At 41.8% G+C, this 144179-nt stretch overlaps 4 protein-coding genes and 3 long non-coding RNA genes across 9 annotated transcripts; 5 read left to right on the top strand and 2 right to left on the bottom strand.

Annotated features, from left to right (window-relative positions):
- Positions 1–19580: 19580 nt before the first annotated feature.
- thoc3 (THO complex 3) lies at positions 19581–23858 on the bottom strand. Its single transcript, XM_030102014.1, has 6 exons — positions 23673–23858; positions 22353–22509; positions 22054–22258; positions 20319–20480; positions 20138–20238; positions 19581–19904 (listed from the first exon to the last, which is right to left on the bottom strand). The coding sequence occupies exons 1-6, from the start codon at positions 23850–23852 to the stop codon at positions 19741–19743; spliced, it is 969 nt and encodes a 322-aa protein (XP_029957874.1). The 5' UTR covers positions 23853–23858; the 3' UTR covers positions 19581–19740.
- Positions 23859–27631: 3773 nt separating this feature from the next.
- On the bottom strand, positions 27632–50477 carry shtn3 (shootin 3). The gene is made up of 17 exons (XM_030101911.1): positions 50335–50477; positions 44694–44754; positions 36752–36846; positions 36304–36475; positions 36129–36226; positions 35953–36034; positions 35562–35656; positions 34661–34807; positions 32445–32598; positions 31797–31980; positions 31473–31543; positions 31250–31353; positions 30641–30655; positions 30304–30366; positions 29472–29604; positions 28343–28628; positions 27632–28030 (listed from the first exon to the last, which is right to left on the bottom strand). Exons 1-17 carry the CDS (start codon positions 50428–50430, stop codon positions 27913–27915), a joined length of 1974 nt encoding a protein of 657 aa, XP_029957771.1. The 5' UTR covers positions 50431–50477; the 3' UTR covers positions 27632–27912.
- Positions 50478–53629: 3152 nt separating this feature from the next.
- gm2a (ganglioside GM2 activator) lies at positions 53630–58445 on the top strand. 2 transcript variants are annotated; one of them, XM_030102059.1, is made up of 4 exons: positions 53630–53824; positions 55036–55193; positions 56686–56868; positions 56944–58445. In XM_030102059.1, the coding sequence occupies exons 1-4, from the start codon at positions 53728–53730 to the stop codon at positions 57097–57099; spliced, it is 594 nt and encodes a 197-aa protein (XP_029957919.1). In that variant the 5' UTR covers positions 53630–53727; the 3' UTR covers positions 57100–58445. The 2 variants fall into 2 exon arrangements, with proteins under 2 accessions (XP_029957919.1, XP_029957910.1); XM_030102050.1 differs by having other exon boundaries at positions 53630–53829; positions 55041–55193.
- Positions 58446–65791: 7346 nt separating this feature from the next.
- pcdh12 (protocadherin 12) lies at positions 65792–84188 on the top strand. Of its 2 annotated transcripts, none has more exons than XM_030101903.1 (5): positions 65792–69234; positions 72521–72609; positions 77314–77465; positions 82202–82375; positions 82632–84188. In XM_030101903.1, exons 1-5 carry the CDS (start codon positions 66379–66381, stop codon positions 82901–82903), a joined length of 3543 nt encoding a protein of 1180 aa, XP_029957763.1. In that variant the 5' UTR covers positions 65792–66378; the 3' UTR covers positions 82904–84188. The 2 variants fall into 2 exon arrangements, with proteins under 2 accessions (XP_029957763.1, XP_029957756.1); XM_030101896.1 differs by having other exon boundaries at positions 65794–69234; positions 72518–72609.
- Positions 84189–112284: 28096 nt separating this feature from the next.
- On the top strand, positions 112285–136361 carry LOC115403948 (uncharacterized). The gene is made up of 3 exons (XR_003933276.1): positions 112285–112354; positions 124761–124768; positions 136351–136361. It is a non-coding gene; the product is annotated as an uncharacterized LOC115403948 (long non-coding RNA).
- On the top strand, positions 131486–131898 carry LOC115403955 (uncharacterized). The gene is made up of 3 exons (XR_003933281.1): positions 131486–131560; positions 131681–131759; positions 131853–131898. It is a non-coding gene; the product is annotated as an uncharacterized LOC115403955 (long non-coding RNA).
- LOC115403952 (uncharacterized) lies at positions 133871–135046 on the top strand. Its single transcript, XR_003933280.1, has 3 exons — positions 133871–134013; positions 134542–134670; positions 135016–135046. It is a non-coding gene; the product is annotated as an uncharacterized LOC115403952 (long non-coding RNA).
- Positions 136362–144179: the final 7818 nt, after the last annotated feature.

Raw genomic sequence — 144179 nt, 5'->3', positions numbered from 1 at the left:
TGATTGTGTGAATGATAAACTGTTACTGAATAGCTAATAGACAGTTTAACTCATGAACTGTAATATTTATTGAGGTAATTGTGGTTGCATGACTGATAAACTTTTACTTTAAAGGTGCATTAAGGAGTATGCACGTTTCATGCGAAACAACGGCCCCTGCAGGCCTTGGGCGTAACTGCAGCTTTGTGAAACGCTCGTGTCTGTGGCTTGCGTCCATGTACGTGCACGGAAGAGGGGAACTCCTTCCTCTCTCTTTCAGTAGCGCTCGAGTAAAATTTACGTTTCTTTTGCCTGGTGGGATCTGTGCTGGAGTTGTAGCAGTGCAAGAAGCCGGTTTTTTCTTACTTTCTGGAAGATCCATCCTCAGTACTGCTCAGTTGTTGCTGCTAAGCATCTAGCGGAGTAATGGTGGACAAAACGAAACCTAAGCAAATGGAGCGTGCATTACCTCACATCCTCTCAAATTCTCCCCAAAAAAACTCTGGTGCCGGACCGGCACTGCAACTTTCAAGTGACAATTTAGCGCTGTTAGCGGTGCTTACAATGAATATGTCAGGGCACATTGTGCACATGATTGAATATTTGTAATATATTTATGGTGGAAAGTATTTTTAAAGTTGAAAAACTCCTTAATGCACCTTTAACTAAGCAGTCATGAGGCATTGAAATGATTTCTTTTTTCAGCATTTTTCTTGTCTCTCTTATTGTTATTGTATAATTTGAAAAAAAAAATGGATTTCAAAATAAAGGAGCTGTTGTACCTGAGCTGTAAATGCGATTTAATGTACATTATGACGTTTCAGATTCAAAATTCTCTCCGTCATGAGGATTAAAACAGACTCTCCAATGTTGTCCACACATTATAATGTAAACTACATTAGTCATCCTTTTCTGTGATCAGGTTAAAGTTCAATAATAAACTAAAATTCAGACAATATGAGGACAAACCCTTTAGTTTTCAGCTTTGGGTTCATTTTGGAATAAACCCTTATCCAGGGTGATTCATCCTGACCCAAAGCACATTTTCTTTGTTTCCTGGTTCTTCAGTCTGCTCAACCACAACATGCAAAAGTCACCAAAAGACAGAAAATAAATGTTGCAGACTCCGGTGAATGAATTAATGATGAGGTGTGATTGCCATGCTAGCTCTGCAGCTCCAAATCATTATTTATTCATTTGACTGTGTGTGACAAATTATTCCCTCAGTACAGACTGCAAGGCAAAGGAGGCCGACAGGACTGCCGCTCATTCCTCTGCTTTTGGACTCCCTCCGTGTGGAGCGGGCTAATTTTACCCTGCAAATTTTATTTCCTAATAATGTTTAATAGGTTTTATTAAAGCACCAGCTTCCTGTAGGTCAGATATGATGGATTAAATGTGACACCACTGGTTCTGGTACGATTTCCGCTCAGGATCTGATTGAATATTTAATGCTGCGCTTCTTTTATCTGTCTGGAAAATGACTGAAGATGATCATCTCAGTCATATGTGGTAACTCATTAACTGTCTTTTTTCTTCTTTTCATTTATTTCAAACTCTGACAACCTAGTTTTTTTTTTAAACTTTCCGAACTAAAACTTCTCTTCCTAAAAAAAAAAAAAAAAAAAAAAAAAGATCCTGCTAGTGGTGACAGCTTTAAAAGGAAAAAAAATACTACAACTAGAAGTAGATGGATGAGTTATTTTTTTAACCACGAATTTAGTTATTTTTTAAATTCAATGAGTCATTACAAACTATTGTCTATCAATGTTTCTTGTGGTTTTGACCGTAAGTTCTTTCATCAATAAACCTGCTAAACTAAATATTGAGAAAATGTGGAATTGCTAAAAGTATAACCTACAACTCTTTGAGGGAAGAAAATTGCTAATGCCAAAAATAATAAACATGTCTCTTTAAAATCGTTGTTAAAATTAGTTTCTCTGATTCCATTATTAACTGGTTCAAATCTTATCTGACCTCCCAAGGAGAGGGAGGAAGTACATTATGTGACGGAATATCACTTATTGCACCTTTAAACTACTCTGTCATTTGAGACCACATTTATAACCTGGTTGGATTCTTCAATCAAGTTTTGTTCTGGTCTGATTCTCATTTGGCTGGCAGAAATTTGGATGAATATTTATTTATCTGGGAGAAATGAGTTGATTTACGGTGTGCCACAGGGCTCTATGATTGATCCCTTCCTTTTTAACCTGTATGTGCTGCCAATGGACGACGTCATCAGGAGTCATGATGTCCAGTTCTACAGCTATGTAGATGACTCACCACTATACGTTGCTATGTCTCCTGATGACACAGACCAAAAAACAGTCTGCTTAACTCCATTTTGTTCTGTACATTTGCTTAGAAATAAACAAATATGATGACGATGAAATACTTGTCAAATTGAGACAGAGATTTGTTGCACTTCCCTCTCTGCGGAGAGCTGAAGGCCCATCGCTACGGTAACGAGCATCGACCACGATAACCTGCCATGGTGGGAGTGAATGTAATAAGATTAACAGGACAGCTGCTTTGTCTCTTTAAACAAGAGCGACATGTTTCACCTCAAAAGGTCACAAGCTGAACTGACGGTTTAATAATCAACAAGCTGACGGCGGCGGAGCTCTCATGGAACATTTAATACTCCCCACCAGCTCAAAGTGGGGCCTGCAAACACTCCAGCCGCGAGTTTCAAATGATTCTGCCTGTTTCTGCGTTGTTTTTATGGCTGATTTGACTGTTTAGCACTTTGCGTTGTTTTTCATGAATATCAAAAGCACTTTTTAAAGAAAGATTGATTGATTAATTAATCATAGAAATATTTACTTCAACTCTTTTAGCGTGTTTACCTTCACCTAAAGGAGGTCAACAAAAAAATTGTGTTTTTCACTGCACTATTGAAACAGCATTAAACAAACCATTGTGGTGCATCAAGTTAAACCTTGATCGAGACTTGGTTTGACACGTTTTGTGGCAGGAAGGCTGTCGCAGAAAGTCTGGCCAAGAAAACGATGCAAGTTGGCAGTGAAGAGGAGAATTGTTAAATAGTGCTCGATTAAGGTTGCAAGTTACCTCATTAAAGAGTAGTGAATTTAGTTTACTAGATACTTCAAATAAATAAGATCAGTGTTCAGGCATACCTCAAAGATCAGTGCTTGGTCCTTCGTTCTTTATCCTCTACCTAACTCCTCCCAGCTACAGGGCCACAGCATGCCAGTTTCTAACTTTTTTGACCAAAGCACACTTCTTAAATTCAAGTTTTGGAACAAACCCTGGAAAGAAAAATGAAAAAGAAAAAAGCTGTCTAAACATAAATAGTGACAGAAATTGTGCGTTTTACTTGACTCGACTTCACCCTCGTGTGTAATCATGCGTCTCTCACCCTGAGCTTTGTTTACCACAGCAGGCAGGTCAGCGATAAATCACAGAGTCGTGTCTGGTGCGTCTCTGTAAACTTTGCATCCGCAGCAGCGAGAAGACGTGCAGACGATAAATGTGTTTGACAGCTTTTGCAGGGTAATGTGCAGATGGCATGCCCTTTCATTGATTAGCGCAGAAGTAACGATAATCAAACTGATATCAGGCAGGAGATCACAACACACATGAATCAGATTGAAGGAATTCTACGTAACGTTAAGTAAAACCTAATAACGTATCATCATCATGGATGTAAACTTGCAGCCTAGGACCACGACCATGAACGAGCCTCGCTAACAGTGAACAAACACAGATAATCACAACAGGGAGGTCGACTCAGCACAAAGTCACATGTTGACATTTTCATATTGAAGTCGTTCAGCCTGAAGACAAAATAATGGAAAGAAACAAAAGATCCTCTCCACATGAAACTTGGCCTTCACTGACATTTAATCAGATTTCACCATTAACATTCACCCTGAATGTCACTCATTTATCCCTCCAATATCTGATTGTCCAGCGATCACTGCAGACTGCTCTTCAAGATGTAGAATCAGTGTTACTGTACATTAGCTGAGGTGTTAGCACTGCGTGGGTCAGACTAATCAGCTCCTCTTCCAGTGAACAAGAGTTATACCAAATAGTAATTGTAGTGCCGCCAACTCAAGCTAATGTTAAAGCTAACGGCTTCAGCACAGAGAGACAGCAGCTCTGCAACTGCTTTCACCTACAACAAAAACAACGGGCTCTTCAGTGGTGAACTCCTTCAACTGTAGAAAGGGGTTGGTATTTTTAAGAACACGGCCGTGTCTTCGTCTCTGTTTCCGTGATCCGATCGCTCTCTGAGATGATTGTGTCTGTACATCATGTACACACAAACACACACGTCACGTGCACAGTTCAGTGACTCCAGCTACTTTCCCCGAGATGTACAGGACAATGCATGGAAGCTGCACGCCTCCCTTTCTCCCCTCCCTCACCCACCGCCCCAGCCCCCCCTCCCGCAGGCGATGGATGACGGAGGAAGAGGACGAAGGCTACACATCACCAGCGAGGCGTCGGCTCATTTGTCTCTCAGTAGTGGGACGAGTCGGGGGGGTAAAGAGGGAAGACGACATGGAAACCAGGGCGGGGGGAGGGAGAGGGGGTGGGGCGAGGAGGAAGATGAATGGGTAAAGAAAATAAATTATTTATATTTTCCATGTTTTTAATTAAACATATGTCTTTTATTGTTTTTAACCAGGCTTTATTGGCTGTTTCTCAAAATGTTATGTTTTAACAATCATGTTTGGGGGGCCTCGGTGTCAGTTAGTTCTTATTTATTCCGCTTTTTTAATATTAATTTTTTCCATCATTTGCAAATGTTTTGCAATTGTCAACTTTGCTTTCATTCTTAACTATTAACTTTTTTAAATTGATCTTTTGGATTTTTTGATGATTTTTTATTTTAATGTATTATTTTATATTGTCATGATGTCAAAGAAATACCACTAATATCGAAATTTTTGTTTTATGTTTTCTTGTCATTTATTCATGAATACTAAATAAATGTATTTACTTTCATTTCATCCTTTACATCAGTTATTTTTTAGAGAGAACTATTTTGAACACTTTGATAGAAAATATTCATATTTTATGTTATGATACTGCAAGTCACGTTCAATATGTGACACTCTTACTGTTCAACGGGACTGATTGTTTATGCTTGTTATTCTTCATTATTTTTATTACTTTTAACCAGACCTTCACAATACTTCACCTTGTTCTTATCTTTATTCATGATTATTTCAAATACAAGAGGAAAATTTGTTATTTCATAAAAATAAAATCATTGTAAATTTGTGAATGTGTTGCTGTGTACACAGCAATCTTCAGGATCTTTGTAGAAATAAACAAATATCAAGCTGCAAAAAATGCCACAGAACTCATAAAACTGACCAAAAGATGCTATTCTTTCTTGTTACATAATTTTTTGTTGTCGAATTTTTCATATTTTCTGATGATGGCACAAAAAAACAAAAGAAAATCTGCTCTTCAGGCAGAAAACAAACTTACAGTGAAGCTGAAACAGCAGAAAATCTGCTGCGAAAAGAGCTCAACACCAGAAACTTTTGTTTGCTTTTAACTGGAGGCTGTGAAAAGAACAGTGTGTGTGTGTGTGTGTGTGTGTGTGTGTGTGTGTGTGTGCCAGCTGGTGTAGCAGCACCATACACTAAATTAGTAAAAGCAAGCTGTGCGGCTCCGAGTGTGTTTGTGCTGGAAGAGACTCGCGCTACATTATGCATGTACAGCCGAGTGTTTGTCTTCACTCTACGCCTCCACGCCCTCATGAAGAATTATGGGAGGGAAAAAAATGCCTACCTGACAGCATGTAGGTACTTTCTATGCTGTTTTGTTAAAAGTTTTATGAGTTCCTAAATCTGAATCTTGTAAGCAGAGCACTAACTAGCTAAAAAAAAAAAGACTTTACTACTTTTTAAAGAAGTAACAGGAAAATAAATTTTAGCTGCTGATGCTAACTTCAGGCTAATGCTAATGCTATACTGCCAGTAAGAGTTTGATGAAATAGTAATGCAGCTACTCTTCACTATAGGGCTAAAAACTTTGGCTGGAGCTAATTCTTAAGCTAACGGTGAGCACACTAAGAAAGCAGAAGGGAAAAAGGGAAATGTCTTCGCTTATCTTTATCTCTTACACTAAGTATTGACAGTTAGAGGAATTCTCTCGCCGTCACGGCTGTTATAAAAACCATCTCCGGATTGTCTCTGTGCATATTCACCACTCTGGGATGTGCAGAGACAAGGTAACCCGGCAAAACAAACGCAGCCGTGAGACGAAGATATGCAGATGTGCTTCCATGCGTGGAGAAGCGACCTTCGTCTGAAAGCAGGAGTCCGGCTTCCCCAGCAGCTATGTGGGAGATAATGAGCGGCGTCCAGCGATATGAAAATGTGACAGATTACCGCCGAACAGAGAGGCTGTTTGTTTCTTCCTTCAGCTATTTTTCCTGTCGATAAGTGCTCACGCCGTCCCCCCCTCCCCCTCCCTCCCTCTCACTCCATCAGGGTTAAGAGGGCTGTGGTAAGTGGCCGGCGGCGTGCTGGGAGGGTGGGCGGCGGCGGTGGCGGCGCTGTGTGGGTGGGAGGTTTGTTACGCCTGCCAACTGCTGAAGTACAGTGATGGATGTTCCTGCGGGATGGAAAACCGCAAGACTAACATAAAAACACTGAAGGACGGCGTTTATCTTGGTCTACACTTGATCATCCGCAGGGGGGAACGTGATCACTGGTTTCATCAAAATGAAATCTTATCATAGATTCTTTCTTTCCTTCAAAACTTTCCTAATCCAGAGTGACACGTTGAAATGTAATTTTCTGTAACCAGATGTTAAAGCAACACTAAGGAACTTTCAGTTTTCGTTAATTTTGGTGGCGCCAGTGGACAAAAGCGGTAGTGTTTTGCCTGAACGAATACTACAGTTCCCATGAGGACTAGCGTGTGGCATCAAATTGCTGCTCCTGGTGGGCATGCTGTCGGACTGAACTCGCCTTCATTTGTTTCCAGTGGCTGTGTGAAGGACGGATAGCGACGAGGTAATGAATCTAAATGAATCTAATGGTAGCTAAACAATGTTATATCATGATGTGAGCATGCCGTAAAGCAGTCCGCACATTTGTAGTTTTTTAGTGTGCAGGGTTCCTACCACCCTCCTCACAGCTGCTTAGTCCAAGTGAAAGCAATACTGACGCCCTCAGCCCGTGACAGAGGGGTCATTCAACTAGTTGTAAGTCGAAGTATCATCACAAAAGATATTAAAATGTTTTATTAAGGTTGAAAAGTTCCTTAGTGTAGGTTTAAAACCCTAAAAGTCTGAGCTGAGTTCCCAAAAATGTGTTGTCAAAACAAAACGCTGCCATATGAAATCCTGACAGAAAGATGCAAATACAGAGTTTAGGCAACATACCAGCAACAAGAGTAAAGATCTGGACAGAATGGGGGTCTTCATCCCCTCAGGTACAAAGGACAGCCAAAACATGTCATTATGGAGACCACCGCATGGACTCCGCAACACCATTAAAGGATAAGTTCGGTTTTAACAGTTTTCACGTTGTTTATAGAAAGATGGAGAAAAATATACTCACTCACAAGGGTTTTCGATCCGAAAAGTGGTCCGGGAGAAATTTAGATCCATAGTAGAGCTGCAGACATCCATATAGGTACTGTTAGCCAATAGGGCATGCGTGGCGCCGGCTCCCAAAACGGCTTTAATCGTCCAAAAACTCATTAGTTTCACCAATATTTCCTCATGGAAGAAGAAGAAGCACATCTCTGAACTGCAAACATCTGCTTCTTCTTCTTTGGAGCTGGTGGCGACCAACAACTTTGGTGCACAGCGCCACCTACTGTGTCTCTTGGTGAATGTACTTCAGTTTACTTCCTGATCACCGTATTCATTTCAGAGATGTGTAAAACCGCAACAGCATGTATTTTGTGACACCGGGCTGTGGTGGAGGAGTGTCGTGAGCGGACCATGAGGAAATATTTGTAACAACTAATGAGTTTTTGTATGATTAAAGCCGTTTTGGGAGCCGGCACCACGCATGCCCAATTGGCTAACAGTATATGGAGGTCTGCAGCTCAACTATGGATCTAAATTTCTCCCGGACCACTTTTCGGATCAGAAAACCCTTGTGAGTGAGTATATTGTTCTACATCTTTCTATAAACAACGTGAAAACTGTTTAAACCGACCTTATCCTTTAAATGCCAACCACAAAGAAAACCAACAGTAAGAATATACCAACACTGCCTGTTGTCTGTGGACAGGAAAGCTTCAGGAAAGCATTGTCTGCAAACATTTTAGGAAATCACAGTTTTTGAACACTTCAGAAAACCACTGTCTTTAAACTTGCTGTAAAACCATTGCCTATGAACACTTTAGGAAACAGTCAAGAGTTATGTTTTAAACATCTAAAAAAAACATTGTCAACACTCAGAAAAAAACCACTGCCCATGAAGTCTCAAAGAAACCATTGTCACCAAACACTTCAAGAAACCATCATCTTTAAAACGTTTAAAATTTTAAAATGCCATAATTTATGATCATGTTCTGAAACCACTGTCTAATACTTTAGAAAACTATCAACTATGATCATGTCAGAAAACCACTGTCTGTGAACACTAAACATTCCATTAAACATTCCACTAAACCATCGTATGTCAACAATATGATGAAAACCATATTTTGGAACATTTCAGTCAACCGTCGTCCATGAAGACTTTGGAAAACCATTGTCTGAGAACACTTGAACATGTGTGGGTTTACATGTTCTTTTTTCTGAAGAGTTACAGCAAAGTCTTCAAGTGTTTTGCGTAAAAAAAGGATCCAATAGTCTTTTAGCTCTTGTTGCTAAAAAGTAGCTTCCTCAGCTTTGACTAGCATATTTCACTCTTTCAGCTCAGATTGTTCCTGACAAACAGCACAAAATTGTCGATCGGAGTCCAAACCGAGAACTTTTCCAGCGCTATAAACCTTGTGAACATCAGCATATTGTAGCTTGGGTCACGTAAACGTGACAAGTTTGCTGGAAATCTTCCGGCTGACACTGAAATGAGTCTTTTTGCAGCTCTCCGTCGGCGGTTGTTCCAGCGTGTGACGGATGTTTCGCTCGGAGCGTAATTCATGACCTGGCCGTGTTCGGGGGCTCGTTGGGTGAAATGAGACGCCGCTGACACGCTGCCAGCGCCGAGCCCGGCGCCGCTGCCGGGTCACTTCCTGCCACCGCCTGACAGCTCGGTGATGAATGCAGCGACAGCCGGGCGCGAACCCGTTAACGAGCTGGGAAACCGTTCTGTTTCATCTGTGAGAATATTCGCTCCTTCAAATGGCCTCGTAACTCTCGTCCAAATGAACAACAGCATTTTTACTGATTTAACAATTGTGATGGATTGAGAAAAGTGAAGTTTGGTTTGGGTTTTAAGACAAATTCTGCTTTTAACTGTTGTGTTTTCACTTTTTTGTTTTTATGAAGTTTTGCTTTAAATTGAGAAAAATATTTCAGATTATTACAAAATATTTTAGTTTGTGAAATTGGTCAATTTGTTTTGAAAATAAGTTACCAGATTGTTGCTCTTTAGGAGTCGGCAGATTCTGAAATTATGTGTGTTTTGGTGTGTTTTTCACTTTGGAACTGTTGTTTTTGTGCATATAAATAACCTAAAATAGAATCTTTAGGACCTTAAAAAAATTACCATTGTGAAAAAACCCTTAATTATCATCTCATAAACCTGAAATTCTCATTCTAAAACATATTTCAGTCAGCTCCTTGAGCAGGGTTAAAAAAAAATCCTGCTGTTGTTTAAAGAGTGCAGCTGTGAAGAATTCAAGAGTTTATTTTTAAAGGTTCCAGGTCTTTGGTTTGAACAGTCTGAGTTTGTTTGACGTTTCTGTAGCTCTCAAGTAACCAAGATCTGCACCATGTAAAATCATCATTTGAATACTGCTGTTTGCATGCGATGCCCCTCACTGTGTCATTTGCTAGTCTATATGCATTAATGTACAAATGATCATATTTCTTTCACAGGATCTTAGTCAATGAGATTAACTAAAATGTAAGACCTGGTGTGAGACAGCGTTACCTCCTGTGGATTAATGAGTGTTGGTGTTATTGGCTTATGATACGAAAAAAATTGAATTGTGTTGTTTTGCTGAGGCGGTGTAAAAACATGTAAATTCCCCCACAGCAGCGGTGATGGAGAGACGACCTGTTCCACCACAGTGCTCCAGAAACTCCATTAGCAGCCCGGGAGCTCGTTAAAAAGCCATAACTGTCTAAATATTTGGCCGTGACTCATCTGACGGGGAGAAACGGCGGCAGTGATCTCAGGTGAGAGGGCGGCGGCGCTGACTCACAGCCAAGAAGTTTTCTTTATGGAGTCGTCGATCGGAGGCCGATCGACCCGACGGTTCATCACCTGAGTGAGATCACTGAAACCGCAGGGCAGAGACGAGGCTCATTAACACAAATCAGCCGCAGTCGGCAGTTCAGAGGTCCGCAAGAGCCGAAGAGACGATTCTATCCAGTTCTCAGCAAGTAAATCTGCCTCAAAACCTCTCAGCGGAATAAAGAGAACTCATCAACTGACGAAAGTGGAAAGTTTTGGGGAGTTTACCAAAACGGTTGTAATTCTGAATGAATGAAACTTTGAAAAAATACATCTCAATAATGATGAAAGTAACAAATCCAGCGTCTTGAGATGAGACTTCCTGTTTGATAGGAAGTGAACGAAAGAAGACGGCGTACTACTGCCATATGCTCACTGTCAGCGCTGTTATAGACCGGAGGATTCATGATGAAGACTTCAAATTGAGAGTCAACATAAAACGAGCGGTGCATCATTCAGTGTTTGCTCAGCTGCAGGTCAGACCAGACATTGGACCCGTTTACAGGGGTGGTTTTCCTTTTTCAATCCAACTGAAAACTGCATACATGGATGCCATACATGGATCCACATTCAGTCCTGGTGTCCACGGGCCCTGGGCGAAGTGGATCAGACAGTATCTCTGACATGTGCACAAGGCTTCTCTCACACTTCGCAGGTTCTGATCTTTAGCTTTGTATTCAAGCAGTCTTAAGCGCCCATCAGTGTGTTTTCATCTGCTGGACATCTGCTCAAGTAGCAGCCAAACATCTCCATGATACGGCGCTCCGTAGTAAGCGGTCCACCTCGGACGTCCTCAACCATAGAGAGCAGGCTGTGCCGCCCCGTTTTACGCTGTGCTGCCCCATCGTGGACGGCCTGCTGGCAGTCTGTCATGGAACTGTTTCAGCAACTTGCTGTTGAGCGATTTGCGTCCATCATCGTCTCTCAACAAGTGTTTGGTCTCTCTGGGTCTTTATCAAAAAGTCTTCCTCCACCACCGTCCAGGTCTTCCAATTGTTTTGACTTTCCTGCTTCCTGTGCACGTCATTACGTGACTCTATGTACGAGGGAGCGCATCCGCAGGGTGAATAACCAGGCGCCAACCTCCGCTCATAAAACATGAAGATAATGCGGAAGTGCAAAAAAGCTGTAATTCTGGGGAAATTCCAGCAGGGGGTGATGATGCTGGTTTCAAAAAGAGCCCCGGTTTCCATTGGAACCCATTCAAAAATGCCGATGTTCAGAGTGCAAATAAACATATAAAGTGCCCGGTTTCAGAACATATTTTGGTCTCTATCACTAGTTTCTATAGCCGTGCTGGCTTCACCAGACTCTGATTTTCATTAAAATAATCTGTTTTTTTTATATTACGAGTTAATGTTTTGCATAAATCGCCCTATCACACCGCCTCCTCTGTCCACGTGATGCGGTCACGTGACGGGCGGGACCAATCACATTTACATCTGGTTTCAAATATTCAATGTGGAGACGTCCTGCTGGACTCGCTGAAGTCTTCAGAACGGCGGTTGGGAACGCAATGGGTGACGTCACGAAAGGTCTATCCATTTATTTACAATCTACGTGAATAACCCAATCGGAGATCACGATCCTCTGTCCTCAGGCATCAAGCAGATTATTGATTGTGGTACCTCTTACAACAGGATCTGAAATTTATTCCGATCTGAGTGAATCGGATCCACTAAGGTGTTTAAATGACATATGAGTATTAACAAACTGATCTCACAATCCGATTATAGGGCGGATTTATGGACCCATGTCAACTGGGCCATTGTCTGCATCAGTACTGAAACCAGAAGATCTAAATCTTCACCACCTCCTGTATCTCTGCATTCAAAGCTTAGAGGAGAAAAGAAAAAGATTCTGAGTGGAACAGAAGGTAGACAACCCAAATGCACCTTTACTGAATCCACATAGGACTCCGTCAAAACCAGCACAGCTGAACTCAGAAATCTGAAACTTGCAGTCTGCAACTCAAAGCTCCTGGTTTAAATTAAAGCAGAAGTAATCAAGAAGTCCCACAATGGTCACTCGCTCGAGCTGTTTCTGGTCGGACTGTATCAAATCTTTAGCAACTCAACAGTGAAGACAAACACTGGAGGACACGCCCACTCTCCTGCAGGGACAGGAAGTTACCATATATGGTCAACAGGTTATTATTATGGGTTATTTATTTTGCATAATGCATTAATTAAAAATGGAACTAGCTGGACAATAAGAAGAATGTCTTTCTATAAAGAAGGTCCACTGTAAAAATGACAGTGAATAAATATGAACCAATGATGGGAGGACTGGCATCTCCTTACTTCTCCCTGTGAGGATTACTCTCCACTGTGCGTGTAACGAAGCCGTCAAAGTAGTGGAGGAATAGAGGCGCGTGATTGGCAATCACTCGCAAACGCGCCACATATTGAGAATGTGCGTGTGCGCACAGGGACACGCGCACTAATTTCCCCGGCGGTGTTTCCTCCACAGCTCCTCGCTGCACCTCGTGCGCTGCGGAGGAGCAGAGCCGAGCAGAACCGAGCCGAGCCGAGCCGAACCCTCGCTATGGCGGAGGAGGAGATCCCCGTGCGTTCACCTGGAAGGAGGAATGAGCAGGAGGAGCAGGAGCAGCAGCAGGAGGAGGGGGAGGAGGAGGAGGAGGAGGAGGAAGAGGGGAGCGCCGGGCTTCCGGTTGGAGACTGGAAGACTCCGCAGGTGCGGGTACCTGCAGTCTGCGCGAGGGGATTCTCCACACAAACGCGCGAGCTTCAATACAAAAAAGAAAAAAAAGGAAAAAAACAAGCTCACACCTCCTCACAATGTGTGAAATCCCGCGAGCTGCACCAGCAAACGCCGAGCACATCCCACCATCCCTCCATCCAGCCCTGCAGGAACCAGGCAACCAGCAGCACACAGCCAGCCTGCTCGTGCACCTCCTCTTCCTCCTCCTCCTCCTCCTCCTCCCTGCACCTCCTTCTCCACCTCCTCACTGTGACATTTTGGTGCGTCTGGTTTTACTGACCTGATGCGTCCGGAGCGGTGAAAGGGATCCCGACCAGTCTGCAGCCAGACCTCCGACTGATGGCTGCACTATATGACTGCCTCTCTCTCTCTCTCTCTCTCTCTCTCTCTCTCTCTCCTCTCTCTCTCCTCTCTCTCTCTCTCTCTCTCTCTCTCCTCTCTCTCTCTCTCTCTCTCTCTCTCTCTCTCTCCCCCTCCTGCGCACTATTACCTCACAGCCTCCTCTCAAGTCCTCCAAAGAAAGGAAGCAGAAAACATATGGCGACACATTTGGATCTTTTATTTTGATATTTCTGTGCATAAAAACGTACAAACTGATGCCATATTTACACATGATTATTTTAACCCCCCCCACCCCAAAAAAAATCTTTATTGACAAAAACCTGCATAAAAACCATGTTAATAGCTGCTATGAGCAGACAGACCTATAGGAGGCAGTGTAAGGAGAATCATAAAGCCACACTAAAGCATAAAGCAACACAACCCAGCTCACGCACGTGACGCTCGCACACTAAAGCTAGCACCAATGCACTAGCTCTAATATGCTACTGATAAACGTATGTTTACATGTTATGTTTGGTCGATTATTAATGGGACCATTCTGTTTCACAGATTAAAGGTGAACTTGACGTTGTTTTGGAGTTTGTCTAGCTGTGTGGATAGCTAGCTTCAGCAGTAAAGACGACGCTAATGAGACTTCTGTCCCACGCTGTAACATGAAACACTGCCCCCCACATTCGACGTGCAAAAGTGAAGTTTATCTAAATTTCCACTTTGGTGAGGGCTTCAGATATAATTGGTTTCGGTGACTTAATTTACGTCTTAACAAAATGTAATATTCCAGTTTCACCTGTGAGAGAGCCCAATTCCAAAACCAGCATCACATCCCACAACTAGGATCAACATGCAAACATTTCACATTTAAAGGTAGCAGTACATCTCAAACAAGTTGGGATGTGTTACCAAAAAAAAAAAAAAAAAACAATGGAAAAATAATCAATTAAAAAAAATAACAACTAAAAAAGTCAGTCTTTAGGTTTAGAAGTGAGCTCATTTTTGACAAGAAAATTTTTATCATTTAAAGGAATATAATGCCAGGATGTGGGATCACCTGTGGCAGTCTGACTGGAGGATTTAAGATTTGATATTTTATTTCCTTTTCAGAGGGAATAGAAATATGTTTTGAATCAGTTATTGGTACATGATTGGGTTGTCTTTAATTTCATGTACATAAAAAAAAAAACAAAAAACCTGTAATACAATGCTTGAAATTCATTACTGATCCCAACAGGATTTTAAAAGTAGGGAAGTAGACACACAACACGGCATCTGCCGTCATTGTTAACGGCTCATTCACCACAGGACACACACACACACACACACACACACACACACACACACACACACACACACTGTGTAAACAGAGGAACAGGTGGTGTCTGCTGCTTGAAACCACAACAACACAAACTCAGAGTCACAATGTTCACAGCACCTTGGAGGGTTTCACTGGCAAATAGAGCCATAAAAGTGGATTTTTTTCCCCAGTCTGCAGTATATTTGTGAATTTTTTTTGCCATTGAGTGTGTCGTTTTTGCCTTTTTCAACTAAAGGAAATTCATCTGCAGTCTCAAAAGATGTTTCACTTTCAAAATGAATACAATGCAATACAGCTTGACTTTATTCACCAAAACTGGTTTATGTTGAATTCAAGAAATGACAACTGGGACTGAAGACGATAAAAAAAAAAGTTTAAACATTTTAGAAATGGTAGCTTTTTGACCCATTTCAGCAATTTTACCTGTTTTTAGCAATTCACAGTTTATACCAAGATGGCTGTTTGAGACATTTTAATATTTTAGCTTTTGAAGTTGTTTTACCATTTTAACAATGTTCGCACTATTTGTTTTTAGAGAAATCCAGCTTAGCTAGCTTTAGCAATTTTGTCATTTTTGTTGTTACATTTGTGAGACAGGCTAAATGTACAAAGGTTTTGACAAAGTTTAGCAGTGTTGCTTTTTAGACAGTTTTCAATGTTGAGCTAGTTTAAGCAGTTATTTAATTTTGTCTGTTTTTAAACCTTCAGGCTTTGAAAGACGCTAAATTAAATGAAACAGTTAACCATGCTTAGCTGTGTCAGTACTTTAACCTTTTCAGATAGTGGGCTGTTTAACCAGTATGACGTATTTTAGCCAATTTAACCATATTTAGCCGTGTTCATACCTTAGCTGTTCAATTTTCACGGTTGAAGCCATTTTAGGAGTTTAACCAGTTTCACTTTTGTTTTCTTTGTACTGCTCCTTTACGTTTGTATCGTTACCTTCCAGGAAAAAGAATGAGATGACAAAAGGGTTTTTCAATACATTTATGTAAAGTCAAGAATGGCTTCAGTAACATCAGCAACATACATGTTATTTGGTATGGGAGCAGGGCCGGCGATTAGGCTGGGCATCCGGGGCACTTGCCTAGGGCGCCGAGCCATAGGGGGGGCGCTTGATGAGGCGCTTTATTTATTTATTTTTTTGCCTTGTGAGGACAGGAGTGCTGTTTGTGGTAGGATGGTGGGCGAACTCCATCCTGTTGGGTCGTGTCGCATGTCCACCCCCTCAGAGGCGAAATCTGCCCTCTGAGGAGCCACACAGCAGGGTTAAAAGGCTCAGACTGAGAGATGTGCTGATGGAGTCTCTTCACCATCAACATCCTCATTATGTCACATCTCTGCACATTAAGAAGTTCATATTTCGTACTGCTGTGGTACTGAAAGCCATCATTTCGCTGATTTAGGACGAATTGCACTTACCAAAATATCTCTGTGGCTATCAACTGAATTACAAAGACATTTGTGAGAGGAAGAATCCTGCTGTACTTTCCCTTATTCAGGAAAGTTTTGGAATTATCTTTTTATACATCAGCTCTTCTTGGGGGATCCGAGGTGGTCCCAGACCAAATCAGTGATATAATCTCTCCAGCGGGTATCATGTAGACCGACTAGAAAACAAACCGGGTCCCTCTTCACCACAGCAGGTCAGTTCAGTGACTGCATTACTGCAGCCACCTGTCCTGTTCTGAGGCCGATCTCACGGTTCCTCCTCCCATCACTCGTAAGGAAGACACCGACAAGCTGAAACTCTGTCCCCTCGGAGAGGTGTAGACTGGATTGGCAAAGTCCGTTGATGATCTGTGAGAGGGTGAAGTCCTGGTCGAGCCATGTCCTCCAGATTAAAGACACCTTCAAAGGGTTTCTTCCACCTCTGGAAGACATCCTCAGTCGAGGTCAAAGGATGTTCTCACTTTCTGAACGCAGCCTGACGAAGACTCTTCTGACTTCTCCCGAGCAACCAGATGGTGTTCCAGGAAGTCTTTCAGGCCAACTGAAAGACCTGCTCCATCGGGGACTCGAGTCGCCCCCAGGTCACCAAGGGGGCGACTCGAGTCCCCACCGGTTGCAGTGTCACTGGACGTCTCACGGAGAGTCACATGAATTCCAACATGTTTGATTTTCTTGGAGATCTTTTCAAGTCTCCAGCAGGTCTCCTCGACATCTCTGTCAGTTGCGGTGACACCGTGGAGATGAAATTTTCCCTCAGCCGGGGAGACTAGGAAGACGTCTCCGTGACCTGCTGGAGGACAAGGAGACTGAGCAGACATTATGGAAATCTCTCTGCGATGCTAGTTAACCTCAATGAGACCTCAGTGAGAGCACACAACATTTTTTGGTCTCCCGAGTGTCCGCAGTTGATTAGTCCTGGTGACCTTTCTGCCAGTGACACAAGCCCCCTAGTGACCACTACAGCTTCCACCCTTTTAAGCCCACCGATGTCGGTTTTCTGAGCTCCCTGAGCCAACCAGGCTCTAAAGGCCTCCTCCTCCAGCTGGACAGCTTCATGGGCTGCTGGTGTCCACCGGCGTTTCTTTGGGTTGCCGCCACGGCAGACACCAATGAGCTTCTGGCCACAGCGCATAGCTGCTTCCACAATGGAGGTTCTGAAGAGTGTCCACTCACACTCCATGACTCCAACATCCTCTGGTTCATAGGACACATTTTCCCTGACATGGGCACTGAAATCATTTCATACGGAGTCCTCTGCTGAGGTTTTCCATCTTTGCCCTTACGAATGCTTTTAGGTCTGCCAGAAATCAAGCTTTATCTCAATTTTCTTTTTTTTTCAGCATTGTTTACTCAACAAAACTACATAAATAACATCAGAACAGCCTATTTCTCTATTTCGTCGATTCGTTCCGCAAACTATACCAATCAAGTGTCTTTTTAATCATTCTGCATTTAATTATGTTGGATCTATTCGGTCACATGCCGTCAAAATGTCCATGTCCTCGGTCATCTCATCGTACAGAGTGTGTTGGTTCAGTCATGTGTAAAACAAAACAAGGACGTCTCAGAAATAAAGACTTTCTATGAATATGTTCCAGCATCAGAAAGCTGCCATGCAGAAACACTCATTTTAATAATGATAAGAAGCAGTCAGTGAGCGGTGAAGTGAAAGTCGTGTTGGATGTTAGAAATTGGACACGCATGAAGCAGCCGGAAGCTGTTTCATGACAAAACAACACACACACACACATACACAGAGGGTGTAATTGTATTAGGCTGCGGTGTCTTTAAATAGCGTCTGAGAAAAAAAGGACTCAAATCTAATTAGTGTGTTTTTTGGTGTGTGTGTCCAGTAAGCCTGCGGGCTCAACACAGCAGCAGGAAACATACACATCAGCTGTTGCTGCAGTCTGGAGGGGGCTTCAGTGCTCCTCAAAAGCTGAGACACCCCCCCCCCCCCCCCCCCCCCCCCCCCCCCCCCCCTTCTTATCAACCAATTACTGCAAAATACAGCTGGACACATTTCAGGACTACCAGTGATCGGCCATGAACGAATGAATTCATTTATTTCATGCAGGAAAAAAAAATGACAATATTCAAAACAACAACAAAATAATCAGAAATTGCATAACAAATACAAAATAGTTTTGTGCTCATTTACATAATAATTTTGCATAAAGTCTGTTTTTTAATGTTTGCTTACTTCATGTTCATGCTTGAAAACATCATGTATATTTTCACTGGGTGTATTTTACATAATGTTTGTTTATATAACATATTTGTTTGCATCATGTCTTCTTGATGATGTTTGCTGAAATCATGTTTTGTTTCATCGGGTTTATTGACTTGACATTGTTTTTATGTTTATTTCAGTGTCTGTTTTTTTATACATATATTAGTTAACATCATCTGTGTTTAACTTGTTTTTATATATTTACCTCATCTTTAGTTGATATTAGTTTGCATTATGCTTATGTTTTGTCAAATCATGTTTATATGTTTGTTTACATCCCTCAGCTCATCCGGAGGAAAAAGACACTTTCTGCCTTCTGCTTTCAAAGCCATGTTTGAAGACATCATGTCGTCACAACTTTCATTAATTTTCCACTATTTCTATTTGGACTTTATAAAAATGAGCCACGAAAAATGTAAATGTAAAAATCTATATAAAACAGCTTCACTTATGATTCAAATGAGACTAATTGAATGCACACAGGGGATTCAGCGGAGGACCTCGGCTCCTCGGGAGCTGCGGCTTCCTTTCGGACTGCGCTTTCCTCAAACTGAGCCGAGTTAAGCGAACACGAATGATCGTGCAGGGCCGGCGGGGAGCTCGCCCACACCACGCCACGAGAAGCCAAAACACCCTGCGGCCTGCTGGCCCCGGCCCCGAGGAGAGGGCGGGACCAGCTGCCACCGGCCGGGCTCACGCTGTCAGGACGTATGTCAGGACCAGGGAGGCGACAGATGACGTCTGTTTTAAGACTCCGTTCAACAAATGAAGCGTCATCAGTAAAGTTAGCAATGAGTCTCCAATGTGTTGCAGTTACTGAGGGGAAGGAAGGGAGAAACTAGGCTGAAAATAGCCTGACACAAACAAAACTACGCTGAAAATGCCACAAAACTTACCTGATGTTACAACGCAATCAAGAAAACTAGCCTGAAAACAGCACGAAACTGGAACTAGCCTGTCGCTCAAGTCCTGAAAACAAATGCCTAAAAATGAGCAGAAAAACAGCATCAGATCAGCGTGGACATAACTTCCAGTTTCCAGAGTAGAAACTGAACTAAAGCTGCAGAAACTTTAACATAACATCATTCAGCCTCTGATTGGAAAGCACGGTGGAGGTACCATCATGCGTGGGGTTGCTTGTTACTGATTGATTGATTCTCTTCAGAAACTCAAGTGGAAGATTCACAGAGAGACATTTTATTATCAAAAAACAAAACAAAACAACATTATTTTACATTTAAAAAAACAAAAACACTATGTTACAGCCTGAAGGTGTGTGTGTATAAAACAGGGAATGAACTGCAGCTCCCTCTGCTGGTGGTCTCAGGGGGGGTTTATGAGTCGTTGGGGAGGCCGAACAGTTTGACGGTTCCCGCTTCTCGGTTGTTGTCGTATTTGCCCTCCTTGTCGTCGCAGGCGTAGGCCAGCAGCGGCCTCTTGGGGTGCCACGCCACGGTGAAGGTGGGAGAGTCGCACTGGACCTCCCACAGCTTTTCCCCTGCAGGACGGAGAGGGGGGGCAACAGGTCAGGGGGTCTGAAAACACCTGATATCGACGCTCTAAGCCCTCAACTTTCTCAGACTCAGATATGATAAAATAGTTAGCACACTTCCACCCGAGCAACACCAACAATTGATAAATAAAATGTATTATTGTTGCTATTATTACTGTAATCTCCTCCTCACACCTCTAGAAAAGCTGTGAACACTTCTCGTTGAGTTTGGGACTGACCTGTCTCCACCTCTGCGATGTCGATGAAGTGGTCCTCGGAGGCAGAGGCCAGCATCTTCCCGTCGTGGCTGAAGCTCAGCGTCCTGACGGGCCAGTCCAGCCTGCACAGACACACATTGTGAGGACCGCTCCCTCCCTTGGCGGGCGTTTGCCCGGCAGCCGATCGAGGAGGCGGACCCACCTGGAGAAGCAGCGCACACACACCAGCTCCTCCACGTCCCACAGGCTGACCAGGGCGTCGGCGCTGCCCGTGGCGAAGTACCGGCCCGCCGGGTCGAACTTGATGCAGATGCAGTTGGAGGGGTGGGCGTTGATGGACTGGATCGGCTTGAGCTCCGGGTAACTGAGGACGGAGCACAGACAGTCACAGCCTGAGGTCCAGGACCCTCTTCAGGGACACCGGAAATCAGTGAGAGGTCCAGGGAGGACTCCTCTATGGTTCAATCAGAACCAGAGAATCTAGAAAATTTTGAAGGCTCCCGTTGTAAATGAGTGAATGTGGGTGTGGTCAACAGTCTTTGACTTGCGTCCCCACGACCTGAAGACGTCGATGCTCCTCATCTACCCCAGGACATTGAACGCACATGAACCCCCACCCCCCCACCAAACATCTGACGTCAGGAAGACGTGCAGATCAGGTCATTACTGGGTCGGTCAGTCAAAGACCATATCTAGATGTCAGCAGAACGTACAAAATGGATCTGAAATTCAGACGTCATTATTGGACCTTTTTTTGACGTCATAATAACGTTCAGAATTTGGACGTCATCCAAAGACCATATCTAGATGTCAGCAGAACGTACAAAATAGCTCCAAGATTCAGACGTCATTATTGGACCTCATTTAGACGTGAGAGTTAGTTTCACATTCGTACCTGATCTGGACATCTGTGAAGGACCAAATCTAGACGTCAGCAGAACGTACAAAATAGGTCCAAGATTCAGACCAAGATTTATTGGACCTTTTTTTGACGTCATAATGACCCAGCTGGCATTCAACCGACCTTAAACGTTGAAATTTAGTTGAAATAATGTCAGTTGATGAAAAACGTTAAGTCAACGTCAAAACAACGTTGATAGTAAATGGTTGAAGTTGTGTCGTAAACTCACTGTGGATTCAACATTGAAATATCAACATTTTTTAGATGTATATGTAATCATTAGTATTTTTAAAATCATGACTTCTAAAAATTTAGCTGAAATATGTCAGTTGAAAAACAACATTATTTCAACATCCAGACACGTTGATAAATTTACCATTGAAAAAGTGTTTATGTGAATGTTAGCCCCCGCCTTGTATTTCTTTTTCTTTGAGTCTGTTTGTTTTCATTGTCTCGTAAAGACAGAATTATGTCCAATAAGAGATCCAACCCAAGCGGTTACATTTAGTACGTAATTCCATCAAACTGTGAACTTTGGTGAAACGCAAAACAAACATCTTTAAAACCACCACTTTGTTTCCTGTGTATTGCACTATAATTCAAATAGTTTTCTGCAAACTAGTGGTCACCCTCCCATTTGTAGATTACATACACAGTAAACTAAAAGCTCAACAGGTAAGGCTGAGGATTGCTGAACAGTAAGTTGTGAGTTCAAACCCGTGTTTCACCGGTTTGTAATGAAATGCTAAAATGACTGAAAGAAACTGCCTGAACCTCAAATGCAAGCCCAGTGGTTAGAGGGTGGTCAAATTTTAATTTGTAATTTTAAGCACTTTTGCTGCTATACTGCTCAGTTTAACTAAAACCAACTCTGCATTGGAGATCAGCACGACATCATTTTCGGACCTCCATATGACGTCCAAAAAAGACGTAATAAAAACTTTCATTCTGCACCTACAGCGGACCTGATTTGGAGGTCAAAAAAGTACGTTGATTAGACGTTATTTCAACGTCACATTGCGCAGTGGGCCCGTACCTGAGGATGTTGATGCAGCCGTTGCCGTTGGTGAGGAAGAACATGTCATTGTCGTTGTTCCAGGAGATCTCGTTCACCTCGAACTTGAACTGCTCCTCCGCCCGGGAGCGGTGCGTCTTGGCGTCGATGAACGTCACCACATCATCCTTGTTGCCCACGGCGATGGTCTGACCGTCGGGGCTCCAGCAGATGTTGATGTTCTCGCCTGGAGTGGAGAATCAAGACACTCAGATTCAACTCCGCACCGGTTCTACTATCAGTTACCTACAACAACTGAACTTGTGTCCCGGCATCGGTACCTTTGGTGTTGACGGTGGCGATACATTTGGTGGTGCGGACGTCCCAGATGCGGATGGTTTTGTCTCCGGAGGCGGTGACAAACAGGTCGGGGTTGGTGGGGTGCCAGCAGAGCTGATCCACGCTGTCACCGTGGCCTCGGTAGTTATTCTCCTTCACCTGCACAGAGCAGCAACAGATCATCCATCGACTGTGTCTCTTTAAGAGGCACCAGAATACCTCAAACATGTACTTTTTCATTAGTCCTGATCAGTAAATTTAGGTTGGTAACTCTTAAAAGTTTGATCGTTGTGATGAAACCACCTTATCTAAAAGCAGCAACCTGAATAAAGTGCATGAAGGTGGATTAAATCTGAGTTTTCATCATAAAAACTATGGTTTTATGTTAATTTTGCAATGGTAACTCATTCTGCAGTGCCTGAAAGGCGTTTGAGGACAGATCTGAGTTGGTTCAATCAGTTCAGAAAACTCACTGAGAAAAGCTTCCTATGCAAAAAATAAAACTGAACACTGAAGACAGAGATATATGGTAAAATGGGAGGGATTTTTGTAGCATGACACTAAAATTGAGAAACTCTACATTTGTTTCATGCGTTTCTATATTTCACATTTGTAATTGCATTTTGTTGGATTTTAAATACTGTTATAGTTTATTTTCATATGCTCAATTGAAATGTTTATGGAATTAGATTAATAATGACGTTCAAAAAGTCAAAGAAAAAAATAAAGTCCTCAAATAAATATAATAATGTATATCATATAGAAATCTATAATGACTAACCAGATAACTAATTCAATACTTAAAAAAAAGGAGGCTGGGGAGAAAAAAACCCCTAAAAATAGAATCTCAATCTATAGACGTATTTTCAACGGTCTTTCTTAAAATATGAGTAAAATTACAATGCATTGGTTTAGAAACGTGTAAGATAGCTGAAAAAAAAAGTTGTCAGCTTCTTTTTAATAAAAGTTTTGTATTTGATCGGGTGACATCACCAAAAAAAAGCCAGTTAAAGCAAGCTGTACTCCGGCTGATACACATATAATCTTATTCTTCCAACAAAAGGGCATAATGCATAAGGGCATAAGGTTTTTTTTAATTGTAAAAGATGGACATCTAAAGCTTTAAACCGTCCCATCACAGAGCTGTTATGATGATTTAGACTTACTGTGATGAATCGACGCACGCACTGAATAAATAATGTGATCTCCAAATACACAAAATCTACAAAATCAGTAACCGTATTCCTTAAAACTCGTTCCAGTTTGGTTGAATGAATCGAGGCTAACATTAGCATGTTAGCATTCACCGCACCGGGACTCACCAGTCGGTCCTTTTCCAGCACGAAGACGCTGGCTGTCTTATCAAAAGAACCCGAGGCCAGCCTCCGGCCGTCGCAGCTCCACGCCACGGAGTGCACTTTGGCTGTATGAGCCGGGAATTCCCGGCTTTTACTGTTACTTCTGAAGCTCTCCTGCATCTCCTGGTAGTACTGCGACGACATCTTGGAAGAGGATGTCATTCTTCTTCGCTGCGGGGGAACGAGGGAGGCATGCGCCCCCTGCTGGACAGGAGAGCGATCCGAACTCCGTTCATAAACGTTCAAATAACCTTAAAACGATGTATTTTCCCTGTAATTTACTTTTGAATTCCGTAATATGAATTTATATTGGAAATTAAACCCATAGGTATTATATCAGCACAAACTACATGTTGTTTATTTCAAGATGATGTGTTTAATTGTCAATTTCAAACAATGGTTTGAGCAGGGGTTTGACCAGCAGGGGGCGGAGCGAGCACGTTAAAGCCTCCTGCGGGTCAGGACAGCGCACCAAATCCCGTTCATAAATCATTGAAAATAAATTCAAAACGCGGTGTTATGACTTTTACCTCTTTCCACAAGAATGTATTTAAAATACAAATGATTCCCAAGCAATCAATTTTCAATCGTATTAATTCATATGTTATTTATTTAAATTTCTTTATTAATTTTCAGTTTTGAAAGCAGTCCGGTTGTTTTTCACATTAGGATGATTAATCGTTTGGGAGAATATCTGGATCAGATTTATTAAACCGAATTTCTACTAATGCAAATATTTTTTTTACCGTGTGTTATGAAATACATTCGATATATTCTTTCTTTAGATCTTATTATTCTACGTGATGGAACTTATTTGCACCATACTTAATTGAGATTCCAAACAGCAAAAAATAAATGGCTGGAACTGATAATATAAAATTTGCCTTTTTTAAAAAAAAAATATTATTTGACAGTTCCTCCAATTAAAAAATTGGACAGTTTTCTGCAACAAAAACTTTAAAGATATTGATAATTCAAACCGTGTACTGTTATCAGCAATAGTCACGTTAAACATTTTTGGTGAGGGCAAATATTCATCACTTTGCTGCCCAACTGGCGACTTTTCAGGGAAAAAGAAAATACAAGTATGGAACAAGTCTCTCAGCCATTCATGGAAATTACTGTAACATTGCCCTCAAGTGGCCATAAATCTGAAATGCAACCTGATAAATCACAATTTCTTGATTCCTTTCTTTATAAAGACAAACTCAAGTCGATTTTATTTTGCATTGCAGTTTATTTCAAGTGATGCCAAACAGACAATCCATGTTTCCTCTTAAAAAAACAACTCGTAACACTCCATTTAATCCCAAACACACACTATATATCTAGTCACCCGACCTCAAAATGTCACAAACAGGACTTTCCTTTTTTTCTGTGACTCCATCAACAGCTTTTTTTTTCCAGAAATAAGGAGCTGAACTCCTCTCTACTGCCCTCTGGTGGCCAGTGCAAAAAGACCTGGATATGCATAAATAACCCGCTTTAAAGGTTCAGTGTGCAGCTGTTAACATCTGGTCCTTCTGCATTCAGATAAATACACACAATGAGAGAATACAAAGCTTTTTTTTTTTCTTTTTAAATGTTAGTGTTGTAAGAAAACGCAACGAGGTGAGAGAGCGTGGTATAAATTGCATACTCATTAGAATTCAGTTTGCATCACATTTTAGGAAAGCTATTTATTATTAGAGAACAAGCCTGAAGAAAAAAAAAAAAAAACCTGTGAGTGAGACGGGAGGCGGCTCAGAGGAGGAAGACCGGAGGAGACGGGAGTCGTCTGAGACGAGGTGTTTTTGTTTTTTTCTTTTCTGAAGGTCAGTTCTGGAGATGTTTTTATTTTCATGGACCCTGAGAACATTTCTCTCTGACGTATCAAGCTCCTCTAAAAGCTGAAAGACAGATCTTCAACTGTCCCACCCCCAGAGTCCGGCTGGATGGTTTCACTCAGCTTCTCTTCAGGAATCAGACTTTACACAGAAGGTTCATGAACAAGAATAAAAACATGGACACTCCAATCAGGGCTGCACAGAAACAGTGAAACTTGTATAAAAGATGGAGGTTAAAAAAAAAACTCCAGAATCACAAGAAAACTGTAACCGTTGTGTTATTCGATGGTTTTCATATTTGTATGTACATGCACCTGTAATGTTCTATAATTTAAGCCTTCATGTCCCTTATTGGATTGTATGAACAGGTTTGATGGAAGTTAAATGCCGTTCGGTGGAGAAGCCGTGCAGCCCCGATGGAGACTGGGAGTGAAGTGAAAGGTGGAGTCTGACAGAGTGCAGTGCTCATTCCCCCCGACGACACAAACACACACTGGTCACATCCTTCGTGCAAGAAAAACGAGAGAACCAAAGCTTCGCAGTCAAATCCTGCAGAAGGCTGAGGCTCTGTGCAAAAAGGTGCAGCTTCCTCCTGACAGAGTGACGAGAGTGTCAGTAGCAGCGCCGGTTCTCTCAGAAAGACACAAGTGACAGTCAGAGCATCGCTTCAGTTAGAGCGCTGATCAGAACTGATTGTATCTGACTGCCGGGCAGTCAGAGCAACAGTGAGAGTAACAGTCTGTTGGTCAGACTGTAGATCCAGTCACAGCAATGGTCAAAGCGTTGGTCATAACTTTGACCAAAACAACAGTCGAGGCCTGAACAGCGCATCGCTGAGAGTTAGAGGGTGCATCGGAGCGTCGGTCTGAGTGTCGACTGCTAAGAACATCGATCAGAGCCAAGGGCGACTCACAGGGTCAGTCAGAACAACAGTCAGAGCAAGCGTGTCAATGACAAGCGTCAGAGTCAGAGCAACCATCAGAATGACTGGCAGATCCGCTCAACCAAAGAGCTGATCAGGACAGTCAGAGATGATCCAGAACAGTCAGAATGTCAGACTGTAGGTTCAGTCAGACTGTAGGTTCAGTCAGACGTTATGTTCAGTCAGACTGTATGTTCAGTCAGACGTTACGTTCAGTCAGACTGTAGGTTCAGACTGTATGTTCAGTCAGACGTTACGTTCAGTCAGACTGCAGGTTCAGACTGCAGGTTCAGTCAGACGTTACGTTCAGTCAGACTGCAGGTTCAGACTGCAGGTTTTGTCAGACAGTGGGTTCAGACTGTAGGTTCAGTCAGACTCTGGGTTTAGACGGACTGTAATTTCAGATGTTAGGTTCAGTCAGGCTGTGGATTTGGTCAGACTGTAGCTTCAGACTGTAGGTTCAGCCAGACATAAGGTTCAGTCAGATTGTAAGTTCAGACTGTAGGTTCAGTCTGAGTGTAGGTTTAGACTGTAGGTTCGGTAGACTGTAAATTCAGACTGCAGGTTCAGTCACATTCTGGGTTTGGACGAACTGTAATTTCAGATCTTAGGTTCAGTCAGGCTGTGGATTTGGTCAGACTGTAGCTTCAGACTGTAGGTTCAGTCTGAGTGTAGGTTTAGACTGTAGGTTCGGTCAGATTGTAGACTGGCTCAGAATAACAGTCGGAGTTTAGACTCTAGTTCAGAAAGGTGATTGTATTTGACGCTGTAGTTACTGCCAACCAGCCGCTGTAGAAAAACCTTGCTCAGTCTTGATGGCTGTATTTTCTCAGGAGGTTATCTGTAGCTGCAGAAGCAACTCGTCTGTTGTTATCCAATTTTTACTGAAACCCCCCAAAATGTTGCTTTCATGCATCAAAATCCTAGAAATGCTTCACCGTTATCAATCACAAACTCACCTCAGTCAAGTCTTTCAATTAGAGAAGACAATTTAGGGCTGGGAACTAATCCAAACTGTAAGTTTTTGGACTGTGGTGTGAAACCGAAGTCCTGAAGCTCAAATGCAGCTGGTGCAGCTGCTTCAGGTTTCTACAGCGGCGGCATGTGTCAGGTTGTGTTCGTCTTATCTGAGCCACAACGTGACGACATCTAAACCCGCTACTAACTCATTTTTAGCGTTGTGTGTTCAGGAAGTTTTACTGGGAATAAATCCGGTGTTAATAAATCATCTGTCGTGGTATTTGTAGGATTCCTCTGCAGGTGCTCCAGTGGTTGTTCGGAAACTGTTAGTGTAAGTCTAAGAAACACAAATACAAAAGTACAACAAAGTCGACTCTGACCCAGTGAATAAAAGGCAAAGATATCAGAGTTGACCAAATCCGTGGGATCCGTCTTATCACTCCCAATGTACACGTCGGCCTCCTGGAGATCGATCCCAGGATCCTCGGGGCTCGTCCTAACACTCGGCGTCGGCGCTGCCGTTCACCGGCTCGCCGTGTGCGTCCTCTGCGGATTCTGCGTGGTCAACTCCGTTGGACGTGCTCTCCTCAAGAGGCCGACCCTCGTCTCCGACGCTGCAGAGACAGAGGCGAGAGGTTTAAGCGTCCGCAGCTTTTCTCCAGGTATGAGGTGGAGATCAGAGCAAAACTCTCTGAAGAAACAACATTTTAAATAAAAGATCTTCAACTACCTGTGCTAATCTTCTAATGCTAACTTAAGCACAACAGAAGGAGCTTCTTCACTTATAAAAACAAAGCTGATGATCCAAACATGCTCCTAGACAGAGTAGTTGGCTGTTTGACTTCATACTGTAGCTGTTACGGCTCTTGTGTTTTCTGGGAGTGTTTCAGACTGAGTCGTGCCGCGGCGCTGCAGACTCGTCCCACCTGTTCATGCAGCCGTTGCTGAGCGGGCTCTGGACGGCGTCCCTCTCTGACAGCGAGCTGCAGGACCGCCTCTGCTTGGCCGAGGCGTCGGCGCTCTTCCTCCGAGCCACGATGGGCCCCGGGCCCGACCCCCTCCGGTCCGGGCTGATCCTGCCGGGCCCCGCCGGGTCGCAGGGGACGCCGAGGGCCCCGGAGCCGTCGGGCTCTTTCCCCGAGTCGCTGCTGGTGCGTCTCCCGCTCAGGCTGTCTGAGGACGACACGTGGCTCATGTGGCCCTCACGCTCATCTGGAGGTCACAGGGAGAAGATTCTCATCAATCTGACCTTTGTTTTGTCTCGGCAAAACCGTTCCAACAGAGACTGTTAAAATACGTAAAACACACTTATACAGTACTTCAAAAAAAGCATAAAGAAAAAAAGCACAAAGATCTTTGGGATCATGTCTGTAATTCTAAAAACAAATGAATGTTTTTTAATGAATAATAAAAATAAAATCCCGATTCCAGAAAAACTGTAAAAATGTGGAAAATGTTTCATAATGTAACTGTAATTTACCTATCTATTGTTTATTTTCAAATATTTTATTTTCCTTCATTTTTGCTGTTATGATAATAACAATAATAATAATAATAATAATAATAATAATATTTTTTAGGTAGATTCAAATTTTTATTTCAATAGAATTTATAAATACATTTGTTTAATTTCTATTTTCTATATTTATTTTACATTTTGTTGACACACCCTCTCCTGTATGTACGTCTGTCTGTCTGTATGTATTGACTGATTGAGTCGTTCAATCAGGGTCTTATTTTTACCACATTTTTCACTCTTCTCTTGATTTTTTTTTTTTTTTGCACTGTTAAGTATATTTGTCATAAAGACAAAAACTCTCCATTTTTAAGTTCAAAGCTTCATAAATGTCTCAGACATGAAAATAAAATGATTTTTTTTTTAACCTACATCTTTATCTACATTTTTATCTACAAAAAACAGGCAAACCATTTTCTACGATAAAACACTGTAAGCTGTATTTTTCCTAGAATTCTGGTTTAATTTGGATTTTCACAGATTTTTGATGCAGTTTGTGTGAAAGGTTTGTCAGAAAAAGAGCATCTTCCGGAGTTTACCTCCCGATCCCGGCTCTCCAGCCTTGTTGCGCCTCCGCCTCAGGATGACCTCCAGCTCGCTGTCCTTCTTCGGTCCCGGAGGCGACGGGCCGGACTCCTGCGAGCCTCGACTCGGGCTGCGCTTCACCGTCTCCTGGAGGGAGAGGTCGCGCCATCAACAACCCGAAACAGTTCCAGTTTACAATAAAAACTCCTCTTCAGTCCGTGAAATTTCAAAACAGACACAAGTAGCATGAGCAAGACGGGAAAGTGAGGGGAAAGGCAAAAAATACACTCAAAGTGACAGAAAAAAGGAAAAAAGAAGTGAAATGGATTTGAAAAAATTAAGAAAATTACTAAAATATGATAAAAAAAAAAACCCGGAATGTAAAAATCACAAAAAAAATGGCCATGAAGAAAGAGAAAAAGAAAAAAAAGAAGAAAAACATTCATAAAAATACAAAAAAGTGAAGGAAAGATATAAAAATGACAAAAAAACAACAAAAAACATGCTTAGACAAACAAATAACCTCATAAAGGCAGAAAATACAAACAGGTAAATAGCAACAAAAACAAACACACTCAGACAAATAAATACACAAATATAATAACAAAAGTAGACACAAAACAATAAAGGTTAGAGGCGAAAATAAAGAATGAAGGAACAGATGAGTAAATAAACAGTAATCTGCCATCGACTTCCAGTGGAGAACGATTCATAAAAGAGTTTAAAACTGATTTAAATTCTTAAAAATGCTTCCACCCTGGTGCAGATGGTTAAACAAGCAGTCAAATCAGTGATGGAGCTCTGCAGGGAGAGCAACCAGCAGGGGGCGCCGCTCGGGGGTCTTACCAGGATGCCTTTGAGCTCGTCCATGGCGCTCTCCTGCTGCTTCTCCTCACAGCTGACCGGAGGCTGAACGACGGGAAAAGACGATTCATTCATGAAAACACAGTCAGAGCTCAGCTGGACGTTTCCTTCGTTTCTTTCACTTTGGCTTCATCCCTCCTTTTCTTTAGGACTCACTTTAATTAACTAGAAAGCTTCAGAGCTGGAAAAAACCCACTGCAGTCAAATGAACAGGTTGTTAAAGTAAGTGTGTGTGTGTGTGTGTGTGTGTGTGTGTGTGTGTGTGTGTGTGTGTGTGTGTGTGTGTGTGTGTGTGTCTTGACAGGAGATTTATACTCACTTTTACAGCAGGTCTCTGAAGGCAGCATGAAGCAGAGAGAATCAGTTTATTCAGCAGGAAATGAAAGAAGCAGCAAAGACACATTCAGGCTGACCTCTGAACTTTGACCTCTGACCTCTGACTGCTGTTACTTAAGGTTAAAGATGATGAAAGAAGGCGGCACTTTGTTTTCTGCCTCACATGAGGTTTTACGTTGATGAAACTTTCGATACTGATCTTACATATTGGCTGTTGAAAGTGTGTGTGTGTCTGTGTGTGCGCGCGCGTGTGTGTGTGTTCTCGTATTTCTATCCTTGTCGGGGCCAAATGTCCCCACAAGGATAGCAAAACGTGGAACGACGTGCCTTGTGGGGACCTTTTTCCGGTCCTAAGTAGGAGAAACAGTGTTTTCTTGACCATGTTGTTGTTACTGAAAAAAGTAAAAGTGCAAAAACATTTCTTTAGGGTTAGGCTTTGTTGTGGTGTGGGTTAGGGTTAGGGTAAGGGTCAGGGTTAGGGGCTAGACATGAATGGGAGTCAATGGACGGTCCCCACAAGGATAGAAATACGAGACTGAGCGTGTGTGTGTGTGTGTGTGTGTGTGTGTGTGTATGTGTGTGTTTGTCTCACTTTGCTCTCCTGGCTCTTGACCGGCCTCAGGACGACTCCGTGTTTGATTCGCTCCATCATCTCGTTCACAGCTTTCACTTTCACGTCGTCCACGCCTTCGGCAGCTGTGGGACATCAACCAGACTGAAGGACGTGTCCACACACACACACACACACACACACACACACACACACACACACTACTGTCCACACACATCAGGTAGAAAGGGGAAGTGAGGCCCACCTGGAGGCTGCTCCACCTTCACTGAAGCTTTGGAGCCTTTGGACGACTTCCTCATGATGGCAATCAGCGAGCTGAGACACACACACACACACACACACACACACACACACACACACACACACACACACACACACACACACACACAGGAACAGGAAACACCACATTCTCATCAGCTAATCAACACCCAGGAAAACCCTCCTATCAGTTCTCAGTTCGCTGCACAGTAACCACAGCAACCTCAGACATCCCCAGCTGTGTGTGTGTGTGTGTGTGTGTGTGTGTGTGTGTGTGTGTGTGTGTGTGTGTGTGTGTGTGGGTCCTCACCTGAGGGGGTTGCATCTGGAGGGGGGAGGCGGTGGGGGAGGGGGAGGGGGAGGAGGAGGGGGCGGGGGAGGCTGAGGAGGAGGCGCAGGAGGCGGGGCGACCCCGGGCTCAGGGGGAGGGGGAGGGGGAGGGCTCGTGTCGGTCGTCATGGCGACGTTGTCCTGGGTCTCCTGAAGCTCGTGGACTGTGGAGACGAAGGAAAAGATCTATTACTGTGACAGAAACAGAGCGGATTCAAAGAGACAGGAAGTGGATTAATGAGACAGGAAGTGGATTAATGAGACAGGAAGTGGATTCATTGACAGTTTTTTTCCTTTTTTTAAAGATTTTGGCAAAAAATTTATCAAGACAGAAACTAATTTTGTCAAGAAAGGAAGCGGATGCAACGATCCTTTTTTCTTTTGCTTTTTAAGAATGTTGGGCAAAAATTAAAAAAAGGAAAATTGAACTTCTTTTTCCGGTCTTGGAGACTTTTTTTTTCTTTTAAAGATACATGAAATAAAATCAAGAAAACAGGAAGTTGATTCAAAGATACACCAAGGAATGTAGTGGCTACAAAGAGACTTGAAGACATGAGACAGAAACTAACGTTAAAGAGACACAAAGTGCCTTCTTAGGAAACATTTAGTGTTTTTTCTGTGTGTCCACCTCTGCTCTCCAGCTCCTGGTTCCTCTTCTCGGCCTGCTCCAGTCGTCCCTCCACCTCCTTCTTGTCCTCCTCCAGCAGCTCCAGCTGTCTCTGCAGAACCTGCAGCTGCTCCTGAACGCCGCTCTGCTGCAGACGGACCTCCAGCCGCTCCACCTGCACGCACGACACGGATCAAGATCACCTCAACAACAGTCAGAACTACCATGAAACCAAAACAAACTAGTTCATAACTGACCCAAAACTAGCTTGAAGTCTGACTGAAACAAACCACAATCAAACTAGTCCAAAAGTAAACAGAAGGTACTGAAATATAAAACAGACTCGACAGCAGTCCAAAGTCTAGCAAGAGCTCAAAGTTCTTGGCTGTCTGGATCACCTCCACACAAGAAATTTTCTAATGATAATGAAAAATGAACAAAGTGTTTAAGTTAACTACTTGGTTGAAGAAGAAAGTATGCAAATCAATGAAGGTATTAAGTGAGAAGCTATCAGGCTCCTGTTCTGTGGAACCAGCTCCCAGTGTCTGTGAGGGAGGCTGACACAGTCTCTGCTTTTAAGACGAGGCTTAAAGGCGCCTTAAGGAGTTTGCACGTTTTATGCGAAACAGCGCCCCCTGCAGGCCTTGGGCGTAACGCAGCTTAGTGAAAAACTCATCCCTGTGGCTCGCGAGCACGGAAGAGGGGGACTCCGTCTTCGCTCGTTTAGAAGCGCTCAAGTAAGATTTAAGTTTCTTTTACCTGGTGGAGTCTGTGCTGGAGCTGTGGCAGTGCTAGAAGCCAGTCTTTTCTTACTTTCTGGAAGATCCTGCTCAGTTGTTGCTCACTAAGCATCTGGCGGAGTAATGGTGGACAAATCGAAACCTAACAGCCGGAGCGAGCATTACGTCATTCCTTTCAAATTCTCCCCAAAAAAACTCTGGTGCCAGACCGGCACTGCAACTTTCAAGTGACAATTTAGCGCTGTTAGAGGTACTTGTAATGAATATGTCAGGGCACATTGTACACATCATTAAAAATGTGTAACATATTTATGGTGGAAAATAAGTATTTTTAAGGTTGTAAAACTCCTTAATGCACCTTTAAGACCTTTCTATTCAATAAAGCTTACAGTTAGGGGTCACGCCTGCTCGCTCTGTCTCTCTCTCTTTCTCCCAACTATTATGTAACTGTTCTGTAAGGTGATGTTGGGAAAATGAGTCGTGGATTTATTGTATAAATCTGTGAACTTGTGTGTACTTCAATGGAAATAAAATGATCTCTCCCCCTCTCTCTCTCTCTCTTTCCACTATGGGAGACTAAAAAGTCAGAACACCAAAACCCTGGACGAAGAGGCTGTCTCTTAGGTGGACTCGAGCCGTGATTGAGGGATCACAGACAGAACATCAATCACAGCTGATCCATTGAGACAGCCTGGATTCAATGGGTGCAATTCTAATTGGGCATCAATCAAAACAGCTGCTCCACTGATTAATGGAGGAACCCAGACCCAGTGGGTGTAAGTGTTTACTTAACCCTGGGCTCCTGCCATGTGGAACCGGCTCCCAGTTCTGCTCCTTTCTCTCCTTCCAATGTAATTTCATTGTAACACTGTAATTTCATTGTATTGCTACATGCCATTGTAGCCTATGTACCCTGTGTTTATATATGAACTGTACGTAGGTACAAGAAACTGTCTGTCCTATCTCCTTCTCTTTCTGTCCCCTCACCCCAACCGGAACAGCAGAAAGCCACCACCTCTGAGCCTGGTTCTGCAAAGGTTTCTTCCTTTTAAAAGGGAGTTTTTCCTTTCCATGGTCGCTTATGCTTGCTCATGTGGATCTGTTGGGTTTCTCTGTAAAAGTGTCTAGAAACAACCATGTTGTAATTGGCACTTCATAAATAAAGCTGAATTGAATTGAATTGAAGGTGTGGTAGGTGCAGGTTTGATATAAACACTTGAATTATTTCGTCTTTGGCGTGACCCTGACTGCGACTTTTGGACTCTTGAACTTCGGGTCTTAGTTACTCTTGGAGCTTTGGACTGATGGACGTTTGGACTCTTGGACTGGACTTTGGGTCTTCTGGCTTTGCAGCGACACTGACTGGGACTTTAAGATTGCTGGAATTTTGAACTCTTGGTTTTAAGGACTGAGGGACTCTTGGAGGTTTGGACTTATGGACTTTGGAACTTCTGGCTTTGCAGCAGCAGTGACAGGGATTACGGGACGGAGTCATACCTCCTGCTGGTGCTGCAGCCGTTCCTCCTCCAGAGTCTTGGTGATGGCGGCCACGTCCTCCAGAGCTTTGAGCAGCTGTACGCTGGGCTCGGTGCTCTGCAGCAGGAGCATGCTCTGTCTGTTCGCCTCCTTCTGCTTCACCAGCATCTGCAGCGGGACGAAAATCACAAGTAAAAGTGGTGTGGAAGCATCCAGACTCAAAATCCATCCTGCAGGCTTTTTACTTCCAGGTCAGTACACACAGATTCAGTTTCAGTATCACACACATCAAAAATCCGCCAAAACTTTACACTGAAGACAAAGATTGAAGCACATGTCAGTCCAACAACAGTACATCTACCTGGCTGTTTCTTCGAGGCCAAGCTTCGTCTGATTCGGTGACTCGTTTTGAACTGTCTTCTTGTTTTGTGTTGCTAAACTGAGCTCAGATGATAATAATAGTGTGATAATAAAAGTGACTCAACTGAAGAAACTTTGACAGTGATAGACTGATTTTGACTATTACTTTCACTCAGAAAGCAAAAAACACAAATATTTACCAGCTTTTCAGGAGATATATGGAGCTCTTGCTATGGAAATTTTCTTCTTTACTCAATTGTTAACCTTTTTGTCACTTTGTAAACTCTAATTTTACTTGATAAAGTCTGGCTCAGTGGTATTCAGATCTTTTGAGTTTGTGGAGCAGAAAAAGCTTAAAAATCTCACTTTTAAGTTTGATTTTTGAACATCAGTGTGGAAAACTCCAACTTTACATAATCATAAGCTTTTTTTTTCGCCCAGAAATCTGCTTCAATTTTGCTCGAGAACATTTTTTATATTTAAACTGTTTTTGACAGAGAAACTTCAAAACTGTGAGATTTTAAATCAGTATCTATATATTTAAATGTATGTGTTTCGTTACCTCGTGTGCGTACGTCTCTGCTTTGACTCGGAGGCTCTGCTCCAGGTCGAGCTGGTCCTTCATCCCCTCGAACTCCTGAGCCGCTATCGTGGAGACTGCACACACACACACATACACACACGCAATGTTCTCTTCTCAAGAATTATTTTGTTATTTAACATTTTCAAGAAGAAATAGTGACAAGGGAATTATTACTGTCTCTGGACTACACGTTGTCATTTTTCAACTGTTTGGCTGGTCATAGGAAACAACAGATATCAAAATATACCACCTGTGACCACTAGATGTCTGCATGGCAACAGAATGCTGAATCCAACAGACCCTGCAGGAAAACCATGACTTCTATCTTCTTCATGGTGGATCTGCCGGTGTGACGCAGACGCTGACTCACCTCTGTTGAATCTCTTGATGGTTTTACTCTGCTGCTCCACCGTTTCCTGAAGCTGCTTCATCTCCGCCTGGTTCTTCTCCGACTGGAAGAGAAATAAATCAGCTCCAGCAGGAGAACCGAGGGGACGTGGGGATGCTCTACCTGCAGAGGTTCCTCCTCCTCCTCCTCTTCCTCACCTCAGAGCTCAGTTCTTCTATCCGACGCTGCTGCTCGTGAAGCTGACTCAGCAAACTTTTCTTCTCCTCCAACAAACTGCTCACAGTGTCCCTTAAGTCTGAAAACACACACTCCGTGTCACTGAGTAAGTGAGTGTGTGTGTTTGTGGGTGTGTGTATGTATATATCTATATACCTTTGACCTGCTGCTGGTACTGGATGAAGGTGTCCGGGCTGTTGTCCGGGGCGTCGGCTCCGTCTCCATCTGTTTCCATGGCGATACAGTCGGTGATGCTGGGCAGCAGCTCGTCCAAACACGGTCTGGACGACAGACTGAGGTACTTCAACTTCCTGTTCTCACAGTTCAGCTGCAGGTGCACACACACACACACACACACACACACACACACACACAAACACACACTTCAATTATCTCCACTACTTTGCTGTAACTCAGTACATTTACTCAAGTATCATGATGATAATTATCTCTGCAGACTCATCCTCACTCAACTGTTCACCAACATCCCTGATGCTGCTGGATCCTGACCGCGTTAATTCTACAGGATTGATTAGTGTGTGTGTGTGTGTGTGTGTGTGTGTGTGTGTGTGTGTGTGTGTGTGTGTGCGTGTGTGTGTCTGACCTTTGTTGCCAAGGCTTCTGCATTCTCTCGACACGACTTTTCGATCTCGAGCTGAGTCTGCAGGACGCTCACCTCCTCGATCACCATCTGAGACACTGAGAGACAACAAACACACGCACGCACGCACACACACACACACACACACACACACACACACACACACACACACACACACAAAAGCGGTAAGTCCATTCATGGAGTTCCTGTAAAAACACTTTGAAATCGAATGGGTGTGTTCTGGATTTGATTGACATCTTCATTATGGAGGCACACTGAGTGTGTTAAAGGAACTGAATCAACTGACGTAATTCTCAAATATGATTTTGTAAATAACCATAACTAATATCTGGCACAGTAAAAGGCACAACTTTACAACCAAGACCTCAAATTCTGCAGGAAGTTGGACCCACGGGAGACTGAGCAGGCCTGCTGCTCCTCGACTTTGAGAGAATCGGGTTCTGTTGTGGTCCTGGTTGCATTTAGAGCGAACAACCTGATTCACAGTGAGAGAAAGCAGGGCGTGACGGTGGCACACATCCTCTCAGGTTCCAGACTTCCTTGAGAGCCTCACTGTTGTGCTGTCAGCACAGATATCAGTGCGTCTCAGTACAAAACGGCTGAAATAAAAGAAGAAAGTCGGCCTGAAGCGGTGAGACGCTGGCAGCTGTCAGCGGAGCTCAGCGACTCCTGGGTTATTTTAAAACGACCCAGATATGAAGACTTCGGGAGCGGCGAGAGCGCTGGAGAAGAGGAAACTCCATGAAAACATGTGTGTTCACTCATTATGTTGAGCTGAAGTTGCAGCAGAGTCCAATCCAGCACAACATGCAACAAAACAGAACCACAGATAGAAAATAAAATCCAGGATCAGACATAATAGAGTAGAATCAATCATCAGTGGCAGGAACCATTTTCACTCAACAGCACAATGAATGTAGGTAAAATACAGCAACAGTGAAGAAGTTTCAAGTCCTGAGTGTTTTAGGAGGAATCAATACAGGATATGGATCGGTACTGGGCTGCAAAGAAAGAATAACAAGTTTCATTTTAAAAGTGTACATTTAAATTTTAGTCCACATTGAGTTTTATTTTGAAAAGTGCTTAACTAAGCTTTTTTTTTTTTTTTGGTGCTACAAAGTCAAGCCCTTGTTAAGGTGTTTTAATTCACCGCCCTGCTGGTCTGCAGAAAAATGATGCTGCTCAAAATCCATCCATATTGTGAAAAAAGACTGTTGAGCGCTGCTTGACTTTTTCATATATTTCTTATTTTATACTCTTGATTAAACCTGCCTCGAGCACATTCGATCAACTAAACACAGCTGATCACCGTGATCGACCAGAAATTTATAGTGATCGTGAAGCACGATCACATGATCACCCAGCCCGGTGACTGATTAAAAAGAACAGAATCCTGAATCACTTTCAGTAGAACAGAATCAAGCACCAGAGCAGATCAGAATCCAGAGCCAGTGTCGAAAGCAGATCAAACAGAATTTCGTGGAAGAGACAAAACTGGAATCTTAGAGTTGAGAATTCCACTTCAAATGCTCCTGTGCTGAGTTAAAATGGAGATTTTGTTGTTTCAACGTGGCACAAAACACAGAACAGATTCATTTTTCTCATTTTAACATGTCGTGCTGCTCGATGTCGTCTGGAACAAGACAGACTCATATTTCCCATGGTACAAAGCACAGGGCTTCTAGAAAGGGAAAAAGCATGGAGGATCATAGAAATGAATCTTAAAATAGATCCTCTGCTGAACACTCAGCCAGTCAAGTGAGGCTGAAGCTGGTGAAATGTGCTGGTGAACCAGCGGGAGACGAGCGTCAGAGGATGGAGTGCGCTTCAGTAATCCAGCCGAGTGGTGACAAAGGAGTGGATTACACTCTGCAAATGCTGCCTCCAATGAAAAAAATCTGGGCGTGAACCACCAAAATCCATCACTGCTGCTTTATAACTGCTAAAATATGATGAAGCATCAGTTTGATGGCATATTCTTTGCTAGTTGCATATAAATTTGACTGTCATCTGCATAGCGGTGTACGACGGTCGACCTGCAGGCTGATGGCTACTGATCAAAAATGTCTGGTTTCTAATCTGCAGCAGCTACAAACAATGAGTCAGATAATGAGGCAGCTTCCCCTGGGCGCTGCTCGGACTGTGCTAATGGATCAGGGACGTGAAGCAGGAGTGTGTCTTCACAACAAAGTCTACCAGACGGTTCCAACAAACCCAAACCAAACATAATGAGCTTCTTTACCAAACAACTGATTGCTTCTTTTAACCACAACATCTCCCATCTGCGGTCTTCAGACAAATGAGCCTTGTTTTCCTTTTTTGCAAAAGCTACTATGTGGAAGACAGAAGATCTACTTGGTCAGAAGAAGAAAACGATCAGAAGGAACAAGTATCTGGAGTAGATAGATAGATAGATAGATAGATAGATAGATAGATAGATAGATAGATAGATAGATAGATAGATAGATAATCTGGGTTAGTGTGAAGAAATAGAGGATGAGATGAGGGTGTGGTGGAGGTTTCTGGATCTATTTTTAATCCCCGGTTCAGTGTTTAACACTGGCGGATGAGCTCAGAGCCTCTCTCTCTCTCTCTCTCTCTCTCTCTCTCTCTCTCTCTCTCTCTCTCTCTCTCAGCAGCTCATACTCCACTCGGCTGCAGCTCTGTGGGTCAGACGCAACGCGACAGAAAGCGACAGAGGGGAGCGGGTCGCTCTCGTTACTATTTATAGCTCCTGTTGGGTTTGAGATTTTGTACACGAGGGGTGGAGCAGCTGGTGCCTTCACGGAGGAACATCAGAGGAGCGTCAGAGGAACACAAGTGGAACGATAAGAGGAAACCCAGAAGAGCATAAGAAGAACATCAAGCAGAAAACCAGAGGAACGTTTGGAGAACACCACACTAACATCAGAAAAAAAACAAATGAAAGAGGAAAACCAGAGGAACATTGAAGAAACATCAGAGGAACATCTAAAGAACACCAGAATAACCAGAGAAATGCTAGCAGATCACAAGGAGCCTAACAAAAGACCAAAAGAGAAAGACCAGGATGAGCTCCCTGAAAGCTCCTCTTGCATTTTTCATTGTTTCCTATTAATAAGAAAAAAAAAAAAAAAAAAAAACACGTATACACTCCCTCCAGCAGGGGGCGGATTCCAAAGCTGCTCTGGATAAAAAGAGCCAACCTGAGCTCAGAAGTATGAACATTTTGATTGGCTGCAGAGTGAGGACACGCCCACAAGGTCACAGCGACACAACTGACACTGAAACAGGAAAAGAAAGGAAAATACGATACAATCCTATTAAATTTACTGAAAACTACTAAATTACAAGTAAATGTACTGTTATTAGATAATGATCCGGTCTAAACGCACCACACGCACCTGAATGCACCATCTACACCTGATAGCACCACGTGCACCTGAACACACCGCAGTGTGTCCCACAGGATTCATACAAGATCCTCTGAACTCATGTCGACGCTCCTTTAAAACCTGGAAAAACCAGGCTGTGACGCTCCTGTTTCTCACCAGCCGTTTAAAGCCTGGTGGTGATGTTAAAGACACCCGATATGCAGGATTAGCCGCGGAAAGCTGGTAAATAACGCTGAAATCCCACCGCAGTGTGTCAGAGCGGGGCGACCGAGCTGGACGGGGAATTAAAACCAGCTGGAAGCTGCTGGAGTGACTGAAAAACTGAAAATACCCCGACAGAAACGAGCAATGTTCCCTCTATGGCAGGAGATCTCAGTTCAACTGAAATGTTCAGTCATTTTTACACACTTTTAGGGCTTCAGTTATCTGTAATAACTGAGTGTTCTGTTGGGCTTTTTTTTTCTCTCTCAATCAACTAAATAATCGGGGGGAATTTAACTTGGAGACTAGAGTTAAACTGAACCCAAGACCATGTCAATTTGAAAAAATTATGTTAACTAAAACACACAAAATATCTCAAATTTATAGCAATATTAACTGCACAATACACACAAAAGAGATTTAACTGCGATGAGTTCCATGTTTTCTGCACCATATTTTCCGTTGTTACTTAATTGTTGTCATGATGACAAATATTCTGATAGTTTGTAAAGAATTCTTCATTTTGAAGTTAAATATAAAAATATTCAAAGCATTTTTTTCCAATACTAATAAAATAAATGAGGATAAAACCCCCATTCTGCAGAAGATCTGCTTGACATACTGTTTTTTTTTTTCCACAGCGGCTATAGAGTCTTCACTGATCTGACACCTAATTATAGAAACTAAGTGCTTTTTTATCCGAAAATCCACCAAGAAATCCCCACAGGATGATGCTGACAGCTTTAGCAGTGGCTGGAAAACCATAGGAAATAAAAAAAAAAGCTGCAGGGAGTCTGAAGTCCTTTCTGAAGTGCCCTGTATAGTCTTCCCTGTTTATCGAGGTGCATTATGGGAAGAAAGTAATGGTGTTGGTTTTGACGCTACTCATTGACTAAATTTAAACAAACTATAAACTGCATAGCTAGTTGGATTCTGACTCTTCACTATGTTGTGACAGGGTTCTGTACGAGTTATTGAGCTGGTTATTGAGCTGGTTATTGGGTGGTTTTGGGTGGGATCTGCATCAGTTGCAGAGGTGTGAACTGTTCATGGATTCATTATGATCTAGCTTTTGACTAGTTTTGGGACTTGGTTGGGGACTACTTAAGCCCAGTTCCCACTGCGCAGTGTGTCCTGGTACGGTTCATTCTGGTACGATGGACGTTTTTGTGGGTTTCCACTGAAAAATGCTGTGGATGGCACTGAAAGTACCATACAGCACGGTGGGGACGAGTCTTGGTTCCAGACTAGTTGAGGACCGGTTCCAGACTAGCCTTGGATTTGTTCTGAACCGGCTTCAGGCTGTTTGTAGAATGTTATGGACTGGTTTTAGATTGGTGGGGCTTAAGCGGAGGATTGAGTCAGAGGCCTCTCCTCTTCAGGGACCGTTTTTGGAGGAGCTTAAAGACCGAGTCATACTCGTGAGCGACAACAACCATCTGCAGACTGCGACGAGCTGCAGCTGTCACGTCCTAACAGGAGGCTGGAGATCACTGCCGTGGTGACGAGGAGGTCAATTGTTTATTTACAGTCTGTAATGATGATGAACGGATGCGCAGCAGGCGTTGCTGCATGATGTCAGTATTCTGACGGCGAAGCACGGCGACCCGGTCACAGCGGCGGCAGCTTGCCGGTCCATTGTGAGCCCTCCGCAGTGTAATTACGGGATTTTCTGCAGCTCTTGAATGCAGGTTGAAGCGCAGCCACGGGCTTTTATCTGCGTACAGTAGAGTGAGTAACTAGGCTGCAGAAAGCCGAGCTGCAGGCTGCGGGGACGGGAGGCAGAGCGGCGTCGCTGATGGAGGACAGCGCAACACACATTTTAAAGCTCTTGGTGCGTCTCGCTGCTCTTACTGCAGTTTATTCATCAAGGCCCACTTTACAAGACAAGGAATATCAGAGAAAATATTTAGATGGGCCCAAGGCACCAAAAAAGGTTACTGTATGTCTGAGAACTCCGGCTGAAGTGGAGATTTGTAAAAACTCAGTCAATACATTTGCATGTCGACGGGAGGAGGCGCGGATTGACGTTGCATGGTTAGCATCACCAGCATTGTAAAGGTCTGGCTAGCTGCTAAAACTAGCTAACCAACCAGTTAAAACACTTCCCCAAATAACTACTACTGATGTATGAAACTGACAACAATACAGAAAATCGCATTAATTATCGCCTAAAAAAAAAAAAAACACAAACATGTGATTATCACTAGCATGTTAGCATTAGCATGTTAGCATTAGCTTTAGCATCATATTTATTGCTTTACTCATTTCAAGCATTCAACAGGATACATGAGTTCAGAATTAAAAACCGACACACACACGTGTGTGAGCTGTGTGTTGTTTTTTCCAGGAACCTGGCTTCATGCTTCTCGTTACACTGCCTCCTACAGGTGTGTCATGATCATAGCAGCTCTTCACGAAGTTTTTATGCAGATTTATGTAAACAAAGATTTTTTTTTTTTTTTTTATGTAGAAATATCTGTTTCTGTACGTACCCAGCTATGTGTAATTACAGCCCTATATTGGTCAGTTTCTCTGTTGCACAATTGTTTTTGTTTTTTTTTTCCCAGTTTCTCCTCACAGATGTTTCCCCTCTCTGGACTCAAAGTAATATTTTAGCTGCTTACTCAAGAGTAAAACAGAAACGACAGCTCATGGGTTAGCCGCACAACCTTTTCACTGAATATTCCTGAGAGTCTCTATTTTCACTCATGTTTGCGAAGCGGTCCTGACCTCCAGATGAAACCAGGTGGGAAAACACTGCGTGTCTAACATGACCTGACTCTGCCACTTCCTGTTTACATGTGTGAGGATTAAATTCTGCTTCAGGGGGAAAAATGACCCACTCAGACATTAAATTACAATAATGAAGGTGCCATAGCCTCTAAAAATATCACTCTAAACACTTCCAGCTACTGTTCTCATCCCATAACCAAACCACGTTGATAAAAAATGCAAATTTAATTGTTCTAGTTCAACATGAGGCTGAAAATGATGGACATTTACCAGGATTTCAGCAAAAAAAAATATTTCTGACCAGACTACAGTGGAAATTTGGAGAATACTTGAGTGAGAAAGGATTCATCCTTAAAGTGTTTGATATTTTTCAAAATGTCAAAGTCTGTTCATAAACGTGTATTTTTCAATAGGAAGGTTCAGAGAGTCGCAACTTTAGAATCCATCATGGAGAAAATATGAATATCAGAATTTACTGAAAGAATTGTGTGAAACACACACACACACACACACACACACACACAGCCTGCAACAGGGCTAAACTGTTTTCTATTGATTACCATACTCATGAGGATCGACAGGTTTCAGACTCCACAGGGAAAAACATACTGTACCTCACACACACACACACACACACACACACACACACACACACACACACACACACACACACACACAGTTCCTGCTGCTGAATTATTCATGGTGTGAATAATAGATGGGAATAACATGACGGGAGCGGCTGCACTCGTCTCCGGGGAGCTTCTGGATGAATAAATGAGTGAATGAATGAAAGAGTGGAGCGATGGAGTGATGAGACCTTCCTGCTGACTCTACACACACACAAGCGCTGTTGTCAGCGACTTTGTGACAGTCTTCTCTGACTGTAATCCCACCATGACTCATCTATCAACACTTTGACATCTTTTCACCAAGACTTCATTGAGAAAACCACAAATTCCATTGTAATAGATTACAGTATGACTGCACATTTCTTTCTTTTTTAACCATCATTGCCTATTCATGCCGCATGATCCTGGTCTCATTTGATTCTTTACAGTTTCCTTTGCAAGTTTGAAGCAGAGAAGTGAGTCGTTTGATTGAGCGGATCTCTCTTACCTCTGAGGACCGGCATGGTGGAGGCAGCAGCACTGTTTCTCAACACTTAAGAAAAAAAAAAACAACCCACTGTGGGCTTACTGAGTGACGGTCGCCGTGGAAACACGGTAACACCCACTCAGGGGACGAGGTGTCGGTGACGCGGTGAGGACAGGTGTGAACAGAGAGGGAGGAGCCAGCTGGCGGCCGGGGGCGGAGCTAACGTGACACTTTGAAAACCTTTCTCTGAGATTGAAGCTTCGAATCTGATCAAATTTAATGTGTTGCGTATTTCCATTTGTGATCTGAGACAGATGAAGTACACAGACCACAGAAAAGTATTGAAACAGTGATTGCAAGTCCAGGTATTTCCATCCAGATCTAATGCAGAAGTAAGAAACTGATCTGTAATTATGAAGGTAAGCTTTGTGTTTGAGTGAGAGGAGTGTGAAAAGCACCTTGTTCCTGGGACGACGAAGAGGTGTGAGGAGGAAGAGGAGGAGGTGAGCAGGACTCACCTCTCTTGATGTGTTTGAGCTGCCTCTCGGCCTCGTCCCTCTCCTCCGTCAGCCGGCCGCACTGCAGGAGACAGAGGAGGGAGATCAGCTTCCACGACAGGCCCGATAATCAGGTCAGCAGGGCATGCACACACACACACACACACACACACACACACACACACACACACACACACACACACACACACACACACACACACACACACACACACTGCTTTGACCAGAAAACGCAGAGAGCCTGATACCTGGGAGGAAACATAATGACCCACTCCGTAAACATGAATGATGACTCTCTTCTAGAAGAAAACCACTTAAAATGGGTTAATCAATAGTACGAAATAAATCTCAGGAATGATTCTAGTTTATCTTATTTACTACTGTTTATCACAGCAATAGGAGAACAAAGACGTTATGTTTTCATTTTTTCAAACAGATGCATATATCATGGAGGATAGCATGTAGCTACCAGGCGCTAACCTCTACCGCAGAAAAATGAAGCCTGTGCGATGACGTTGGTTTCAAAGAGAGGCCCAGTCCCATTAGAACCCATTCAAAGATGTGGAATTTCAGAGAGCAAATAAACACATGAACATGTTTCAGTCTGGATCTCTTGTTTCTACAACCATGTCGACTTGACATGACTCTAATTTTCAAATAAGTCACTTCTTTATTTCCTTTCATGAGTTAAAGCTTCACATAAATCACCCGAAACGGTGAATGGACTTCACTTATATAGCACGTTTTACACTGCATTGTCACATTCACCCATTCACACACCAGTGGAGGAATCTGCCATGCAAGGCACTCTTTTCCGTCCACGGGGAGCAGTTAGGGGTTCAGTATCTTGCCCAAGGACACTTCGGCATATGGAGAACCAAACCGAACCTCCCAACTGTAGGACGACTGCTCCACCGACAATCACTCTGTTCATACGATGAAAGTTTCAAGTATTCAGTATGGAGACGTGCTGCTGGAAGCTTCAAAACGGGATTTCAGAACGCTGTGGGTGACGTCAGGCCAGCTCCGTCCAGCTTCAACATACAGTCAACGGCAGCTACAGGACTACAAATATGGAGGACAGCATCAAACTACAGCACAAAGACACTTTAAGCTTTTCTCCATTTTTATTATTTCATTCTTGATAAAACTTTAAAGCAACACTGAGGAACTTTCAGTTTTCGTTGATTTTGGCGGCGCCAGTGGACAAAAAGCGGTAGTGTTTTGCCTGACCGAATACTACAGTTCCCATGAGGACTAGCGCGTAGTGTCGTAAATTGCTGCTCCCGGTGGGCATGCTGTCGGACTGAACTCGCCTGCATTTGTTTCCAGTGGCTGTGTGAAGGATGGATAGCGACGAGGTAATGAATCGAAATGAATCTAATGGTGACTAAACAATGTTATATCGTGATGTGACGCATGCCGTAAAGCAGTTCGCACATTTGGAGCTTTTTAGTGTGCAGGGTTCCTACCACCCTCCTCACAGCTGCTGAGTCCAAGTGAAAGCAATACTGACGCCCTCAGGCCGTGACAGAGGGGTCATTCAACTAGTTGTAAGTCGAAGTATCATCACAAAAAATATTAAAATGTTTTATTAAGGTTGAAAAGTTCCTTAGTGTAGGTTTAATTTTCTATTTCATTTGACTACTTATGAAAAGATGTCTTGTGTTACCATTTTCAGAACTTCAAGCTGTTGTCTGAACAATTCTTGGTTTCTTGAAGTATCCGTCCCCTGAAGGGAAGCCAGAAGTCACTAATAGGGAACTAATGGAAGTAATTCAGTGAAACTTGGAATCTCTTTGTTTTCTAAGTGGATTTATTGACGACTCTTTGCTTCTCTGAGTCCATTACGGCACATTTAGGTTGAAAAGACAGGAAGTGATCGGATCTTATGTTGTGAAACACTTCAGTCACCAGAGATCAGATTAAAAGTGCAGGACGGGTACTTTTCATCAGAGTCTGTAGTTCGAGCTCAGAGAGCAATGTAATCATTACTATTCCCATAAGTCCCTGCTTCCTGGAGGAGAAGCGCACCGTTAATCCTGGACTAACTCGGTCCTCCTGAGAGAATCTTCAAGCACACACTAGGAAAGTTTTATGTAATAAAAGGTAACGATCATCAAACTTCAATGTTAATTTTAACAATTCCTTTAGTGTGTTGTCCTGCAGGTAGATTATTCTCAAATTACTTAAAAATAATAACTGGCTTGTGGCGGCCAAGCGTTCATAGCGACGTCGCTTTTTGATCCTTCGATGTCGACTCTTCCTATCATTGTGAAACAGAACCAAGCGCTGGATCATTCAAAGGCAGCTTTTAAATGGAAGTATAAACATCTATTAACATATAACTCCACGTATGTCTACCAATAGATGTTTGTCAGTAGATGTACACGCAAAGCAGATTGTTGTCTCATATTACCACACAGCAACATTTGAATAACCTACATTAATGTAATGTTTCCTGTTTGTAATTTATTCTGTCAAGTGTCCATTTCTTTCATTAATCATATATTCGGTATAATAATAAATGAATGAACATCCATCTTAAAGTTCCAATAAGAGGGGATCCAAACTGCTTGATATATTTAAACACAAATGTATCTTTACCTAGAAATTAGTTATGGTTAAAATATTGTAACTCAGTTATTTTTCTGAAGGAGTATCTATTGACTATAACAAATTAGTTTTTAAAGGTAGCTTGCTCAGCACTGCCTATAGGGAGCGTGGGCTTTGATTAGACCGTCGTGAGACAGGTTGGTTGAGGATGTGTTGCTGCAACAGTAATCCCGCTCAGCAATCCTTATAACTCCAAAACAGCCGCAGCAGAAATAAAAGAACAGACAATAAAAAAGTGACCCTCTGGGTTTAAATGACCTCCAAAGGAAAATGAATGTAGGACACACGCTGTAAAAACCCCGAAGCGTCATCAGGAGAGCTGAATGGTTTAGGAAACACCTCTGGTCTTCAGAGAGACGTTAAAGTTACAACCTTCTAGAGTATCAGTAATCACCTGATTCAAATGATCTGCTTGTCATCAAATCTGCAGAATGTGTTGGAAGAGAGAAACATCTAAAACCTGTTGGACTGGGGCCCCAAGGACCAGGATTGGGAAACACTTATCTATAGTACAGTCTTACATTGTATCAATAATCTGAATTATAGTTTTATGTATAATCTGGATTATATGTTGCTAGTGTATCAATAATCTACGTAATATTCTTAAAATGCATCCAATTTCATTAATAATCCATAATGATCCATATACAGTTAACGATAATACTATTATTACCTTTCCAAGTAATAACTATCTGACATATGGACTTATAATATCAATAACGTGTATAATAGAATCCTATCATCTAGGAGATTAGCATTAGAAAGTATCAATGTGGATTATAAACTTCAAAAAGATTATATAAAACAGCTGAAGGGAAAATATTGTGTGACGGAGATTTCAAGAATTTAAACTAAAAAGCAGTCACACATGTTAAAGTGACACGCTGTACCCTCTAGTGGTAGGAAGTGTTACTGCAGAAGCGGAGCTCAATTAATCGGTTAGTTTTCTAGACATCATATCATCGCATTTTCTACATACTGCCAATTAGACTGGATTCTCCGTCAGAGAAAGTCATTGAGACGAAGAGTCTCTCTAAAATCCTCCCTCCTCTCTGTCCCACTTCGGCGCAGCTCTACCTGCAGCCTCGCTCTCTGTCAGCTCCGATTTCCTGCCAGGAGCTCAGAGAAGTTCACCGAGTTCGCCCAACACACACACACTGACGCACAGCCCAGCATCTTTTTGCTTCTCAGACGTCTTACAAGTCAGACTGAAGGTGCTCCTCTTACGGAGCATGTCTGCTTTAAAGCTACGTTTCCCAATTATGCAGCCTTTACAAAACGGATTTAAAAACGATGAATCAGGTCAATTAGCTCAATTACAAACACTGACCGCTAATCCAGCCTGCTACATGCCAAAGAAGCATCCTTCAATAGTTAAATTTATTCAGATTATATGTCATTATTTTAATATATCGATGTGTTTTTGACAGTAAGAAGCTCATGTTACGTCTTGTTAGCTATAAAAGAGAGTATAAAGACAACGTACTCTAAACACAGCTATACTGTCAGTTAGCATGCTTATTAGCTTGTTTGCTAACATATCGCTAAAGTTCAAAATGAGAAATTACACTTAAAGTCTGAATTTTTCCCATGTTAGAATTAGACATCCAGTAACAAGATAACTGGTGCGAAGACAAAGACCACACATTTTTCATACCTGAAAATCAACATTGACCTTTTTTAAAGCATTTTTTTTCTTTTCTTTTTTTTTTTAAATAAAGCACATCTTGCTAATGAATGTTAATATAATCAAATAAAAGATAAACAGCCCGGCTCAGGTGGGTCAATGTGTGTTTCAGTGAATAGCCACCGCAGACCTTTTAATGGCGTGATCGAGTTACTGCAGGGACCACCTGAGCCTGCTGAGCAGCAGGAAATGAGCCCCAGAGTCGTAAAAATCCACAACATAAAGGATTAGAGCTAGTGCTGCAACTCCATTAGAATCACCCGTCTCATTGATTAAGCACATTTCAGTTCCAATGTTAACCATTACATGCAGTAAATAAAAATAATCTTTTATCATCAATCAGAAAAAAAAAAAAATTAGTTTGATTTAAATGCAATCTCTTAGAGCATTCTGAATTTAATTATCACGTTGGTGAGCTGGTTAGGCTTGTTAGTATTTAGTTAAGGAATTAAGTTGACTGTCATCTAACATTTTGCATTGATTTTGAGTCATCTCTGTAAATATCAGCAACAAATCATGTTTAGCTTGGAAAGAAATGTCAAGAAACAATAATGGGACCGGTATAAATAGAATGTCGAAAAATATGAGAAAAACAACCATAAAACTACAATATTTGAAACTGTACAGAGAGCAAACACTGTTATCTGTATGAGCAAATCCAAAAGCTTGAGAAGTCAACATCATGTCATTATAACAATCCTCAAAAATTGTGCTGAACTTGCATTATTACTGTATGAAGTCTGAAACTGTGCCAAGAGAAAGAGCACTGTTCTCTGTACTACAAAATCTTGAAGACATAAGAAATGTGAAGGAACAGGAAGTGATGATGAGGTCAAAGAGCGAACTGGTTCCTGAAGCAAGGCTCTCCAGCTGGAGGCCTGTAGTTTGATTCCCACTTAGCACTGCTCCCATTGATGTATATTGAATATTTTAAGCAAAAAAAAAAAAAAAAAAAAAAAGGATAAAGGCTGAAGGAAGACAAACTACTGAGGCAAGAGCATTAAATGAAGCTGAATAAAACACACTCCCTCTCTATTAAACAATCCCTCCTTCTCTGATAAAACCTGGAACGGTGGGAGGAAGATGAGAAAGCTCGTGTTCTTCCCTTCCTCCCGGGTTTTGCGGAGCGAGGCTGGAGGATTTAGGGAGGGGTCCGGCTCTTTCATGTCTACAATAACCTGCAGGGAGAAGCCGGCCGGCGGAACAAACCGGCCGAGAGGAGCCGGCGAACCGGGGAGGTACGTGAACACACCGCACGGTTCCAAACCACCACGAGGGCGAATAAAGGAATAAGCGCGTGGTGCGTTTAATTGTCTCTTTTCGGGGTTTTTTTTTCTTTACCTCTGTGTGCACGTGCGCGTCTCTCTCCTCCTCGCATCCCTCCATCTGCGATGGTGATGATGATGATGATGAAGATGAGGAAGAGCAGGGCAGCATTCAAGGCGACAACAGTGGGAGGAAATAATCCCACTTTTCCCCCTTCCTCGTGTTTTAAAGCGGTTGGAAGGAGAGGAGGGCGGGCTGGGTGGGATTAGGAGCGCATGTTCGAGTCCCGGCCCGGTTCTTCCTCTCTGCGTGGAGGCGCATGGGATGGAGAGCGGCTCTGTGCGCTCCTCCTCCTCCTCCTCCTCCTTCCACTGACAGCATCATCTGCCCCCCGTGCCCCTCCTCCTGCCCCCTCCTCCACCCAGTGGGGCAAACCGTGTGCGCATGTCCGAGTGGTCCGCTCCAGAAGTCTTCCACCCAGACCTGACAGCATGAGAACATGAAACAGGCTTTAAAGTCATGACATTTATTCACTTCATCAACTTTTATTAAGACGAGTGAAGGTGCGTTCAAGTCCTGAGGGATAAATCTGACATCACACATCCGTCTACATTCGTGAATAAAACAAGAATGCATGAACTGCAGAAGTTTTTATTGCTTAATACGAATTCGGTGTCTTTTCAATACTAACTTAATGTCATTTTTTATATAACTGTTTGAGAACAATCTTTTCATGGAGTAAAAACTGTACATTAATTGTGTTTTTGTGTATTTTTTTATAATTGTTATTTCAGCTGCTATGTTAAGGTCACAGTTTTTATACTGTAATAGCACTGAGTCTGTCTTTTCAGGTAGTAATAGTTACTTCCTATATTGATTTTATGATAACTGAGTAAATGGAATCTAATAGAAGTCATTTCAATTAATGAAGTCATGGTGCATTCAGGTACTGATGGATAAATCCGACATCCAAATATCCAATGGTTTCTCGGTTGTAATTTTATACAAAACAGTCATTTTTCGACACAAGATATTAACGTAACGTAATTTATAAAAGTCGATGTATGTGTTAACAAAATAAGGTAACGGAACAACAATTTAAATTATTATTAAAAAATTAAAACATTAAATTATCCCATTAATCTGTTCTCGAGCAGCGTGTAAGCTTTCAAGCGCATTACGAACGTGTTCGCGATTTAAAAAAAGACTTTAAATCATCGGAATCATTTTCTGCTTGCGTCACACGGAAAATTAATTTGATAAGAGATGTATTCAAATATTTATCTAAAGAAAAATAGTTTTCTGTCATATGTGCCTTCATGTTTGGTAAAAAATGATATATAATTTCTGAAAGTTATAATTTTTTTGGCCATAACAATACGATAACAATTATTTTGGTATAATCTTTATTTTATTGGTAAACCTTCATGAAGGTTTATCTATAGATAACATGTGTTACATTCACCACATTTTTGATCAAAAAGCTTTACACAGTGTGTCACAAAGAATTGTATTAATTGTGTTTTTTTTTCTCAGAAATAGTCCGGTTTGAAGGTTGCATTGAAAAAAAACTTGACCTGCACCACCCCCTGCAGGATTTACTGTGCAACTACAGCTCAGAGTATAATTGGAATTTTTCCGTTATTTCCAGTTTTTATGTAGCATTTGGTTTATTTCATTTAAAAATATGTATTTTGGTAATATAAAACCCTCCGTCACGTCAAGTTTTTTTTCATGACCCCAAAATATTTGTGTCTCACTTCATTGTGATTATCTAAAAATGTCAAAGAACAAACACATTAACAATGTACCTGCTGCTTTTTATAATCCTAGTAAACCAAGGAAAATCCGTTATTCAATTGTTTCAAAATTTGATGTGATATTTGGCTTGATTTTGGGAAAGAATATGTAGTTGGATAATATTAATACTCTGTCTCATTCTAAAATTTGAACATCAATTTCACCTTTTCTACTAGTATATGCTACTTCAATGTGATTATTGAAACGAGTCAAAGGACAAAAACATACATATGTACACAATCTTACAACAATCCAAAAGAAAACATAAAATACAAAAAGTTGCATTTTTTAATTGATCTGGAATATGGACTTTGAATTGTTGTTATATGTCATGAGTTTACTTTAAAATCTTATTTTCTTCAAGCCTTTATTCACGTAAAGTTTTAATTTGAACGTGTATTAATTTCTGGCAACAGTGTAATTATTTGTAATCATTTTTAATTTGTAACAATGTAAAATTTCGGTGTATTGTTGGATACTAGATGACTTTCATTCAAATTTAAAGTGAAGCACAAGAAAACCAGCTGTCAAGTGTCAAACTTCTCAATAATTTGCTAGTAGCAGCACAAAGTAATCGTGGGTGTAGTAGTAGTACCGTAATATAACTACTGTAGTGCTGTAAATACTGTGAGATATTTACAGTTCCGACAGGAGGCTGGAGCCGCAGTCACACATGTCTGAGACTGCGGTAAATCTGTTGAGAACACTTTCACTTTGACGAGAACGGCGTCAGCTCCGCCCACCTGTCTAAAAGGAAATCCCGAGTGGGGAAAGTTGATTGACCAATAGGCGAGACACGTCTTTAAACCCCGCCCCCTCATTTACATCTTGAAGTAGAAATGCAGAAATAAAAAATAAAGGGAGAACGATAGGAAGAAAAAAATAGAAGAAAAAAATCCAAGATTAGAAATAATGATGATATTAATGTGACAGTGAATAAATAAATAAATAAATAAATAAATAAATAAATAAAATGTCAGATGAAAATGAAATACAGAAACATATTTTTTGGAGAAAACAAAATATACAAAAAGAAAACAATACAGAAATATTTACAAGCATCAAAATTAATGAGGAAGAATGAAAAAAAATCACCAAATGAATAAATACACTGAAGTGAAAATGTCAAAATAAATTTATTTTTTCAGTCACTTTTTTTTAATCATATACATATACATATACATATACACACACACACACACAGATATATATATATATATGTATATATATATATATAAATGTATTTACTGGCCCATTTTTGTACCTCTGTATTTATTTTCAATTGTGGAAGTTTGTTTTGGTCCCCAATAATCATATAGATGATTTACAATTTTGATAAATAATATAATGATTCTAAATTAAAACATTAAGAAAAAAGTTAAATGAAGCCAATTTGGTGGGCTTTTTTTTTTTACCTCCAGGATTTCTGTTAAGATAAACATTTTTCATTTTCAATTCAATAATTTAAAGTTTTTTTTAATGTTTCATGATTTTCAAGTAACGTCCCTTGTGGGCGGGGCGTCCTCGTGACGTAAGGGTCCCGGCCCGGCTGTAAACACGGAAGTGGAGCGTCACACTGGAAGCGGTGTTGTCCTGCGGTCACAGTTCTCTGGGACGCTTCTCTCTGCCGGTGTGTGTCCAGTGTGTGTCCGGTGTGTGTGCGCGAGGATGAAGACGTGTTGCACGGTGATGGCGAGTCTGCTTTTAGCCGCAGTTTTCACGCTTGTGAGCTGCAGCTCGGCCACAATGAAGAGAGTTACGAACGCTCGGGTGAGTGTGACACACATATACACACACACTCAGTGTAACATGGTGCAACACACACACCCTCAGGTGGTTTCACCTTTATTTGGACACGTTGTACTTTTAAAAACGCATTGTAACCATTTTAAAAATGATAACAATAATGAAAGCAGTGTTGAATCTTTCTGTGGTTTTCAGTCTTGTGTGTCTTGAAGCTTCTCAGCTTCTTTTTTTCTTGACAAATCAAAAAAGAGGATGTAATAAGGCTTCCGGGCTTTGCAGTGTGAATATCTGTCTCAGTGGGATTAGATCATTGGGAACAAAAATATATTAATGTGACAAAATCTGAGATACTGTAATATACAACACAGTGACATCTCAAGGGGTTATACGTATTTTCCTTTTTCCACAAGTTTGTTTGTCTGTTTACTACTGTCAACACTGTATATATATATATATTTTTTTTTTAACATGTCTATCTTCTATTGCTTTCTATTTTTATTGTTTCAGTTTTTTACATTTTGGCATTGACAGGGCCTCGGGTATGGAATTTTGTACCATGTCATTTAATGTGTAGTGGTGTGACAACAAAGAATAACTGAGTAATTGGAAAAAACATACATTTTCATAACAAAGATACATTTTTATTTTGCATGAGATTATTTTACCACTAAAGATGGAATTGGTGTATTCGTGGTGCCTGTAGTGAAATGTGTGTATAACATGTTAAAAGTGGAGTTACTAAGCTAATGCCACACTATACCATCATACACACCAAAGTGTACCACAGTACATGGGACATGTAGAAGAATTAATTTGTTCAGGAAAAAGGCTCTCCCAATCAGAGTGACTCGACGGAGAGTTGTTGAGTCTTACTTTTTTTGAAGAATGATTAATTTATCTTAAAAAGTGATAACTAATCTCATGAGTCCTGTGACCTCCTGCATGAAGTAACCTGGTTTTGCTTTCCTCTTTGGACTCAAAATTGAGTTGTTTATTGCTGAATCCTGCTGAATCACTAAATTCAAGTTTACAAGGCAGCGATGCTGCAATTAACAGCAGTTCAGGATACTGGAAGGTGTCTCGTCCTGAGGATGACAGTGGTAAAACAATGTCTGCATGACAAACAAGAGTCTCACCTCCGTCCTGTGGCCACGTGATGAAACAGAGTTCAATTAGAAATGATTAACTCACACTGACCTACATGAAGTGTTGCTGTTTTTTTCCCTATGTTTCAGCTTTCGAGCTTCGACTGGAAGAACTGTGGGAAGCCCGACGCTCCGGCCGTGCTGAGTTCTCTGACCATCTCTCCGGATCCCATCTCCATCCCAGGAGACCTCACGGCCTCGGCATCCGGATCCACGACTGTGGCGCTCACCGCTCCGCTGGCTGTGAGCTCTTCATGTTCAAACTGCTGCAGAAGCTTTTCTACTTAGATTAAAACCAGTTTAACTGAACTGGCTCACTTTAGGCCACCGGGGAGGAAACCAAATGATCAGTAAAATGAGTTGGTTCAGGATTTAAACAGGACTTTAGGTAAATCATAACAAAGCTAATGTTAATGCTAAATGTGGGTTCAGCAGCTGTACAGCTCTCTTTGTTTTTTCCCTCATATTATAAAATGTTTACTAAGCAACAGCTAGCTTGAGCGTTAGCATCTATCAATGTTATTACCTCTATGGAATATTAGCTCCAGCTAATGCCATTATGCCATAATGTCACTCATTGTGGGAAATCCTCCATGTTGCTGTCAGGAGGGCTGAGTTCAGGATAAACGAGGTGCATCTCCTCCAGTAAGCAGGAGTTTAGTGCAATTCGAAACCATTATCTAGCTAAAGCTAACAAGATGGGACATGTAGAAGAATTAATTTGTTCAGGAAAAAGACTCTCCCAATCAGAGTGACTCGAGGGAGAGTCGTTGAGTCGAGCTTTTCCGCATCAGTCAGATGACAGAGTGGTTTTATTTCCTCCTTTACAAGCGGGATGAGGTTAAAAATGTCCCGTTGTGATCTGATAAGAACATCCTCTCTACAGAGTGGTGTCCCAGTTTCTTCTTTTAATGCTGCATCACAGTCACAAGGTTTTCCACAAACTGGTTTCAGTTCTGTACGGGACAAGTTCTCAAACCCAAGTTTGATACTTTGTGTGAGACTAATGTCTGGCACCAGGTCTGAAAGCAGTTCTCCGACCAGTTCTAATACCAAGTCTGACACCAGGTTTGAAACCTGGTCTGAAACCAGTTCAAAAACCAAGACTGTTAAAACCTGATCTGGAAACTGGTTCTTAGACCTGAAACTTTGTCAGAAACCATTTACATTATGAAGTCTGAAACTAGATCTGTGGCTGAGTCTGACACCAGGTCTGAAATCTGGTCTGAAACCTGTTCTTAAACGAAGTGTCACACTAAGTGTGAAACGATTCCAAAGACTTTGAAACCCAAACAACAGACCAGCTGTCGCTCCTGGTTTCAGGCCTGGTTAGAGACCTGTTCTCGGACCAGGTGTCAATCAGATTTTGATGGAAGACCTGGCTTGGACCTGGTTCCAGACATAGTCACAAATTTGGTTGTAGAACTGGTTTCAGATTTGGTCGAAGAGCAAATCTGAAACCAGTCTGAAACTTTATCTGAAACTTGGTGTTCGACCTGGGTTCAGATCTGGTCTCAGATTTGGTTTGAGACCTGCTTAAAGACCTGATTTCAGAAGGGCTTTTCCAACATGGGTGGTGTGAGATGAGGTCTCTGGACAAAACCATTTCTCAAACAAAATCTAAGACTTTGTCAGAAACAGGGTTTGAAACCAATACCTGACGCAGGTCTGAAGCTGTGTACAGATAAAATATCAAGCCAGGTCTGGACCTAGCCTGTGGTGTGTCTCCCCTCAGGTGAACGTGACCCTGGAGAAGGAGGTGGCAGGTTTCTGGGTGAAGATCCCTTGCGTGGAGGAACTGGGCAGCTGTAACTATGAGAACGTCTGTGACCTCCTGGACCAGGTGATCCCCCCGGGGCAGGACTGTCCAGAGCCGCTGCACTCCTACGGGCTGCCCTGCCACTGCCCCTTCAAATCTGTGAGTCCACGCCCAAACACCACCCGCCCCACCGAATCCACCCTACCTGTCCCTGAACGCCTCGCCTCTCCTCAGGGAACGTACTCGCTGCCTCAGTCCGACTTCTACCTGCCCTACATGGACCTGCCCTACTGGCTGACCAACGGGAACTACCGGGTGCAGGGGGTCCTGGGAGAGGGGGGCCAAGAGCTGGGCTGCCTCAAAGTGGCCCTGTCCATCCACTCCGACTGAGACGCACGAAGACCAGCATCTCGGAACGCGCACATTCAAATCCTCAAAGATAAGGAACACAGGAAAGGTTGATAGGGGAAACTAAAATATTAGGACGTTTTATGAATGGAGTGTTTTTGGGAGCTTCTGATTGAAATCTGTGGAAAAACAAAGGAACCCTGCTTGTATTAACGACTCTTTCTGCTCCCTCTACCTGTAGAACAGCTGCAAACACATTAGCTCTTTTTACCTCTTTAATTATAATTGAATTGTTACAAACTCTTTGTCCTGAACTTTCGTATCTACAGAAAAACTGTGAACACAAAAGCTGAATGGATTTTTAATTGTAATATTTACTTAGCTAGCGAACTAATAATGATAAAAGTATTTTTTTGGTATGTAAATATCAGAATATTTTTTTTTAATTGTAATTTTAAAATGACACATGATCTAAAGATAGTTTCTGCAAGTGAACTTCCAAAAATGAGCATGTATAGCATCGGACTTATGGATTTTATGATAACACTTAACAGCTGTTTTCTGCTCCATCTATCTCTAGAAAAACTGCGTACATTTTCAGTTTGTGGCTTTCTGACTGAACATTAGACAAAAGTGTGAAACTGTTTCAGTGTATCAGAAGATTTACATGAAATATACAAACATGGTTTTTTATTGTGAAGAAGCAGAAATTAAATGGAAAATTTTTTATTTCCCTCGTACAAATTACTATTTTTTTTCACTCCAGTTTCCTTCCTAATGTAACTTTTTGTTCTCTCTTTTGCACATGTTTGTATCTCTGCCTTGCTTTATTCTCTTCCATGGTGTGTAACTTGTTTAAAGTGAGGGAAAAAAATGAATATTCACGAAAACAAAGTGTAAAGTGTCCAAGTATTTTCATCAAGACAGCAAAGTGATTAAAACGTGAGGAAATAAAGTAGCAGAAACTGAAATCCAGATCATGCAACCATTTTTTTTAACCAGAATGCTTTAACTACATTTTCTATAGTTTTCAATTTTTTTGAGGCACATCTTTAAAGTTTCCACCAGTTTACACAACTTTATAGTGATTTAATAACATAAAATAAATAAATAAAACCTAATTAAATGTAGCATCTGTGAGCTGACTAGATTGTTTATTTTTTATTAATTTTTAGCTGCTTTTTAATCTTTTCATTGATTTATTCATGTTTAACAATGGGATAATTGATTGTTTTCTTTTTTTCTTACAAAGTGCCTGACTTGATGTTTAGAGGAGAAGAATAAAACCTCTTTTAGGATTTCTTGTTGTTGACACCAACACTGTTCACTGTGCTGCATCAGACTGATTCCAGTGTTCACTTTTTTAATAAAGTTTTATTGACACGTTTTCTACTGTGTGAATTTATTGTGTGTAAACAGTTTTCTTTTTGCCCGTTGATGCGGTAGTAAGACTAGCTAAGTCTTTGTCTTTTGGTTATGCCGTTTGCTTGCTTACGAGTGACAAAGAGATTGAGTGAATGCTTTTTGTTTTTGTTTTGCTTTGAGTTTGAAAGTGTTTTCCAGAGTGCATTGGGGTATATTTCAATGAGCTCCAGGTGGTCTTCCTGTGTGTGCTGATGAGTTCATGTTAACCGATTAAAAGTGTGTTTTCCACCTCAAACAAACCCCTGGCATCACTGGATCATGAAAAGTCACCATTCTGTCCAACAAGTCTTCCAACTTTGGTGAAACTTGATGTAAAATCAAGCGCCACCTAGTGGCCATGTAAATAACCTCACAGACCGACTGTCTTGTTTTTTTTTAATGGATCAAGTTGCTCTATATGAGCAAAAATGTGATTCTGTGCATCAAATAATGACTTTAGTTGGATGAGGCTGATGTGCCTCACAGACTTTATTTCTTTCAAGAATTAATTTTGGTATGTTCTGTCTTCACTAAGGATCACATCAGTTTGACCCATAGTGGCATAAATAATAGTGGGGCTTTCTTTTTTTTTTTTTTACCTCGGTGACCCCACTAGTTCCTTTCTGCCGCCTGTACAGGGCTTTGTTTAGAGTTTCAATGGATAATAAATGCAGTATCAGTTGCTTATCTTATCTGGTTTTTATTTCCAAATATTTCTTAAAACTCCGTGAGTTGTTTTACCTAATTTAATGAAGCCTTTTATCTATATCAACATTTTGTTATTGTTGTTAGAGATATTTAAATAGCAAGGTATGTTTTTATTTATTTATTTTCCATATTTAATGAGCTGTTTTAATGAGCGCTTAAAACTCAGGTGAGGAAAAAAAAATCATCTGAATTCAGCCAGAACTAAAGAAATGCTGCAGCTGTTTTCCACCACAAGAGGGCAGCAGAGATAACCTGAACTGACCAAGGATTCATTTGATCACAAATTTAAAACCACAGGAAAACATATCATCTGGGCAAATAAACATAAAAATAATACAAATATGATTACATAAAAAAAGTTTTATAAAAAAAATCAATAAAAATGTTAACCTATTTAAAGAAAATGGTTCTGCAAATTTTACACATGATTAAATAAAGCTACATGATTAACAAAAACCTAAACAATTGCGGGCTATATATAAAGTTAATAATAATATTGTGAAAATAGGATTTTATTAGTTTTGGAAAAATATGAAAACAACCTGTTTGTGGAGTTATGGAGCTTCTACACTCTTAAAAGTGTTCTTAATTGGTGAGTTTTTGTTGCATTCTGGATGGTTTTTACCTTTCTGTGAGCAGCGGTGAAACTAAACATTTATTAGACACAGTCTGAGACGTGTGAATGTTAACAGGAAGCAGCAGAGAAACAAAAGGAGGAAAGAGACGGGATGTGTGTGGACAGCTTCACAGGCAGGCAGAAAAAGTAAAAGTCAGATCGGATGTGTTTTTTTTTTTTTTTTTTTTTTTTTGTGCTCTGTATGTGAGTTTTTAAACCTCCAAACCTGCTGCTGGGATGAAAATCTGTTTTCTGGAAACATTCGTCGGTGGATATTTCTGCTGAATTCAGAGAAAAAGAGACTCTGAAAGCTCCCACAGCTGCTGAAAATACAGAATGAGACTCCGATTATACTAAATGCACCGTGTTTATGTTTCCTGGAAATGTTCTGAAAACGATGTGCGTTTACGCTGAAGCACAGAAAACAATGTAGTTAGCAATGCCAATGCTAATGAAAATCAAAACACCAATACGTGAAATAAAATCCAATTCAAACATCATGATAAACATCCCTCAACCAACAAAACCTGAAATAACGTATCTGATAAATTTAAAGCAAGATTAATTGGCTCAAAATGCTGAGAAATAACTTTTAAAAAAGAAGCTACAATGGTGAACACGTCTATATAATAGTTTGCAAACGGACTAAAAACACCAAATGGGCAGAATGGCTTCATCTGAATCTGAATGAAATACGTCCAGAAATCAGCAGCAGCCTCTGGAGACCAGATTTTGTGTTTTAAACCCTTCAAGTTCAAATCAAACAGAAAAACTTCAGCTGCAGATATCTCCTAACAGCTTTCTAACATCAACCAAATGAAGCAACAATAACCAATATGAATGTGACGTTATCTCCTCCACCCACGAACCACATTTCAAATGACAGCACTTTGTATATAATGTGGATTTTTAGTAGGAGGGAGATGCTCTATAATGTGGATGTTAGCGTAAAATGCTCTATAATCTGGGTTTTGTGGGAGGAAGATGCTCTATAATCTGGATGTTTGCAGGAGGAAGATGCTATAATCTGGATTTTAGCAGGAGGAAGATGCTCTATAATCTGGATGTGAGAGGAGGAAGATAAATTACATAATCAGCAGCCTTGAATATGGAAATGGAAAATACGTTTTGACATTTGAATAATAATTCTTTTATGAGTCAAAAAATGCAATTATATCCTGAAAATATCTTCATATTTGGTTATTGCTCCACATTTGCTTCCACAGTTCTTTCCCCAAAAACACTGATTTGTGCTTTTTACGGATAATCCGAGCGGATTTCACCTCTAGAGGGCAGCAAACTATTACTGCCCTGGTTTCATAATGCTAGTGTAAAACCTGAGGTGAACTAAGAGCTCTGTTTACAGAGAATTATGATCCACTTTTGATTACATTACATTGTGTGTGTGTGTGTGTGTGTGTGTGTGTGTGTGTGTGTGTGTGTGTGTGTGTGTGTGTGTGAGGAGGTCAGTCAGTCTGAACGGAGGAAGATGCACAATCACAGGAAGAAAGAGTTGACCTTGAAGTTACACACTCACACACACACACACACAGATGTTGTGATGCTGCCGCTTCCTCCGTCTGCAGTGTATAAAACATTTGAGTCTGTGTGTGTGTGTGTGTGTGTGTGTGTGTGTGTGTGTGTGTGTGTGTGTGTGTGTGTGTGTGCATTCTACAGCTCCTAATTGTTTTGTCGGATTTACTCAAAATAAAGAGGAAACACGTCGTGTGTCCTTTTTGTAAAAGAGGAACAAAGAAATAATTGATAAAAACAACATCAGCGTGTCACTAGCAGTATGCTAACAGCTTCATTAGCTTCATAAAAACAGTTTGCATTGCCCTTACCGTTAGCCTAGTTCACTCTTTTCTCTAATGTAGATCTACCAAGTGTACGTCTTAACAGTGTTTATTTAAATACAAATAGAGAACCCCTCACTGTATGTATGAACTTCAGGAGACTCAACCCTGACTAAACTTTACTGATACAAACCTGAGTTTGGGAGAATTTCTGACTTCATGTTTGATTTAAAACAACAAATCTGAAAGAATCGACCTTTTCAATACTCACATAAAATACTCAGAAAGAAATGAAAGTTGATTAAATTTGATAAAGTGATATTAAAACATATGTTTTTTTTTTAAATGACAACAAATATTCTCTTGCTTGTTGTTTCACAGTTCTGGTCTGTGTAGATTTGACATGGTATATAATGGTGCTTTTCCACTAGTTCCCACTCATCCCCACTTTTTCCAGTTCTGCCCTGGTTCCTGGTGTAAACAGTTCTGCACATACTTCAGACTGAATAAACATGTTTTTGTCATTGTTGACAAATGCGTCATGATTTCAGTTTCTCTATGAATACACTGGTGGGGAAACAGTTTCCGTTTGACAGTGAAGTTTTGGCTCAATGACTTCAGGACAACTAATCCTATTTCTTCTTCATGTTGTTACATTTCGGTAACTTTCAAAAATATACAACCTTAAATAAAAAGAACATTCTGCAAACACTACTAAACATTTATTGGCCAGAGGTGATAAATGCAGTTGCAGATATTTGTGTAAACTTTCATTAAAAAATGACCATTTACACAGAAATACATACATGTAAATGACAGTCATTTCACCTGTACACACAGACGCACACACACATCGCATACATAGACAGTAACAATTAAAACAAACTTGAATTTTGTGTTGCGTTGCTATGACGACGCCACCAGCGCCAAGTCGGTAGAGCGCATAAAGGAAATCGACCGAGGTGAACCCAGCGAAGAGAGTCCAAGTGGGGACTGGTGGAAAAGGGCCTTAAATTAGGCTTTTGCATTCCCAATGTAAACAGGTCCGGAGGCTTTAGAGATTCCTGAGTGTGAGGAGGAGCGGGGATGGGCTGCTGGGGCGCCGGTGGGTGGGGCCTCCATTGTTCTCCATGTCTGTTCAGGCAGTCTGAGGGTCACCTGCTAACAGTCAACATATCAAACATTTTGGGAGTTAACATTAAAAACTGACTGATTCTGTCCAGGTGGACTGATGACATTCCAATCTGTTGTTTTTAATAGTTTCCAAACACATACACACACACACACACACACACACACACACACACACACACACACACACACTGTTTATCCTTTGTAAAGAGTGTGGTATTTGTCTTCTTCCACTCCGATCCTTATCTGCCCAACATGTGGGTCAGCCAATCGGCTACATCCTGCTGTAAAGCATGCACCCACGCACGCACACGCACACACACACACACACACACACACACACACACACACACGGACGTGTGTGTGGATGTGTGTTTTAGCTGCTTTCAGCAGCCTCAGAATAAACAAAAGGTGACTTTACTGACTACTGCCCTGCTAATGGCTGCTAATGGGATTCACACACACACACACACACACACACACACACACACACACACACACACACACACACACACACACACACACACACACACGTATCTTTCCCTCACTAAATACAACTGTTTCCATGAATCTATCAGTCTCATTTTGCACAGATTTGTCGCTCTTGTACAAACTTTCTTTGGCACACAGACTGTTCAGTAGTTGTTCACAGGATCAGAAACGCATGAGGAGCTCATCAAACATTAGAGAAATTACTGATAACTATGTCTTCATCCATAAAAGCCAAACACACAATGCAAGCGAATTCATTCTTACTCACAGGAAAATTAAATTCCTCACATATGGAGATGCACAAATGTCATATATCCAGCTCCCAGTTGTTCAGGGGTTTTCCCCTTCCTATTTTCCAGCCAAGTTCAACACACACACACACACACACACACACACACACACACACACACACACACACACACACACACACACACACACACACTGAGACTTTCATCTGTAAGGCTGAAAATGAATGAAATGTGGAAACACTGGAGGAGATAAAGAGGTACAGTAATGTGAACCAGCTTCAACCACCACAAACAGACACACACACACACACACACACACACACACACACACACACACGCACACACACACACACACACACACAGTCATACAGGTGGTAGATTAATTGGAAGCAGGCATGTGCCTGTGTGTGTCTGCAAAAGCCATTTCTGCTGCTTAATGAACAGGACACACACACACACACACACACACACACACACACACACTCACACGGTGTGAGCTGATCCACTGCAGACAAGCGGCTGACAGATGACCCCGTGTGATTGGCTGACCTCTGCTGTGCTCATATCACAGGGGGCCAAAGGTTGACTGAAAAAAATCCTCCTTAGGATCTAATGCAAACTTTATGTTCATGATCAACTGGTATTTTTGTAGTTTCAGTCACAGAGAACACTTTAATTTAGTTTTCCCAAGTAAAAATCAGTTTTGTTTATTTTTTTAACCAGAAAATGAGAAGTGAAAGCAATACCACATAAATACAGAAAACCCACAAAGTTTATAGGAAAGATAATGAAGACAGGTGACCAAAATAACCAGAAACTTACAAACTGTCCTTGATAATTCATGGTGCAGCTATTACCAGCGAGCCTCAGCCGTGTTTTATAATTTCAAGTGCAAATGTCAAACTTTCATTCGTTTTGGATGTTCATTTACACAAATTGTTTTTCTCTCATTAAAATTTAATTTCAGTATGTTGAGAACGAGGATGACACATTGAAATTAAACCACGAGGAAAAAGTCAACAGTAAAGTCTAGACCTAAGAGTGTTAAAAAAATTAAATAATTATGTGAATTTGAGTTTTTCTGCTCCACACATCTCCAGAAAAGCTGCAAACAATTAAATCTCAGAGCTTGTTGCATAAGTTTCTAAAAGCAGAACTTAGATCAATTCATTGTAATATTGTAGCATCCTGATATTTTCATCTTTTGACCGATATGTAAAGCAAGAAAGTGAGGAGAGCTTCACTACTGAATAGCATCACACTTCTAAATTGCTGTTTGGCACCAAACTACCAGGTGTACGTTGAAAAACAAAACAAAAAACATTCTGAATGTTTAAATAAAGCCATACTAACTAAGGGAAAGATAATATTAAAACCTTAAAAAAGTAAAAAAAAAATCTGAAAGAAAAAATGTGATTAAAAGTGACAGACAGAAATTAGAAAAAAGTCAAAAAAGAAAGTGCTTCTGCTCCAGATACCTCTAGAAAAGCTGCTAACACTAACATCTCAGAGTTATTTGTATTGTGTTAAAAAAATTATAGTTGAACTTTCTTTTGGCATTGTCGCTTGTTGATATTTTCTTAGTTTCTAATAAGGAATTAAAAAAAAAAAACAGGTTACGCTGTTCTGATGGCGCCACCTTGAGGGAAAACACAAACTAGTCATAGATTCATTTCAAAAAGACACCCTGTGTTTGGGTTTTATCTCCAGACTTTGCGTCACTCTGATGGACTTCAGATACTCTGCAGAGTTTCAGTCCCAGCGGAGTTTAACACATTTCTCCAAAGATTTAAAGTCTGGAGGTGAAGGAGGAGGAGGAGGAGGAGGAGGAGGAGGAGGTGTCATGTTTCTGTAAAAACACTCCTTCAGGGCAGGAGGGCACTTTATTTTTCTTCTTTAACTCATCAGCATACAGCCCTCCTCCTGCTGTCTGATTGGCCGAGGCCCCACTAACATGTGGAAACCGACTTCCAAACTTCCTCAGTGGAGTCCAAAGTTGTGTGAGAGCAGGAGGATGAGGAGCGGAGAGGCTGAAGGCCAGCAGCTGCATGAGGACGAACCTCCGGAGGAGCAAATCTGAACTGTAGGTGTCTGGAACTGAACTAACACACTGACTCAGGGTTTATTTCCTTCAGTTTTACCTACTGGAGTCACTAATTCAATAGCTTCTTGATGCCTTATCAGACAGAAAGGGGCTTCTTTTTGAAATAAATTTTCAAACTCATTTTTTTAAAAGTTGCTTTTAATGTTTCTAAATAATCAATCATTTTCTTCACATTTAACTATTTTCTCAGGTTGTAAAAAAAAAGAAAAAAGAAACCCAGATGTTTGATTTTTCTTTCACATTTTTTTGAAGTGGATTGTTTAATAATTTCAGTTTTAATTTGACACGTTTTGCTTACACTTTTGAAAAAAAAAAGTTTTATATATTGAAGAGTTTTTGTATTGATTGATACTTATTTGGATGAGGGAACTGAAATCTTATTTTGAATTATTTTCTTTTTTCCCCACATTCTGAAGTACATTTTTTCTGAATAACATTTTTCGATAAAAAGTTGATCATGATTGCAGTCTAAACAAACAGAATGGTTTTGGTGAGGTATTCATTAGTTTATTCTTTATAACAAAATAATTATTTGAAAATAATGCATTTCCATTGTTTATAGATTGAGAAAGATATAAAGATACATAGATATTAAAATTATTTAGTAAACAAATATAACCAATTTCATTTTCCAATATTTTTTCAGATAATAAATTCAACAGTTTCAGAAAATAGAAAAACAGTGTTTAAATTTTACTCGCATTTGACAATACTGGCATTGCACACAAGCAAAAGCAACTGAGTTCATCTTAAAGTTTAGAGCCGGGAGGGTTTCAGAAATGTCAGTTTAGTGTTGGTGCACAGACAGAAAAGCTCCTCATCATGCTGCTGGCTCTGCTCCTCGCTCTGAGTCTCTGCTCTTGGACTCTCTCATCGGACTCGTCATCCACAACGATCCAGTACCGCGTTTGGGAGGAGCAGCTGGCGGGCACCCGGGTCGGCTGCCTGGGGGACGACCTCCGGCAGAGGGACGAGGGCGGCCCGCTGGAGGATTTCCAGGTGGTGGAGCAGGGAACAGCCCTTCCTTTCTCTGTCAGCGCCCGGGATGGGTTGGTGTCCACCCAGGGCCACCTGGACCGGGAGGAGCTGTGCCAGGGCTCTGACCTGTGCGAAGTGGCCTTCAGTGTCCTCTACAGACGGAGCGGTGCCATGAACTACCTTCGGGTTCGTGTGGAGGTGATGGACTTGAATGACCACAGCCCAAGCTTCCCAAGCTCCTCACAGGAGGTGGAGATTTCTGAAACTGCTGGCCTCAGGATGCGGATCCCTCTGGATCGAGCACTGGATCCTGATGCGGGACCAAATGGGCTCCAGACCTACTCATTGTCAGTCAACCAACACTTTGCTCTGGACGTGACAACAGGTCCAGGTGGGGCGAAACAGGCCGAACTGGTGGTAATTAAAGAGCTGGACCGAGAGGTCCAGGCCTCCTTTGACCTCACCCTGACTGCCTGGGACAAAGGTAACCCTCCTCGATCTGGGAGCACATTAGTTCACATCAATATCCAGGACTCAAACGATAACAGCCCCACGTTTGAGGACAGCAGCCCCACTGTGACACTCAGTGAGGATACAGCACTCGGGACAACTGTGATTAACCTGAAGGCCACTGACCCTGACCAAGGCGCCAACGGAGAGGTGGAGTACTCCTTCAGTAAGTACACTCGTCCAGAGGTTCAGCGGCTCTTCTATGTGGATCCGCAAACTGGGGCGGTTAGCGTCAAGGCACCGCTGGATTACGAAGCTCAGTCTTCTCATGAATTAATCATTCAGGCCAGTGATCAGGGGCCCAATGCAATACCCTCCCACTGCAAAGTGCATGTCAAGCTAATGGATGTTAATGATAATGCACCAAGGATTCGTATGACCTGGACACCTCCCAACTCGCCGGCTGCAACAGTGCTGGAAGGAGCACCAGTGGACACATTCCTTGCTCTTGTGACTGTCTCAGATGCAGATTCGGGAGAAAATGGAGCTGTGAATTTGGTGATTAAGAAAGGCTCTGGACCTTTCCATCTAAAGAAGATCCACGGAGACAACTACATGATCGTTACGAAAGACCGACTGGATCGAGAGAATGTCATGCAGTATAACATAACACTCATTGCACGAGATGAAGGATCTCCTCCACTGTCTTATGTCGATTACCTGCCGGTCTCTGTTCTGGATGAGAACGACAACCCCCCAATGTTCTTCAGCCCTGTCTACAAGGCCTCCATCAAGGAGAACAACAAGGCAGGCTACCATGCGTTAAAAGTTGAAGCCTACGACGTTGACCTGGATCTCAGTGGAAAAGTGTCCTACTCCTTCAGCAATGCCATCGAATCACCCCAATCTTTCTCCATCCACCCAAAGACTGGAGTCATCAGCGTCCGGCAGCCTTTAGATTATGAAGAATTAAACGCCTACTCATTCATTGTGGAAGCTGTTGATCATGGACATCCACCACTTACAAGCACTGCAACTGTGCAAATTGATGTCGAGGATGTAAATGACAACCCTCCAGTGATTAAAGAGCCAAAGCCAAGAAAAGGTTTGGCCTCTCTGAGCATACCGGTCAATGCATACAAAGGGGAGATTGTCACTGAGCTGGGGAATAACATTGAAGAAGAAGATGAACCAGAAAAAGCTATCACTTCACTGAGTAGTCACTTACCCCGAGAAGGACTTGTTGGCTTTCTTGCGTCCACAATAAAGGCTGAAGACCTTGACTCTGGAGTGAATGGAGAACTCAAGTACCAGATCACTGATGGGAACCCATCTGAACTTTTCTGGTTGGAGGAAAGTACAGGCCAATTATTTGTCAACACCACCAATGCCACAGAGCTCATTGGGAAAACCTTCACGGTGGACATAGCTGTATCTGACATGGGCACCCCGAGCCTGTCCACTAAGGCAACTCTGGAAGTGACTTTCATCAACCTTAAAGATCATTTGAAGAACTCATCTCCTGGAAACCGCGGGCAGCTCAGCTTCACCATGATGATGGCCATCTGCCTGGGCGCCACCTGCCTGCTCCTCCTGCTGGCCATCGCATTGGTTACGACACTGTGCCGCCCCGAGAAACGTGACAATCGAGCATACAACTGCAGACAGGCGGAATCCAGCTACACCCGCCATCCTCGGCGCCCACAGAAAAACATCCGGAAGTCTGACATTCAGTTGATTCCTGTCATCCGAGGACGAAAAGAAGATCCTCGTGAGGATGATGGTGAGGATCAGCCACTGAGTCATCCTCCTCCTGAAGATCAGTTGACTGAGAAGCAATATGACGTAGTACAATCTGCCATGAATACAAGTTTTCAATCCCAAAACTATCTAGAAGGGGACGTCACCCATCACAGCAAAACACTTCGGAAGCCTGCAAACATCGAGCTGGATGGTACTTTGCCACTGACTCCAGCAACATCATACCGGACTCTTCGTAAGACCAGAAATCCTTCCTCATCCTCCTCAGCCTCCCACACCAGCACACTGAAGCGCCAGAATCACCCCAAAGGATCACAAGGAGACCTGCAACATTCGGCATCTCAGGCAACACTCAGGAGACCGAAGACTTTGGAAAGAGGAGGAACACAGGACGCAGAACACCGGCAGATGCTTCGAAACCTGGTTCGCCTGTCGATGGCGGCACTCGGGGACTCCATTGAGCTTTCCTCAGCCTCCCCGGAAGTTCAAGTGAGTACAAAAATCTTGCTTTTGTATGACTTCCTGTGGCATGATATAATCTTCTGTGTTTCTGTTATAGTTGTTGCACATAAGCAGTTTTATGACGCTTGGTACAGAATGTGAATATTATACTTAGTGATATTATGAGCTTTTGTCAGTAATCAAACTGTCTGCACAATACAGTCTGGCTGCAGACTGCACCTCTGCAGCCAGACCCTTCTCACTGTCTGATGAGAACAGAGGTGTCTCTGCTGGTGCTTTCCAGATGAAGCCTCTGTCTGTCCTTCAGAAATGATGAAGCTTTAGCTTCTGTTAAAGGTTATTCCAATTAAGTAGTAATTATCAAATAGTCGATTTCCCTTTATACAACCAAGGTTATGACAGATTTCAAACACATTCCACTAAAACTTTGCATCTGGAAAACACATTAATAAAATAGAAGAAGAAAAACTTCTCTTTCATGCATCATAAGTTATGGTTTTTTTAGTCTTCTTATTTACATTCTGCACATTGAAGGAAATGCACCGTGGGCTCTCGCTAAACTCCATTCACTCAGATCTGAAGTGTGGGATTTTTTTTTTTTTTTTGTCATGTGGAGGTCATTAAGTGCCCCGTCACTCGCTGGCAGCAAGTTGACTCAGGTGCTCATGTGTCACAGAGAAAAAAAAAATCCCCCCTGAGAAACTCTGATGGCTGCTTTTTTAACTGAATATCATGTATCGATTTCATAGTGAAGCCAGGAGGAGGGTTTGGGGGGGTGGGGGGCGTCGGGGCAACGTCTGGGTCTGAGGCCAGCCAAAGTAAGCTGCGATGTGTTTGTAGTGTAAGCTAACACCGCCCTGACACACCGCTCCGTCACTTTCAAATGGCCCCCAAATCACTTTTACCTCGCTGAGCCGCTCAGACTGAACTGGAAACAAAGACTCTAAAACCAGCTATTTATAGTTATTTCACTCACTGCACAAACTCTGCATGCTAACTTCTTCATTCAATTGAATAAAGCACATTCAAAGATGACTAAACCCTCACAATAAGCATAACATGGACATTTCTTTTAATTCTAAACTCCTCTGAATTAGATATCAGTGACCTTATTCAGTTGTTGTCTCTGTGGTGCATATGAATGACTGAACACTGATTACAATACGTGAGACTTCCACTGTGAGCTAATAAGTTTTGGCCAAATCTTTAACCAGTATTAAGCAAGTCAATTGTCCAGTACAGGTATTAATAAAGTAGAGCACAAACTTCACTTGTTAGAACCGATAAAAAGTAGTTCATCGGTGAAGTATTGAGTGATGTCCTCTTTTCATAATGGTGAGATACCTGCATTAATGTAGTGTTAGCGCAAACAGAGTCTCTCATCAAACAACCACGTGGGTCAGTTTAATGACTGATTCACTCATTAAGGTTAGCTGATCAGTTCATGAGTGGAAGATGCTCCATAATCTGGATGTTAGCGCTTCTAAAAGACAAAGTCATAAAATATCAAAGATCTTAGAAGCTAATTGCTAACTTAGGCACACTAACGCTACCACAAGCTAAAGCTAAAGTCACGTACAGTGAGACATCTTTCATGCTGCTATCAGAAGTTCAAATTAAATAATTCACTTCTCCAGTAACAGTAAAATAGTTAGACAGGAGAAATTCATGCCTGACTCTTTGTGGCATTCTGTTTGTTTGTACATTTGTACGTTTGGACGAAAGACGTCTTCAGCCTTTAAAACTGTTAAGAACGTAAAACTACAACACTAAATCTATAACATGTATCGTTGTTGGTACAACTGGCACTGAGCTTGGAAAATTGTGAGCATTTTGTCACTTTTAGATGAGGTTCTTTATATTTGGTGCTTGTGTTGAATTTGAAGAGCACCTGTGCTCCTCATACTGATACATTTGATAAGTTTAATCACAATGTGTTAATGATTTTTAGTAAGTTATTGTGAACCAACAGTCAAGGAGGATAAATTAGGGTTTTAAAGCGTTTGTGCACATTGTCTTCATACAGAAGGCATTCTGACGACCTAACATGTTTCATACAATAACCCAATTATCTTAAAGTTCAGGGCTGCCAACGCCCCGCAGACAGAACAAAGGCCTGGGCCGGGTCCCACATCCTCACGTGAGTCCCATTAAAGAAAGGAAGACGCTAGTTTTTTTAACCCTCCTCCTCCTCCTGATCGGCCCAGTTGGCACTCATCAGACTTCAGATGTTTCTCTCCTCCCTCGAGGTTGCAGAGGAAGAGGCCTACTGGACGCCTGGGAGGAGGGAGGGGGAATTTACTGTTCACCTCCACCTCAGCGCTGACACATACACACACGCACACACACACACACACACTGGTCCATATTTCGGAGTCCATCCTGGAAGGAAGCTGGCCCGAGAAGAATAGGCTTTTACGTAGAGGCCATTTCCCGTGGCTGCAGCAGCACACACGTGCAAAAACACACAAAAAGTCGGGGCTGAAATACAGTCATAAATTAATGCGTGCACACACACACACACACACACACACACACACACACACACACACACACACACACACACACACACACACACACACCCACACCTTTCCCTCTGTGTGCGTCTGTGTGTGTGTTTCCTCTCTTGTTGTACGGACAGTATCCGCTGTATAACCGAGCTGTCAGCAGAAAGGAGTGAGCAGTGAGACGGACGAGGCCGTTCAGTTCTCACACTGGAAGAACAAGAAAAAAAAAGGAAGAAAATTCACTTTCCACCTGCCACGCACACACACACACACACACACACACACACACACACACACACACACACACACACACACACACACTGCAGAATAAGATTGGTTATCAAAGAATTTCAGCTTCAGCTGTCAACATTTGATTGTAACTTCCTTTAACATTCTCCTTATCGGGTCACTTCTCTCAGTGCAGCAACAATAGATTAACCCTTAAATATCTGAACTACTATAAATAAAACCAAGAACGCTTCTGCACCACCAGAACTCTGAATTCTTAGATAAAAAAAAAAACTCTGTAATATGTATCATATGGAGTTTAAAACCTATGATATTGTATTGCATCAATTCTTTGTATCATTTTAACATCTTTCTTAGAGGCAAACCTTTGTGCATTGTGGCTGTAGGATTGTACATTATGCTAAATTCTGCATCTGCAGGATTGTATGAAGCTGTAAACAGCAGAGCTGAAAAATGATAATTCTTTAATGAGTTGTGGTAATTCTGATTGTCCCTCCTCCTCCTCCTCCTCCTCCTCCTCCTCCTCCTCCTCCTCCTCTTCCTCCTCCATGCAGCAGATCTCCCAGCTCCTCTCCCTCCTCCGTGAGGGTCAGCTCCAGCCGAGGACAAACTTCCGCGGGAACAAATACTCTCATCGTAACGGCAGGTTAGTCTCATCTCTTTCTAGAAAAATAACTTGAATGTCCCAAAAGTCACCAGATGACGTCAAGACATAAATGTCTGTGATTCTAATAAATGCTGTGAGAAAAGGATTAACATTGGTACCTGATCTCTACAGAGCTTTGGATGTCTCCAAAAACAACAGAAGTTGCTAAATTAGATGGAAGTCTATAAAGAAAGGCTGCTGAGAAGATAGGCCAGAAGTTGACAAATTTAGCAAATGCAGTAAGTCGTCATATTGGCAGCACTGGTTCCAAGGTCAGAAATCAGAAAGCAAGAAGGATCTAGTATTGAATGGGTTGGATCAGACCATTTGGGCCATTTAGCATTTACCCAACATTCTGTCTTAAATCAAGCCTTGTTTAGAACTGAGTTATATCTCGACAGTCTTACAAACATCTCTGTATGGGAGAGAAAGCAGAATCCATCCCTCCCACTGGGACTGGAGTGGATTTTCAGCTGCTGTAAGCTGAGCTCATAGCTCAACAGGTGGACGCATCAGAACTTTCTTCAATATGATCAACTTCACAACGTTTACAAGTGAAAGCAGTGGAGCGCGGAGAGTTCAGTGCTTTAACAGTACTGAAGGTGTTTCAGTCAGCCTCACTCTGTTTTTGGTGTCACTTCAGTAGCAGTCACAGAGCCGAGGAGGGAAGCAATAATCCATTAAGTAATGCAAAAGACGTTAGAAATGCAGATACAACATTGTTTGATCCTTTAACACAAGAAATAGTTCTACTACACTATGGAACTGTGAAAGAGGATCAATATCGGATATCAGTAGCATCATTTAGACAGGGGATCATTCCAATAGCATGCTGTACCTGCCTTAAAGATGCTAATGCTGCCTGTTTTACTGATTTCATTGCGCGCAACAATACAATAATTATAGCAAGCAGCATTAGCATGATTTAGCGGAATAGAATATGAAATTGGTAACATTAGCACCATATAGCTCGATACTGCATGCTAATAGCTATGACACTTTTCTGGAATTACTCCTTCATCTGCGCTAAAGGTCTTTGGTTCTCCGTCTGGTGTGTTAATTCTTTCTGCTCACTCCAAATGAACATCTCAGTGTCTTCATACCGGCTTCCTGTGGTCTGATCTCCATCTGATGTGATTAAATGTGGGGTTGTGAGAACATATGGAGGACGCCACATTGCTTTAACTTCAGTTTTACTATCGCTGCGACCTCTGCTCGTGTGGCGAGTCGGAGCTCACGCTGTCTGTCTGATCTCTGCGGTTTCTGCCGAGAGGCTTCAGCTGAGAACCGAGAAACCACAAGCAGCTGCGCTCAGGAGGATGTTTTCTAGTCCACATGAAGCCTCGATAGATGTGTCAGACCTTCGCTTTTCTCACACGGAGCAGTGAAAGTGTTGTGGCGGTGAAAGAAGTCTCCAGCTGATGAATGCGGTTTGTTCAGGTTATCTCACCTTCACTTCCAGCTCTTCCTGCTGAACTCTGAGAGCTTCACCTTAATGCGAAGCTGAAATCCTGCAGGAAAAACACCAGTCGGTGCCTCTTCCCCCTCCTTAGGTTTGTCTCGGAGCCAGCTGGCTGCAGGATTCATCTCTGCATCACATCAGGTTTCCTCTGATAGCGGGGCAGACCGGCATTAAAGGGGGGGACGCCACAAACGTTCAGACCTGGCAGATGTTGTTTCCCCCGATGTGTGTTTAATGAGCCGCTGCCATTCCTGCAGATGTGTGTGTGGTTGTTTTGTAGCGCGCTGCTGTCATCTGCATGTGGTTTTATGGAGTTAAACCCAGTGGTGGTGCTGAAAGAGATCGGGGGAGTACAGTATCAGGACCACATGGAGGAGAAAATAAAGAAGAGTAGAGTTCAGCTTTTATCCGTGAAGATTAGCAGATGAAAGGTGAGACAGTTCACCAACAACTGAGCTCTGCCTCTGCCCATCTAACGTTGGGGAGTAAAAGAGCAAAAAAGCTATGGAGAAACCTCAAGAGGGGAAATCCAATAAGAAAAATATATGAAAAGAGGCCAAAATACTGAGTAAAACAATGGAAATATTAGACTTAAAATTTATTTTGAAACCCAATATGAGTGCAGAATGACCAGAATCCTGCTCAGTAAAGTAAAGCAGAACATCTTCTGCGTAGAGAATAATCAAGTACTTATTACATTCATTCCTTCCTCATTTCTTTCTTGAAGGGGGCCTAATAAATCCTGGTAAAGATTTAACTGTCACTGCAGAAAGACTCACTGGAAATCCTTTACCCTGGTAGAAAAGCTGGTTTAGAGCAGGGGTTTCCAACCACTGGGCTGGAGACCAGTACTGGGCCAGTGAATCTGTCGGTGCCGGGCCACAGAGAGAAAAAGCTTTTTTTTATTTTGACAGTGTACTTCTAAATTTCCATGAGTCAACATTGAATTTTGTTCAGTTTAATTTTCATGTATCACTAAGCACAAACAGCAAACGTTAGAATAAAAAATGAAAGAATAAACTTGAAGAGATGAATTTTCAGTGTTTTCAGCCTCTCAGCTGCAGCTTTCATTCAACAGACTGAAAGAGAAAATCTGAACCTGATGAAACTTTCTGACCGACTGACCTGCAGCGACTGAAATAACAGCAACACACAAACAGGACGCGGAAGACTGTCTCCTAACCCTGACATGTGTGTGTGTATGTGTGTGTGTGTGTGTGTGTGTGTGTGTGTGTGTGTGTGTGTGTGTGTGTGTGTGTGTGTGTGTGTGGGCAGTGATTCACACTCAGGAAGCAGCTACTACCTGCAGCAGATAAAACCCAAACCACACCAGGATGTGATAACGCACAACAGATAAGCCACAAGAAGGGATAAAATACACAAATTAACAGCAATTTCTCGCTTGGAATGAGGCTGAACTGGAACTCTGTGTATGTTGTGTGAAAGAGTCCAGTCAGTATACATCTGTAGATCATCTGCAGTAGATCAGATGTTGAAGTACTTAAGAACGGCGTTGGCCTGAAGACCACGCTTTCAAGATCTTGGGCTTGACGAAATCTTCGGTCCTTAAAGTCTTGGTCTTGGTAATCTCCGGTCTAGGTCCTGACTTAGTCTTGGGTCTTAAAGGTCTTGGTCTCCTTTGGTCTGGATCTGAACTCGGTCTTTCCTCCTTAAAGTCTTGGTCTTGGTCTTCTCTGGTCTGGGTCTTGACTTGGTCTTGGCTCTTTAAGTCACGATCTTGTCTGGATCTTGGCATGCTCTGGTCTTGGTCTTGACTCAGTCCTGGGGTAAGGCGATCTTGACTACAACACTACATATACATATTGACACAAACACTCGTGTTTCTTTACAGTGGTGCAACAGAGACACAAAAAAGTTTTTATAAATGCCTGAAATGATAAATTATTGATGCAACTTGATGACAGCTTCACTGTAGATCACTGCTCCCATGTCCTCAAACTTAAAACTGAGTCAGACTGAAGAATCTATAGAGGAGAAAGTAGATACAAATACGTAGATATTAAGCCTAGTAACAATGTAAAATGTTGTTTTAATTGGAGTCTCTGTGTTTGAAGGAGGGTTAGTGAGTCTGTGTTCTGGAAAAAAGTTAGAATTCTGGCTTTGATCAGAGCTTTGACTGTTTATTCTGTACATGTCTTAAAAAATGGATTCAGAGGAAAAACAAATGTTAGATGTAGATCATAAAAATCCGCTTGGAAACACTTTGTTTAAAAATCTTTTTCCGGAGCCGTGAGGAGAGATTTTACAGCAACAACTGAATCACACAAATCTGTCCCTGCATGTCTTTATGAGACAACATCTGATTAACACTTACAGGTTGAAACACGCACACACACACACACACACACACACACACACACACACACACACACACACACACACACACACACACACAAAGTTTTGTGAGCAGGAAATGACTCCGGGTGTTTGTTTTAGTCACGGACTCGTCTCCGTAAGCTCACCTTAATCTGTCTGATCCTCTGTGTGTGTGTGTGTGTGTGTGCTGATCAATGGCTCTGTCACCAGAAACCTCAGAAATGTTTTTTCTTGTACCTTTGAACATGCACGAGTGATACCAGTTCCATTTTTATTTCTACAGATTTATTTAAAAACAAAACAAATCAAACACCTCTGTTTTGTCTTGTGTATTTTTTTTTTAGTCCCAGATATTGACATTTATTTTCAGCAAGAATCCAGTCAGCCTATTTAAAAGATATTAAGGAACATTTCCAGAAGTGGTACATTTTGTTTTCCTGTAGCTTATGTTTTTGACATGTCATTATATTTTTATAACCTTTATCTTTTATTTTTAAATTTAAATCAAAGCATTCATCAGGAAGACTGTCTGAATCATTAAATACGTTCAAAATTATATAAAACTGTTATTTAATGTCTTGCTTACTGTTAATGTAAAAGGAAAAATACAACTTTATTTTTGCCCAACAATTATGCAAAAAAAACCTAAAATTATTCAGAATGCATCAGGGAGAGTTAGATAAATGACTAAAAGAAGCTTTACTAAATTAGCTAAAAAGCTAATGCGTGTTTTTAGCTTTAATAATTTTCACAAGAAATTTAATAATTGACAAAAACCTTTTGACACAAGATTTTCTTAAAGCTGTTAAACCAAATCGACATTCATCCAGAAATGTTGCACTGGGGAATGAGAGAGAGGATTTCAGACTTTTTGAAGGAGTGTTTCTTTTCACCTTTCTCTTCAGATATGGCGGTCAGGACTGTTCCGACTGGCAGAGCACTAAAGACAGCGGGCACGGGGAGAGTGAGGCCGGAGACGTGGACTGGGAGGCGGGACGAGACTCGCCCATCGACCCTCAGCTGGAGGAGGGACTCAACAACCTGCTCAACGCCCCTGGTAAGGCTGGAGGATTCACAACAAATCTATAGTTTTTTTTTCATCAAGACAATATTTCTCAGTTAAAATAACTAAGTTTACTTCCTTTCACAAAATTTGTGTGACCGTGTGCAGAGCTGGTGATGTAAGACTTCCGTATTTGTTCCTCCTGTTTATTTCTCCTTTAACCCTCGGTGCTGGAGCGCGTCCGCGACCGCCCGTCGAAACTCTTTGATTCATCGGGACAAAAGCAGCTGACCTTCGACTGTACCGACGGCTCGCTGACAATGAGCACGCTCTGACGAGTGTAGAAAACAGGAAAAATTTGCAGGAAATAACACAGTGGCAGGTTATTTGTCCACAATCACCCCCACACTGCATCCCTTTGGAGTTTTAACTCCTGTCCAACCAGGCTTCTTTGTTTTTTTTTTTTGTTTTTTTTTAGTCAATACTTAAAGATATCTGAATTAGTTGTGTTCACAATTTTACATCTTTAGCTGATGGTGTTCATTAAATTTCAATTATCACTGATGTTCCACTGGAAAATTTGTTTTCATGCTCAATGTTTGGACCTTCAGCAGATTTCTATTCTTTTGCAACAATCAAGTGGGTTTGCAACAGTGGCGGCTGCTGGTCTTCCAAAGAGGGGAAGCTCATTTTCAGCATACATTGTAATATGTGTAATCTGTTTTTTGTATGTAAATTCTATTAGCTTTCATGCCTTTTGTACGCCCTGTCAAAGTTAGACAGATCCTCAAAGCCCACTTGTGACCAGACAACACCTCCCTGAGATAGTTTCATCCAGAGGCATGGCCAGCAGGACATTTTATTGGTGACAGCGCTTCCAGTCAGCAGCTCACCTTGTCAGATCAGGACAGCTGAAAGGACCTGTTACTTTTCCCCACCTTTCGGCACCAGCTCAGTCTTAGGAGTTGATCTGTTATGCAGTTTAACACCAATTTTCTCTTCGTAAGGAAGAATATCAAATGGCTTCGCCAAAATCCGGTCCACAACATTCACATTGTCTGCCGTTGTGTGCAGCGAACAGCTGGAGCTGCTGGAGGCTGGAGGCTGTGTGAGAGAAGGGGAGAAGCTCCACAGCTGCTGGTCGAGGACAGAAACTACAGAGTGACCGAAACGAGTCTCCAAACACAACGCTAGTCGTTTTTCACAAACACAAAGTCTCCAGGGATCAGCAAAGCCTCCAAATCAACTGAGAACAGCAGAATGAAAAACTTCAGAAGCGCTTTGGTGCATTTTTTTTACTTCAAGATCGCTGATTTGCTCATTTCGCTGTCAATCAAGCTTCACACAGATCATCCAATCACCATGCAGAAGCTCAGCGTCCAGGCCAGCTCACTGCCCCATAGACCCCCAGAGACGCTGAGTGTCCGTGGGCGGGACCAGCCCAGCATTTTATCCAATGAGCTTCCAGTTTCACTGCAGCAGAACAACCCACTCTAGCTTCCGCATGGACGCTCAGTGTCCGGCTGTTTAAAGCGCCGTGCCGATGCGAGGAGGAGTGAGAAAAAAGCCGAGTCAATTACTTCAGATAAGTAGCCGATTCTGAACAAAAGATGAACGTGTTGTAGCGCATATTTAGTCAATGAAATGTTCACACAACAGTAAATATTGGACCACTTATTTTTTGATATTTTAGGGGAAGTTGAGCTTCCCTTGCAGTCTTAGAGCGATCGCCACTGGTTTGCAAGAATCATAATTAGCAGTTTATTTGGTTAACATGTATAGAAATTACTGTTAGTTGTTTAAAAGAAGCTAATTGTGAGTTCAGGAGTATCGACAACATGGGAAAGACCTTATTTCCCAGTAAACTGGGAAATTCCCACGGTGAAAGTGGGAAGTCCAAGAGAGCTCAAAGAAGCTAAAGCCATGTTAATCAGCATGGTAGCATTTTTAAATGAAAGATGGGGAATGTTCACACATCTTTAGATTAGTATGATGATATTTTTAAACTGGGAAATGGAACCTTCCCAAGTATGAAATACCCCAGTTCCCAGTTGCGTGAATAAAAAAAAAAAATCGCTTCTGATGTCTGCTAGTGGTGTCAGTAGCTCCACATGCTAACAGGCACTGTTAGCATGCTAGTAGCACCAAGACATGTTAGGATGTTAAAGTACCTGGAATAGTGGCATCACAGGGTGGATAGTTTATAGTTCTGAGTTATGACTGTTTTTTTTTTTAATTTATTGCACAGATTTTCACTGTGAGGTTCAGAGTTGTAGTCACTATTGAAGTCTGACTGCAGCCTCCCATGCTAGGTTTTAGAAGCTTGGTTGTCTGAGGCTCCGTTAGCACAATGTTTCAAGTGAAAATGCATCGTGTGTCCATATATAAAACTACCAAGTCTCAGGAGTATCTGGATTAGGATTCATGACTACTGAGCAGAAGAACTATTCACTATGGTCTTGAGAAGTTGCCTTTACCCGTTTCCACTGAGACGCAGTTGGAACATTTTTGAAAAGCTGCAGCTTCACTGACTCTGGGTACAGTCGTCATGCAAAGAGACCCATAAAACACAACAAAACTAAAGCGTTTCCACTCAGGTAAATGGAGACCAAGTTGCAAGACAGTTTTTATCTGTTTGACCATGTACAGTTACCAGTTTGCTTGCATTAATACTAGGGAATAAGCATAAATTAGTCAACTTTGAGTCTTAATTTAAAGGACTGAACTCCAAACACAAACCCAGGAGTCTTTGTTCAGCAGGGAATTCCTCTGCAGTCTGAGTGCGGAGAGTTAAACAGGGTCTTCCTGCTATTGTGATGGTTTGGAGCCTCAGGCTGGCTGCAGAGTCGGGGCTTTACGCTCTATGATGATGATGATGATGATGATGATGACAGAGAGATTTTCGCTGCTCGACTGGAGGAGAGTGACCAACAAAGGAGTGAGTGGGAGTTTAGTGTCCTGCAGGCTGGATGAAGGCTGTAAATCACACCACACACACTTTGATGATTCACACACACACTGTCACACACACACCTGCGTCTTTGTTCAGGTGTTCGTATGGTGTTACCGCCACTCCATCAGCCCAGCCTGCAGGTGAAGTGAGTGTTTGTGAGTTTTTAAACTCCAAACGGTGAGAAACAGCAGAGCAGGAGTTTGTGTTTTGGAGGCTGAAAGACGGGAAAAACAAAGGCCGGAAACAGGGAGTGAGGGTGTGTGTGTGTGTGTGTGTGTGTGTGTGTGTGTGTGTGTGTGTGTGTGTGTGTGTGTGTGTGTGTGTGTGGGTGGGGGTCTGCACCACACTGAGGTTAATTCTCCATCTGTTTGTGGTGACATGACGGAGACCGCGGCTCTCGGCAGAGTTTCTCTCTGCTCGCTTCTCTGATGTCTGTTAGTTTATTTGACATTCCACAGGAGGAAAACACGAATTCAACGACCTGCTAAAGAGCAGAAATACTTCACTCATGATCTATTGAAACATGTAATACTTCCTGTGTTTCAAAATGAAAGACCTTGATAAAAAAAAAAGACTAGGTGTAGTTTTGGGTGTTGACAGAATGCCTTTAAAGTGTATTGTAGCTCATTCCTAATACATTTATCAGTGTGTGGTTAACCTGCACCATTACATTTTCATACACACACACACACACACACACACACACACACACAAACACACACACACACACATTTATATACATATATGTATATATGTATATATATACATATACATATATATATATATATATATATATATATATATATATATATATATATATATATATATATATATACGATTCACCCTTTTCCAATTAAATCCAGAATTGTCTTGATTTACATTTGTTTTTGGAGACAAAAAAAGTTGACTCAGTCCGCACAAAGTCACTGTGTTAATCTCATGTTGAACAGAAATGAGCCCCCTCCTCTTTCTCCTTCAGCAGCAGCAGCAGCAGCAGGCCACACCGCCTCCAAACATTCCCAGAGAGGCTGCTTGTTAACCCTTCAGAAGACACTCCACTCCAGGAGAATATTTCAATGTGTTTTGGGCTTTTGAGACTTACAATAACATCTTTGTATGACACTCAGATTGATTGAAAACCTGTTGGAAAGCATGAAAACTGAGGAAAGTCGTGCACGGTTTCTCATTTCGAAGTAAAAAAAATAAGTAAGAAAAGTGCTTTACTGTATATGAGTGTGCATGAAGGTTAGCAAGTGATATAAACCTTTATTCAGATCAGACATAGCTCAATTGAATTAATCAAAACTCCACGTTTAGAGGATCTTCCTCCGTGGTTTTGAGGTGAAGTCAGATCAGTCCGGAGGGAAACCCAACACGAGCCCGATCCGAATGAAAAGCCTGCGCGGAGGATGACCTCTTCTCCAGGAACCCAGACGTATCATCAGCTCTCCTGTGTTTATTTGTGGGTTTTCTCCCCGACACACCCGGCGTTTACGCCTCTGACCGTCCAGGCTCATCACGGAGGTTTTTTTTTTTTTTTTTTTTCAGTTTTATAGCGTGGACGTGATGTTCAGCAAGCGATCGGATCATGCAGGAAGAGTCTGTCCACATAAAAACCTCTGAGTCGTTTCCTTCTTTTCCTGCAGCTCGATCTGTGATCTGTTCTGCACATTTTGGGAGACGAACAGCAGCTCAACAGTTCAGGACAAGTGGCCCAGACTCTATCATCTGATCTACAGATTGAATAGTGAATGTTACATGACGGAGTTTTAAAGACTTCACCATGGAACAAACTCAAATAATCAATTGCTGACTGTGCTCATGGTTTATGTTCCAGATGATGTTTTCTCGGACGTCTGCGACCCCTCCTGGATGGCCAGACTCTCCCTCCCGCTCGGCAGCGACTACCACGACAACATTTTTGTCCCCAGTGGGCCTCCGTCCTCTGACAGCTCCGTTCTTCCTCGGGACGGACTGGACTCCACCTCCTCTTCCTCCTTCTCCACCTTCGGTAAAATCAATGTCTTAAAAAACTCTGGAGCCAATCACTCCTAAGAGGCTTCAAAATGTACATTTTGTAACAAAGCATTAACCTCAAAGCCATGTTGTCGGGGTCAGTTGGTTAAAAACACCCATAATGCAACAGCAATAGAAGAGGTTTTTCGGGCGGATAGTTGACTGTATTTTACACCTGAAGGTTTCATAAAAACGTATCTTATGTTGAAATAACACCAGCGTTGCACTGACATCGTGTTTCGCTCCATCAGGTAAGACCCCGGAGAAGGACGGCCCACTGGGCGGAGCCCTGCTGTCGGAGGTCAGCACACTCTTTGAGATGCTGATGACGCAGAAGGCCGACTCCCACCCGGGCCCCCGGCCCGACGTCCTGTACCGCCTCTCTGCGGCGTACCGCCGCTCCCTGGGCTTGGACGGAGTGGCCAATGCCACCACTGCCAGCGCCGCCCCTACTGTAGCAAAGAATCATGGGAACTCTGAGAAGAAATCCGGTCCGAGCGCCTCGTCGGGACTTCGCCAATGAGTGTCTGCTTATCGAACACTGGGAAAAGAAATGTAAATAATACCGGAATTAATCTATTCAGTGAATTTCAACACTTTAGTTGCTGATTACAAGATGTTCCATTGGACGAGTTAACATGTTCTGGTAGATAAGACCATCATCCACATAGAAACGCTCACTGGAGCAGAGTTGAATGTATGAGATATTTCACTATTTTAAAATGCCGTAAAAAAAGTTGTTAATATCAACATGTCATGTGAGATTACCAATTGGGAAATTCCCTTTTCCCAGTTCGGAGCAGGACAACAGCGTTCCAAAAGTATGCAGATAAATAACAAAAAACTATATATTCACATTAAAAAAAAAAAAAATCGAATTTTTAAAAAGCAATCTTTTGGTTCTGTCTAACTAATAGCTATGCTAGCCTATGCAGTTTATGAAGTTCAGAGATTTCTACAGTAACTGCACTAAGGTTACATCACGAAGAAATACTTCTAGTCATGTACTGTACTTCTCGTGCTGCCTTGTTTGGTAAAGTACCTTTACTCAGCTCCAAAAAAATGAAGAAAATAACTGCCTCTCTCCAATGGGAAATTCCCACTTCACAAATTTTCCAATATGTAATTTTTCCATCTCTTAACAACTGAATGCAACATATTTTAACTTTTATCATCCACAAAGTTCAACCACAGACTGGTTGTGTCTAGAAAGATCGTATTGACTTCCTGAGCCGTGTGTGAAGTGAGAATCATCACCTCATGTTGTTGGGACTGAAGAGTACAGACATTGTGTGACTGGGAAGATATGATGGACGTGGATTTTCCCATTGGGAAGTGGGATGTTTCCGAGGTGCCACTAACTCATGAACACACATGGATTCCAGCGTGAAGGGGGTGGGGCTTACAGAAAAACTGCTGTAAAACATTGAAAACAACTCGGAATTCTGAGTTACAAGGGAACAGAAAGCAGACTGGTTGATTGTTTTTTTCCTCTTTGAAGCACTGAGACTTTGATTGTTGGTCTGCGGACAGCAGCAGACGGAGATGCTCTCTGTCCAACAGGAAGTCATAAGCTCGACTGTTGTTCAGCTTCGGGCCGGCGACTGAAAGGAAACGTTTTGTCTTTTCCTGCACCACAACAACAGAAATAAGCAAAAAGGAAATGGGTCATTTCAGCCTGAACTCTAGACTATTCTCTCGAACTTTTTCATAAGTCCAAATTTTGTTGTAGCTGCTCTGCTTTATTTTGCAGCACTTTGTACATATTTTGTATTGTCAATTCCTTTTGTATCTTTTCAATAAAATGCTCAAAAGTGGAATGTTTGAGAGGGAACAGTTTCACCGGGGCGGATCCTACAAGCCTACACATCTCCGAGCAGAGATTCATTTAGCATGTCGGATCACGCGACCGTTTATTTGGTCCTTGTCTATAAATTTGCACTGAAGAAAACCAGACCGGAACAAAGATTAGTCCCGGTTTGGTTGCACGAGTCGACTGGGGACTTCAAGACTGTTTGAATTTCATGAGCCTAAAGAAACTGTCTGCTCATATCAACCTCTGAGAAAGGCGGGGAGTTCCCCACAAATCCATATCCCTTCATGCTGCACACACACAGAGAACAATACACTATAAACACTGACAATGGGAGGACATGGACATTCCTATGGGCAGACCATGAAGCGGGATCATTATTACTGTGACTCTCAACTAACAAACAATGGGGGAAAACATGCTAATTCAACAGGACTGCGCCTTTATCAGACATCCACCTGAAACGAGCACATTTCACTGTTTGGCTCCAGAAGGCGTCATCTAAACTGACTTTATGTTGAGATTGTAGTCATTTTCGGAAGTAACGGCTAGAAACATTTTCATCATGAATACTCTGCACAACAACAAAGAAAAACAATAAAGATTAAAAAAAAAAAAAAAAAAAAGGTTATTTTGGTACCCTTTGACCAGTTTGGCCCATTGAAGATGGAATTAGGCCGTATGTGTCCCCAGAAGTGTGTTTGACACCTCTGATCTAATAAGTACACAACCTGTATAAAATATGGAAATATATGTAAATGAGTTCCACTGGAAGGTCATTAGCAGTGCTTGACTAGAAGTCTGCTTAAGGCGAGATTTAAACTACAAAACCATGATTTAAAAAATTTCAAGCTCGCATAGAAGAGAGGCAGATAAACTAGTGTGTGTTTGTGTTTTGTGTGTGGCATGAGAGAGATTTGCAATCTCCTTAGTGCAGATCGCCCTCTGGTGTCCAAAAGATGCAGTCACAAGGAGCTACATCTGCACAAATCATTGTTCATTTATTTCTGCAGTCGAGATAGAGGCCCTACAACAAATCTTACTGAGTTCTGTGTTTTCCAGTCAGGGTGAAGCTCACAGTGAGACTCAAAGGATCCCTCCCACCAACCACCCTGAGAGGGAGACTGAAAGAGACTGTTGTTACTGGTTTTATCACATTCTATCTACATTTGTCACATTTGTCGAGTTATTGGTCATTAAACCATCACTGGTTAGGTCTAGCGTCATCTTGGCAAGCAGGGCCAGCTATTGTTCACTCACTACATTGATGTTTCACAGTGGAAAAAAAGATAATTTGTAAATGAAAAATAGTTTTTATTTGCTTATTTATAAAACTTAATATTGTAAAAATGCAATCATGACAGAGAAACACTGAGAAAAACTGATGTAGACCAACAGCTCATAAAAAATCATGGAAAATTAACAACATAATTAACGTTATTATTAATGAGGAAAAGGACTCAATCGTATTATTTGTTCATTCTTATTTAGTTATCATGTAATTGATGTTGTATGAGTCAAACCATTCTCAACATGGAAGAATCACTAGTTTAAAAATCGTATAAGAGAAAAATCAGAGGAGAGAAACACATTTAAAGGTGCTGTAGGCAGGATTTTGCTACTCAATGCTAATTTTTCTGTGTTTTCTTTGGATTAAATGTTAGAGAATCCATTGATAATCTTTTAGGAGTGTAGCATAACTGCAATACCGCGAGGGTGCAGCGTTTCCATCTGTCTCTGTTCTGAGCTGAAAAGGAATCTCGACAGCTCCAGGTATCTTTGACCAATCAGAAGAGCCCCTGAGGCTCTAACCGTGATTGGTTGAGGGGCGTTCGTCGCGCGTTCTTGTGGGAGGGGCTTAACTTGAGTGAGGGCGTGATGTCAGAGAAAACAGGACAGGATTGGCTGTGCTGGGTTTCAAATCGCCATCTTAGATGGGTCAAATCGCCATCTTGCTTAGGGTTACCTAAGCAAAATGGCAGAGATGTGGAATCCTGCCTACAGCACCTTTAAGTAAAAAGAAAAAAAAACATTTTTTTTTTTGTCATTTTACAGCAAAGGTTTTGATCCATTTGTGTCCAAATCAGCCCTGAGCAAATCACAAAGCTTTAAAGGAATACTCCGAAGATTTTGGACCCACGCCCTTTCCCTATCATTGACAAAGTGAGATAAGCTTATAAATACCTTTTTTGTCTTTGTGCATCCAGTGGCTGGATCCCAGCTGTTAGCATCGTAGTTACCTTAGCTCAATTGCTGGATGTGAATAGGAGTCAGAGCCGGACTGACGAAAGTGGACAAAATACTCATTCCAGTGGTCCAGGGGACGGCGTATTAGCACGTGAAGTAAATCCGAATGGTTATAAAACATTTTAAAAGATGTGTTTTCTTTTCAATCCGTTAAAATAACATTTTGATACACACAGACCTGCGCATGCGCAGTGATATACCGGAGCACAGCAGTAGAAGCCATAAATTCAGCCGCTGTGCGCCGGTATGTTCTTCCATTCAAATATAAAAGGGGAGAAAAAAATTATCCTGCGTGTCCGTTCCACTAGGGCTGCACGATTATGGCCAAAATGATAATCACGATTATTTTTGTCAATATTGTAATCACGATTATTCATCACGATTATTCATTATGTTATGTAAAACATACCTTTTTATTGCACTTTTTTTTTTAAACAAACAAGTGTCAAATTGAAGATGTGCGTCTTCAGCACTTCACCGAAGTCTGGTGTGCATGCGCACATAATTGAAGATGTTTTAATTAGAATCTAAACAACGATTAAGAACCATGTCAATGTTGTGAACGATCGCTTTCCCTTAGAAACGAACATATAGACGCGCCGACTGTGAGTTTTTACAAACGTTTGACCAGACCTCTGTTCTGAAAAGAGCCGGATTATGACTTTGGAACCTGAACGCCTCACAGCTGAGCGACTGTCACTTGCTGCATTCTAACCCCTGAGAGCAACACAAGATCACTGAACAACAAGATGAAGATAAAACAACAAGAGAACAGTAAACAGCCACGCTAAACCCAGAAATGAAACCTACCAGAACAATGATTCCCTCTTTCTCTCCAAGCCGCTGCTACGCCACTCACATCCTGAACTGTCCGTCAATAACAGCTTTTCCCGTTCTGTCCGAGACGCTCAGCGTTTACATCTTCTTTCCACCGGTACAGAAGTTGAGATGCGTTCCATCGACTGATGTTTGAGCATGAAGGAATCGTTCAAAGCCAGCTAGTTCATCGGTGGCTAACAGCTAAGCTAACAGCTGACTGAGACACCGCAGTGGCGTCCATCAGCAGCTACTTTTACGGAGTGTCCCTGAAGGCAGCAGGAGCTACACGGCTCAGGTCGCCCCCTGGTGGTTGGCTGATTGTTGGATTAAAAAAGTGCTTGATTTGACACGCAACAGAGCCCGTTTTTTCAATTTAAAAATCGCGACGATCATCTAAATTTAATTGCAGCAGCCAAAATCGTGATCATGATCAAAATTCGATTAATTGTGCAGCCCTACGTTCCACCCCTGTCAAACTCGCTTTGATATGTCGCTTTACTCACTATTGTACACATTTGAACAGAAAATGTAAACACGTTGATCGCCAATATGTATTTTGACCATACGTGTGGATAATTTTTTTTTATCTCCTTTTATATTTGAATGGATACAATTGCGAAGTTTCCAGAATGTTCCTGTCCAGCAGTGTGGGTGCACACTTCAGCGTGGACAGGGCAATAACAGAAAAACTGGCTATTATTTGAGTGTCTGGATAAAAGAAACAATAGTATATGCCTCGTTTAATTGTGAGGGGGGCGTGGCCAGGCGACTTTCATTGAAATGTATTACTTTAAAAAGAGAGGCGTGGGACACGAAAAAACTGCAAATCGTGCTCCTGGACGCGATTCAATAGATTAATTTTCGCCCGAATTGCCGTGAGACTGGGTTGGTGTGGCGCACCATCTGAGGTCCTGTGTTGGATTTGCAGGAGTAGAGAAAATAAAAACATTCACGTTTCTCAGCCTTGATGAAACTGTTTTATTTCCTCCAGTAAATTTACAATCCATTCATTTAAAATACACACCACTGCAGTTTAGATTAAAAAAAAAAAAAAAAAAAAAAAAGAGCGAACAAACAGTTTTGCTCCCCTGCAGAAGAAAAGCAAACAGGAAATACATCTGGATGCTTGGAATGCACAGGCTGCTATTAAGTCAGCCACCTGTGAGTTGTCCAGAGCGAGAAGAACCCCCCCCCCCCCCCCCCCCCCCAAAAAAAAAAAGAAGAAAAAAATCCAATAAAAACTCCATTAAAGCCTCTCCGCTGTTTCATTTGTAAACTGCAATAATACAAGCGGAGCATGGAGTCATTTGTGGAGGAGATGTGAGAGGGAGTCCCAGGAGGAAGAGGAGGAGGAGGAGGAGGAACGTAGGCCGTGAAAATATGCAAAGAAAGAACAGCGGGCTTTAAAACAACAGGTGGGTAATTTCACTGCGGACACCTCGGAGGATGAAAAAGACACAATATCATTTAAAGCTGCAGAAATAAAGTGTTATGTGTTGTTGAGAGCGAGGGCTTTTCCCAGCATTCCTTATTAACTTGGCATTTGAGAAGAAAAAGGTTACAACTAAAAATATATATTGAGAACTGAATGTCATTAAAAAACCCAGACACATTTTTAAAAGATTAAAAAAAACAGCTCTTAATTATAACATCTTTTAATTGAAGTGTATTTATATACGGAAGTCCGATATTAACACGGGATTACTGCTTATTCTGAGACTAAAGATACGGTACTGTTCGCATGCTGCAGCAGGCAAAATAATGCTAATTCTGACTGATTTCACCCAGATGGCACATTGTAACTGACTACATAATGCTAATGCTGCCAGACTAAGATAAAGAGGAGCATTATAGTACAATAGATTGGAGTCTATTTTCTCCGTTTGCTGCAGCCAAAGCAAAAGGTAGCGTAGAAGGAGATGCTGCAATTCCTCTGTGACTTTGAAATCTGCCACGACAATCTGGCGAACCCTGTTGGTCACCAGCATGATGCAGCACAGCTACAACGCGTTGAGTAGAATTTGGGCTTTAGGTCCCGTTTTCAACCGTTTCAAATACCTGCAGTGCATTTTAGGCATCTGTTTTCATGACCACAGTGCTCAAAGTCACTGAAAATGCTTCTTGAAGCTTCTTTTAAAAGTGGAGCTCTGTTTCCATTACAGTGGAACCGAGACAACATTAAAAAAAAAAGTCTTCATTTTCAATGTTTCTGACATTTCCGTGTAAACAGACATTGTTCTCAAACAATCACTGGTTGCTCTGAAAAGTGTTCATCTGTTCCATCTGAGAAGACGCCACCTGCAGGTGGAGCAGGGACCAAGCCTGTAGATCTGTTTGTCAGTTGGAGGCAATATAAGTTTGAATGAACTGTGTTCAGAAGTCTGTTTTTTTCTTCTTCAGATATTAAAGAAGCAGTGAGGTTGATGAAACCTTCGAGCTCCACGGTGCTGTCCGGACTCCTGCTGCTCTGCTACATCCTGAACGCTACGGCCGCTTTGACTCATTCGACTCGCATTCTGCCGGCGCTGCCGGCGGCCGTCGGGCCCCCGGGCTTGCCGCGGGCCGTTTCTCTGAGCTGTCTTTAACTGTTTTCGGCCAACATTTATTGATTGTTTCTTCCAAACTGCTGGTAGCCTCCAAACGGAGGGTCGGGGCAGATAAAATTCTTTCCAAATTCACTTCACCTGCAGGAGAGAATTTGTTTTCATGGAGGAACTAATGAACTCGACTGTATTTCATCACTTTACTCAACTCTTTCTTTCAGGTTTACTGGAGTTTAACACCAACAAATACATCAACTTTTCTTTTAATGAACTGAGACAGGGGACAGTAACCAAGAAACATAGCTACTTTTTTAATGTCAGATCTCTGCTCATTTAACAATGTTCTTCATGTTTTTGTGTCTAAATCAGAGTTTTCCAACCTGTCATTGCAGTCTGTCTATAATAAAGACTAAACCTCTGGAACAGCATTAGCGACTAAACTAATAGTTTTTTTTTAAATCCATCCATCCATCTTCCACTGCTTATCCGGGGCCGGATGGGGGGGGGCAGCAGTCTCAGCAGAGATGCCCAGACTTCCCTGTCTCCAGACACTTCCTCCAGCTCTTCCGGCAGGAGACATAGTCTCTCCAGCGTGTCCTGGGTCTTCCCCGGGGTCTCCTCCTGGTGGGACATGCCCAGAACACCTCCCTAGGGAGGCATCCAGGAGGCATCCTAAAGAGGTGCCCGAGCCACCTCAGCTGGCCCCTCTCGATGTGGAGGAGTAGTGGCTCTACTCCGAGCTCCTCCCTGGTGACTGAGCTCCTCACCCTATCTCTAAGGGAGCGCCCAGCCACCCTGCGGAGGAAGCTCATTTCAGCCGCTTGTATCCGGGATCTTGTCCTTTCGGTCATGACCCAAAGCTCATGGCCATAGGTGAGGGTGGGAACGTAGACTGACCGGTAAATCGAGAGCTTCGCCTTTCGGCTCAGCTCCTTCTTCACCACGACGGACCGATACAACAACCGCATCACTGCAGATGCTGTCCCGATCTGCCTGTCAATCTCGCACTCCATCCGTCCCCCACTCGTGAACAAGACCCCAAGATACTTAAACTCCTCCACTTGGGCCAGAGTCTCTCCACCGACCTGGAGAGGGCAAGCCACCTTGTTGAGGACCATGGCCTAGGATTTGGAGGTGCTGATCCTCATCCCTGTCGCTTCACACTCGGCTGTGAACTGCCCCAGTGCATGCTGTAGGTCCGGGTTCGATGAAGCCAATAGGACAACATAGTCTGCAAAAAGCAGAGATGAAATCCTGTGGTCCCCGAACCGGACCCCCTCCGGCCCCTGGCTGAACCTAGAAATTCTGTCCATGAAGATTATGAACAGAACCGGTGACAAAGGGCAGCCCTGCCGGAGTGCAACATGTACCGGGAACAGGTCCGACTCACTGCCAGCAATGCGTACCAGACTCCTACTCCAGTCATACAGAGACCGGACGGCCCTAAACAAGGGGCCCCGGACTCTGTATTCCCGGAGCACCCCCCACAAGGCACCACAAGGGACACAGTTGAACACCTTCTCCAAGTCCACAAAACACATGTGAACTGGTTGGGCAAACTCCCACGAACCCTCAAGCACCCTATGGAGGTTACAGAGCTGGTCCAGTGTTCCGCGACCAGGACGAAAACCGCATTGTTCCTCCTGAATCCGAGGTTTGACTACCGGTCGCATCCTCCTCTCCAGTACCCTGGCATAGACTTTCCCAGGGAGGCTGAGGAGTGTGATCCCCCTATAGTTGGAGCACATCCTCCGGTCCCCCTTTTTAAACAGGGGGACCACCACCCCGGTCTGCCAATTCAGAGGCACCGTCCCAGACCGCCACGCGATGTTGCAGAGACGTGTCAACCAAGACAGTCCCTGCACATCCAGAGACTTAAAGGGTAACTCCGGTTTTTTGACACCTGGACCTTATTTATAGGTGTGTGCATGCTTATATACTCACTCAGACAAACATTGTGCAGCTCGAAGTCCTTCAGAAGTTATTTAGATCCAACCGATTTAGCGGGGGCCACGGCAAGGGAGCTTCAGCGCGGGACATAATCTCCGCAAAATCGCTCATTTCGGCTATATTTTTTCATCCATCGCCAGTGTTATCATAAAGTCAGCTCGTCTACCGTCTTCAGGTGGGTCAGCTGACAGTTTTCACTAACTTAGCCACAATTAGCTCGGATGGGAACGTTGCGGCGCTCCTCTCCCCAGCAGAGAGGCACTTACCAACCACCTCGGTGACTTCGGCTTGGGTGATGGACGAGTCCACCTCTGGGACCTCGGCCTCTGCTTCCTCCATGGAAGACATGGTGACGGGATTGAGGAGGTCCTCGAAGTATTCCTTCCACCGTCCTATGATATCCCCAGTTGAGATCAGCAGCTCCCCACCTCCACTGTAAACAGTGTTAGTGGAGACCTGCTTCCCCCTCCTGAGGCGCCGGATGGTTTGCCAAAATTCCTTCGAGGCCGACAGATAGTCCTCCTCCATGGCCCCCAAACTCCTCCCAGACCCGAGTTTTTGCCTCCACAACCGCGGGCTGCAGTTCGCTTGGCCTGTCGGTACCTGTCAGCTGCTTCTGGAGTCCCACAAGCCAACAAGGCTCGATAGGACTCCTTCTTCAGCTTGACGGCCGCCCTTACTTCCGGTGTCCACCACCGGGTTCGACACCGACGCGACACCGACGCGACAGGCACCGAAGACCTTACGACCACAGCTCCGAGCAACTGCTTGGACAATGGAGGTGGAGAACATGGTCCACTCGGACTCAATGTCCCCAGCCTCCCTCGGGACATGAGCGAAGCTCTCCCGGAGGTGGGAGTTGAAAACCATGCTGACAGAGGCTTCTGCCAGAAGCTCCCAGCAGACCCTCACAACACATTTGGGTCTGCCAAGTCTGTTCGGTTTCCTCCTTCGCCAGCGAATCCAACTCACCACCAGGTGGTGATCGGTCGACAGCTCTGCTCAGAGGCACACATCACGTGGACAGCGGCAGTGAGACCTGGAAGTTTTTTAAAATCTAATTTGTATTTTATTTTTGGTCGCTTTTCTCAAAAGGTATAAAGGTGAAGAAAAAAAAATCATGTACTTCTGAAGCTTTGAAAAGTGAAAACAGCTTACATTTTTTTAAACGATAAAAATACTAAAAAGGTAAACATAAAAATGTAATGACAAAATATATAAAAGACAGGGCAGGTACGATGATTAAAACATTTTTTAAAGGTAAAAACAGAATATATCAATACATGTAACTGCTAAAAAGAAATTAAATTAAGAGTAAAAAACTTCAAAGTTAAAAAATATAAAAGCTAAAATAGGTAGAAAGGTTACAACCTTTAAAACCTGAAAAAATTAACTAAACTAGTTATTAAACTGCTAATGATTTTTTATGATTTGGAATCCTCTGAAGCTTCCAATTTCAAAAATTAAAAAAGTTTTTTAAAAACTTTCAAAAGGTAAAAAGTAACAACAATCCAAATTTCATACTTTCTAAATTATGTGAAGCCATAACATCTTATAATTTAATTTAGAATAATATATTATATAATATATTTTATATTTTGTTGTAAATATATAATGAAAAATTATGTTGCTAAGCATAGCGCCATACAAGTGCCTGTGATAATATATCGCTAGAAGGCTAAGCCATCACCTCACTAATCATACAAACTGCAGAATATTAATAAGCACTCCCTCAGTGTGATCTGAGTGTTGTCAGGATTCTATCCTGCCACAGTGCCTTGCACGCTCGAAGACTCTGGACGTAGCGCCACTGATGCCTGCAGAAGGCGTGCACCTCATGCGGGACGCAGTCAGCCTGAGTGAGCCTGTCAGCCTGAGCCCAGGGAACCAACGCCCTCTCTTCACAGATAGGAATCTGTTTGGTAGTAGAAGTGTAGCAAAAATCAAATGTTAAAAAAAAACAAACAAACAGCCAATTGTGAAACTGCTGGACTCTTAACTGGTGAGATGTCTGTATTTTCAGACCTTGAAGCGGAATATGAAAATGTTTCAACTTTTAATATCTTTGTACACATTAACAACTCTTATTCCATGTACAAATTTTGATGCAGAGTAGAAGGATTTTTACACATTTAAACCTAATTAAAGACAGGAAACTGTTGAGTCAACTTTTGAAGACTCTAGTTCACACTGAGAAATGGTTTAACACATGGACGACTCTCACTTTGGACAGACAGATTGAAATACAAACAGGCAACTCTCAATACGCATTGACAAATAGTTTTGCTCCAGTAATACCCCCATACAAATCTAAGGAGCTCTGGAGTTTGCGGTTACAGAGGCCTGGAAATGTCACAGGTTTAGTGATTTTGGCTCAAAACTTCATAACCACAATTTAAACACTCCTGAGAACGCTTTAAAATAGTTACAAAAGAGCATTGGAGTAGAACTTTGAATATTATACTGCTAAAAAGTTACAAAAGCTCAGATAGAATTCATAACCCAGTCATGTATTGATGAATGGAGGCAGAGTTGAATGGCTTTTTGACACCGTTGAAGAAACTGGAGAACACTTTATTTAAGTCGGAGCATAAAGGTTCATTCACCAAAAAATTGAGACTTCAAACAAGGGAGACAGCACAGCGATAAAGATATCCTACTAATATACTCAAAAAACAGAAAAAAGGAAGGTACATTTTTCCATAATTTATTTAGGTTGAAACTACTTCTTTTTTTTTTTTTTACATGAAAACAGTCACAGTGTTTTGCATTTTGACATCAACACTAGATGTATTTGCGTAAAGAGGCCAACTTGAATTTGAATTGTTGATTCCACATATTCAGTTCAGTTTAAACTCAAATCAACTCCTCGGATTTATTTTTCTCAGTCTGTATCCCGCTGTTGGCAGGCGGAGACGGTCACACACCCAGTCACAGGTGAAGTACATCAGAGTGGATCCCAGCAATCAGAGCAGACAGAGTGAGACTTCAAAATAAAACCACGACTCTCGACTCGTCACAATCACATTTAGAACACAGTCGATTAACGGCAGTTAATGTTTATTTTTGCTATTGTCTTACCTTTACTTATAAATAAAATCCATGCTTCTTCTGGAACAGTGCGGCAGTGGTTAGCTCTCTCACCTCACAGCCAGGATACCATGGGTTGGAAATCCTTGTCCATCCATGTTTCTTCCAGATCCACACGTGTGAGTTTAACTGGTGACCCTTATTTGCCCCCGCAAGGAGCGAATGATAGACTGCCTCCAGCCACATCCGTCCTGCTCCAGCTGCAGCAGCAGGTGGAGACACCAGAGGGCAGCAGCAGCCTGCAGATGAAGCCTCAGCAGCTTCAAACCTCCACAGGAGGCAGGTGAAGCTTCATCCATCCTGCACCAACATCTGGCACACCGAGAAGTACACAATAACATGCAACGACGTGTGTGTGTGTGTGTATGTGTGTGTGTGTGTGTGTGTGGGTGTCAGTTTCAGCATGAGATCAGTAATCAGTACAAAAAGAAAAGAAGATATCTGAACCTTCATCTGTCAGGAACATGTGGTTTCATCAGAGGACGACTTCGCTAATTCTCTGAAACAGGATGAAATGTTGGGGCTATTTTCTTCATTTCATCACTTCCTTTCATCATCGGTGTCAATTTGGAAGGAAATCTAAGCAACAGCTCCTAAAAGTTTCAGCGCAGCCACTTCTGGGCTTCTGAAAATGCATTAATTTGTCTGTGATCACTAAATAAATAAGAGATGTATAATTCATCCCAGTTGGACGTGCATGAGCTTTTAGCAGCTGTTAAAAAAAAAGAAAAGAAAAAAAGGAAAGCTGGAAGGATGAGAAATTCACTTCTGAAGAAACATCAGATCAGAGTTTCAGGTTGTTCTGCTCCGCAGCCAACAAAGGAGTGAATGAAATCACCTGGAAACAATCCAGAAAAACGATCAAATGAGGCAAAAACAGCAAAGAGTACGACCACAGAAATGAAAAATAGCCCCGAACAGATCTGGAAAGGCAACAAAGGAGAAGGAAACAAAGAAATGAATAAAAACACACGCAATATCAGTACAAAATATGAGTGTAAAACACAATGCGAGATGCAAAAGGTTGCAAAATCCCTAAACGAGGTGGAAAATGAACACAAATTCATAAATAGTAATGTAAATAACAATTTAGCTGTGCAACTATAAAACTACTGATGCAAAATGTTCAATTACAAATGTGAAACACAATTCCACTCAGGAAAAAAAGGTCGTGAAGTGTCATTTATCTGCAGGAAAATGCCAAAATGAAATGCAAAAACAGCCATCAGAGGGAAGATTTAAAAATACTAACATAACAATAAGTAACATTAAGTGAAATGTAATATCATTCAACAGACAACATAAAATGCCATAAAAAGGGATGTGATGCAGCAAAAAACGTACCTAAATAGAAGTAAATGTTAAAGAAAACTCCTTAGCAACACAATTGCATGTAAAAAAATAAAGAAAGTTAACGTAATGAAAAGTCATTCAAATCACATTAAAATGAATGAACGTTCAAAATGCCTTAAAGTGACGGCAAATCTAAGAATACCGAATTGTTACTTTTAATGCCAAATGTTTTTTTTTTTTACGTGCAGTGTAGCGCTGACTGTATTTTATTGTATTTACTTATTTATTTTTTGTTTGTTTGATTTTTTCTTTTTTTTGTCTGTGTGTGTGTATTTGGTTGTTGTTGATTTGTTTAATGTTGACAATATTATAAAACTTGAATAAAAAAAATAAAAAAAAAGAATAAAGAATTGTACTGTGAAAGCATAAAGACAAATAAAAATGAAAAGTAAAATATTCAAATATGGAAAAATAAACATTTAAAAATGAATAAAAGTTTATTCAAAATAGATGTTAAACCACAACAAAGAGATTTAGAAAATCAGTGAGAACCAAAATAACAAAATTTAAACCAGACACAAACAGGAATAAAACCTTCAACATGATGGAAGACAATCATTAAAAAGTGATTTAAAATAAAAAATGCTGCAGCTAAAAAAGAAGCAAATTCAAATAAGTCCAAAAAAAAAAAAAAAACAACTGAAAAGCTTCACTAACAAACCACCAGATAGTTTTAGTCCATAAAATCCGACAAAACAAGTTTTTTTTTCTCTCTCGTTAATAATAAAACTTGAACTTTATAAACTTCAGGTCTCATTTACATGACAATATTGTCAAAGAAAAATGGCAAACTTTTGCTGCATTGGGGGTGTCCGTTTCCATGACAACCGTCCTTGGAGCCACTGAAAATGCAACTTATTGAAAAGAACTCCTATGGTGGAACTCCGTCTCCATGGAAACGGGGGAAAACGCAACTCTTTTGAAATGCTGTGCGTCTGTGTGAACGCCGCTGTCCTCGCCATTGTTTATGTTCCTGCTGTCTGCAGATGTGTGTGTAGTTTTATTACAAAACCAACCAGCAGCACCCACTAGTGGCCCGGCATGCAAACTACATGCTGTTCCTGCGAAAACAGCATCCTTTTTGAAACCCAAAAACGATGTGCTTTAACATGAACGTCCAGTTTCAGACTGAAAACAGAACATTTGAGGACGAGGAGGAGGTGCAGCCCTGCTGAATTACCATGTTTTGTTTTTTTTGTTTTTTCTTCTCCCTGTTTGTTTGCTCTGCAGGCCCGATCCCGGCCGGCGCGAGAGGCCCAGATGGAGGCTGTTTTCAGATGTGAGTTCAGAGGCTGCAAAGCTCACTGACAGAGCCGGCTGTGGTCAAACAGCACTGGCCGGCAGGCAATTTACTCCACACCAAACATTTATTAGAGTGTGAGCTGCTGCTGCTGATGGAGCTTTATCTTCCAGGTTCTCTCCCTGATCCTCCACTCACTCCTCCTTCCTCTCTTTGTCTCTCTTCATCGCTCTCGGTTTATTCGGAACAACACTTTCTCTCCCTCTCTGGCGTTCCCACATCTCTATTCAACCTCCACCGGCGGCTTCGGGGGCAACATGGCGGCTCTCTGTGTGTAACCTTTACAGAGCGAAGCGGCAACAAACAGACCAAAACAAAGCAGGGAGCTCAACTGCATCTGAGGTTTTACAGGACATTAAAGCACAATTACAGTAACCAGTCGCAGTTCTAGTTAACAGTGTTATATAACAGTCAATATTAGTTAACAGAATTGTCCAAAAAAATGTTCGTTAAATTATATAAGTAGTCCGAATCCTTCCTCCTTCCGCCCCTGCTGGACTCCAGTCTGTGGATATTGGCGCCGGGTCAGAGAAGTTTCTTTGCGGCAACAATATAAAGTTTTACGCACACAGCTGTAATCCCACACCTCATATAGCTTTATGAGCTGTGAGGCTGCGGTCTTGACCTGCATACATGCTCATTATGACACCTTATTTCCAAAACGCCCAGAGGAACATCAGGTGATATTAATGCGGCAGAACGTACAGGAAACACTTTCCGTCCCCCGTCTGGCCGAGCGGCTCTGGCAGGAAGCGCTTGGAGGGAGCGTTTGGACGTGGCTCGGCGGTTTGGAGACGGAGGCAGTCGAGGCTCGTTTGGAAGAACCGCCGGCCTGCGAGAGAGATGCCCAAATCTAAACGCCGAGAAGATGGAAGGAACAGGCGGCGCTGAGAGACGAGTCGCATGGCCAAAAACCGGTCGACACATGGACGCTGCGCACAAAACGAGACAGGACAGAGAGAGAGAGAGAGAGAGAGAGGGAGAGAGAGAGAGAAAGACAGAGAGACCATTGAAATGACAGTACAATAATGCATAAATATCCACAAATACAAATGCTTTAGTGCAAATAAATACAATTCATGCATGACAATGTAGTATCTTCCAAATAAGGACAATATTACAGTGAAATGCATATTTCAACCCTGCTGCAACAGGGAATCCATCGAAAAAGTCTGTCAACCATGAGTCACATGTGTATCGAAGAAAAGTTATTATACAATATACATCTTTACCACTCTATCACCCAGCTACACACACACACACACACACACACTCACAGTCTAGAAGGAGCGTGCTGAGGCGGCTGTTCTCTATGATCAGGATTTCTCTTTAGAGTTTGGGAGTGTTTAGAGTATAAAAGCTGAATCCTCCCCTCAGAATCAGAGGTATTCCAGTTCAGCTGTTCATCTCTTAGATTCTGTTAGCGGAAAACACTCCGAGTGTCCTTTGTTGCTGAGATGTAGTGCTCCGATAACGCTACCTCGCCTCACGCTGCCTGTGCACCCCGTGGCCCTCTGAAATGAGTCCTTCCACTTCACAACTTCATACTTGACTTTGTGTAGAGCGGCATAATAAAAACCCCTCCTCAAGGGCCCACTAGTCTTGTTACAGCCGAGCCTTATCTTCTGCCGTTCCACTGATTTGATATTGAATCTGATACAGGACGAGAGACGTGAAAGACGCACTCTCACTTTTACTCTCTGATGAGACGCTTTAAGTTTTCCTGCCAATAGAGTTCCTCTGGATTGAAAATCAAATAAAGGGAGAGAGAGAGAGAGAGAGAGAGAGAGAGGGAGAGAGAGAGAGAGAGAGAGAGAGGGAGAGAGAGAGAGAGAGAGAGAGAGAGAGAGAGAGAGAGAGAGAGAGAGAGAGTATTGTTCTGATATCATCGTCTGCCTTCTTTTTTTTATGAGCAGATTGATTTGCCATCGGACCGCACCATTGGTTTAACCTCCTAATCAGGTATCGCCTCGCACAGCTCGCCACTGCTGCTTCAATTAAGGCTGGGTTGGGGGGGGGGGGGTTGGTAGGTTGGAAGGATGGGGAAATAATGAGAGATGGTGAAGAAGATGCAGGAAAATGAAAACGGCTGACAGACACTGATGGAGAGATTCACACATATATGGAAAGAACAAAACAGCAGATATAAAAACAGGGAGGAGGTTATTGTTTTTAGCTATCACTCAGTCTTTGGTCTCGAAATATCCTTGTATATGAGCTCTTTTCACACTCTGACACCCCCACTACTTGCCTTGGTCAATTTTATAGTGACATGTCTTGTTTTTTTTTTCCAAATGTTTATATTTGTGAAGAAAGTTTTAATCTGAATAATGCAAAATTCATTGTTGATCGGTAGCTTCCTCACAAATCCAATGGTTAAGTGTATCCACCTTCATCTACCAGATAGAAATTGGGTTTATTGGCGCCCTCTGGTGGCCATGACAGTTGTGACCAAAACAATCCAGAGTAAAACAACTGTCAACAAGCTGCAGCAAAGTTTGATTGAGGGATGACAACTAAATTGAACTTCACATGGAGACAAATCCATACTTAAAAACAAGCCAAAATACTTTGTGCTTTATCCAGAAATAAGGTTTAAGGAGTCTCTAAAATATCTCAATAATAACAAAAGCAAATATAATTCAGCCTCTCTTACTATTTCTGTATCTTAGATCAGACATAAACACATGTTCTATCAGGGAATTTGTAACACAGCCATCAAAGTGAAAAAAAACAACAAAAAAACTAAGCCCCAAATTAAAGCTAGGGTTGACAATCTGAATGAGATACATTTTTTTAAATACTGGTTAAAATGATCTTTATGACCCGATGGGAAGCAATTCATAGCGTGTTTTTAAAGTAGTTTGGAAAATATCCGCTATCTACAGCAGGAGTAAAACAGGAAAAACAGCAACCAATAGTCTTGCTGCGACACCTTTTTTTAAACCAATCAAATCCCTTTGCTGTTCAACCTGCCCCCTGCGCGTACATGTCGATGGCGTGCACTGACGCTGGTTCAGTGCACGCATAGAAGGACGGTGCGTCGTTGCAGAATGGTGGAAAAGAATGTTTGGGGGTTTACTCACCGTTGAGTGCGTCATACCTTGGTGTAGTGCAAATAAAGAAAAACGAAGAAACGAAGCGCTGAGGACAGGTTACGCCAGGAACGCACTGGACGCGGAAGCGCCGCGAACATCTCGCGACTTGCTCGAGCAAGAGGCCTGATTTACAGCGCCCTCTGGTGGTCAGAGAATTTATGAGAGAAACAAAGTGACAATGCATAAGAAAGATAAAATGGGGAAAATGTGTGCAGGGGTCAGATTGAACTCAGAGCATAATAGTGATAAATCAGTTTAGATTGAACCTTATTCTTCATTGTGAATTCTACAATGAAATGCCGTCAGTTGATAAGAACCCAGAACAATCTGATGACAAATGGGCCACTGGAACATTTGCCAAAATGGACAAAGGCCGAGCCCAGAAGGGAACAATCGACCAATAACCTGCCTCTGTGGAAGCTCCCGTCAGGGATCGTAGTAAGTGAAAAGAGAAAGACCGAGGACTAGTGAACATTAGAGCCATGACCCAAGATCCAGAATCCAACAATACATCAGAGAGACAACCCCAAAGAATGAGCTGGAAAGTGAATTCCTCAGACAGCAGAAACCTGATGAGAATGAGGAGGAACAGGTAGCGTGGAGAGACAAACCCCTCCATGGCATGTGCTATTGTCAGATAGGGGAAGTGGCTGATATCAAGAAGACCGAGGTACGGCTACAAAATACTGGACTGACAGGCAACACAGACATGGCAGCATAAGAACAGGGCTGTAGAGAGAAGCGAGCATGGTGGTTGACAAACAACAGAAGATGGCAGGCAGGAGTGATATCAGCTGACAACAGCATCAGAAAGAAACAACACGGAGAGGTTGAAGGAACAAATGAAGTACTGTGCAGAACCCTAAAAATCCTAGATCCGATACCCAAAAGTCCAATCCAGCTCTCCATAGCACACTCTAGTGGAAGATGTATTCATCACAGAATCAATTTTCATAAGACCATCAAATTTCGCTTCATTCAAGGTGTATGAGTGTTGGTATTTCCATATTGTCAGGAAAAAATATGGAAGACAGCAGGTTAACTTGACCTGCTTGGACCGGATATAAAGACTCAATGGAGGATTGGAAGTTCCTTTATTGACAAAATGTGACCTTCGTGCTAATTCACGACCATTATCACATTTTAAATAATAAACCGTGTTTCATTCTCTTCATCTATTAAATCTTTCCTCCTTCTAATCATGAAGCCTAAAAAAAAAAGAAAGAAAACCCCTCTAAGCTGCCAAATCCTCATAGTGGGACTGCATGCAGGAGACTGACACTGATAATAAAAAAATCTGGTCCACATCCAAACCAGATATATTTTAATATCTGTCCTCAAAGGTAATAAGATCTGCCTGGAGGTGCATATACACAAAGACCCAATAACAGCACAAGTTCATCTTCTTATCTGATACGATTACAGATGAGTCCCTCCTCTGCTCGGTGAACCGTCGTTATGAGCCTGAAGGAGGCGATGCTGCAGGGCGCCACTTCACTCAGTCTCCAAATGATCTCCCAGCTGCGTGGAGCACAGACGGAGGACGAGGCTCTCCAACAGATGGAAGCTGGTGATGCTGCACACATTGAATCTGCTGACTGAGTCTTGGTACGATTGTTGGGAAAGACAACGTGTAGCGTAGCGGTGGAAACTGGAGTGACTCACGTCTCAGTGGTCTTTTGAAGGAGTGAGTATGTTGGTCGCTATGTAAATGACGGAACACCGATGGCGACAGCCGTCACGTAACACGGCTGCAAAAAGTTGATAAAATGGCGTCCAGGTGCGATGGGACGACGGGGGTGTTAGCCCCGCCCCCTCCGCGAGCAGTTAGCTTCCTGTGAAGATTCCCAGCAGCGTCTCCTGTAAACTGCAGCAGCTTCTGGGCTCTGAAATCGCTGTGCTGTCGCTCTAATTACACCTCGGTAATGGATCCACCTCAGCGAGCCCGGCGCTGGCTGCTCCCCGCTGCAGGCACAGACTCCATCTTGGTTTAATGGGGACTTTGTCATTCAGGCCTGCAGCTCCCCGATGCAAACAGCGAGTACTTAACGGGCTCGCTTTGCCTCCCTCCTTCACTCTGCCTTCCTTCATTTTCCTTTTGCCTTATTTCACCTTCTGCTCAGACTCTACCTGGGATTATCCTCCCATCATTATTTGCCTCTGCTTCACTTTCTGCCCTTCTCACCTGTTCGTTTCCATTATTACTTCCTGTCAGTTCTCTCACCTTACAGTCTTCCTCCTCGCCGTTCTGTCGGCTCATTTCTCTGCAGGTTTAATTGAGGCTTTTCTCTTCGTCACCAGGACTCCATTAACAACATTTGCATTCGGTGAAAAAAGCAGTGGAAACCCAAACCTGAGTACTGAAACGTCAGTCAGTGGAGGACGTTTGGAACATTTGCCTGAATGAGTGAGTAAACCCGGGAGGAGGGGATGAGAGGAGGTGCGTGGAAATTCTTCTGAAGCCTCCAGTTTGATTTATTTTGGACCAAACACGGCAAGCAGCTGCCGAGAGTCAACAGAAATCTACTTCTGTCAGGAACTCTGAATAAACTGTACTCATAAAACACATTTTACTGCTTCAGTTGGACATGATCCATCACATTCACCCATTCATTCACTCAGCATCACACTCGACACGTAGGCAAGGCAAGATGGACGATCGAGCCACCAGCCGTAGGGACTGGAAGCCGCTCTGCGCCGCTGTTCAAGCCACAGCTGCTTCAGAGTGGCCTCGGATGTCACGATGAATGAAATAAAGACCCTCAACACCTGTAGGCCATGCCTTATTCAACAATAAACACAACCTGCAGCTTGAGTCTTACATTGCTATGAATGAAGGAAACCACCACAGATCAGATGCAACTTTTCCACTTACTCGTCAATACGTCAAAACAGCAGCAATTACCGAACTCTAATCTCCGTTTATATTCAATATCAACAGACGTACTTTGCTGTGACTGCTGCTTTTTAACTCTTAACTTTATACTTTTTATGTTTTTGAAACTTTTTTCAGAAGCCTCCCTGAAATAAACAATACCGTCTGTGTCTTGAAGCCAAGAGATTGTCAACAATTAGAATTATTGTGATCTCACATTCCAGCAGTGCAGATGTGATGTGGTCACTGTTTTCCCGTTGTGTAAATGGTCCTTGGGATTTCCCCTCTTCGGATGCTGATGACAATGTGCCGGGTCGTTTCTGAAGAGGAGCTAGAGACGAGGAACCAAAGACAAGTTCGACAAGTGTTCAGGTAGAAGGTAGAGATGAAGGCGTGTGTGAGCAGATGTGAAAAGGTGTTTGTTTATTTTTATCACTCGGCAGACCCGACAGATGCAGCTTTCTTTATTAAATGAAACAGCCAAACAGCCAGGAGCAGCTCCGACTCCTTCTATCAGATCTGGCTTTTTTTTTTTTTTCTTTCCAACGTATACAAGTCCATTTAATCTGCCCGGCAACCACAAATGACATTTTGGAGTCGGTGCTCATTTTCCTGGCTGAGAGCAGCAGAAACAGCCAGAGGCCCCTCCTGCTGTTTCTCAGGTTCACATCCACGTCGTCCCGCTCGGCTCGGACCCCCGTAATCACACTCAATACCCGCCGCCGCTGGCCACTCAGCCAACATGCCGGATCACTGAGTGGCTGCGGTGCGATAATAACAGCCAAAGGTAATGTGCATGCAAGTGTAAACATTACAGTGCTTGTGTGTGCGTGTGTGTGTGTGTGTGTGTGTGTGTGTATGTGTGTGTGTTTGAGTGAAATCTATATTCGTGTTTGGCCAGAAGCAGCAGCAGAGAAAAGCAAGAAACCTTCGTATCATCAAAACAAAACGGAATCAGAGCTGCATGCTAACTATGAACTATACCACTATGTGTTAGCATAGCTGCAAAACAGCTAATCGCAAGTGTTTGTGCATGTTTGTGTGTGTGCGTGGTGCTGTATTTCTCTATTTCTGCGGCGAAAGACTGAAGGGAATCTTTTTCAGAGTTGAGATCAGGGTTATGGTTTGAGGGTTTGAGGCTGGACTCTGTAAAGCAAGGCCCTGCACTGGTTCACTAGACCTCGAGCTTTTCTTCTTTTGAGATGTGGCTCTAGAATTAAAATGAGATTAAGGTTACGGTTACTCCAGTCATGGTAATGGATAGCGGCTTAGAAGTGTCAATAAGAAAGCCAAACAAAGATGAATAATGTGTTGTCTGGTATTTCTGTCTTTGCACAACTTTACTCTTGTGAGGTCCAACCTCCCTTGTAGGGTCACGCGCTGGTCGACAGCTACAAGATGTGGTTTCAGGCTGCAGGTCAGTGTGAGCTGTAGGAAATGAGATTATCTCAGTCGGTTCAGTGGGTTCGGGGTGATGCACAGGTCAACATGCGTTTGAAAGCTGCTCTGTCTGGATATATACTGTAACCTTGATTCCTTGTAGCTGTTGTTTGTCTTAGACCCAGTTAACACGACAAGGTTTCAAGAGAAAATGCATCGTTTTTGCGACGAACTACTAACTCCAGCCATAGTGTGCATGTTAAGTTGAAGAATTTTCAAAAGGTGCTGTGACGTGTTCTCAAAAAGCTCCATATTGGGAGTCATTTTCAAAAAGTTACATTTTCTGTGGCTCCAAGCACACCTCCAATGGAAACGGACACCCAAAACACAACGAAGGTTTTCTGTTTTCACTTGAAAACACTGTTGTGAAACAGGGCCCGGGTTACATTTCCAAGAGAATGCAAAGAGACACAGAAGGAAAACCTCCTTCTTTCCCACAAGCTCACAAATCCCGACTGAATATAAAGAACTGGACCTGAAGTCGGCAGCAGTGGGTCGAGCAAAGCATGGATGTTCATGCATCAATCTTGATTTGGAAATGAGGGTCACGGCTCGCAAAGGTTGTGTCATTTTAGTATCTTCTAAGTGTAAACAGCTGTTGTGTTGTACTTTGAAACTCTAAGAATAACAATGTTGTCCTTTTCATCATCTTCGTACACGGATGTTGTCTTCAGGAGGGAAACAAATCTCGCCATTTTTCTGGAATCAGTAAAAAAAAAGTTTGCTATAGAAGTAGATGGAGAACATGAATGTGCTCAACCTTTGTTTTCCTGTGGCTTGGATCATGACATCACTTCCTGCTGTCTTTTCATTGGTTGTTCGTGGATGTGGTTCGTAGCATCACTCACACAGTGCAGTTCCACCAGACGCTGTGGTTACATCTCTAAAACTGAACGGATCCTCCAGGTTTCGTCTGGAATCACCTCAGCAAGAACTGAAGAAAGTCGAAGAGGAGTTTTCCGCTGCTTCGTTCCACGTTTTGCCCCAATGTGGGCTCAGTGGGGAAGAACATGGATAAGCGTGCAACAGGCAGGAAAGAGTTTGATGTTTGCAGGAGTGACAGGAAGTTGTCTCATTCACTCAGAGGGTAGCGTCTGAAGGCGTCTCTCAGTTCCTTAAACAGCAGCAGAGTGAGCTGTGATTGGACGGAGCGGTGAGGCAGCTCAGGTTTGACTGACAGTGCCGCCGTCAGCCTTCGCTCCCATAGAGGAGACGCCCTCTGCTCCTAGAAATCCTCTCCTCGATGCTGCGGGAAGATGAAGGCGAGCCGGCATGCCTGCGGAGTCTCGCCGCCTCAGGCATCATGTCGGAGATTTTGTTTTGTGTTTCCACCTACTTCTCCCGTCTCTTCTCCGAGTCCTTCACGTTTCCCCCCGTCTGCAGAAATAGAAACAAGCTCAGCGAGGTTTGATGGAAAAGAGAGAACAAGCAGCCGAATAATGAAACACAGAGCAGGTCTGCAGGGTTCTAACACAAACTCTCTCTCTGTGAGAGAAGTACAAGGCAGGAACCTCGAAACCAGAAGGGCTGACGATCCTTTGTTGCTGCCCTGCATGCATGACAGAAATCATGGGCATGACTGACTGACCAAGTCTTTCTGAGTTTGCATGTTTTGCCTGAGACTTCTTGACCTTTCTCCTGTTTTCAACTACAATCCAAACACATGCTTCTTAGTTTAGCTGGTGATTAAACTAATCAAGTGGATCCATGGGAAATCAGTAAACATCAGAATGTTGACTAAAGGTAAATGTGTGTGTGTACTCATATTTCTATGATGTCTTCCTTTGTTATGAAGCACTAAAAGCTCATGGTCATGCTTTTTGGCAAAGCTATATAGTCTCCAACCCTGGTGTTGTTTCAGGGTTTCAGGTGCTTTTAAAGAAAAGTTGAAGAGAAAAAAACAAACAGCTTGTACCTCTTGCACCAAAACCTTATAGTAGCCAGTGTCTGTTCCTGTTTTTCTCCATTGACCAATCACAGGAAAGCATCGTTTCCGGGGTACTTATATATTTGTGAGGAACTTTGGCAGCCATTCTGTCTTCAGTTATCATTTCTGTCTGTTTTCTTTCCGTAGTCACTGGACAGACTAGATGTGCCGTGTACAACATCGGACAGACTGGGGCTGATTGATCAACATGCTAACTTCAGTAGACATATCTTAAAAAAGTCTTATGAAAAGCACTGAGAGCAACAGATTCACAACTTCCTCTTCTACCTCTTCTTCTTCACATTGACGCCACAAACACTGACTTTCAATGTCCTCTGAAAAGTTAAGATATGGAAAACAGTAAGTTATTCAAAGTTAGCTCAAGCTCTGAAACCAGAATGATCTCGCCGTGCAGAAGAACCCGGTTCTTCTTCATGACGCTGGAAGACACTCAGCAGTGACGTCCCGTTGTGCCACTCGCTTGTTGTCTCAGTCTCGTTTCAGAGCCAATACTTTCTGAGTCCTCCCTGCTAATGCTAATGCTATCAGAGACGGAGAGCATCTGTTGAAAGTGGCCCGGCAGACCTTCCACCTCTTGGCATTCATCAGCTCGCCCGGCCGTTCACAGACTATTAGAGCGTTGACGCTGGCGGTGGAGAGAGAGCCGCTGAACTCATTTCACAGGTTAATTAGAACAAAAGGATCAGCCTTTCAGCGGGCGAGAGGCTTTCGATTATTGAAAGGTTGTGGCTCGCTCTCCTCCCCGCAGGCCTCTGCTGAGAGGACACAGTGTATTGGGCTTCATCATAGCTAAATGCCACCTATCAATCACCCGATCACGCCTGGCTGCCATCATTAGCGTCTCGTGATTGAGAAAGAAAGTTTTGTAATCATCCCGAGGCGGATGCAGAGCAGGGAGATTAATATGCCGCAATGTCTGAGATGACATGACGGGTCAACTTTTCAAAACAAGAGGCCGAGTGGAGGAGCCAAAGAGCCAAAACAGGTACACATCCAAGAGGGCGGCCTGCCGGTCCACGCTGAGTGGAAATGAAGAACAAATCTGCCATGACGAAAGATCATCAGTGATGAAAAAAACAAAAAGCAAAACAGTCAACAGACACAAGTCAGGTTGCTGCTTTTATAGCCTCATACGAGAAGAAAAACAACATGAGTCTGTTTGCTTTGTGGCCGTCCTGTACTTCCCTGTAGTTTAGGGGAGGTGCTTGTAGTTCACTAAAGTTCCAGTAGTTTCTAGAATTTGCCGTAGTTCCCTGTAGTTCACTGCAAGTCCTTTTAGTTCTTGTAGTTTACAGGATTTCACTGAAGGTCCTGGTAGCTCCTGTAGTTTACTGTGCTGCTGTAGTTTCTGTAGTCCCCTGTATTTCAGTGACTGTAGTTTCTACAGCCCAATGTAGTTCATACAGTCTCCTTTAGTCACTGTTTTCCTGTAGTTTCTATAGTTTACTGTAGTCCAGTTGTAAACTGTATTTGTCTGTAGTTCATTGTAGGTCCCATGGTTCTGTAGTGGCCTTCTTGGACTCTTTGTTTACCTGTAGTTCCTGTAGTTTATTGTAGTTTCTATAGATTACTGTGACCATGTAGTTTCCTGCAATTGACAGTTTCACTGAAACCCCTGTATTTGCCTGTAGTTCCTTGTATTTTCTATAGTTTGCAGTAGTTCTGTAGTGTCCTACAGCACCTTGTACCTGAATGTAATTCCCTGTAATGCCTTCTAGTTTATGAAATTTACTGTTTGTTCACTGTACTTATCTGTTGTTGTCGGCAAATATAAGCCAGGACCTCACAGGGTCCATCTTTAATTAGTTGGAAAACAAATAGTGGGAAAATGTGCAAATGAAGGAAAAAAAACATCTGCTGTTTCTTAGCTTTTTTTATGAAGATTTTAGTCTGGCTACTTTTGAAAAATTGGCATACTGTACATTTTTAACTATTTCACAAACTTACAATCTAAATAAATCGAGTGATGGATTCACAGGAGGGTTCAGCCTGCCTCCCCGTATATTATAGACTTAAAGTAAAATGCCATCAAAAGCACGCGTTCAAAGTATGGATCCACTCCTGCGTCATCCTATCACTTTCTGACTGAGGTTGAACCTGAAATAAGAAGACCAATGAGCTTAAATGCCAGTGAGTTAACAGCATACAACCACAGCATCACCCACACCTGAAAGCATGAGACAATGAACGCTGATCCTTGTGTGACTTTTTCCTAACTTCTCATCGATCGACTGCAGACAGATAAAGGTCGGGAGTCCGGATCAACTCACCTTCGTCTCCACCTCCTCGCGCTTCTCATAGAAAAAAGAAAAAGAAGAAAAAAAAAACAAACCAGAAGGTCTCCCATTAGCAGAGCAGGTTTCTTTCAGACGGAGCGAACAGGAAGAGTGTGACCCTGAATCCCTCCTCCAGAATGCACCTCCACTTCATCTCAGTAATACACAGAAACATCTGCTCCCTCTCAGCACTTCAAAAAAACCACCTCCCTGCTATTCACGGGCGTCTTTTCATCATCTTTCTGCTGTTTTGTTCTGGGCCTCTTCAGCTCTGAAATGACGAGAATCAAGGCAAACATTCAGAAGTCAGAGGCAGAGATGGGATCCAGGTCTCTGTTGGCCTTTGGAGAGCTGAGAAAATGCCTGAATGCAGCTAAAGGAAAGAAATTCTTCAATTTCACACATTTACGAGCACAAAAACAGACATAAAGAAAGAAAGAGAGAAATTATAAGGGCATCTAAATCGGCAGCGCTGCCGTCTTTAAGACACAAGTACCTGAAATAGTTTCTGTGGGAAGTTCTGACACTTTTTGAAGGAAAACTCCAGTGAGGTTTTGTTTATTGCTTTTTCAAAGATTCACACAAAGTCTTTCAAAATGCTTACAATCTCAAACATCTCAGTCATCTGGACATCTAAATATAGCGATCAGCCATAAAACTCAGACGACCAGAAAGAGAAGCAAAACTCAATCCCTGGCTCCAGTTAGCGGGAAGGATAATCAGGATCTTCAAACCACAAGATGGTTTTAGGAGCAGGAAAGTGAGCGAGTGGGAAGATTTGATCTGGTCTGACATTGACTGTGTCAGAGAAACGACATATCTGGTCCTGTTCTGAGGGCTCAGTACCGACGACTATGTCACTAAGAGCCTGTTAGCACAGTTTGTTGAAGAAAGATGGATTAGAATGGTTTCAGACTTATTTTAAAAGGTTTTCAGACCATTTTTTGACCACTTTATCGATTTTTGAGACTCTTTTTGGACATATGAATTGATTTTTATATTGTATTTATAGTCATGTTTTAGAGTAGTCTTGGACAAAAGACCTACTTAGATCAATTTCAAACTAATTTCAGACTCGTTCTGAACAGTTTGGACTTGTCGGAAACCCAGAAGAGTAGTTTGAGGAACGTGACGTGTCATCTCTGTCAAATCCTTCTGCCAGGTCCATCCACGGAGGCTCCATCTCATAGATACCACAGCAGGCTTTGAGGGTCCATGACTCAGTGGGTCAGAAAAGAGGAATTACACAATATCAAGCAGGTGGCTGTGATGTTACGGCTGATCAGTTTAACTAGTGACTGTATGTTTAAGGTGTCTAAGTTCTGTATAAACTTTAAAAGAAACCTTTGTTGAGGGAAGGTCACCACTTGAAGAATTCCTGAAGCTACCAGTCATCAGTAATGCAAATTATGCATTAAGTTTCTGTGGTGTGTGAGTCACTGTGTCCTTATGTTCATTCTTTCAGGTATTAAAACTTAAGAGTGGGCTACAGAAAATGAAATAAACCGTGATTTTCAAACCAGCTATAAGCCTTGGACATGAAAGATTTTCTTCTTTGCTTGGAAACATTCAAAACTTTCTGAAACGTGTACGGTGATGTTTATGTACTAACTGTCATTGTTTCAGGAAATCTTCATCGGTGACACGAACACAAAGCCATGCACTAAGAAAAACACACTTTGTAGTCAGTGGTGTAGCCTATATAGTTTCCTTGTCTTCACTGTTTCCACTTCTCTTCTACTGTACTACTAAGAGCAACAACAAAAAGAACAGGAAATCCTCAATGACAACAACAAATGCTCAATAAAACAAAAGTAACTCACTATAAATGTAATAGTAATAAAGTAATAATAGAGATTAATCTCACTGAATTCTGTTCAAAAGTAAGTCTTCGACAAACCTTTTGACATTTCTTGAACATATTTGTGACTAAGTTAATGGTTTATCAGAAAAAGCATGGACTGACATTTGGCATATAAACTTCATATAAACTTCACTCATTTTGGGAAAAGCTTTCAACATGTTTGACAGTTATACCATATGTTTATTGATTTTTTGGGGCTTTTTCAGACTTGTTTTGGGTATGTTTTAGAGTTGAGTTAAGCCCAACATGAAGTACAGTCTCCAGGAGAAGACAATCAGATTTAGTTTTGGACATGTTTGAAATATGTCCAAAACTGATCCAAAAGCTCATTCCTAATTAGTTGAGCAGTGGAGCACTTCTCTGGAAATCTCAATAAGGATGTGAATCTCTCTTCATTTAATTCGTAATGTTTTCTGTGTGCATGTGTGTGTAGTTCCATTGCAAATACAACCAACAGCACCACCTGGTGGCCTGGCATGTTAACTCCATCCTGCTCAGTGTTTCTGCCACAGCAGGTGAGAAGACAGTCATAACAGGATGAGGTTTTACTCCACAGCTGGAAAATGAACTCCTGTCCGTTTGTTAAGACTGAGACACTCCATGTTCCCAACGGGACACGACCCCCCCCCCCCGAACAAACCCCGACAGTGACGCTCACGACCGACTCGGCCTTCTCGATGTTTCTCCAGGTGTCTCTGCTCGGCTTCGCTTCATCGCGTCCTGCAGGTTGACATCAATTTACCGGAAAATAAGCCAGAGGATTTTCCAGTCAGACAGAAATCCCTTTTCTTTGGTTCAGAGGAACACGTTCAGCTTGACCAGCGAGAGACTTTCTGGGAGACATTACACACCCTCTGAACTTCCCATCAGTCACAGCAGGATGAAGTTTTCAGCCTCACAGAAGGGAGGAGGAGGAGGAGGGAGCCGGCCACAGGTGGGGCTCGGTTGTCATGGACGCCGGGTGTGGGGACTTCAGGAACAACCGACCCTCAAATCCCAAATCCAGCAGAGTGGATGAGAGGAGTGTGGAAACAACACTGGAAGCTGAGTGTGGCTGAAACTCTGCATGTGGAGGTCTGAAAGCTCGAAGAAACAACCAGTCCATGTTTACTGGGAATGTTTCTGCAGTTACAGGATACACATTGAACATTTTGATGAATAAATGTGAGCAATACTGCATAACAAACTATGGAAAAAGCATTAAAATTAGTGTGGAAACTTTCTTGTGTTCGTTTCAGAATTTTTTTTTTTTTTTTTTTTTGACATTCGGAAAACGGTAGAAACGCCAAAAAGGATGTAGTTGGCATGTCGGGCCACAAGATGGCGGTGATGGTTGTTTTTGTAATGAACCCACACATGTGGCCACATGTTCATTATGGCTGGGGTGTGCATGTGCAGCAGTGTGTCACGTGTTTAGAACAGGCGTTTCCAAAGAGTGTTGTTTCACCCATTTACAAAACAGTGGAGCCCAAACACTGTCGAGCAGTACCTCCTTGGGAGCCATTTCAAAAAGTTGCGTTTTCAGTGATTCTGAGCACCATTATCGTGTAAACAGACACCCAAAGCGCAACAGAGAAGCTTTCCAGTTTCACTTGAAAACCTAACCATGAGTGATGAAAGGTGTGGTCAGCAACGAGCGCTGTTTCAGCAGTCCTCACATCAGTTAATGATCCTGCATTTACTGAAGCATTCGTAAATTAAAACATCTGTTGACAAAGCCAAGACTTTATGTTTAATTCATTTGGGACTCTTAGGCCCAATCCCATTTCTCTTACTATCTCTACCCCTTAACTCTACCCCTTTGAAACGGAGTGCTAAAGGGTAGGGCCGAAAGTAAACCCCTCCGAATTGGGACACCCCTTCGACAATCGCGTACGTCATCAGTAGTCGCCGCTGCCGATGACGTAGTCAGATGCGACAACTGTTTGCCGAAGAAGAATGTTTGTCTTACATTTTAAAACTTTATTCATTGAGAAAATACTTACATTTATGAACATCTTTCATTGCGGATGCCGCTATCTTGCCGATCTTGCAAGGCTTTCTGGGAAATCTGTCATATCCCTCCATTTGGAGGGGTGCATAGCCCTACCACTTCCCCCTACCCCTCCGTCATAATGACAATCGGGACGCCACTACCCCGCCACGTGAACGCGCAAAACGGAGGAGTAGGGCCAAGGGGGAGGGCTAAGGGGTGAAATGGGATTCAGCCTAAAACAACAAGTTGTGAGTAATATTTGACCAATAATAGCTGGAGTTTGAGTGTGTTAATTCATGTTAGAGAAATGTGTTGCTCTGTATCTTTTTAAAGATTGAGACTTCTATTGCAGACATATTAACAACACATGGTTGACACATCGACTACGTTTGAAGAGCTTCTTTAGCTCTACTTCCATTTGAAAGATCGATAATAAAATATTAACATAGTGGAAGAAGGAAACATTCCCAATGGATTCTATACTGATGTTTTTTTTCTTGTTGCATACTTTATCTGAACATTTTTCGCTCTAATGTTCAGTTTTCTGCAGCCTTATAAATGTGTATTTACAGAAAACTAAATAACAGGTAAAAGCAAAGATCATTTTTGTGTGAGTGGAGCCAGATTCCCTTCATACCAGCTGTGACCGGATCATCCAGTAAAGATCTGACATTTCTCAGCGGCGAGTGTTTCTGTGATTTAAATGGTACTATTTGTTTTTTTTTTTTTCTTCTTCTTCTTTTTTTCTTCAAAGCAGAGGCACAGTTACAGTGCAGTGAGCTAGAAAATGACATTTTAAAGTCTGCGGAGCCGCTGTGGCCTTTCCTCAGCGGGGTAAACATTAGCGCCGCCCTCGTCCTCTTCTTTAAGACGGCGACACATCAGACGCCGATTGTTTCCTCGGCTGCTCTCGTCGCCACACCGCCGTCTTCATCTCGGGGTTTTTGTGACAGTGTCGACACAGAGAAAAAAGGTTTCTCAAGCTCAGGCTTGATTTTGTGTTTCCATCAGGTTTTCTGCTTGAATTTCTATCAACCAAAAATGTGAAAAATCATAAACATAGATCAAAATTTGGCATGGGTGCATGAAACAATGCTTACAAATAGAGAAAACGACAATGGAAAAGTCAAAACTAATTGAAAAGTCGGTCATCTTTGTAGCCTTTTGTCTGCTTTCAAGTTTTCACGGTTCAAACAAAACTCGGTGGATGTTTAGAACTTGTTATAAAACGAAAATCAATCTGAAAGATCAAGGAACTGCTAATGAATGAGGTTTTTATTGTGTTGATATTTTATTAATGTGAAAGTAAGAAAGTTCAGTGTCTTTTCTGATGTTTGGAATGTAGACTTTTTTGATTACAGCTAAGTTTTGTCCTGTTATTTGAATCCACAATCGTCAAATGTAACAATAAGAGCTTATTTTTTTCTGTAGTTGTAAAATATATTAAAACAGACTCAATCAAACTATATATATAGATATGATGATCGCTGAGCTAACACACTAGCTAACTAGCTTCTTGCTAACAAGACACTGGTGCACAATTCTGGTCGACAAAGTCACTTTATTGATTTTAATCAGGGAAATTTATTGATAGCCGACAGTGGGATTTTAAATGCTATTCTGTGTTCGATTTTATGATAAGTTAAAACTTTTTACCTATTAATGTGAAATCCATCAAATCCTAACACGCTACAGACGCTAACCCAGTTCTCAAATCAATTTAAAAGTAAATCTCAGTGTGAAAATGTTTCAAATGGGTTTTGTTCTTTTGAAACAAGTCAAAAACAGCTTGTTATGCCTGTAAGTTTAAATGGCACTGAAGTAACTGAAGTAATGAAGTAAGGAATGTTAAGTCGCTATGCTGTTGTCTGGGGATGCATTCACGACGTATGACTGTCACACCGCAAAGCGTATGTGGTCAGATGCATCCCAGACCACCTCGGGAAGCAGTTTGAGTGAAAATGAATTGAATCAACTTGATAATTTGGCAGGAATCATACCTCCTGTTATTGTCTTGTTACCGTCTTCAACCCTAGTTTTGGGGTTGAAGCTCCAGCAGAAGCGTCTGATATCAGGACACCGTCAAAGGTCAAGTGAAGGAGAGAATAAACCACAGCGGACAGGTGTGGCAACATGTTAGGAGTCGGATTTAACAGGTCCCGACTGGGCTCGGCCGTCCCCGTCTGTGCCTGCTGGAGGTCACCACACACACTATTACACACGGCGCCAAGTGACAACAGCCGTATGTCCTCATCTCAACCTTAAAGATGGCCGCCCTCCCTCTGACCGTCTGTCGCTCGCTTTCTGCCTCCAGGCTCGGAGCTGATTCGCCCCATTAGTCGAGCATATGTGTGGATTGTGCTGTCGCTCCCAATCAGTTGATTTGGAGCCGGGCCTCGTCTCCTCAGGGAGCCTCCTCACTGAATCCTGCTCTATTTTCCTACTTTCAAATGTCAGATTGTCCATGTTTGGGTCATACTTATTGGAAAGTCAGGTTTCACTGAATCCTGAGGGCCCAAGTTACGTTGTAGAGATTCAAACCCTGGTTCGGGTCAGAAGGTGACACAAGCAGAAAGCAACGAACCAATGACTGAATGTGACGACTTGATTTCAGTCAGTCACAAAGTTCTACAGTGGTTTTTATGAAAAGAAAGTAACGTGTTGCTCGGTTTTTGTCTCTATTATTCATCATAAATGCTCTATGAGTTCTCTGTGAAGAGAAGCACACTTCAGTCCTGTCAGTTGTGAAAGAAAAGAAATAAAAGTGTATTCTCTCTTGAGTTTTTCTTTTTATTGGCCCTTTACAGGCTATTTTTCCCCCAAATGTTTGATTTGAATGCATGTGTCGTGCATGAAAACAAAGCACTGTGTTATTCTGTGATATTTTCCTGAAGAGACGCTGTGTGGCGGCATGAGTTGGGCCGATAATTTTCCCACTGCTGTCTTCGCTCTCAGCTGGCGGGTTTTTTTCAAAAGGTGGAAGGTTTCTCTGCCACACAGGCTGCAGTTTACCGCAGTGTGTGTGTGTGTGTGTGTGCGTGTGTGTGTGTATGTATGTGTGCAATTAGAGACTGAGAAAGTGAGCAAGTAAAGCATGTCAGAAGCCTCTTGACAAAGTTGCCGCCGGCAGCGCGGCTCCTCATCATCTTCACATCGGGATAAAATGAACCCACGAGACCAGAGCCCCGGAGTCCCTCAGTAGACTTAATTTACCAGAGTTAGAATCAATTTCTGGGCTCTCTCCTGGGTTAAATTAACCATCTCCTCGTATGAACACGCGCCGACGACTCGCCCGCCCGTCCAGATCCCCGACCGCATCCGTCTGTCCGCCCTCCAAAGTCTCGGCTGGATGCTGGAGCGCGAGCCGGCCGCATGGCGAGCGCTCCTGCCGCCAAGAGAGCGAGTGGATGCCGACCGACGCCACGCGGTCCCAGCTTGTTGTGGTCCGCGGTAATTGCTCTTATCGTTGGAGACACGCGGCGAAGATGACACGGGATTAAGTCAGCGTCTCACTTTGGACCGAACGCAACGCTGATGTAAGACTTGAGAGTAGGTTTGGACGAGAGCGGGAGCGTCGGGCGGCGGCGTCTTCTGGCTCCGGCCGCTTGTTTTCACCACATTAATGCGTCAATTAATGTCAAAATATTGTGAGACACTCCAGAAACAAGCCGTGAGTTTTGACTTTTGTCTTTCTTAATAAGAGGAACATGATGAAACCCGTGGAAGCGGCTCGTGGTGTGCAGTTCTGGCCCGGACCGAGAGACGGAGTCAGAAGTTGCGTTTGCTTGCACGGGCTTTCTTCAGCACCCTGTGGAAATGTCATTAAAAACGCCAATCTGAATATCTGAGAGGCCTTCTGATGACAGATGTTTCACCTCTGTGTCGCTTCTCCGCACACTTCCAGCGTCCCCTTCACTTTTGTGGCAACGCTGCCCCCTGTGGCCTTCCTGGAAAACACACAGAAAAAACCCGACTTCACAGAGTTTGGGTCAACTTTCCGATTCCTGTTTATTTTGAGAGTCTCATTACATGAACACTCACGTAGAATATCGTCACTTTACTGACTGTTAATGGGCAGTGTTGTACAAGTTCTATTTAATTGCCTTAACCTGATTTTGATAAATAAAACTAGCGAATTACTTTGGAAATCTAGCTGTAATGCTCTCACTGCTATCTTAATATTGTAGTTTAACTTAACTGAGATTTCCAAATTACAGCTGTTGTTAATGTTGCTTATAGCTTAGAACAAATTAAACAAACAGTAATTTAGTTAAAGAATTACAGTTTTTAATAATACGAACGTTAACAGCCTCTACAGGGAGCCGGACAAGTAGAGACTGCAGATCATGACCGTTTAAAGTGACCTCTGAGCTTCAACTCATGTACTGCTAACAAGTTGCTTCAACAGGTGAAATGTGTTCAAGTTTCCATTTTCCAGTTAAAACATGTTTTGAATTTCAGCCGGATTCAACTATCACTTCATTTTTTTTAACAGTCGGTTTGGCATTGTGAGAGAATGAAACAGTCCCGATCTACCATGGGGGTCATAAGAAAACCACTAAATAAATAAATGAATAAATAAATAACTTACAAGGCATCAATATCTTTGTTTCCTTAACATTTTAATTGTTTCTCATAAAGATGCACATCCTGTATGCTCTATGATTGAGCGCCGTTATCCTGACCTCCGGGAGCTTTTCAGGAAGCATTTCGTCCGCTGGAAGATTCTCAGTTCAAAGAAATTCTGATGTTTTTTTTTCTTTGGAAGCCTTCCCACTTCTCAGTTAGTCATGAATACACAGCATGTGTAACCAAAGTCACCGGGGTGTAAAACAATCCTACAATCATGTTTCTGAACTGTTTAACTTCGTGGAGATTTAATGGAGCTGAACACGCTGTGTCTTCATTACAGTGATGAATCAAAGAGATAAAAGTGGTTTGGCCTCACAGTTTGGATGAATGAACGCTGGAAATACACAAAGAGAGAGTCGGCGGGGTTGTAAAGGGCAGAGCTGTGCTGCTACTTTCCACCACTGTGCTGCTTTAACCTGTGGCCTAAACCCCTCCGAGTGGAGCCCTCCGGAAACATCCGGCACGCTGTTAAAGCCACTGTAAGGTTAGTGAATTACTTCCCAGTCTGATCTGTGGCTTCTGGTCTTTGATCACCGCTCAGCACTCCCTCCACCTCTTTCCCTTCCCATCACCGCCTAAAGCTTCGCTATCAGGCTGAGCGTAAGAAGATAAAGACGACTGCAGGTGTCGGTGTGGACGGAAAAGCCGGGTGTCATGTCTGCACTACAGGGATTGTTTGTGCTCAGAGGAGTTAAAAAAAATAATCCACCTGCCAGCTTTGTGGGGGAATTGACCCGATCAACAGAGATGTACAGGAAACGTGTTGAGACAACAGAAAATAAACTGATCGCACACAGAATCCGGACGGATGAACCAAGCAACCAAAGCAGGATTGTCTGCTTCAAGGTAGTTTAAATCAGATTCTCATATTTTAAAGAAGACCCCAGTGCCAGCCCTCCCCCTACGTTTGTTTGTTGTGTCCTTCTACAGTCTTTCTAGAGGGAATCCATGGGGATAAGGTAGGAACAAGTGGTAGAATCAGGATTTTGTATTTTCCTCTGTAATTCTTAGGGTAATCATTCAATTCAATTCAATTCAGCTTTATTTAGTTCCAATTACAACATGGTTGTTCCATTAATGGACAACCTCACTAGCGGAGACGTTGCTGCGATTCGGGTAACTTGGATGACTAAATACTGACTTATACTCTCATCGTGTTATCACGTGGGTCAAGCCATGGAGACATTTCCTGACATGTCTTCCCAGTCTTCCCAGTCTAATCCATCTCCAGCTCCACAACTGATGGAGACGTCAAGGCAACATTGAGGAGATCTCTCCAATGGAGACTTGAAAAAGTCTCAAAAAACCAACCCAGAATGTTTGAATTTCCCGTAACTCCCTGGAGATGCGGAGGCCTTTTAGTAATGCTAAGAAAGTGATTATCAGTTTTCAACCTGTGAAACTCAATCAAAAAACAGAGTTGGAGTCTCAGTGGGACTCACACAACAGAAACATCTTGCGGTCAACTAAACAACAAATACTTATATTTGTGCCGTCTATTTCTGTCAGCGTCTGGCAGGTGTTTTTGTTGGTTTTGTTCAAACCACAATGGCCAGACATTCAAACAGGAGGCGATGGCCTGAGAGATGACAGGGTGGTGTGAGGCTCTCTCTGCTCTGAGGTCGTTCCATTAGTTCGACACCAAGATGTCAAGAGTAGACCCATCTGCAGCAGACACGGGGAAGACATGGAGCCCAGGCTGAGAAGGTGATTGATTATTCCGCCCAAGTGACCAAATTATGCCAATATGTTTTACACTTGTACTTCGTATCGGGTGGAATGGTTTTCAGAGCCACTACTGTACATCACAAGAAGGAAAATAGTGGTTCAGCGGTTCTCAGATGTGAAAATGAGCTGCGAGGAGTTCATGACTTATGTAACACAGGGCATGATATTGTGTGATAACACATAAAAAATGCATGTCTCTGCTGTCGAGCACACTCATTCATCCGTTCATTAGCGTCAGATGGGCTTTTTATCCATTCGAATGATGTTTTCACTCTGATGAGGTAACTCTTAGTCTGGGGGGATAATTCACCAACACCGCACTTCCACGGCACCAAACATAAACCAGAAGATTTAAGAGGATCCTGCTAAATACGGCTCAATTTATCTGGTGCTGAAAGTGAAGTATGAACATTTAAATAAGCAGTGAAGAAGTAATGAGTAATGATGTGCCGTGTGAGGCTGTAAACAGTGCCGAGGGGACGGCGGCTGCAGTAAAAGTCCTCTGTTCTCCGAGCTGTCGGCGCAGCGATGGGAGATAAGTCGGCGTGTCACACGACGCCTTTTAATAACGGCCCACATGATGAATTGCTTTAATCAGAGGAACGAGCTCTTCCTGTAACTTCTGATACAGGAAGCTTGTGAAGAGAATTGTTACGCTAAGCCTCATTGAGCGTCTTAATGTGAATCTTTACGTCTCCGCAATTAGATTAGAGCCGTGACACGGCGGCAGGGATCGGCTGGCAGGACATCCACTGATCCTTCTTCTTCTGGTTCTTCTACTTTTTCATCATCTTGATTTCTGTTCGCTCCATCTTCTTCATCTTTGTCTGTCTGTTCTTTGTTGTCATCTACTTTGTCTTCACTTTTGTTATCTCTTTGACTTTTTCATCTCATTTTCATTTGTTTTCTTTGCTTTTTATATTCATTGTTTTCTTTGTCTTTGACCTCTTTGCTTTTCATCTGCAGTTCTGTTTCTTCGTCTTCGTCTTCCTCTGCCCCGCCTTTTCTTGCTCTCTACTACATCCTTGTCTTCTTTGTCTTATTTCAGTTGTCCTCTGCTTTGTCTTAATTGTTTTTTGTTGTCAGGTTCAGTTCGTCATCTCTCCGTTCTGCTTCCTCTTCATTGTTTTCTTCAGTTTCAATATTTTTGTCCTTTTCTCGTCTCATTTTCTTTGATGTTATCTTTTTCCTTCCTCCCCATCTCAGCTGTGGTCTTTGTTATCTTATCGTCTTTCTCGTCTCCTTTGTTTTCTTCATCATCTTTACTGTCTTCTCTTTCTTTGTCTTTGTTTTTTTCACGTTCTTGACTTCGTTCTTCTACATTGTCCTCTGTGTCTTCTTGTTCATCTTCTTTCTTTGTCCGTATCTTCTTTTGTTTTCATCTTTGTCTTCTCTTTCGCCATCCTCTTCCCTTCAGAGGGATTGATGGAGACAGCGTAGGGTAAAACGTAGGGGTGTGTGTATGTGTGTGTGGTTGGGGGGGGTGGGGTGGGGGGAGTCAGTGAATGGATCAATGGAAGTCATTATTTGGTGCTTACCGTTTGGCCGGGTCACAGTGTGATGGATGTGTTGGGGCAGGTAATGGTCCTCCGCTGCCTCCATCTCAGCAAACACACATGATGAACTCGGATGTGTTCACTTGTCAACAAGTCGTCCTTGGCTTCATCTGCTCCGGCGGCCGCCAGCGGAGCCTGAAAGCTGTCCTGGGTGGAGGCTTCACGAGGTGGAGAGTCTCAGTAGAACCACACTCACAGTCTTCAGCCGATAAGATATCGCCTGGAGGCTAAACAGGAGGATTCTGATCCGGGTCAGAGATTTCCTAAGGTTGATCACTTTATAAAAACTGGTTAAGTTTATGAACGTGGCGCATGCTCCTTATTGCCCCATCATCACAGACGCATTTTATTTCTTACGAACAAGAGATACTGAGTGGACCGAAGGTTGTCTCTCAGTCAAAATGTTGCAGGTTTGATCTCCCAAATGTCGAAATGTCCTTGAGCAAGACAGAGAACCAATGGAATGGAACCTGAGTGAGTGCCTTGCATGGATGACAGTGATTAACAGTGTAGAACGCTGAATTTATTGAGCTCAGACCTGCTGATGGAAGTTTGTTGAACGTTAATGCATTGATTAGGGCGATGGTACCAACCATCAGCTGAAATCATCCTGCAGGTTTGGAGGCGTTCAAACCTCTCTGAACCTGTTTGAAGGTTGAAACACTGAATCAGTGATTTTGGCTTCTACACCGATTTACATTTCATGAGACCCTGAGCGGGTCCTGAAAACTCGCTAATGTTCCTGTAAGATGAGGCTTGTTCTGTCCACGGTGTTCCGGAGCGGTTGGGCACGGTGAGTGGCGTCGCCGTCGACCCGTCGTCTCCCCGCGGGCTGAAGGAGGGATGCACAGCGGGATGGAGAGGCCATTTTGTCTTTTTTTTTTTTTTTTTTTGGAAAGGCACTTTAGCTGCAGCCGCTCTGAGTGCTTTTATCATTATACACCACTACAGTCTGGCCATTTGTTCTGACCTTGGGAAATGGTTTGAAAGGTCTCGCTCCACGCACGTGTGTGTGTGTGTGTGTGTGTTGGTGAAATTGCCTGGATTGAGATGTTCCATGAAAATATGCAGTGAACAGCCTGGACGGGCCAGGCGGGGGTGGACCAGGAGGAAAGCTATTCGAGGGGGGGACACAATCCAATTTGTTTGTTCACACTCCAGCAGAGCCAGATCAGAACAATTGATACATTAGGACTGGTTTTAGAGAGCAAATATGGCAGCCAGGGAGGGAGGAGGGGAGATAGAGGGTGGGGGGGGGGGTGACGATATATTGCAGAGGAGAGTAAATGTACCTCATGGGCCATTGCACAGGGCGCAATATGAAACTATGATAAAAAAGAAATTGCTTTATTCTCTAAGTTTTCAATATAATTCTGTCTGTGTGAGTCGCCGTCTCGTTTTTGGCTGCGGGAATCTTTTGTTACAGAGAAATTTTCTGTTGCATAAAGGAAAAAAAAAAAAAAAAGAAGTAGAAGAAGAAGCTGCACTTGTGAAGGTTCATTCAGCACCGAGAGATAAATTCACTCAGAGAGAGAGCGATGCCTCTCGGCGGGCGGTAACATCCGAATCCCGCGGACCTGAACGTGTCGCCGACTGCAGCCGCCACAAAGGGGAGAGATGAGGAAAATACAATGTCCTTAAGTGACAATGGGGTTCTGGAGAGAAGACGAAGAAGTCAGAGGCAATCTTTTCATATCACAGGGGACAACTCAGTCCGTTTGTACGGGAAAGGAAGCGGCTGCTGCAGGATCCGCTGCATTCTGACGTATAATAACGTGTCTTGAATTAAACCTGAATCAGTCCCGACCAATGCTCAGAGTTCAGTCGAAACACTGAGCCTGCTTTCATCTTCACTAAAAATCCAATCATCATCCAGCTTCTGGAGTCATCAGATCAATAAAGTGATCAGGTAAACGCCATAATCAGATGTTTTAACAAGCAAATGCCTAATAATGAGAAACCAAACAGGGGTTTAGGGTTTGGTTTATGTTCAGGGGAAAAGGTTTAGGGTTTGGGGTCAGGGGTAGGGTTAGACTCCCATGCGTAAAGCTTGTATGCCCATAAGTCTCATTAAATTCCCTTCACACCTGTTAAAAGAAACGAAAAAAGATAATACAGATAAAGGACAGCTTCTGGTATGAAGAGAATAATGTCAAGGTGAATTAAATGAAGATCCTAAACACAGCTAACATTATAGCTAATGCCAAAGACTAAAAGTCTAATACTGATGGGACAGCTAATACTAAAGACAGAGCTAATGTTAAAGATAAAGCTAATACTAAAGAGAGAGGTAATGGTAAAACTACAGGTAAGTTAAAGACAGAGCTAATGCTAATGCTAAAGCCACAGTTAAAGCTAGAGCTAAAGCTAAAGCTACCAATGAAGCTAATACTGAAGCTACAGCTAAATCTAAATGCAAAGTTAATGCTAAAGTTACTGCTAAAACTAATGCTAATGTAGGTCACAGAAGGTTTTTTTTTTATATAAATTAAGTTTCTAAACTTGTTTAAACTTAATTGGTCAAACCACGAGTTTGAGTAAGAGCTCAAAACAGTAGTTAGAATTAAGTTCTTAAAAATAATATATTTATAAACTTAGAAGGTATTATTGATGATTAAGTCATTGAATATACTAGCTGTTTACACTGTTGTACCTATTTAAACTAGTAATGTAAGTTCTAGTTATTTACAGTAACATGAGTTCTTTTCCTCATATGCAAAATACAGAAAATATAAGTTGTAATGAAATACTCAACATACCAGTGGTAGTTGTATAGTTTAATACTTAAAATACTACTGTATTTTCGGCACTATAAGGCTCATTGGATTAATAGGCGCACAGTCAATGAATGGTTTTTATTAAAAAAAGAATTCATAAATGGGGCGCACCACATTTTAAGGCGCATAGGATGTATAGAATAGTATGAGAGAAATACATATTGGCAGTCTAGGTGGTTACATTCTCGGTTGAAATATGTGAGTAAAGTGACATATCAGAGCGAGTTTGACTGAGGATCGCTCCTCTTCACGGATATGCAGCTCAGAGCGGCCGCGACTGGTCTAACTCGCTTGGTCACCGGGGTTCAGCCAGCTGCGGTCCCCTGAGTGAAGTGCCCCACCGACAGCTCAGCCGCAGCCGGCCGGCCGCTCCCGGCGGGTGGGCTGCTGGCCGTTCTCAGAGTCGCAGCGTGCAGGCTGCCGCCCAGCGTCCAACCGCTCCCCACGTCGGCCGGCTGTGCAGCCGCGTGCCGTGCTCCGTTCTGTTTAAACTAGCTAGCTTAGCAGCTTAGCAAACGGGTTGTTTGCGCATATGATCAGGGTGATTACCGTAATTCCCGCAAAAAAAGCGCATCGAATTATAAGGCGCTCTGTTGGATTTTGAGAAAATTACAGGCTTTTACGTGCGCCTTATAGTGCGTAAAATACGGTAGTTGTTAAGTAATGAAAATGATTGTCACAGTATTATGAGTTTTATGATGCACACTGATGAATATTTACTGTTTGAGTTAATAGTGTGCCTGCTTTTCTCATAATTAAGCATTCACAAATATTAATTATGGTTTTATATTGAAAAATCCTAGTTATTTACTTCGACATACTCTTTATTTGCAGTTCTGTGAGTGTGTGCTGCTGCTTGTCGTGTTTGGTGTGTTTTCTCTCTGATGGATCTGTGACTGCAGGTTTGATTTCTGCCGTCTCCCACTGAGCTCCCATAAATCTGACAGTGTGTCACAACCTGAGTCGCGGCTCTGCACACCAGCTCTGCTTTTTGTTCCCTCTCTTCCCCTTTTTTTCTGCCTCTAAGTAACACTCAGAATAAAAAGCCACTTAATCCATCTTCTCCTGCACGCGGCCTCTTTTCCAGGCAGCGCAGACGTTCGGGTACACAAGTGTGCGGCGCGCAGTCAGCCGTGCACACACAAACCATCTGTCTTCATCATTCTGCAGGAACAATTGATCTGCAGCACTCTGGAAAGTATTTATTATGAAAAGTCTCATTTTTTAAGCGCCCCGTTTTAAGCAGCAGTGGCCATAAATCACGACCGAATGGGAGCCAATCAGAGCGCCGCCTCCTGCTGGAATCCATTACTCCCATTATATCAGCTTTAAGTGGACATAACAGCTTAATCCTCTATCGATCTAAGCATGCGATGGTCATCCCGTCCCATCCTGGCCTGATGTCTGAGCCGCAGCAGGGGAGAGGCCCGCATGCTTCGCTAACTCGACAAACTCTGCTAGCTACGCTAACTCTTCTCATTTCTTTGTTCAGTCTCTGCTAACTCTGCTAGCGCTGCGAACTCTGTGAACCCTTCTGAATCTGCTGCTGTCGCTACGTCCCATGTTCCACTGAACTACCACGAACTTCACAAACTAACATGCTAACTGTTGCGCCGCTAAATTCGCTAGCTCTGCTCACCTCATGCTCCTTACCCTTACTAATGTGTGTGTACAGGTGTGTCTGTTTATAGGTACGCGTGTGTGTGTGTGTGTGTGTGTGTGTGTGTGTGTGTGTGTGTGTGGGCCGCTGTCTGCCGCTGTGTTTAAAAGCAGAGACGTTGAGTTGTTAATGAAGTCGAGCCGCAGCCTCTCAAACACATCAATTTTTGAAGTGCAGTGAGAATAAATAATGAAGTGGATTGCAGCATTTCACATGTGGGCGGGAGCTTCAATTATGTATGAGCTCAATATTTGTAAGTGTAATAGGAAGTAAGTGTGGTGGTTTTTAAAAAACTGGGAGGGAGGAAAAAAACTACAGCTCCCACCCCCACAGCAGCCCCCCACTCAGCTATTAGAAAGATTTAATTTAAGAAGAAGGAAACGTGTAACAGCAGAAGTGTGAGACTCTGAAAAAGTTACATTTAACTTTCTAGTTTCTAGTTTTTCTGGTTCAGTTTTCTGTATGAATGGAAAGCAGACGGGATGGATTCAATTTTGAATCGAATGTGATTGATGCCAGACGTGACGTTAACTGCGATGCTAATCAGGTTAGCATGGTGACACATTCCTGTCTGATATTGTATCGTGCACTTGCATCAAATCACGATTGCTTCAAGCAAAAACAAAAGACAAAAGAAAATCTGCTTCAAGACTTCATTCAGCAATTCATATTAATAAGAAAATGTCAAAGATGGGTGAAGTGTGAAAAATCATATGATAAAATCAAGTGATAAAAATCAACCATCCTTATTATAAACAAACAAACAAATAAATAAATACAATTTTAACTACTTGATCATCTATAAATTTATGTAATACAACAAGTCAAAAGTATCAACACACAGTAGTGTAGTGACAGCCTGGCCCCGCCCACCAAAGTTGATTTGTCCTGGAAGATAAAACAAGACATTGTTGATGGAGATGACAGACTGCTTCAAGGGGTGTTTGTTCAATTTAAAGTGAAAAATGGGAATGATTGCAATTATTTTTTAAGTAAATTTCTCACTTTAAAGAAAAAAAAAACCAACAACAACACAAATTGCTTTATAGCAATTAAAACATCAAATAACACAAAAAGAATGCATTAAATGAAATATTTACTGTCGTTTTTGGAAGCATTCTATTTATTTGTATGTCATTTCCTTCTGTCTGCCTTTAGTACATATCAATATACCATGCACAAAATTTGTTCAGTTTTTTATGTTGTATGTTAGCGCTATTTTTACTGATATGAATTTAGTTATGTATTCATTAATTCATTTATTCTTAGTCTCGTTTCACTACCTATTTAATTCCAACTTTTAAATGTTGTTTGTATGTTATGATTTTTTAAATGTATTTATATTGAAAATATTTATTGTGACCAATGAATAACTAATAATCATAGACTTCATTTTATTGATTTTTTCTAATATATATTTTGATCTGTTTAAGATCTTTGCCATTTCAACCTTTTATTTTGATTATATGCATATTTTAGATGAATTTTAATTAAGGCTGTGAATGATCAAAATATTTAATCGCGATTATTCACGTGATTGTCCACAGTTAACGCTCAATTAATTGCAAATTTATCACACATTTTCGTATTTACTCTGAATGGACATTAAAGTGAACATTTTCAAGTTCTTAAAACTCTAATCAACATGGGAGTGGACAAATAAGCTTGTTTAATGTAAATACATGTTTATTGTTGTTGCCACAATCCAAAACAATATCAAATACGTTCCAGAATAATCTCCCTTTAACCTCAAACATTTTGCAGGTTCAAAACACATGCTGAAACTGCATTTGGGCCTGAATGGAACATCATTTAGTAATAATCTGACCATGTATTGTCCAACCAGCTACATTTCCAGTTTTCCAAACATTTTTCAACACAGGCTGATTGAGCTCATGCATCAATAACCGACTCCTGAACCAGGAAGTCCTTTAGGTCATTTATAGAAGAGCAGAAGCCTGGAGCCCGGGCTCCAGACGCTGCATTCATGCTGCTGTGGATTGGAGCTGACATGCCTATGCCGGTGGTCATCTTGTGGAGGAGCCACTCCCTGCTTCTTCTTCTTCTTCTTTTGTTTTGGCGGATCACAAACAGCTTTAAGGTGCATACTGCCACCTACTGTACAGGAGTGTGCTGTATCCCTTCACGTACCTCTCAGGTGAGAAGGGTATGGCTGCTGCAGACATACTATTGTCTCAGTTTCCCAAACTACGGTGCCCGATGAGGGTCACAAAACATAAGTGAATTAATCACATGTCAATTAGTGGCGTCAATGGGAATTTGAATTAGCTCGTTATTATTGCGCTAATATTGACAGCCCTAATTTTAATTAATTAATCCATTCATTAATAACTGAATGAATTAATGCATTTTAAGCCAATTTCATTACGCTCAAATACTAACTCTTAGTGAGGCGTAAATATGCTTTTTCTTCAGTCATTTATTGACAACACCTTTATAATCATTTTAATTTTATATTTTTTTAACCTTTGTTCTTCATCTTCTCTCAGTCTCTTTTCAACCATCAGCAGTACTTTATACGCAGGTTTCCTATTAAAATTGATATAAAAAGGTTTAAACAAACGTAACTTGGAGGATTCATATGCAAAAGCAGTTTTTTATTGCTCGATGTGAACTTCCTTCCTGAACGCTACATTCAAATCTCTGCTCCTGTTTCTCACTGCGGTGAGGTGAAATTGGATTTCATTTTCAAATGCAGACAAGAACACACAATCCAGTCTGTAAGTCCACATCGGAGTGTGTGTGACGGGACACACACACTCTCTCAGGTTGGTTCCTGTCAGTAATGGCCTCCCGCCTCCCTCCTCCATCTCATCTATAAATAGGCTGAAGCCGAGCGTGAAATGAAAAGCAGGAGAACAGCATGAAATGGGACCAAAGTTGAGAAAATGGACATATTTATCCTTTTGTTTTTGAAGAAGGCCGGGGAAATAATGGCTTCATTTTTACATAAAGCCACGCAATCTTCACAAACACTGCGTGTGTGTGTGTGTGTGTGTGTTTTTTTCTTTTTCTTTTTTTTTTTGTTTCTTTGCCAGTAATGATGGATCATTGTCCGGGCAGCACGGTCTCACATGCAGATGAGAACGACACGGCGGGGAAAATAACAGGAATTATCCCTTAAAACAAACAAAAGGATTGAAATATTTCGCTGGCTGGCCCGCGGCCGCCGCCCACCTCACCCAAACACACATTTTATCCCCCCGTGTTTCATAAACTCCGTACAACGCGTCGTAGACGTGACTGATCGGATCATCACGGGAAGTCTGAGCTCATTTTTATGTTTGGATTCATTATTTTGACCTAGAGAAGCAGGTAAACAAACAGAGGACTGTGAGCACGGCTGACCAGAGGGGGCGCCAGAGGTCACGGGGCAGGGGGAGGGGTCTACTGCTGTATAAAGTTGAATCTTAATTTGTCACCAGTATGGAAGTAAATATGTGCCATCTGATTTTGAATTTGAATTTTTAGACCTGAATTATTTTTGCATCGAAATCTGACTTTGAATTTTAAAAGCGTTTGAATTTCCAGCACTGATTTTTTTTGACTGTGTAAAAAAATTCATTGCAAAAAAATTCAATACCTAAAAAAATTCATTGCAAAAAAATTCAATGTCTAAAAAAATTCATTGAAAAAAATTTCAATGTCTCAAAAAATTCAGTGTAAAAAAATTCGAAGTGTCAAATTCAGTGTCCAAAATTCAGTGTCAGAAATTCGCAGTCAACATCCGGGTAACCGAAGAGAAGCAATCGATCCCCGAGTTCAATCATTCAGCATCCAGCCAATCAGGTCCCGCTCTGCAGCAACAGGAAGACGTGTGTGCTGTGGACGTTCAGCCCGCCAACAATGGCAGCCGCAGGTGGAAATAATGGCGCGTCGGTGAGTGTATTACTCATTACTTACGTTTTGTGTAAAATTAATCAGTAGATTAGTATATAGTAATTAGTAGATATTACTGGACACTCTTCAAATTCACAGAAGTTATTGAACAGAAGCAACACCAAACTTTTTTTTTCTCCGAGACCTCCTGTGTCAGCAATTAGCCAACTCCGGGATATGCTTCGTTCATGATGTGACTGGAAAAATATAAGTGACTGACAGCTTCAAAGCCGACCATTAAGTTACTTTCTCCACCATCTTACCCAAACATTTGTAATGCACTCATTATTTAGTTGAGTATTTGACAACAAATAGTTGACTGACAGTATATTCAACAGCTGGTTAGTTACAAACTGCTTCACTTGACCCAAATCAGATTTAAATAGCTTGTTCAGCTTGACAGCAAAAAAATTGAAGCAATTTCAAAAGTTGCATGAAGTTTAAGTTTTGTAACATTTGGTTGTGCAAACCCTTATCTCTGTGCTGCTGCTGCTGCTGCTTTGTAATATCCAAATTTTTGTTTGTGTGCTGTATTTGTTATTACAGGATCGCCTAACTGACAATATTGTGCAGTCTGCCAGGAGGTTATTGGAGCTCATCAGTTCAACTGACAGACAGCTTGGTGCAGCTAGTGGTGCCGCAACTAATGAAGATGCAAGGTTTATTTCATTTCATTTACATATGGATTATTTTACTTGTCTGTTGCAGATATATTGATGATGAATAAATATTTTTGGCTACTTGTAGAGAACAAAGACAGCCAGAGAGGCCATCACTTCCAATGGAAATGACCAGGTAAAGACTGAAGAATTTACTTTTTTAAATGTGTATATTCACATTTTGATATGCTGCTGACCTATAAAGGTAAAATTCTTACTTTGCTTCATAATTTTGCAGAAAGTAATGATGGCATTGTGTTACATGCTGTGTTTCTGCATCTTGATTACATTGTAGACATTCAAATCTAAGTTAGTAAACCCCAGAAAAAAGTATCTGATGTTTTGTGATTTTAAACATAAGGCCTAACAGTGCCATATTTTTCTATTTTCATCCATCATGTTGAAAGGCACATTCTATAATACGTTCTCCTGCAAATCCAGAAACGTTGACAGATGATGTGATAATTCATGGTTTATTGGTCTTATTTTCTTTAGGTCATTTCCAGGTTTGTTTACAAAGGGCAGAGGGAAGAGGCGCTTTCCTGCAGCAAATCTTGTTCCTGCCAAGAGGCTCAAGCCACTAGATGTGGCTTTCTATTTGTTGCCAAAGCAACAAGATAAAAGTCCAACAGAACAGGAGCAAATAGTCCATATGCGTGCAGGTTTGGGCCGTAGGACGGCTCATCTTGATGAAGGCACAACACATGAAGAGGTAATAACAAGAAATATATATTTTTTAGCCTAGCTATATCTTAAAGGTGTGTTAGTTTGTCATACAGCGTACAGAATCCCATTCCTGACTTAAATGATTAGTTTTCGCTCTATTTTGGAGAGGTTTACACTTGCATTCATTTTTTGCTTCCAGTTATGTGATGCCTTCAAAATTCTTTTCCCAAAATTGGGGGCCGTTACAGGAGGATGGCTGCTCTACAAATCTGCAGGTATGGGACACAGGTCGGCAATTGCTTGGTCATTAAAAGTACAGACAGCTTTACACTATTGCAATGAACAGCACTCTCGTTGTACTTACAATAATCAGACAGATGGTACCTAAATAAATCTTCAGAAGAACTCTTCAAACTCATCTATGAACATTTATTAATAAGCCAGTTCATTTTAAGAAACTTTTTGAATGCTTACAGGATCATGCCTGCATCTGAAACTGCAAAAAAAATGTTTGTCATGTTTTTAATTTGTATAAGTGAAGTAAAAAACAACATTGACTCGTTTTGTTTTGTATGATTTCTTCAGTCTGGTCTGTTGTTAGACATAAAATATAGTTTCTTTGACTTAACTTCTCAATGTAATCTACATTAGCAAAGTCTTGAAAAGTCTAATTCTCCTGCTCCCTTCCTATAGGTGGATGGGGAAGCCGGAAACTATCTCTTGTGGCTCCTGATGTCTCTGGCTATACAGGCATGATGTTGAAGTCTGTAAGTCGTGGGGGTAAAACTCTGTTCATAGCCCCAATTCAAGAAGAACTCAGCACAGATCCCCTACCGCTTACTGATGAAACATTCAACAGTATGCCAAAAGCAACATGTCAGAAGTGTGGAGCTGCAGTTCCTCTTCCACTCCTGACAGAACACGTCAAGTCTTGTGATGTAAAATATGTTGACAGTGATGACAATCCAACTACCAGTACTGTGGACAACAATGAGTCTGAAGATAGAAAATGTAAGCATTTTTCCTTTAAAAAATTTGTGAACATATTGTGCAGTATTATAGACAACATAATCTGTTTTTTCTTTAAATTAGTACTATTTTTGCTTGTAACTTTGCAACATTTTTCAACAGATATGCAGGAATGTCCTGTCTGCACTGAGATCTTCCCTACTGACTTCATTGAGGTGCACGCTGCTTCATGTGTGGAAAGGTGTTCATTTACTTTCTCTTGTCAGTATTTTTACTCTTGCCAGCAATTCACAAATACAACATCTGTTAAACATGAATATTTTTGTGGGAGTAGGGCAGGAGAAGAGGTGACCCAAGAAAGCAGTGCAATTGAAGAAGACCAAGCAGCAATGCCTGGGCCATCCGGAGCTCACGCTACTGTTACAGAAGGTACATTAATGAAAGAGAACTGTTTCTTCAAAACAAAAGAAGAATTTATTAATCTTTAGCCAATGTTGATGCAAATAATTACTGTATTGGCCTGAATATGAGACGATATATTTTTCCAGAAATGGTATTCTCAAAAATGGGGTCGTACTATAATCGAGGACTAGATGGAGCCAAAGTCCCGGTGACCTGTACTGCCTCTGCTTGCATGCAGTGGCTCCGCCCCCCGTTAGGGGGAGGTAGTGAGCTGGACAGAGTGTAAACCTACAGCAGCGTGAGAAGAAGACTGAGCAAGTGTGGCTGGTGTTTGTTTTTCTAAGGTTCATTTCAAACAGCGCATCGAAAATATCTGTCTGTAAGTACTCGAATGTACTTAGTTGATGTTCAGGATGGAGGTGAAACTGATACTTGTGAGTTTGTCAGTTTGTTTTGAAGTTTCAACGCAGATGCTAATTCCGTTAGCATGTCGATGGCGTTTCCAACAATAGTTAGCATTGAGCTAGCAGCTTTGATTTTAAATACGGACTTGTTTTGTTTTTAGACAGTGATGCATGTTGTGATACATCTTGTGTGTTTGTTCACTTATATGTATATCTGGTTTCAGTTTTACAGCCTTAAGGAGAAAGTAATAAAAGCTCAGAGCAGCTGAAATCTCCTGCTTTCTTTCTGAAGAACTGTTCTCTACATGCAGAACTGAATCCAACATTCAGGAGGCTGAATTGTTAACGTTCATGAAGCTGAATAGAACTAGAATTTGATGGTTATAAAGTTATTTACATCATGAATGCAGTTATTGAACCTTTGAGGTTCTTAATTGTTGCTTATTGTTGCTTATTTTGAGAAAGAGAATATATTTTTTATTTAATACTTCAGTAATATTTTTATCTTAATCACATGAAATGTTATCTCTGTTGTGAGTTTTAGAGTTTAAATAATTGTACAATAAAAAGTAGTTTTATGAGTAACCTTATTGTCTTCAACATATTTTTATTTTCACAATAAAAAAAATCATATTTTAAAAACGGGTTGTCTTATAATCTGAGTCGTTTTATATTCGGGCCAATACATTACATTGCTGAAATATTATGGCTTTGACCAGAAATACTGTTATTTTCACTAAAGTAATGGCGATGTGTTTCGTACTTTGTTAACAATTTGCTATGGATTATTGAGTTGTTTTGTTCATGCTTGAATGAGGCTTGAAGACTTGAAGTTTTGATTAGAATCTGCATGTGATTTTTGTTGTGCTGCACTCACCCAGGGTGGTTATCTATCAGTGACCCCTCCACAGCCATATCTCAGTGTGCCAGTCGTTTTCTCCGCATTCATGAGACAGAGAGCCCCTTACTCCTCAGCATGGACATCAGAAAAAGCCTTGGCGAACAGGACATGGCCCTAATCTCCTTCTACAAGCGACCTCATGTGGAATGGGCACGGCCGCTGAATTGCATTCTTGAAGGTAGCTCCAACTGCAAGTTGTCCACAAACATTTAATCTGTTTCTTTTGTCTTGATCTTGACAGATGTTAAATTGTGTTACAGGAGATACTGCTATTGGACAGGGCGTAACTCGCTTCTTTTTCTCAACATGCATGGAAAAACTGAAGTCTGGGTTTTGCATCAATTTTGGTATGTTATTATATTTTGTTTCGCTTTACCATGAAAGTTGGAAGAATTGTCCTAAATGATGTGACATCTGTATTGATGGCAAGTATGGTATCCTGTCAATACTAACCTGCATGCCTTTGGACTGTGGAAAAACACCTATTATTTTTTATTGTATATATTAATGCCGTGTTTTCAATGTCTTCAACAGCAAACTCAAACATTACACGGCTCTTTGAAGGAGAGCCTGGCCATTTAGTCCCCTCAGCCTCTCACTTTCTTGTGGAAAGTGAGATGTTCATGCTGGCTGGGAGAATGGTAGGCCACTCCTTTCTTCATGGAGGACCGTGTCTGTCTGGACTCAGCCCTGCTGTTGTTCATGTCCTGCTTGGTGGGAGTCCTGAGACTGCAACTGTTACACCAGAAGACTGTCCAGACTTGGACATAAGAGAAACTATCAAACTTGTATGTGTGTTTTCAAAACATTTTTCTTCCAACAGGAATTTTTGTACTTTTATTTTGTATCCATTATAGTTATTGAGTGATGGTGTAATATATGACTGACTGAAGCAAAGACATTGAAATATAATTATTTTTGCAATACTGTACATAGGATACAGAAATCCTGATTTTTAGAGCAGCTGAAATGCCATTAATCATTGAATAAAGTACATAGTGGTGCTTATTGGTGTCCACGATGTCATATATTACTTTTTGCAAGTACACATACAGACAGGACAAATTAAAGGAAAACCCAGCAGTATGTTCATAAGGTGTTGGGCCACTATGTGCTGATGGAACAGCTGCAATGCTGTTCAGTTTGGTCAGATCTGGTGTCGTTTCCATCAAACTCTTCAGTAACCCCTATTGATGAAATCCACCCACCTTGTTGTAGTCAGATTTGTGTGTTGCTTCCAGATTTGTACCCCATCTGTAGTGTCTGGCATTACACATTTCTTTCAATCTCCTAATAATCATCCCTCTGTCTTCAAGCTTGAAGGGAACTCCTCTCTGTCAGAGAAGGATAAACAGCGTGTCCAGGAGTTGGTCCTTGCCTGGGACCTCCCTCCCCTAACCGAGAACAACAGGAGATGGCTTTTTGAGAAGCTGTTAATCCATGCTGTGAGTGAAAGTCACAAATGATTTTTTTTTTTTTTTGTTCTTTGTGTTTTGGCTATAAACATGCATTTCTAAGATTTTGTTTTAATTGTCAGACAAAATTCAGTTGAAGCACTTACTTTGATTATATATTACAAAGGTAAAAAACAAGCTAAAAATGTTATTTACCTATAAACATAGAAGATGTCGGTTATCATGAACATTTTTTTTAATCATTCAACAATTATTTGAAACAAATATGTAGTATACAAATGAAATTACTATATATATATTTTTTATCTTACTTTTCAACCTTGTTTATTAGAGGATTGCTGTGTGTTTTAACCTCTGTCTTATTAATGTTAACAGGTGATAGGACGTGTCATGAGGCAAATCAAGCAACTGAGACGAGGTCTTAAAGAAACCCCAATGTGGACTCTGATGACCGAAAGACCTGACACGGTGGACTTGCTTTTTCCAAAAGAGGGAGCAGGAAATTTCAGCCCTGAGGTTAGTTTCAATTACTCTGATCTTTTAACATAGTGTAGCGTCGGGCGCATACCAGAATGAGACTCAGAACTGTACCGAAGTGGCTTTTTATTGAACACCAGAATGAATGAGCAAAAACCGTCGGAGAATAATACAGGTGCACCAAAAACGCACCACCACCAGAGTTCCAGGCAGAAACAAGTCTCCCACATAAAGGTTCTGGGGCGCAGCCCGAATAGCTACACAGTGACACAATCATACTTGAACATGCAGGAACAAAACAGATGCTCCTCAGAACGTACCAGAACAACAACACAATGATGGCAACCGACATAAAATGCCACAAAAACACCCGTAACTGGGAGACCCAAACCCGCAAACTCCCATGACCCCTTGCCGCCGCCACAATAGTTTCTTGGTAAATATTACGGTTCATACTTGGTCAGTGGGGGTGTAATAAATACATTTATTAACACTGATTCATAAATTAACAGCCCCATTACATCAACATCATGTCTTACCACAAGTAACCAAAAAACAAAAAAAAGGATGGGGGATGACAACATATACTCACCTCTTGGAAATAAACCACCGCTGATCTTTTTCTGTCACTTTATTGAAGAAGTGCAAATACATTTTGGTTGTATCTATGTGTGTGTATCTATCTATGTAGTTGTTTCTTTGGACACACACAACCTTATTTGGAGTCAGTGTTTTATGGACAGACTCCACTGTCACTGGTATAATGATGTCGGGGCTGGAACTTTCTTTTTTAAAAAGAATCTTTACTATGTGATGTTTTAAATCCATCTACTGGAGAAAGTGAAGTACTACATCTAAACATAAAGCAGTCTTCACAGCAGTGTGAGATGAGCAGATGGTGTCCCATCATATTGATTGCAAGCTTGTGATTTGAGTTTAATTCAATCGAAATTGTATTGTGACAGACTTTGTTATATCAGCAAACATTGTAACATTGTCCAAACATATCATAATTGTATCATATTGGGATGAAGCTGATGATTAACACCCCTAAAGGTCAGCGCTGTTTGCAGTCTTCTTATTTCTGTTTTCCTTTATGGGTAACCCATAATCAACATCAGTCATACCACCCAGAGAACTATTAATGATCCTTTCACAAGTTCACCTATGAAAACGTTATGACTTTTATTTCCTCTAGGTAGTCAAGTTTGATAAAGGTTATGAGCTTTTAAGAGAGAAAAATAACCAGTTTTTTCTGATAATACTGTTTCAATGCAGGTCCTTCTTCAGCGGGTCACGTGGCCTTCTCAGGACAGTGATGACGATGATGATGATTGCTCAGTCGACACCAAATGCCGCATTTCAGGCTATCTTCGACAGTTCATTTCAAATGGTAGGTTTATAGACTTTTGGAGGCAAGTTTCAGGTACTAGTTACCTGTTAAAGCTATATAGCTGTCCAACAGCTACATGTGACAGTCATAATTATTATATAACTAGCTCTTTAAAAGCTACTTAGCTATTTAAATGTTCAGTGTGAACTTTTTTTTTTAAAGAAATATCCCCAATTTGGACAGCAAGAAAGAATCTAGTAATGTAGCAGGAGTCCAACCAGCCTCACTGTGACTTCATTTACCTTGTGTTGAGTGTAAGCTGGTCATGCTATAGGTGGATGTTCATTCTGATGATTAATAATGTCACAAATATGTTTACTTCCTTTTCAATTCAATCCATAGCAACACAAATGGAACTGACCAACCTGGTCAAATTTTGGACCGGATGGGAGCTTCTGCCACGAAGTCTCTCTGTGCAAGTGATTGAGGGCAGGTATCCCACAGCTTCCACCTGCTTTGAGACGTTGCGTCTTCCAGGGCATTACAAAGACTATGCATCTTTTAAACAGGACCTTCTGGCCTGTGTTTGCACTTCCCATACTGGTTTTGGCCTTGTATGAATGAAATTATGCCTGTGCATGTCTTTGTTAGAAAAGAGTTGATCTCTTAAAAGTAATGTTATTTCTGTTATCAATTGTTAACTTGTTCTAAATTGCCCATGTCGAGCTTATGTTCTATAAAATTGTTTAAATGTGAAATGGGAATTACCCTCAAGAAGTACTTCCCACAAATCTTTCCTATGAGCTATCTGCAAACATTCCACATGTTCTCAATGTGCTGCTCAGAATCCTTTTTCACAATAAAACAATGCAAGTGTTGAATGAACAGCCTTGTTTTTATTTTTGTAATGTAACAATAGTTTTTCTTCATTCATGAGTTGTGAATGTACAAAGTATAATGGTCTCTTTCAACTCAAAATGAGCCATACTGGTTCTCTGATTGTTTTTTTCATTGGCCAAGAAACTGCTCAGAAAACTGAACAGCAGCAATGTAAATATCACAGCCAAAGGACTGGGATGCAGCTCTTGGGTTAACTGCATCCCTTAAAGCTGTCATTTGTTCATCAGTCAGAGGGCAGGCCATGTCTGGAACAATGATGCCTGAGTGGTCCTCAAACCCAAGTCCGCTGTTTTCCCACTCGATGTGAGGAACATCCATTGCATGCACCTCTGTGTCGTCTGGGTCTGAAACTGGGAAATGTGTTCTTCCCAACTCCCACAGCTGGTCAGGAGTCATGTTGTTTTCTGTTCTCAATGGATGATTGTCCCAACCACTCCGAAAAGTATCCAAGTCATCCTGCAGGCGTGGGAGGAACACGAAGTGACAGCAGAAGAGGTGTGTGTCATTTGTGATGCTGAGAAAGCCCTCTTCTTCAAGGTAGTGGAGAACATCATAATAGATGCGTGTCACGGCTGTCCACACATCTCTCCACAACCGCTCAATCCTGGAAAAATTTAATTTGGAAGACAGACAAAGAAAACTTTATTAAAAAAGTTATTGCTTTTTGCACCAAAAAAGTTAATATGTCCAACTGATTGAGACGATGCCTTTGAATTGCTACTCTATTTTGTGCTTTTGTGTAACATCTCAAGCCCAGGTCTCATTTGTTTTAGTTGTGTAGAAATGTCTTCCATGAGCTTCTCAACAAGTGTTTTCTTTTTAATTTGATAGAAAATAGGACTAAATTTGTATACTGTATACTGAACAAGACAAGTAACAATTGTACAGATTATCAATGTCTCCCAATTGGGCTTAAGTGGATAGCCAACTGTATTTAGAATAATTTTGTTACAGACTGCATGTTGCCACAGTCTCTGCAACTATGATCAACTATGGTGTTCCTTTTAGCAGCTGTATTTTTGTATGTTAACATAGTGCCACTACATGCCATCAGTGAGGTGACAGCTTTATTTAGCACAATCTATTCCATTGAACAAACCGTTGGTTGTGAACACTCTTTCCAGATATAAAGCTGCTCCTTCCTGTGCCACGAACTGCAAACATGAGGCGTGCAACGTCCACATTTTCCACTCCCTGATCACCACGAACCCTAAAGAAGACACACAGCACTGTATTATTTTGGCTACAGTTCATTGGATGTTAACTAACAGAGTGCAATGGGAGTGGCCTAATTTTTTTATAAAATGTATGGACTTTGCTTTTTGCAAAATATATTTGTTGATGGGGGTGGTATGATGTTGGGCACTGTTGTTATCAGGAGTAGAAGAAGTGTTAATGTTGAAGTATACTTCAACATTTTGGGTTAGGGTTAAAATACCATCCACTTCCATTGTGTCCGCTGTGAAGCTCTCCTCAGCCCCACTGCTGAATAAACAACAGCTCGCCCTCACAAAAAAGTAAGTATGCTGTTCTAAATGACTAGGGAATTGCCCTAAATGGGCCAATTTGCCAAAATGTTGAAGTATCGCTTTAAGCTAGTTTAGTCCAGTGGTTGCCAAGCTAGGGGTGGAGTCCCTCAAAATGGTCAGCAGATAAATTGGAGGGGTGGTCAGATAATTCATAGGGGGGAAAAGAAGAAATTAATTTTGATAAAACACAAATGTGTGATCAGTTTTTGAACGCTTTCTCTAATCTTTGGTTTTTACTTAAATTTTGGATCATTTGAACACTTGTTAATATTAAAAAAATGTGAAAAGCTCAGAGAAAAATAAGTATTTAGTGGAACTGATAATATTTGGACATCTGAGACATGACAAAAACACACTGCTTATTGGTTTCATCTTAAATAATGTGTTGTATTTATCAAGTTTGTTAGATGGTCCATTCTGTCAAATACTCATCTAAGAAGTAAGTAAAGCTCAAATAAATGGAAAGCCATTCAGGTAAAAACTCCTGGTGCAAAATGTGTATTTACCTGAGAGGAAAACCAAAATTCTCCACAGATTCTTGGAAGAACGCCAGGGTGGTTGATGCAAGGTTGTTGGAGGCTGCACCAAGATACATTATCTGCAGCACAAATGCAATTATACCTCTGTGAGACACTTTTTTTCAAATGATTAATGAAATGTGTACACTGTGCTGTGCTTACTTTACGGGAAAAACCGTCAATACCACCAAAGATGACAATGTTGTAGCTGAAAGACAAAAAAAGAGTTAAATTCATATCACATACTGTAAAAAAATGACTTCTGCTGAACGTAACACACAAGCTATTTTAAAAGGTCATCTGTGATAGTGCATATTCAGTATTCTGTATGAAGCAGTATTAAAACAATTGTTGTGGTGCACATGATAACTACTACATAATTTACAAATAAAATGCATGCATTTTGTCAAAAAGGTTGCTTGAGAATTTTACCGAATCAATTTGTGGTTTGTATCGATGTGCATCAAAGCCTTGGGTCCTGGAACTGAGTAGGTCCGTCGAGCAATACATCCTACATGGACCATGCGGGTTATGACACCAGTGGTATCAACACGATGCATGGAGGCTCTGACACGGTTATACTGCACCCTCAGTCCTCTGGCTTGGAGAAGGGCCTTCATCATTCGATAGCCACAGTGAGGCTGCCTCGATTTAATCTCTCTCACACACTGATCCAACTCATGTTCTGTCATCGTGCTGTATAATGCCTGTACTGAGAGATTACATTCAGCCATGCGTCGGTATACTGTGCGTCTAGACACCCCCAAAAGTTTGGCGATGCATGGAACAGAGAGATTAAGCTCCAAAAGGTTGCTGAGGTACTCTGGGGATATGACCATTCGCTGTCGTCCGGCTGGTCCTTGTTCCATCTGCACAACTGTAATGTGTTGCTCCCTTTTTTCTTTTTCCAAATTGATGAGGCTGTGTAGCTGTGTCAGTTCATTTAAAATAGCTGGGCAAACAGTTACTTGACTGGATATAGCATTTAAAAACACAAGTTCTTGTGTGCAAGTGAACTCTAAGAAGTCAAGATCCAGAGGCATGCGACCCAGAATATGTTCCAGTCGAGAGCGAAGTCTCTCTAAAAGATGATCGAGCATAACTTCCTAGAAGAGAACAACAAAATAGAAAATCACTAACAGAAAAAGCTAATTCATCACTGTAAGACCTGGTGTGTGGAAAATGTGTAATCTGTAACAATAATTATTTCATCATATTCTTGAACAGTTCAAACTCTGCAATAACTATCAAAATCATCACACAATGACTGTATTATCCTGCATCCTATGATCCTGTATTATCATGGTGTGTAAAAGGCAGTGAGCGATGAAAGAACGCTGGCCTCTTCGCATCAATTTTTTGTGTACAGTCTAATGCCTGTCTTTTCCAATTGTCCACCAACACTGTTCACGTTATATTTAAAAATCAGGAAGCATAACATCCCCAAATAAACCATTTTTATGTTCCATTTGCATTGTTTCATCTAAACGAACATCACAGAAGTTTTTAAGCTTGTTTTTTTCCATATGAAAATTAATTTATAAATGTCCTCCTTATTGTATGTTAGATTGTAGATTTTTTTAGACACTTTTCAGTTGACAGTTCTATGATACAGCGACAATTATTAACATAATGTCTGAAGAGATTCTCAAGTGACCTGTGAAACATTTTCATATTATGTTAACTGTACCACGTTATTGTATTTCTCATCATGTTTATTGCTGTTAGAAAGTATGCGGAATTATTCCAGATGCGGCTGCTGAGCTATAAAGAGTGCAATATTTCTCAGAGTACATTAAAAAACTTAAATCCTATTGTCCAATTAAGTAGATATGCCATAAAAATTGAAGAGTTGTATTCATTGTTTCTTTGCAGTGTTTTCTTTTTCCACCTCGACACTCAATTAATGAAATATTATTTTCGTCATTAAAATTGAAGATAACTGTTATAAAAATAACTGGCTAAAGTTGTGCCAGTTTACGCCGTCATTTAATTATTTGCTTTAATGTTTGGGTAAGATGGTGGAGAAAGTAACTTAATGGTCGGCTTTGAAGCTGTCAGTCACTTATATTTTTCCAGTCACATCATGAACGAAGCATATCCCGGAGTTGGCTAATTGCTGACACAGGAGGTCTCGGAGAAAAAAAAAGTTTGGTGTTGCTTCTGTTCAATAACTTCTGTGAATTTGAAGAGTGTCCAGTAATATCTACTAATTACTATATACTAATCTACTGATTAATTTTACACAAAACGTAAGTAATGAGTAATACACTCACCGACGCGCCATTATTTCCACCTGCGGCTGCCATTGTTGGCGGGCTGAACGTCCACAGCACACACGTCTTCCTGTTGCTGCAGAGCGGGACCTGATTGGCTGGATGCTGAATGATTGAACTCGGGGATCGATTGCTTCTCTTCGGTTACCCGGATGTTGACTGCGAATTTCTGACACTGAATTTTGGACACTGAATTTGACACTTCGAATTTTTTTACACTGAATTTTTTGAGACATTGAATTTTTTTTCAATGAATTTTTTTAGACATTGAATTTTTTTGCAATGAATTTTTTTAGGTATTGAATTTTTTTGCAATGAATTTTTTTACACAGTCAAAAAAAATCAGTGCTGGAAATTCAAACGCTTTTAAAATTCAAAGTCAGATTTCGATGCAAAAATAATTCAGGTCTAAAAATTCAAATTCAAAATCAGATGGCACAGATTTACTTCCATACACCAGCTGTTTTTTATTTTATTCGAAGGTCATGTGGAGTTAAAAAAAAAAAAAAAACACCAGAGCGGACATGGACCTAATTTTCACGTCAATTCCAACCGCCATCTTTGCTGCTGTTTGTCTGTGTTTTATCTTTGTTCTTTATGTAGCCATTTATAGTATTGTCGCTGTTTTATTGTTTATCAGTTGAAGAAACTTCCCCCATTACATCAGCCTTTGTAGAGATTTTTTGAATTGTTTTTTAGCTGTTGTTTGTTTTAATTAATTTCTGGCTGTATTGGTCTTATGTTTTTCTGCTCTTTAATTATTTATTGTACAGACTGGGAACAGCTATGGCCGTATAGTGCCAATAACATCCTCTGGTTTTGGTTTTGTGGTCGGTTATCAAAATTAACATCGTGAAGCATAATGCAGGTTTTATCACTGAAACTGTCACAGTTGAGTCTGATCTGGACACAAGACCTGGCGATGAGGCTGAGATCAGCCAGCAAAGTGTCTTTATTTTGGACATGTGCTGCAGGATGTGGCGAGGGTGTAGCGGAGGTCGTGGAGGCTGGAGCTGAGAACAGGTGCCGTCGTGCACGGCGAGCTCTCCACAGAGCGCACGGGTCAGAAACATAAACAGCTGCAGCTGAGAAGCAAAAACCTGGAGCCAAACACCACGGAGGGCGAGGAATGGAGGAAGGTCCGGAGGCTGTATGGGGGAGATGGTGAGGATGGTTTTCAGGTGTGCAGCGCCACCCGAGTGCCAGACACACTGGAGACGCCAAAACACACACACAGCAGCAAACTGGGACAGAAACAGCTGGGTTACATTTCCGTCCTTTCAGTGGTTTGCAGGTTTGATGTGTTTTTAGATCTTCATCCTCATGGTGTGAATGTGTGTGAAGGGATCAATGGGACAAACTGCTGGTGAGGTCTAAAGTTCTTTAAATCAGGGGTTTTCAAAGTGTGGAATATATGAACTATATGCACAACTCAAGAAGAATCAATCAATCAATGTGATTAAAGAACAAAGATGCCCAGGTAAATGCAAATTAATGACAAAAAATAAAGAACAGTGAGAGTAAATATTGAAATGTAATGGAAACAGCTGTACGTGGCTTTACTTTTGAGTCATTTCTGGTGGTTTAAGCCATTTTAGTGTCATCTGTTTGCCATTTTCACAATTTGTCTTTCTTTATCAGTTTTCATCATCATGTGAAATATTGACAGAATTTATTATTCCAGCCTCGTTTACTAACTTTCCGTTGGTTCGGCCAATGACAGCCTCCGCTCCAGTCTTGTTTTTGGCTCAGTGGACAGCTGCACATCTTTAGTTCTGCTCCATAATGATAAATTATTTAAACCAAAAAGTAAGACTGACAAATTACTGAAAGCTACATTTTTGTCAAAGGAGTTCAATATTGAAAACAAAACAAAACAAAACAAAATCACAAATTTAAAAACCAGCCTTTAAAATTCAAATTGATATAATTTACTTCAAGTACTTTAAAAAATGAAAGTATTTGAAATAAGTTAATATTTAAAATCAAAATAAAGGAAAATGCATAAATCTTAAAATTAATAAATATACTTAACCAAAATAAAGACAATAAGAATGTTTTCTTATATTTAAATAGACAAATATTTTAAACTAAAATAAAGAAAACAAAAAAATGGTCTGTTTTTAAAATATCTAGAATAAATAAATAAATATTCAAAACCAAAATAAAGAAGTCCTTATGATAAATACATATTTACAACCAGATGATCCCCCTCCTCAGTCTGAAGGAGTAGAAAACATTTCGACTTTCCCTTATTGGCCATTTTCCATCAAATCAAGTCAGCTCCAGTCGAGTGAGTGCATCATGGGAAAATTCACCCATCCAAGGTTACCAAGGTTACCAGACATCATGCATTGTGTTTGTGACACAGCAGCTCGATGACATGAAAAGCCCAAACAAACAAAACAAAAGGTTTATTCTGCAGCCACAGACACACACACACACACACACACACACACACACACACACACACACACAAACGGATCCTGGTGAGTGTGTGTGGTGC

This window comes from Salarias fasciatus, chromosome 2, assembly GCF_902148845.1.
Source record: "Salarias fasciatus chromosome 2, fSalaFa1.1, whole genome shotgun sequence".
In the NCBI taxonomy this organism is placed as follows: domain Eukaryota; kingdom Metazoa; phylum Chordata; class Actinopteri; order Blenniiformes; family Blenniidae; genus Salarias; species Salarias fasciatus.
This window is presented reverse-complemented; position numbering and strand designations above follow the sequence as displayed.

Excerpts from the sequence above, each read along its gene's own strand:
- thoc3 (XM_030102014.1), bottom strand. The coding sequence starts at position 23,852 with ATGTCGTCGCAGTACTACCAGGAGATGCAGGAGAGCTTCAGAAGTAAC. Across the intron at positions 22,510-23,672 it reads TGCTGGAAAAGGACCGACTG|GTGAAGGAGAATAACTACCG; the intron begins GTGAGTCCCGGT and ends TGCTCTGTGCAG. Across the intron at positions 20,239-20,318 it reads TGTGTGCGCTGCTTCTCCAG|GCTGGACTGGCCCGTCAGGA; the intron begins GTGGGTCCGCCT and ends GTGTCTGTGCAG.
- shtn3 (XM_030101911.1), bottom strand. The coding sequence starts at position 50,430 with ATGCTGCCCTGCTCTTCCTCATCTTCATCATCATCATCATCACCATCG. Across the intron at positions 31,981-32,444 it reads CCAGGAGCTGGAGAGCAGAG|TCCACGAGCTTCAGGAGACC; the intron begins GTGGACACACAG and ends TCGTCTCCACAG. Across the intron at positions 31,354-31,472 it reads GAAGGTGGAGCAGCCTCCAG|CTGCCGAAGGCGTGGACGAC; the intron begins GTGGGCCTCACT and ends GATGTCCCACAG.
- gm2a (XM_030102059.1), top strand. The coding sequence starts at position 53,728 with ATGAAGACGTGTTGCACGGTGATGGCGAGTCTGCTTTTAGCCGCAGTT. Across the intron at positions 53,825-55,035 it reads AATGAAGAGAGTTACGAACG|TTCAGCTTTCGAGCTTCGAC; the intron begins CTCGGGTGAGTG and ends TTTTCCCTATGT. Across the intron at positions 56,869-56,943 it reads GCCACTGCCCCTTCAAATCT|GGAACGTACTCGCTGCCTCA; the intron begins GTGAGTCCACGC and ends GCCTCTCCTCAG.
- pcdh12 (XM_030101896.1), top strand. The coding sequence starts at position 66,379 with ATGCTGCTGGCTCTGCTCCTCGCTCTGAGTCTCTGCTCTTGGACTCTC. Across the intron at positions 72,610-77,313 it reads TACTCTCATCGTAACGGCAG|ATATGGCGGTCAGGACTGTT; the intron begins GTTAGTCTCATC and ends CTTTCTCTTCAG. Across the intron at positions 82,376-82,631 it reads TTCCTCCTTCTCCACCTTCG|GTAAGACCCCGGAGAAGGAC; the intron begins GTAAAATCAATG and ends TCGCTCCATCAG.